Source organism: Manduca sexta, chromosome 11 (genome assembly GCF_014839805.1).
Source record: "Manduca sexta isolate Smith_Timp_Sample1 chromosome 11, JHU_Msex_v1.0, whole genome shotgun sequence".
In the NCBI taxonomy this organism is placed as follows: domain Eukaryota; kingdom Metazoa; phylum Arthropoda; class Insecta; order Lepidoptera; family Sphingidae; genus Manduca; species Manduca sexta.
The window spans coordinates 7468813-7590708 of NC_051125.1; the positions used below are offsets into that span (position 1 = coordinate 7468813).

General features: G+C 33.6%; 7 protein-coding genes across 16 annotated transcripts; 2 read left to right on the forward strand and 5 right to left on the reverse strand.

Annotated features, from left to right (window-relative positions):
- The first annotated feature begins 17825 nt into the window (after positions 1-17825).
- Positions 17826-54585, forward strand: LOC115443554 (actin-histidine N-methyltransferase). Its single transcript, XM_030169007.2, has 9 exons — positions 17826-18275; positions 18810-19031; positions 19601-19689; positions 20247-20386; positions 46966-47074; positions 47883-48010; positions 51690-51889; positions 52757-52931; positions 53784-54585. The coding sequence occupies exons 1-9, from the start codon at positions 17975-17977 to the stop codon at positions 53890-53892; spliced, it is 1473 nt and encodes a 490-aa protein (XP_030024867.2). The 5' UTR covers positions 17826-17974; the 3' UTR covers positions 53893-54585.
- Positions 20411-34480, reverse strand: LOC115443553. Of its 2 annotated transcripts, XM_037437499.1 has the most exons (6): positions 33881-34480; positions 24003-24761; positions 23620-23844; positions 22026-23295; positions 21310-21933; positions 20411-21229 (listed from the first exon to the last, which is right to left on the reverse strand). In XM_037437499.1, exons 1-6 carry the CDS (start codon positions 34031-34033, stop codon positions 20718-20720), a joined length of 3543 nt encoding a protein of 1180 aa, XP_037293396.1. In that variant the 5' UTR covers positions 34034-34480; the 3' UTR covers positions 20411-20717. The 2 variants fall into 2 exon arrangements, with proteins under 2 accessions (XP_037293396.1, XP_037293397.1); XM_037437500.1 differs by lacking the exon at positions 23620-23844 and having other exon boundaries at positions 33881-34478.
- A 312-nt stretch (positions 54586-54897) lies between the features above and the next one.
- LOC115443570 lies at positions 54898-75660 on the reverse strand. The gene is made up of 13 exons (XM_037437682.1): positions 75644-75660; positions 68178-68220; positions 67663-67821; positions 67416-67463; positions 63479-63620; positions 62481-62564; positions 60621-60754; positions 59975-60111; positions 58877-59031; positions 57733-57811; positions 57161-57323; positions 56578-56749; positions 54898-56279 (listed from the first exon to the last, which is right to left on the reverse strand). The coding sequence occupies exons 1-13, from the start codon at positions 75658-75660 to the stop codon at positions 56101-56103; spliced, it is 1512 nt and encodes a 503-aa protein (XP_037293579.1). The 3' UTR covers positions 54898-56100.
- A 1111-nt stretch (positions 75661-76771) lies between these two features.
- Positions 76772-83325, reverse strand: LOC115443571. 8 transcript variants are annotated; one of them, XM_037437556.1, is made up of 5 exons: positions 83092-83325; positions 82594-82822; positions 82208-82324; positions 77409-77572; positions 76772-77054 (listed from the first exon to the last, which is right to left on the reverse strand). In XM_037437556.1, exons 2-5 carry the CDS (start codon positions 82789-82791, stop codon positions 76955-76957), a joined length of 579 nt encoding a protein of 192 aa, XP_037293453.1. In that variant the 5' UTR covers positions 82792-82822; positions 83092-83325; the 3' UTR covers positions 76772-76954. The 8 variants fall into 8 exon arrangements, with proteins under 8 accessions (XP_037293453.1, XP_037293450.1, XP_037293452.1 ...); XM_037437553.1 differs by having other exon boundaries at positions 82594-82844; XM_037437555.1 differs by having other exon boundaries at positions 83088-83325.
- Positions 83326-91152: 7827 nt separating this feature from the next.
- Positions 91153-99268, reverse strand: LOC115443541 (myb-like protein I). 2 transcript variants are annotated; one of them, XM_030168988.2, is made up of 5 exons: positions 98876-99268; positions 98181-98356; positions 96295-96469; positions 96128-96211; positions 91153-96055 (listed from the first exon to the last, which is right to left on the reverse strand). In XM_030168988.2, exons 1-5 carry the CDS (start codon positions 98906-98908, stop codon positions 93731-93733), a joined length of 2793 nt encoding a protein of 930 aa, XP_030024848.2. In that variant the 5' UTR covers positions 98909-99268; the 3' UTR covers positions 91153-93730. The 2 variants fall into 2 exon arrangements, with proteins under 2 accessions (XP_030024848.2, XP_037293427.1); XM_037437530.1 differs by having other exon boundaries at positions 98181-98254; positions 98901-99267.
- A 2367-nt stretch (positions 99269-101635) lies between these two features.
- On the forward strand, positions 101636-107155 carry LOC119189008 (paramyosin-like). Its single transcript, XM_037437531.1, has 6 exons — positions 101636-102473; positions 103741-103958; positions 104044-104188; positions 104497-104740; positions 104813-105024; positions 105269-107155. The coding sequence occupies exons 1-6, from the start codon at positions 101853-101855 to the stop codon at positions 107075-107077; spliced, it is 3249 nt and encodes a 1082-aa protein (XP_037293428.1). The 5' UTR covers positions 101636-101852; the 3' UTR covers positions 107078-107155.
- On the reverse strand, positions 107147-120624 carry LOC115443550 (organic solute transporter subunit alpha). The gene is given in 9 exon segments (XM_037437533.1): positions 107147-107563; positions 108173-108332; positions 108335-108421; positions 108772-108868; positions 109978-110027; positions 110029-110065; positions 111517-111665; positions 114256-114404; positions 120198-120624. Coding segments are annotated over 9 exon segments (1089 nt in total). The 5' UTR covers positions 120358-120624; the 3' UTR covers positions 107147-107363.
- Positions 120625-121896: the final 1272 nt, after the last annotated feature.

Genomic DNA, 121896 nt, shown 5'->3' on the forward strand with positions numbered 1-121896 from the left:
CTCGAAAACTATGAAAAATCGCGGAACATACATCTGATTCGGATACCCCAAGAGATACTCTATCTCTGGACCTCCGCTTGACACATCCTTCTGCGACACCCTGTATAATGTAAATACGCGCTGTTACAATTTTATTATATGCAAATATGTCTATCAAACCTACGTTTCAGCATATGACTTACTTCCAGTCTTTCGCTAGCCACAAATCACATTGATGATTAATAATATCGAGCCTATGACGACCAGCAATTGGTTACCTAGACACTTTTTGAAATAAAATTAGCAAGGAATAATTGTTTGATAAAGGAATTAATTGTTGATTTATGCTCATAATATTTTATTACATCACATATTAGTAATTTCTTATCTTTGATTAGGTATAATGCCAATAGATTATTGTTAATTTACTGTTTTAGCGTATTAACTAATTAAAATAGTCACACACGAGTTCTTGCCCTTTAACCTTTTTATAAATACTTGATAAGAATAAAGCAAATTAAATATAATTCGTATATTTTCAAAAGCTTATCTTTGATTGATTAAATAACATGTTCCATTGAAATTCCATTCAATCTTTTAGATAAATAAATTAGTAGGTAGGTAATAAAATAGTTTGTATGTATAGACGATATATTTCTTATATTACAAGGATAGGTGTTAATGAAAGAAGAGAATACACGTAGGAATTTTTAAGGTATCAAAATTAACAATTTAGGGACTGGCGTTAAAGCTCTCAATGGATTATAAATCTAACTAGTGTAGTAATTTAAGTACATAATGCTGTGTACTAATGTCTAATAATTTCTGCCTCTCAATCTGTCTCCGACGAAGTCTACATCTACAAACTTGTTAAATCCATTCATTAAAGTGATCTTCAGGAATAAAACAAAATCATTACGATTCTAAAGTGTGACTGGCTCTCCGATCGCAACATGTGCTGCACTATTGATAATTAGAAGCCATTAAGATTATTTGGGGTTTGGAAATATAAATGAGAAACTGCCATCTTTGAATAACGGCTGCAGCGGAGTGTGGACATTATAAATGATTCTATTACATTACCAATGAAAACAATCCAACATTCAACCGGAGGTAGTTAAATATAATATTTTCGTTTGTAACTTGAATTCATTTTATAATTTTAAAATGGGATAATTAAATTGGTTCTAGTTTTGTTTTGTGGTTATAACATATTTTTATTTAAATAAATTAACATCAGTAAGTAATTGTATTTTGAGTATGTTTATGTTAATTAAGCGTTCAAAAAGTTATCATACCTATGAATAATAAATAAAAATTAGCTGCAATTTTCGTAAGATTCGTTAATCATATATCTTGTTTATGTTTCTTTACTTATTATTCATAATTTTATCAAGTTTAGTGGCAAATAACAAACAGTCTGACTCATAAAATATATTCATAAACAATAAACAAGACGAACCACCGAACGCAGAAGTTAACTCTAAGAACATATACCTAAGTCTTAAATGATAGCAATAAATGGCGTTTTTATTAGCAAATAGCATTTAAATACTACGGATAATGCGAGACAAAAAAATATAATTTCATATTGATAGAAACAGTAACATATTATATGTTCCGTCAAATCTATTTTGTTCATTAAAAAATTAAATCGTTTCAACTAGGTTTGTATTGATTTAATCGATATAGATTCAATAAGAATACAATACCGCTTGCAATAGATCGATTTGGAAATCTCTCGGGGAGGCCCAAGTTTAGCAGTGGACATCCTGCGGCTGATGATGATGACTATAAAAACAGCAATATTATACGAACAATAATAAAATCGATATCGATAAAATAACTTCAAACGTAGTTGAAACGGTTTAACATTTTTAATGAACAACGAAATAACTTTGACGAAAGATATAATTCAAATCTAAAGTTGTAAAAACAAAATAACCTTTATTACGTCACAAATGTAAAGTGCATGGCTCAGATAAAAATATTATTAGCTAATTGATACTATATCTCTAACTAGAATTGCATGTAATCCAAGATAGAGATTTAAAAAATTGATAACAATGATTAATTTACACATGTTATGTGATAATTTTGTTTATCTGATTAATTCCATAGTCTAATATTCGTACGCGCTGTACATATCTATTTAAAGCTGAACAGGGCTGTAATCAAGGCGAAAAAGCGAGTGAATATTTTACACAATTTATGATAATGGTAATATGGGCATTTTAAAATATGAGTTTGATAATAATAAGTACTCTAGAATATCTACTACATATTCATTAAGGCTGTTGCAACAAATAGTAGCAATTAATATCGTAATTTATCAACGACAACAGTAAAATATCACCCGATTATGTTTATAAAAGCAAAATAAGCATTTTGTTAACATTTTAGTAAGAATTTAATCAATATATTTTTCGGTTCAATATTGTAATCCAAACATTTACCACCAACTCAATTTAGTAATAAAGTTATAATTTATGTTTTAATAAATCATTATTGCTTTTATAGTCACTAGCATTCTGGACAAAGTGTTATTTTTTGTAGTACTGGGTGAGCTTTGACCTCCGTGTAATGAGATATAAAAAACAACTAAAATTATCTTTTTTCTCATGTCTTTTTTTTTCTGAATAACAAATTTGCTAAATTGATACAATATTTTAATACCTTTAGTAATGACTAGTCGGTTAAACAGGACAATAACTTAAATGATCAGCGATTTGCTTTTTAATAATTTTGAAATGTTCATGCTAAATATTTTTATGGATATAATTAAATTAGAAAGTATTAACTATTTATTTATGTTATTATTTATTATTATTAAATACATAGTATAATTAGAATCGGAAAATAATTAGAACAAAATAATAGTGGCCATTTAAGTATATGAAATGTATATTTCTCATTAAATCTTTACTTAAAAAACTTGTACAATGTCGCGGTATAAAATATACATTGTAGTCTGTAGGTCCCTGTGAAGATTCTCACTTCGTACCCGATTTCGCTTGACAAATCAAATTACCGTTTTCCTTCACGGCTAAAATGTGTTAATTCTTTATGCATTAGTCAAGGCTCATTGTGTGTTTGATTAATGTGAATACCACGTGTCAATCGTGGAATATTTTTTGTTAATCGTAAACAAATCGACTTAACATCAAGAGGTTGTGTTACGACATTATAATTCGAATTTTATGAACGTTTGTATTATATTACAAGTATAAATATGTTTTCAAACTTATCGTCCTTGGTTTGCAAACATTGTTATTTTAGTTTTTAAATTAAAATCATTATTTTTAATCATGTTCCACGATGCATAATTTTGACATTAATATTATTTGTTACCGTGATAAGATACCTTAAATATTTTATTTGCAAATAAAATGCATCGAAGATGTTATGGGAGGCCACATACAAAGATTATGAGTGTCGGTTTCCTTATTTCCAAGTTTAACCGGATTCAATATAGAGCCAGCAAATCTTATAAAGGCAGCAATAAACTTCGTCATCTCAGTACTTTATGTTGAGAGCCCTTCAGATAGCCAATCAATTAGTTCTCTTAATAGCAATTAACATATATGAGCCATTATTATAATCAGTTTTAATAGATGTGTTCAACCTCACTCTATGACATAAAATCTCGGAGTACTTATTAACGTCTTATATTGATACCTATAGAATACAGACTAACAATGTATGTTAACAATTTATTGCCTAAGGTTTTGCACACTGCTTTAATGGAGAACTTGATTTCATCTTTACAATGCATCTTCCATATAGATACAGATCATAAGATGCTAAATTAGGAAGATGGAAACAATTTTCAAAGATAATTATAAGGTTTATCCGACCAGTAGCTATGCATTAAGACGTAATTATAATATCCACTTTACAATCAGCATTAATCATGTTAAACCTACTACACACTTCTGAACAAACGGAAAACACGTAAATCGATTATGAATATGTGGAATGCATAACTGATAAAATACAATAAAAAAATAATATATAGTGAAAAATAGTTCGACATAGTCTTTGAGAGATCAGACTTTTTAAGCTGATAAGGTATATTCACCTCTAAAGTCTCCGGCCCTAACCCTCTACTACCCATTTCTGCAACAACGTTGTTGCTAATCATATTTTTTTACAAGATATTCTTATATTGTCTTTATACAATCGCGGATTAAGTTTAAGGCTGACACAATGTTTTATATTCGATTATTGTTTGCATGTTAAGACGCAATATGCCTTGCATGTTACACATTAAAGTTCGATGATGCATACACGGCCATAATATTCATAATGGATGCGCTTAGAGGTTCAAAACTTAAAACTCTATCTTAACCAATCAAATAAATACGATAAAATAAATAACGACAAAAAAGCCAAGAATCTTTTGGACTAACCAAAATAATCATTTTTTTCTAACACATAACACACGAACAACGTAATCGCTAAATAAACGCTAAGCTTTTACTTTCATACCAATTTACCTTGCAAACTTTGTTTTTTAGCCGTCAGACCTTGGCATTTATAGTGAAGGAAAAGACGACACATTAGGTAGCTTGTAGGCAGTCATACAAACAGGATTACAGTTTCTTAAAAGTATTGATTTTAATTCTACTGGTTCACATGCGATCACTAAAATGCCCAGGCGTAGCTTACGCACAAATACAAATATGTGAAACTATTAAATGTGTGCGTTTCTCATAAAAGGAGCCGGATGTATCAAGTAGACAAATATTTATTGGTAAAAAAATAAAGTAAATAAACTTTGTAAATAGTGCGCGAGCGAAGGTCAATTCGTAAGCCGAAAATAATGACTTGTCTTCGGCTTTTGTGCAATAGACTACATGTAAATTAATAAATATAAATTCAAACCGCGCCACCTAAATTTACTTAAGGTTGGTTGTTTTTGATAATTTCTTGTTTTTGCAGATAGGTAACTTATTTCGTTAAATAAGTATACTCATCTAAAATCGACAGCAATGGCATTTGGGCAACTATTCTTATTATATCTACAAAATTGTTTTCTTACATTCTACACCTACTGGTTGCATCTTCGCGTGTAGGTAGGTATAAATTTTGTTGTTATCATGAGTTGATTACCACAGTGAGGCCAGAGGTGCGCCCGAAAGGCCATCTATACGATACCGAAACCGAAGCATCGGTCAAACACTAGCTACTGACTTTGCAAGACAGAATAATGTGTCTAAATTTTTACGGAATCTCAATAATAGAGTTGTGTTCCGTGTCTACGCGTGTGTAAACACATTAGGTAAAATATACTTGAAATTTAGTATTTTATTGCACCATAGCAACTATTATGACACAATTTATTAGAGACTAGGTGTTGCTCACGGCTTCTCCCACGTGAAAACCCTGTCCCGTTACAAAAGTTCCTAAAGCACTGTAGCGGTTTACAGCGTCACCGTAACCCTACCAATGCCATCTATTAAAACCAAACATTATTAACCATGCAAGCAAATTACTAGAACAAGAAATTGCCTATATGTTAATCCAGAACATTTCATCTTCTCTTCAGCTGTTTCTGTGTTTAGTTCTAACAAACTTCCAAATATTTTCACGGACTTTCGCATTTATATAATTAGTAAGAAGTAAGCAAAATTAGTTTTTCCGCGGCTCCTCCGTTAACTTTTCCGGGGAAAAAAGTGCCCTATGTCAGTCACGGATAATGAAGCTTTCCTATTAGTGAAAGAATTTTCTAAAGCAATTAAATACTTAGTTTTTGTATTCATATTTGTTAAAACAATTACAGAAACAATCTAGTCTTCTCTCTTTGTTAAAGTATGTAGATGCAGATAATGGTTTTTACTATTCTAAAGTTCTCATGAAATATGATATTATTTATAGCGGTGGATTAAAAATTTATAAAGTATTTGCATTATTTTTACGACCGATATTTAAACGTAGTAGAATTCTAAGCGCTCACAATGGTAAGTTAAGATATTCAAACTATAGAAATACGTACAAAGGGATACTGAGATATTTTATAAATCGACATTACTATGGTAAGAAGAGCTTGGAAGGTGTATTTTACGATACTGTGTACCGGATTTGAGAAAGCGAATAAAATAACTTGTTTTCCAGCACAATTCAGCGTAATATCTATCAAACATTTTTATTGTAATGATGGCTTATGTTTTTGCTGCAAAAGTATTATTTTTATTTGAAATGTCGTCATTGTTTATTGCAGTGAAGACAATAACTTAACTAAATAAGTGCCTATGTTAATTCAACTACCTACAGAAAATCCCAGCAACTGGTAAACACGAAACGAAAATTCTGAGCTGGCAAAGTATCTGTTGACTATTTCAAAGTAATCTAAATCTAAATATTACAAATGTGAAAGTTTGTATGTATGTCACTCAATAACGCCAAACGGGTGAACAGATGTAAATGAAATTTAGCACAGAGATACATAATAGTCTAAAATAAAACATCTAGGCTACATTTTATCCCCGAAAAATATATAGTAGGCCTTTTATCCGGGAAAACTTTTTCACGAGGGCAGAGCCGCAAGCAAAAACTAGTCTTACATGAATAATCACATTATACAATCATTACTTATGGTTCAGAAATTCTAGAAACATCGGGTGTTCCAACTCTGTATATTTCCTCGAAATGCCTGGACTTTAAATTGCTGCCATCATATCCTCGATCTTATGTTACAAGGGATTAGTCATATAGGATCGGTGAACGTGAGGCCGTTGTACCTATAGCTGAGGGATTTTACGAATTGCCTTATTTTTACTCTTAAAAGAAGAAAAGACATCCCAAGAAAAAGTATAACGAAATTGGATTACCCGACCAACACTGCTGAACACCTAGCTGTTCAAAGTATTTCCTCCCTATTGACATTGATTCAGTAGTTTAGAAACAGCAAACAAATTTTCCATCACCAACCAGTACGATGCACTTTTGTATTCCGTATAGTATAATTAGTCTTATTACTTTTCATTATGAGACTAAACATTTAAGTTATCCTGTTATGCTTTATGCTGTTTTAAAAAGCGACAGAACCGGAAGCTTACAGTGAGTACTAAACGAAGATACAGTTTTCTTTTTTCAATTCTTGCCTGTTAATCTCTAAGAAATGTTTATCACTTAATTTCCTTTCATAATTTATATAAATCATGTTAACTTCATCAAAACCAACACAACACCCTCCAAAAATACTTATGTCTCAAACCGTGCGTCAGAGTAGCGTAGGGAGGAAAACTGCATCGACGCAGCTTGTACGCAAAAATAATACGCATAATAATTATGATAAACGTCATATTATTAGTGAAACGAATGTTTACAATATTGCGGCCAGTAGTGAGCTAACGTGATGACTAAAGGATACCCAACCCACGGCCAGAAGGACTAAGCGTTGAGGAAACAGGTCGTGACCGTGACTCAATCCTTCGGTGATGTAATCCTTCGTAATTGATTCAATGATTCGTTTATACATTAGTGTTTCCAAAGGCTTAAGTTATCGACATACTCTAGTTCCGCGTAACGTCCACGATCAACAGCCATAATAACTATAGTCAACAATAACAATGTCGGAGGATAAGAATCTATTAATTGGAAACTTTATTACATGCTGCACAGTGATCGATTAGTTCTTCTTATTTCTACTTTATTTTTATCTTCTTTTGTAAACAAAAACATAGCAGAAGCAAACGACTCGCACGTAGGCGTCGTAATGATGCTACAGACACATACAACATGTAGATTTATATGAGCATCAGATGTATTCGTCTGATAAAAATTGCTCACCTGAAACTCGATATCATAATGTAGACAGAAAGGAATGAGTGACTAAGAACGCGTCGAGAATTAGTCTAAATCTTTCTGTAGAACCGTCGAGAACAAAATAATCGATATCGATATTTCATATACGTACAACACTGAATCACAAACCGCAAGTTACTCCGTCACATTCGCAGTGAATAACGTCACACACTTCAACGTCACAACTGTTACCGAACGGAGATGACACCGAAAGTGATTCGCATGAATGCATTGGTTTCTACATGCGTAAACGTGGTAATAAAAATTTAGTCATACAACGGGAAAAAAATAAATATAGGTAACATTGTATGAAGGTGTAGAATCTTATAATGACTAACTATGATGTGTAAGTTTGCATCTTTAGGTCAAAGGGTACGTTACCTAGCGTGACTACGACGTCTTACAAGTCTCATTGAAAATTCTGTGTAATAATTTTATTTATACTTAGCATCACGCGATAAAGTGATCCTTGCTACTTTCGTACAACAGTAAGACAAATTTTTATATACAATTATTGATGTTGTAACTTTCCTATGGTAAAGGCTATGTTTTTACTTTAAGGTTTAAGATATTCGTTGCCTATTATATAAACACATTTTTTTATTTGTGACATCCACAGCCTCCACAAAGTTTTGCCTCAGAGTTTTACTATTATGCATACCTACTAAGGACACTGCACAAACTTTAGAAAACAAGCTTAAATCATAAAAACAAAAACATTGCAAACGTCTCATTTGCATACATCAAATCCAACTTTTACTTTTGCAATATTCTCAATTATCGATTCGATCAAGTTTCCAACCTTCCATGTTATTCCAATCTACAGGGACAGAAAAGCCTTTGTCAACACAAGCCTAACAAATTACTGAGAAACAATTAACGTAGATTATTCCGAAACGATAAGGAACATTACACTTAATTGAAAACACTAGCAGATAGCATTGATAAATTAAATACTTTGAGCCACTTTACCGCCTTAAACGATTCAAGTAAAGCTTTTGCATAAAGTTCACGCATCGCTAATGTATTCCACGTTTGCTGAGCTCATAGCCTTTAATAGAATTCGCAATCTACTCAAATGTTAACGCACACTGGTTGTAAGGAGAAACTACGAAGCCGAACCGGCGTTTCGAGCTGACTTCATAATGAAAGGTGTGTCGCTAAGGAATTTAGAGTCGACGCTCAGGTGCCCATTATTTCATAGGTCAATCAATTAATGCATAAACTATTAGAATTAGTCGCGGGCGCCGTAATAGCGGGTTTTGGTTATGCCTTCATAAGGTGTATAATTATTCAGTATGTCATTATTGTGGTATATTTTTCAGATGTATTGTGACTCAAACAACACATCATCATGCAATATAAGTCACTTTAAATATTATGTATGTTCAAATGTACCATACCGTAATGTAATTCAATAAAACAAATATATGAAATATGAAAACAAACATGTATATTTTTAACAGAGAATAGCTAGATGTCTCGAACCGTTTGTTGATCGGTAACTGTGGTGGTAGGATATATTTTATATACGCCCGAATAGCGACCACCGTACACAAAGAGTTAAAACCCGCCGTAGAGGCCCACGTAAGTGTATCGCGTTCCGGGATCAGCCTGTGTATATCCGGTTCCAACAGGCCGGCATAATTGTGTCGACTGTCGAGGGGTAATCATCTGTCATCAGTCGCGATTCTATTCGACCCCACTCCACTTACCATCAGGTGCAGCGGAGTCACTTTTCCGTGCCTGTATGAAAAAAAAAACCATCCTGAACAAACCCTGTGCAAATACGAAACATCCGCTGACGGGAGTCAAATTGGATAATTTCAATTTATTACTAAGCGTTAAAACGTGACTCAAATAGAATCTATAAGATCATATCCAACCGTCAAATCTCTAGTTACCATATTTCGCAGATACATATCACCTAAATTACTCATACGAACAGGCTTGAATTTGATCTTCGATTAGGTCCAAGACTATGACACCTTTAGAACTTTAGATGATTCAAAATTCAAATTGTTTTTTATTGGTCTTTGATACCTTGTGAATATGTTAACACTCGCTGTTCATTTTATTTGTATATAAAAATAAAACAAGAACAAAACCAAATAATAAACGTTTATTTCGTCGTATTCGATGATGTGCAGGAAACACACTGGATGCAGGCTGCTTTTGATACATCCGTCTGGAAATCTATAGGAGAAGCCTATCAACAGTGGACTTCCAAGATGACGGCATGCAAACAATATTACTTTTTAAAAGTGTAGTTTAGGTTAACCTATATTTTTGTTAAAAAGTCACGTCGTTATTTTTTTTTTCGTACTTAACCAATATACGTTAACAAAAAGGGGTTAACACTACTAACTTAAATCCTGATTTGGTTTAGCAAATACCACCCGTAAAAGCGATTTTCTCAAAGACTTCCGCACGATTTTCTCCTTCTCTGAAACGACGCCATACATATGGATTAAGCCTTGTGAAATTTCTAGGTACCGACCACGCTTGAATCTAAGCACTAAGCCATGCGCCGTACCGCATAATTACATTAGCTTTAAATATTCGGTTGAGCCTTTGGTAAAGCCGCCTGTCGTAATACATACAGTGATCTATTTAGCAATGTTAAAATGAGTTCAGTACTAAATGTGCTCAATATTTCCAAAAGGAACTTAAAATTAACAAATTCTAATTAATGCGAAAAAAATCCTACTAATTTTATGTGAAAATTTGTTAGTTCAATATTTATGGATATTCCATTTAAAAACCTATTTGTCTTCGTAATAACTTTGGCGGTTTTGTTACATAGAGTCTAGGTTATAATGACACATTTATCATTTCATACTTTATTCTATTTACTTAACAGTAGGATGCGAAGTGTGATGGTTGACGAAAACAAAAGTTTTCCGTCGCAGTAAGTGAAACCAATTTGCAACTAAATTAATAATTGTAGTGTCCGTTATGGTCTCACCTGCGTTGCAATTTTAAAGATGCCATACATTATTGTCAATTGATTATTTATTATGTTTGATATTTTATAAATAATTAATTTGGTGATGTATAATATTTTTTAAAATTTGGCCTAATAAGCTTCCATGGTATCTGACAAGAAAGAAGATGCTACTTTTCATTTTTATTAGTCTAAATTTATCAACTACATTTAAGTACAAAGCCGAGCGTACAGGTTGCTATTACATGTAATAACACGGTATTTTTTGTAATCTATATTATCACATAACATATCAATAAAATAGCACTTACGTACACCTAAGTCACTAGAAAGCTTAACTCGGTATAAAATAAATGCTAACTTAGACTTGATTATAACGATCGCCCACTATGTTTCGTATAAAATGTGATTTTAGAAAAGTCATTGGCTTCTCAAGTGGGATAGGAAGAATGGTGAACAGCCAGCGTACTAATGAGTTTTCCGAAACTTTAATATGTGGATCACGATCTACGGTGAAGGAATTATGTGCTCGTAAATTGTGTTAGACAGACTTGCTGTCGATAATGTCCGCCATGAATACCATATAGAAGTTAGTGGTAAAGTTCCTCATTGTTTCTATGATGACATTCGGCTTCTTATGTTTTAACTTTTCTGTATTCTTCTGTCTGACTCTCCTTTAAATTAATTTGGCCTGCATTTATGTTTCTAAATCTTATTCTATACTTTAATACCGGTAGTAAGATAAGGCCAACGTTCCCCGTGGATTTTAGTTCAAATTTCTAGCGTGTGTGCCAATGAGTTTTGAGAATCTCACATTTATAAATCGTTTATGACATTTTCGATGACCTACCGAAAACGTGCCAAAATTGTGATGAATCTCCTTTAACATTGGAATATTATTTGTGACGTGTAATTTGTTTATATTTTGCGTGCGTGTAGTAGGATGTTGTTATTTTGATTTTTCGTCGGTTCTTTTAGTCTAATAGCAACATAAAAGTCGGATTACGCTTTTATTTTCTAAGAAAATTTACTCGGGCCCGATTCCTCTATAGAAAATCGATTTCATACAGCCGATTGACAATGAAAACTAAACCAAACACTTTCTGTATAAATATCGTGTACTATGCTTCAAAAACTATGCTGCGGCAATGCAACACCACATGTAAATGGATATATCACATAGAATAAGAATAAAAGGTTTAAGTATGTGTACATGAATAAAAATAGTTTTTTCTACAATAATTTACAAGATTATTAATAATATATGCAATGACGAGACAGATGGGTAGGTATAGCCCGAAGCTTACCTCACCTGTAAATAATTCATGCTGAATAACAAATGATAATATGCATGCCGTAACTTGTCATAGAGTCGTAAGTCGAAACTTAGGAACCACTGGCGCATTATAAAAAAAAATAAAGTTCCATGTGAAGCTTTTGGATTTTTTTAGGTTCTTCTTTCTAATGAAATGTCTCTGCAATATTAATGAAAACATTTGATTTGGCTTCTTTGACCAGCGGGCTACCTGACCCAAACACATGCTGAAGGATTGAATTCAAAATTCCGAAAGTAACGCAAACTAAGAACGAAACAAGCGCTGAAATAAACATCCTTGATTATATACTTATTAAAAAACATCGTAATGATCACGAAATAATCATTAAATTTGCATTGTTTTTTACAACGTCAATAAAATTCATCTCAATTATAATTGAGGAACACAACATGACACGAATCTCTTATGAGATTTTATTATTTATAACCCTTACTACACATCTACATTAGCAATAATTTAAAATTAGCAATTATTATTCACTTACTACCAACTAGTAAAGTTTTACTAACCTAGAGGTAACATAAACACCCTGACATCAATAAATTTGAAGACTATTGATATATTAGCATTGTATTTTTAAATACACAGCATATACGCAGTCGCTTGATGTAGGCTAAGATTAAGTACGAAATGATTCGGGTATATGTTGTATAGCTGACAAATTAAATTGACACTAGGGCTGTTTTGTGATCAAAAACAATTAATCACAGATCAATATCTGTTATATATGTAGCCTTAGCTCACTTTCGGAAATTATGTAGTCTACAATAACTGAGGAAGCTTCATCTTCTTTTCTTATAATTAATAATATAAACTGCCTGATTTTTTTTTCTAAATTACATAATTATTATCTTTGGCAATGTTCATCTCCACATAAATTAGGTGTGTCGTTACTCGTTAAACCGAACAACATTTTAAACATGTATTAAAGTTAACTGCAAAACTATAAAGTCTATGGTAGTGGTTAATAACCAATTTATTATTATAATAAAATGATTAATTATCATCGATCTGATACACAATACACGATTAAATTAATTATTCCGAGGTCATTATCGGTGACATCATTTCTTTTTAGTGTCATTCAAAATATATGATACACAGCCTTATTGATCTAATCACGGCGTACAAAGCCTTCGAAAGCTTGAAGTTATGTGTTCGATTCTCGGTACAGTCATTCCAAACAGACAAGAGTAGTTACTCATTATTTGGGCTTCAGTCCGAATATTATACTTTCCATCCCATTCATAATATTCTGATTGCATCGTTTTTATGATATAGGGGGAAAAGGAACATGTGCTTTACCTAACGGTAAGTTATCACCGCCGCCAAAAAGGTGTTGCTGGCCTTTTAGGTTTAAAAAGCTTTTTTGAAGATTGCCAGGTCGTATTGATCCAAAAATGCAGCAATTGGTTCCATAGTTTTAGTACGTGGTAAAAAATGTCGGCACAAACGTACAGTAGTAGATTGACAATAACTCTCAAAACACAAGTTAAACACTAGCTTCACTTTCGTCTAAATATCCGTTAATGACTTATTTAACATTTAGCTTTATAGATTAGCTTATCATAGGATGAAATATTATGACCTAATATAATTAAAAATATACATCACGTACGACATTTCTGCATATAAGTAACTATAACTACTCCAATAACTAGGTACAGAACAAGATAAAATTACGTCATTATTATAAAAACAAATTTCAAGTTCTAGGTAATGAAAGATAAAAAAAAATTAATAGATCTTCCGAGTATTTGCAACGTACAAATTTTTCAACGCAACTCACTATAAGTAAATTAATATTAAATTTTTTATTGTAAAAAAAAATACAAAGTGTGTTTACTAGAAACATAACAAATTGACCAGCAAGCAGATATGCTTGCTATTAATTACAACGCTTTGAATGTTATCACATTCAAAGCGTTGTAATTAATTGAGATTAGGGCGATTCTTTCTCTCGCTGAAAAGTGGGCCGATTTCAAATAACTTTTCGGGGAACTGACTGCATCGCTGCCAAGTGGCCGCTGTACCACTGTCATTGCCAGGCAAAGTTTAACTGTCAATGCCTAAGCATGTGTAACTTTTTTGTTAACCGTATTTTACTTTATTTTTTTAACCTTTAGTTGTTTTGACAGACTGAGTTGAGGTTTGTTACGTCATTAAAAGTTAGTCATCGCTCTAAGTTGTTTATACACCTTGTTATTCTGGGACCTTATTATTCTGGGTTATAACTGACCCATTTGTTTTACCTACATTCGTTTAAAAATGATTCAAAAGAATTTCACCAGTGAAATAAATTGTAAGTACCTAAGTATATAATACGTAATTACCTAAATTTTCTTTATTACCTGAACTTTGTCCACGGGAAATTTTCTTCCAATCAAATATGTAAACAATGGTTTAAAATAAAATTGAATTCCTCAATTTCCATGCCCGTATAATAGTAAAAACAGTCTATCTCTCTTAGTAAATGATTATATATAAAGATACTATTATATATTTGTAATTTAATTACAGTTATTGTAAATTTTTCGGGTGTTTCCAATAAGTTGGTTAAAAATACCTAACTGCACCATTATAATTTATAGGGGAGATAAGCCCAAAACGGGTAGCCCGCCCAAAACGGGTAAGTGTTTTAAATTTCGCGTCTTTCGCATTAGTTTCAAATTGTGCACGCAGAAGGAGAGCGCAGGTATCGTTCAATCACAGGCAGTCTCTTTGTACGCACGGACCACGCGGCTACAAGGTAATTTGTAATCAAAGATTTTTGCTGTTTTTGATAAAAATATTAATGAATTTCCATTTCTGATTAGTCGATTTTGGTTTGTTGGACGTAATTACTAGATTGGTTATATTATTTTGTTGTATTTGTAGCTTTATATCAGTGAAGAAATTTCTAACCCTTTGCTTTGGTTTTGTGGTTATCAATGTACGAAATGAAATGATGCCTTTGGGCAAATCGGGTATGGGTAAAACGGGTACCCGATTTGCCCTGATAGATTTTTGAAATATAACTTTTGAATAATATTATTTGTCTTGTGTAATAAGTATAATAAGTATATCTTTGTGTAATAAGTATAAGAGAAAAACTACCAACGCATCAGGGGACGAGAAAATAATGGAACTTGCAATGGAAGAATCTAAAAAATACATCTGTCAATGCAGCTGCTAAAAAATATGGTATCAATTTGTCAACACTGCAGTCACACATAAAAAAGGGATCAACGAGGAAAATCCTTGGAAAATTTGTACCAGTTTTCACCGCGGATCAAGAGTTAGAGTTGGTCGAATATATTCTACAAATGGATAATTTATTTTTTGGACCGACGAAAAAATAATTTTTGGAATTAATTTATCAATATGCCGAACAAAAACAAAATAAAGCATCCATTTAAGGCAAACGCAGCAGGCGAAGACTGGTACTGGGTTTCAAGGCACGACATTCTGAGATCACCCTCCGCAAGCCAGAACCAACATCGATTGCGCGTACGAGAGGCTTTAACAGATCTCAAGTTAAAAGATTCTTAAGAAGAAAGAAAAAGATAATATATAAATGCTGAAATCTTCACAAGCACCCCTATTAAAGAACAACAGAGAGAGAAAGAATCAAATAAACACAAGAATATGACCACAGATGCAGTAAATAAAATTATAAAAAATATTAAGCCTTCAAAAATTAAGAAAATAAAGATGAAAATATTAAAAACGGGACCTAAATTAAACAAAAGTGTTTTGAACGAGTACCAAATTAGTAATCAGTAGTAAATTTTTGAAGATCCACCAACAGAGGACTGGATTAAATGTAAAGAATGTGAAATGTGGGCTCATGAAGCTTGCACTTTATACTCAGACAGACATCCGTACTATTGTGACATGTGTCAATAATAGTTTAAGTAATATAAATTATGACTTAGTCTGATTCGAAAAGACTGATAATTATTATAAAGGCAAACCTGTTATTTAATGTTGTGATTAGAGGCATAAGTAGATTTTAAATCATTATTTATACTACTACCCGTTTTGCCCAAAAGCCTTACCCGTTTTAGGCACCCCTCTAGGGCAAAACGGGTTTTGTTAAATTTTTAAATTATGATATTTTTCTTTAAAAATGAAGATATTTTGTTAAATTTGAGACTTGTTTTTTAAAGTTAATTAAGTATGGAACTGTGATAATTCAAATAAAAGTTCGAAATATATTAAGAACCTGCTTTTATTTTCTTCTATCCTTAGCTTACCCGTTTTGGGCTTATCTCCCCTACGCTTTCCAAAAAACACCACATTAAATCTGTGTTCAATCGCATATTTTTACCTACAACCAGTTTCATAATGGAACATCTGCATGTTTTAGTCTATAATTGTAAATGGCGTTGCATTTATATATAAATATATTTTTTCTTTAGTTTATATAGTACAAACTATTTATTACCTATTTATTAACTTAAATAACAAATAATTTTAATAACTTGACTTAAAAATATTCACTTCCAGATTTACACTAAGACTCAGCTTTTTATATTATGAGCACGGCTCCGTACACAACCACACGCCGTCAATGTTGAAACCATACCTAAAATCAGGTGTACGGGTTGCAGTACAGTTGAGTCGAACACAGTAAGTGTTCGGAACGCCAGATCTAGTACGTAGTACATATTATATGGATATAATGCATCGATATGCATTATTCATTATATTATGTATGTACCTACTAAATACCTACCCGTAAGTACACAAAAAATATTACGTTACTTATTTAAAATATAACTTATGATTTTTTAATATTTCTAAAAATATTCATACCCTTTACAAGTAAAGTAATCTATACCGCAGCGTAGGATCATAGTAGACCCAATATAACAATGAAGCTAGATAGGTATTTAATTTAATTGTGATGATGAAAAGCTTTTAAAATGTAATGTTCTGGAATGTGTCCAGCTTAGCAGCTACCGTACCTTAAAATTCCCGCCAATGCAGAAATCACATCCGCTCTCTGTCACATTTTGTGTTGCCATTTAAAATATAAGTACAATATTTATTTTTTTGTAATAATATATAATTATCTAATCACATAAAATCTAAATATTTTGAAACCATATAAAAAATTTATTATAAACATAATTGTAAAATAGTGTTTATCAGAACATTGACCTGACAGATTTCATGAAGGAAATGCTTAAAATACTTGCTAGTTCTATTGAATGGTTTGGAACAAAATTATAAGCGCTTATACATATTACACATAAATTTTAAAACAATGAAAAAGAAAATGGAATATTTTTTGGGTGTTACTGAAAGACTGAAATTTTATAACATTTCGTATTTTTTATTTATTGAAGTGTTTTGTGCAGCAACGCCCGTGTGAAAAGCGATTCTTTCAACAAAAACCCTATATCAATGTAGCAATCTCTAAAATAATCTGGATGACGCCAGCGCCGTTTACTTAATTGATAAAATTAAAATACAAAAAATCCCATAAGAACCAATTACCGGCATAAAAAAATGCCCATATGATTGTCCATGTCATGGTTTATCCGTGTGCCAAATTTCATTCATACTTGTTCAACAGTGTAACTGAGTTTAATTCTAAGAACATTTTCCCAAACAACTGTATATATCAGTTTAAGTAAGAACATAAGACGTGACAATTACTAATTTCTTCATATTATCTGTTTACGTAGTAATAGTAAGGAGTAGATATATAATAAATAAGGTATCCACAAAGTAAAATGTAATGTTTAAAGTGTAGACAATACCTTATGTCACCTTACATTTTGACTTTTGAGTTTTACTTTTGACTGGAAAGCGTATTTAAACTTTTGAAACCTATTTTTAGCTATAATTTCCACGTTTTAGATTTTCATTTTGTATTAAATTTGCCATTTTATATTAAACAAAAATTAAAATGGGTCGTAAATCAAATTCAAAGCAAAGTACAAAAAGAACCGCAGGAAAAGAAAATAATAAGTTCGAACAGCAAAAACGTAAAGAACTTACGATTCTAGTGGATAAGCTGCTTCGTTTAGCCAGCATCTTCCAAGCCTCAACTAATGTTGCTAAAAGTTGGGAGCATCATTTAGAAATCGAGAAAATTATCAAAGATATCGTCAACATCGAAGGCCAACAGAAATCCTCGCAAACTCCTCGGCAAGCTAACATTGACAAGTATCTGAAGTGGTTGAATGACAATGAGGTTCAATTTGAAGGTAAATAATCAAAATTCATTAATAACATAGTGACTGGAAGATGACTCATAAAATAGTATATATATTTTACAATAGCTATAATAATGTATTATATTATAGCGTTGTATTTAAAAGGAGGGGGGCGACCCACTTTATGGTGGCGTGACAACATGTAAAAGGAGGCAGGGCCCTGTAGGACAAATGCATTTTTGCCAATATCTTTCCCTTGATAACAGTACGTTTTTTTAAATAAAATATCCCCTATATTCTTTTCTGTACCCTTGACATTGTAGTAAGACCCTCTACTTTATAGTAAGTAGTTCTTAATATTTTTAACCAGCGGGGTCAGTTTTAAACTTAAGTCTAAAAATAACAGGGGTCTCTGCCCCTACAATATCTACAATATCTACAATTTAGTTGAAAAGTTAATAATATATTTACAATAATTTCCATACAACAAAATTATTTTATTCAAGTGTAATTTATTTACACACACTGTAGCAATTAATATTCAAATTTCATTGTATTTCCTACAACTCGAACAAAATATTTCAGGCATTGATATTGCTGAGTTTGAAGGATACGGTCTTGGATTGAAAGCGACTAAGACTTTTCCAGAAGGCTCTCTTATTCTCACTGTGCCATCAAAAGTGATGATGACAGAAAATAATGCAAAGGAATCAGAACTGGGTCCATTCATTGATATGGATCCTTTGCTGCAAAACATGGCGAATATAAGGCTGGCATTGTTTCTTTTATTGGAGAAAAATAACCCAGGTATTATCCTTTTTCATTAAAAATAATCACATAATCCCTAATTTAAAATGTCCATAGTTATATAAGTAATTTTAATTGTTATTTAGAAATAGTAATTATTATTCTTATACATTGTTTTGATACATCATAAGCGAAACTTTGGTCACTAACAAGATATTAAAATATTTTATTTTATTTTATAACAGACCAGTAGTAAACAAGCTGGTAGGTAAACTAACGGCTATTGGTCACCACTGTCTACTTATGAATGCCCCATTGCTATAGAAATTGTGACTATTTTGCCACCCTGCACAGAAGTAAAGTGAAGACTTCACTGACTTGGGTCATAATGCATAATGCATTCCAGGCTTGGTAAAACTCAAAAAAATATAATTACAAAAAAATAATAATTAGCTGTAATCAAGTATTGTTATATTATCCCTAGTTTTAATTTTATGTCTTGTGAATGCATGTCGATACGGTTTTAAACTAATTGGAGGATATAAGAACATTTTAAAAATACTTATTTTTGATGAATAAAATATTACTCATAATTATAAATGTTTATGTATTTTATAATTATATTTCAGATTCATTTTGGAGGCCATACATTGATGCATTGCCAGAAAAGTATTCTACAGTTCTGTACTTCACGTCAGAAGAACTTTCTGAATTAAAGGTATATATTTATTTTATTTATTAAATTATCTTATCTCTCTCCAGCTCCTAACCTTAATATAATACAGTTTGCACAAATTTTGATGAAAGCCTTACTTGATTATTATAATAGCAATTTAGGCCAATTGATCAATTGAGCAAACATGTATCCAAACATCACATATGGTCCTAAATTTAGGGGTTCAAATACCATTTATAATACTAAGTAATAAATATTTTTTATAAGTTTATAAATGTATAAATCTGATTTGTAATTCTGCATTGAGTACTTCTGTACAGTTCATATTACCTTGAAATGAATAATGTGACATTGTTATAGAAATCAATTAAGCGAGGTTGCAAATGCACTGGTTTGTAGCGGTTACTGTTATCATTACAAAATGAATAATGGTAATGGCTTAATTCTAAAGTAATAAAATTTAGAGATTTGCTCGAAATTTAAGAAAGTCTTGTGAGATATTCGAAAAAATGTGTAAGATATGCATTTTAAAATATGTAAACTATGGCGTTTTGTAATAGCTAAATAATGAACAGGAATATTATTATTTTTGTTTTCAGCCGTCACCAGTATTTGAATCATCACTAAAATTCTACAGAAGTATTGCCCGACAATATGCATATTTTTACAACAAAATTCATTCATTGGATTTACCAGTTTTGAAGAAAATCCAGGATATATTCACTTTTAATAATTATAGGTGAGTTAAATAAAATAGCTTTACTACATATTCAAAAAAATATGAGATATTTATTATATATCATTCTGACACATTTCTCTTATATACTACTTGCAGCTTAATACTAAAATTAAATTAAATAGATAAACAGACACTATAAGTAACAGTAGAAATTTCTTACAGAAGCATATTTCCTGTTTCACCAATAAATCCTAATAAATTAGTCTTATCCATATCAGGTCACTAGTTTTAAAGAAAATAACTTGAGCCTCTCATTGGTAGCATGATTATCCTAATATAAACAAGTTGCATGACAAACAAAATAATATTATCCACTAGTCAGAAATAAATATTATTGAAATGGTTTTCTTAATGTGTCCCACATGTATTCTGGCGATTCTTTGCCATTTCTTGAATCTAAAGTATTTAATGTATAGATATTGGAAGTTGATGATAACATTGGACTAATACTTCGCGTGCTGCTGTTATTTTTATGACTTTTTCTGTTCTCAAAAACTGGTGCGGGAAGTCTTTCTTCAGGGTAATTATGTTTAATACCTCCAATTCCTTTTTGTTGTTTCCACTTAAATGCAGCATAAGTGAGTAAAAACAATACTATAGCTAAACCAGCGATACTTGCGGTTGCAACTGTAACTGATTTTGTCTGGCTAGGTATTATTTCTAAAATGCCTGATGTTGCTTCACTCCTTTCCATGGGATTAAATTCTAATCTATCATCAGATTCTGAAGCTATATTATTATCAAAATCTTTTAGATGTTTCAAATCTTCTAGTACAACTACACCATTCCCATCAACATCGTCTTCTAACGTGATTGTCTTAATACTATCAGATGTCGAGAATTCTGGAAGAAAACAGACATCATTAAAAAAAAAGTTATTATATTAATATTATCCTTCAATATAGCATAATTAATTATATTACCTTCATTTAAATTTTCTAATAAGTCTTTACTCTGATTTTTGTAATTATCTTTCATTAAAGAAAATATTGCTTTCCAACTAGCAACATCGTCTTGATTGTCATTGGCGGCATCTGGTGGTAATACACGGCTTTCTCTAAGATTTGTACTTGAGTTATTTAATTGCGTTGTTACTGTAGTGACAACCTCAGATTTCTCTGGAGGGATTATTGTATGTGTTGTAGTACCCTCTTTATGGTTAGTATTTACACTCAATCTTGTGAAATTAGAGAATAGTGACATAATGCCCATATTTTCAGCATTTTCATTGACATTATTACCAAAGTCCATTACTACTGGAATGTTCAGGTAATTATTATTTTCCACCATACTTGGATCAATAGTAGTTGCTTTAACGGATGCGTCATGTAAATTCGCTTCTAAAATTGCTCTTAACGGATAGGTTTCCTTCGATATTGGTTCTATAAGAGACTTTGATAAGAACGGTTCAGGTGGATTAGGCTCTTTAGAAGCATTGTGAAATATATCTGCTAAATGAACATGACTAGAGCCACGTTCTCTATGTTCCACTAATTCAGTTAAAGTCATATTTCTTTCCATTAATATTTTTGAAAGCCTTGCACTTGCTGAAAAGAATAAATTATAATGTAATATAGTAAAGTACAGTTAAATTCTATTGTTAAATGGAACAAATTAGCAAAATGAAAATATAATATACCTCCAGTATCATTAAGGATCTCGTCTATTTCAATTTTAGCAGTTTCTTCCATAGAACTTTGCGTAGTAGGATGTGTTATCGTACTGAAAATTTTTGCAGAAATTTTCGCGGGTCTAATTATGTCCATTTGTGTTACTGATGAACGTGTCGTCATAAAGTCTTCCAAATTAGTAGGAAAACCTTCACTATCTTCACTTATTTCTGGTTTACGTGGCCTCGGAATAATTTCCAAATGTGCATAGTCATTCGAACCATAGCCATTATTATTTAAGTTTTCTGGTGCAGGTTCTGTAGTAGAACTTTTCTGTCTTATGCGCTTTTTCTTCCTATTATTAAAAGGCTTTCTCCGATTCCCAGCTATCTCGCCTGGTTGTCTCAAAAGCAGTACTGTTGGTTGCTCTCCGACAGCGTTTTTGAAAATCTCCTTTACTACAACTTTCGTTGTTGTATATGCTTCTGTCGTCACATCTTCATTTAAACTTTTATTATCTGCCTGCGGTTCTATGTTTGAATGATTTGAGAATGTCGAATTACTATAAAAACCACCGTTTTCTGCGGTTGTGGTCTCTTCTATTATATGGTTTTCTGTTTCGATATCATCTATCGGTTTCTTTTCCGGTTGTTGCGTCGTTTTATTAGTAAGCGAAGGCAGCATGTTTTTCCACTCCCTCGATTTAGTATTATTCTTTCTATGATGTATATATCTCCTAGCGTTCAGTGCTATCAAATCCCTACTCAACTGAGCCTTGTATGTTGTGTTCATCATAGGTCTCATGCGTAACTTTTTGCGAAGACCAGTGGGAAATCTAATTCGGCTCATCACTTTTGGTGTAACTGTTTCTTGTTTTTCAGTTGTAGTTGTGATATCTATGTCTTCATCTTTCTTGACAACTTCATTCCTGTTTTGAATAAATGAACTAAGTTGTCCATTTGTATTTTGTGGTATAAGATCAATTGTTTGATTTGTTATGGAATATGAAAGTTCATTCTCTTTAGTTCTCGAATTATCATGGCGTTCTCTATACCCTGTATAAGATTCGTCCGTATTAATTTCCTCTACAGCCTTACCACTTTCATCGAATGTATCAGCAATTGGTTTTCTTCGATATTCAAATGTATTATCTGACTGGAATATGGATATTGCATTTTGTTTCCCGCGAAGTAAATCAGCCAGGGATAAATTATGCTGCTGCAGTATTTCGCTTAAACTACTTCCATTCGATCGTTTCAATATATCCTTTAATGAAACTGGATCGATTGGACCATTCTCCTGAAATATATTATAAACTGGTTAAAAGCTAACAAACAATTATTATTATAATTATCAAAAAAAAATATTTCTAACACATATGATTATCATAAATAACGTTATTATCAATTATTATTTGTGAAATTAAGAAACACCAATAATATTATTGTACATCTCTGTCTACACAATGTTCTATAAAACACAAATAATCTACGCATTGTTATTCATGGAACAAATTGTTTTCAAGTAAGATATTTTAAATTAGTTCGCAATTCACACAAATGTGAATTGTATGGTTAAACAATACTGTTTTAACAAGTCTTGCAAAACTCATTTAACTGTTACCGCTGATCGCGTTTGAAGTTTATCTCTACATTTGTTCATAATATTAGGCCTTCTGTAATATGTGATCTTAATTGTACTAGATTGTTCTGCCTTTTCAAGTGCTTTCTCTCTCATCAAATTATATTTTATTGCTTCATAATTTATTTCCATGTCTTGATGAGGTTTTGGTGGAGAGATAAAATCACTAACACATTTATGGCTATAACCACGAAGCGCAAATTTATCCTATAAAATAAAATTATATGGTAAATATTTAGCACGAATATTTCTTTAAGGTCCGTAGTCGTTCTTTGCCTAAACATCTCATAAACTCGTAAATATCGCTATAAACGATTTGAAGAGATGAAGGTATAGGTGAGAGATTTATTATTATTTATGCTTACCTTAGCTTTGTCATGTTCATTTAAAACACCCGAAGTTTTATCCCCTAACTTAGCTTGTAGTCTCGTCGGTTCCTCTTCAACACTTGACTCGTGTGCCTGAGTCATTACTTCTATTGAAAATTCGGATAAAGATTTATCTTCTTGTAATTCAGGTTTATTAATAAGAAATTCAAAATCTTTCTCTTCTGGGCCTAATGGGAAATCGGTCTCCTCTATTAATGGTTTTTGCTCTGTTAACTCACCATTATCATTCGCTGTAATTGACATAGGATTTTCATTTTGGTTCTCGTTATCTTGATGAGTGTTGTCATAAGTATTTAATGGTGTTTTTGTTTCTGTGGTAATTCCTTTTGTAGTTTTCTCACTATTATATTCGTCAAATTCACTAAGTTGGGGCCAAGGTTCGAGTGATGGACGTTTTCTTCGTTGACCGCGTCTTCTTAACGGTCTCTCTATTTCTAATGGTCCAGCTACCCATTCAAGAGGCTTCCCTTCGGGTTTCCTTCGTCGTCTTTTAACTGTCTCTGTCGTTTGACGGGCATTTGGCATTTCTTCATCGAAATATGGCCTTAGAGGTTCTTCAGGGTAGCCGTATCTGTCTTGAGGGCTTTGGTCCTCATTCAAAGACGATTGAGGACGACGTTTTCGTTTACGCCCCGGTCTTCGCCGTTTTGGTGGTTCTTCTGAAGAATTATCATTCCAAGTGTCGCCTTGCGTGGATTTTTGAATCATACTTTCTTCGTTCATAACTCTCCACGGCTGAAATAAACAAATATATTTTTTTATAAATTTACGTAACAGGCACATTCAGTCCAATAATAAACATTATTACCTGGTATAAAAATCAACTTTGCTATAAGAAATTTACTTAATCTAGATTCAAAACGGGTAGTATTATATATATTTGATATGTTAAATTTGTTACTTAAAGAACTTATTTAATGGGATACGATTATTCCAATGCAAAATTTATAAATGAATCGAATATCCATAAGGAAACATTTTAAAAATAAATTTTCGCAACAAAGCCGTTTCAACAAAACACAAACTGAAAAAGCAATCAGACATGTTTGCAAATTAATCATAATTCTGGTTTATGAAATCTCATTTTTGCGGTTGCGACTCCCGACTCGTGTTTAATCGTTGCGAGTGCATATATTAATTATGGTTTCATTCTAGTTTATGCAGTTTTTGTCCTACTGTGTCGGTTAGGGTTATTAATATTCGGCGATTGCCTTATAACCCAGATAAGTGGACAGAGCGTATAATGTTTGAATTTTAAGAATTCTTTTAAAATGATATCAATATTATGCAATTTTTACTTCGATCCTTATTTGCCTATATCCTATTAAAAATAGTAACTGAATTACGTTTTCTTATAGAAATAATAGCTCTACACTGTCAAATACATTTAATGTAGTTTCGATGCTATAATAGGTCAAAGCTATGGTACATAAGTAGTTGCAGTAATTCAAACCTGCAAATAGTCTATACGCGTTACGTTTATAAAAACATATTTTATTCGTTATGTAAAGTAAATCCTTTTAATTTTATTTTTGTGAAGAGACATTTTTTATAAGAATACAAATTACAGATTTAAAGTTTTGAATTTGTTCAGCTACTTATGTGACTGGCTGTACTATGTTGTGTAATTTAAAAAGAAAATACCGGATCTTCTAAAAAAAAAATATAGATGACATATCAATAAAGTCAGCGCAGAATTTATACTGCATCATCTCAAACTGTATCACTTAGTAAAAATAAATAGTAATGAATGATTAATTTCAAGCGGTGACTTTCATATTTTCTATTTGAGTATTTATTACGTAGATATTATGGGCACGTAGAATAATAGAATTCCAAGGCATTAGATAATTGCACATCTTTTTATTAAGAAATTGCAGTAGGGATTTAATTACACCCCAGTGCAACTAAGTAACTACTATAATAAGGCGTGAAGCTATTTTTAATGAATTTTCCTAGCTCGTATGTTAGTACACAGATTACGTAAATTTAGACGATCCATGCTCCACATGCATCAGGCATTGTTTGTTAAACACTAAAAAATTACGAGTCGTGTGAAACTTTAACAATCACATATTATTTTGTATACAAAAAATTACAATGTTATGTAATCGTTAGCGTAATCTGCCGATGTTTAAGCGCATCGATATCGATGAAGGCGAATGCTGCATTAAGCTTTTCACAATTTTTACGTTGTTACGCAAAACATGCACGTATTTACGTAATCGTTTGTTTTGATTCGCAATCATGTGTTACCTTGCGAACGTTGCGATTGCACCGAACTGAGAGAGAGGTGCTAATACTGACAATCAATTGGGTGTGCGAATACTGTGAAGTATTTCATAAATAGCTACTAATTTGATATACGTACGTCTTACGTCAATTACCGAGTCTAGTGCACATTAGGTGTAAACATTAAATTATTATGATTCATGAATAAACATAATCTCATTGAACTTTTAGAGCAATACATAGAGATGTCAACCCCTAATAGTAGATTATTCTTTACATTATGATTTATTTTTTGTTTTTAATCTAGTTCTCTTATCTTATCTCTATATAATAATAGTAATATCAGCCCTATATTATAATATCTATCCACTAAGCTGGGATAGAGCAGGTTGTCAAACTTCACATATTTTCGAAATCCTTACGAGCAACTTCTTAGGTATGCAGGTTTCCCCCCGATTTTTGCTTCCCCGTTAAAGCACGTCATAATTCACAAACAATACATAAATTAATAATTTATTATTTTAACCATACGTAGTTGTCAACTAAAGGAGTCGTTTTCAAGATTATTATATCCTCGTAAAATAGACTCTTTAAAATAAACAATTACATCGTGCTGTGGTACGAAAGAATGCAATTTTCCTGGAGATCTGATCCCTTACTACTTACGCTACTTAATTATATGTGTAAATGAAGATCTAGGAACCATTTGATTCCCTTACGCATTAGGTTCAATTTATTGTGTTTTAAGTTTTTTATTTATGTAATGAGCGACATTTGCTATCCGGACATGAACGTTTCTCGTTTCCCCTCCGTTTTAATCAAGGAATGCAGCCCCGGACCTTACCAAGAACGCGGCTGGTGCAAACCCTTTTACAGTAAAATTTATTATAAAATTGTATTACCGTTTAGGTGCAGTAATCGCACCGCTTAATACAAGAAAGACTATGTTTATTTCAATTGAGTGGACAGCGCCTAAACTTGTTGAAACGGGAATAACAAATTAGTTGTTTTTATCGCAACTTAAGACCTTAAATAGAAGTAAGAATTAAAGTAGCCCAAATCATTTATCTATACCTTTAATGAAAGAAGAAGCTAGTGCTAAATGAGAGAAAAGTAATAAATAAGCAAAGGAGGTAACTAAAGAAGAGGAACTCAAAAAACAAATCAGTGATTTTTTATATTATTTTCTATCTGTTTGTTAGTGCTCATCTTTAAAACGATTGAATGATTTTTATGTAGTTTTCACAAATAAACAGAGTATAATTTAAAGCACCATATAAGTTTTGTTTCATTAAAACCAGATATGAGAAAAATTACTTATAAATTGAGGATCTTCAATGTCTATATAGTACAGTCGACATCAATTGAAATGGTTTTAGAATAACGAATCGCGATAATTTCGGATAACTGTGTTGTGAATGAGTTCATTGCGTGCTCTTGTATGTATCGGTAACGGCAAATACATAATAACTGTAAATGCTAATGAAAGAATACCTGTCCACTGATTTTCATCGGTAACTTACTTCAATTGGTCTATTATACGATTCAATAACAATTGTGGACATGACAGTAAGTTTGAAAAAGAATATGATTCGTATAAGAAACTAATAAAATAAATTGCCCATGTTATGCTCAGGTGTACTATAAATAAACCATTAGATATAATATGATCTGTGTCGCAGAAACCTTGTGACAAATCGGATATAAATAAACTATAAATACATAATCTATATCGGTATTACTTTAAGCACATTTATTTATTAGATATTTAATATGTTCTTAGGAATGGCAATATTAATGCGTATAATTATTGGTAAAATTGTTACATCTTTTACCAAAACAAGTGAAACTTTTAAGTTATCAAGTGGAAATAAAATTTTCATTTCCTACATAGATTGTCTTTATACGAACTATACAATACCTTGAAATTATAAGGCGAGTCTGGTCAGTAAGGAAACAATACATATGCCATCGTAAGTATAGGATCGCAGTTATATTGACTATTAAGCCACTAGTAAATAAAATAAAACTATCTTAATAATTATTAAATCATAATATTTAGCATTCCTTCACCAAGTCCGGTTATTACATCGGTACAGTTACGTCAAAGTGAGAACGTACATCTCAATTCGATATCTGGGCAAATATAGTTATTGCATTTGCGAAGAAAGCCGTTACGGCATTGCCGGCCGGCGCGTACGCAGGAAAGTCGAAAGCGACCGGTCCGTCGCGAACTTGAAGCTTGTTAAGCGAATTATCCACTACCGGATGATCGGATATATTTATATGTAGTATAACGATATTGTACCCATTGAATTATGTTCTAGTTTTACTTGGTTCGATTAAATTTATGTGTCTGTAAGGAAGGGTAACACATTGCAAATTTAAAATGAACGAAACGGTAATAAGTCTACCCTACGATGAACCAAGACTTCTTTTCGTGGGTTGTAGCTAAGTTGCCTTTCCACAATCGTTAACGCTAACGTTATGTATGATTGACATATTCGAGCGATAGGCTTATTGTTAAGATGAGTCATTCCCATATTTTTTTTTTCTATTTGCAATAACTAATGTAGAGAAGCGTCTTGGATTCGGCCTCGGTTGTAGGTACACTTGCAAGTGTATCAATGTTAGGTTATAAATATGTATGAAGCATAAATAAAACTATAATATTTATGTTAATTTTTTAACATTGGTTAAATCATATCAAGATTATTTACAAATAAAATTACTCCAAAACCGTGGAGTGTTAGAAATAAATCTGAGGGTTAGGAGGTTTTGTGGATAACAATAACTATATAAGTGCTTACAAATTCCCTTCTACGTTACAGAAAAATGGTATTTAAGCATATTTTCCCTACAAATCTTCTTTAAATTAATTAAAAGTGCCTAAGTGAAGCGAATCAATATTAATCATTTCTGTTTACTATACTTTGCACATAGATTTTCATATTTCTATCTTTTAAACTATAAATCCATCAACATCATTACACCGTAATTGCGCCTTTATTAATGAGAAAGCCATCACTTAGCCGAGTGAAAATGTAGTTTACTAAGTGATACTCGCGGCTTCGTCTGCGTGAAATAGTATTTCTCACATGAAAGCCCTACTATGTACTTTTCCGGGATAAAAAGTAGCCTATATCCCAGTGACAGTTCATATAGTCCGATTCCTGCCGGCTTCCCTGTATGCAGCCCCGGATCTAGGGGAGGGCAAGCCGGGGCCCATGCCCCGGGCGGCGAATTCAGAGGGAGGCAAATTCAAACTTAGCAGACGAATTCAACTCATTATTGACGCAACTAGTGAGACGTCTAGTACATTAAACGCATAAATTATTTTCCGCGCAGCGCAAAATAATGATGATGACAAAGGTAAAAAATAGGTGGGTGTGGGTGATATTTCGCAGACTTTGCCCGGCCCTGCCTGTATGTTTATATTTCTGTAGAGTCTCATATCATAAGAACGATATGCAGACCGCATTTATACATATTAGTACGATATGTTGTGTCGGGTTCTCTTTAGGAACATTTTACCTTTAAACCACTCCTATATCCTTTCTTATCGTTCAATTTCACTTCGCACCAAATTTTATCAAGATGGTGCATTGATAGCCATGAAAGTATGCAGTCAGTACACATAAGCAGCTGGTCATATTCAACATTTCAAATCACTTGTAAATTTTTGTGTTGTTACCAAACTTAATTTTATTCAAAAACATTAATATAAAATGGATTTATTAAACTTTACACAAACAAAGAAATGTTCCAATTAAACTTAACGTGTATAGGCGATTTGACGTGAATGTGTTCAGCTACTTTTGCGGCTGACTGTACTGGACAGGGATAGAGTTCTTTTCACATTTATTATATCAATGTGGGTGGTATGATTAGCTGCAGCTTGTGGATCACGGGTCTATTATTACTACCATTGGGTTTAGCGCACGTAATGTTGGTAACGTTCGGCAATAAATGCATACCGGTTGGGAAGTGAATGAAAGTTATTTTTCACAGAATTGCCAATTTTTGTGTTGAGGAATTGATTATGTATGTACTAATTATACAGTCATCTTCTGGGTTGACATAACAAAATCGCAACCTATTGGATTTATGTTAATAATTTAGAGAAGCGTTTATATGGCAGCAAAATTTAATTTTGAAGACCTATTTGAGTATTTCCAAAATAAATGTACGTAGCAAAATAGTTTTATGAAATATTGATAGCATTTTTCTGCCTCATCTGTTTTTTTGTTCGACTAAGACATTCATTTTATGTATTATTTAATAAAAGAATGTATTAAAACGAACAAGAGCAAATTTCGTAACAATATTTCATAAAAACTATTTCGTTGTGTACATTTATTTAAATACTCATTTCCAGTTAAATATTAGTATTTCCGACCTGAAAGTATGATTTTGAATATTAAACAGATTATATTAAGAATGCTCTCATTGCTAAAACCGCTAAAGTAATGTGATTGCGGTTGTATTTATAAATCGTCTATTGTTTTCCTCAATATAAATTTCATAGAGTGTAAACAAACCGCGATATTTATCTTTATCGATTGTATTGATCAAATCACTAATGGTGTTAATTTTTTAAAGAAATGTTTATTTTATGGTCTATCAAGAAATTGTTAGTATCTAGCATCAAATAAAACAAATTTTCGGGTTCTATCGTGGTTTTATAATTTTCTCCCTACGGTTCGAAGACTTCAACCTTTTTTATTGCTTTGAAGGACGAGACGAGCTTGTCGTTCGCCTGATGGTAAGCAATACGACCGCCCATAACAGTAGAAATACCATGAATTACAAAGTAGGGATTGCAATCCGGTCCGGCGGATCCGGTACGTCTTCGTTGCCTACCGGATCCAACAATATCACCGGATCCGGTGGCCGGTTCCGATATATTAAGAAAAACGTAATTTCTCTTATCAAAACCGTGCGAAAGTACTAAAAAACTTAAGAAAGAAATGAGCGCTTATGAAACTGAAGGAGATAGAGGGAAATACTTGTCTCTAATATATGACTTTTTGACTTTAGTGAAACCAACCAGTGTTGAAGCTGAAAGGGCTTTTTCGGCCGCTGGTTATATTTGCAGTTCCTTGAAAAGTAGGCTAAACGATGATACTATTAATACAATTTGTTTTCTAAGAGCGTTTATCCAACAAGAAAAGTGATCTGTGCTGTAATGAATGCATGGGTACAGTATCCATAAGCTGTTGATTTTGAAAATTTTAATTTGGATTATAGAAGAATATGATGTTGATATAATTTAGTTTTTATGAACGGGTTTAACTTAATTTAAACCATAAATAATTCACTGTTGTTGGTAATCTTTGACTGATTATCATATAATAACTGACTGATAATAATTATAAAAAAAAAGAGTTGATTTTCGCACAAAATCGTTTCTATTTTTTCCCTATAGATTATTCCTTATATTATGCCATGAAGTTAGAAATATGCGCTATGTTGAACACCCAAAATACCAATCCGGATCCGGCGGAATTCTCGTGATTCCGGCTGAATCCGGCCGGATTTAAGTTTGTACCGGATTGCAATCCCTATTACAAAGTATTGTTTGGTATTCCACTGCGCTCGCCATCCTAAGGCATGAGATGTTAAGTCTTATTATGTCTAGTGGTTACAATGTCCTTCAAACCGGAACACAACAGGGACTACACACTGTTGCTCGGCGGCAGAAATAGACATTGTGGAGATACCTATCCAGGCGGACCTACAACCACCTTTCACGGTTACGGGGCGGATGAGTTTTATTTCGATGTCTTACATTCGCGTAAACATTAGGAATCATTTTAGTATCTAGCAGTTCAAACTGGGTTTAATGTTATATAGGGCTTAAGATTTCTCTATTCAAGCGTAAAATCTAAAAAGTCAAAGCAATAACAAGTAATGTTAAAAAGCGATCGCGCAGAAACGATTTTCCTCGATTACTACTTCCTAGACAGTGGAAATAATTACGTATTTTAGCATAATATTACGGGCCAGCGCGTACCTAACTTGTTGAAGTAATTTACGTTAAATAACTGCGAATAGGCGTCGAACTGAGTTTCACTTAATTTTGAAGCAATTTTACGCCTTATGTAAATTATAATAAAACATAATGTCGAATAAAAATTTGTAATTTTAAAATATTTCTTTTGTGTGCTATATTAAAACTTTCGAGTTTATTGACAAGTGCTTAAGGGAACATACCGAAAACAATGATATTTCAAAAATTATAAATCATTGATCGAAATAAAATAGTATTTATGGTTTTGACGTCTGATTACGTAAGTAATTATTTAGTCGATGATATTTCAAAAACTAAAAATCATTGATCGAAATAATAATAATCGTGTATGGCTTAGAATGGTTTAAAAAATAGGCACGTTCATTTATTTTAAAAAGAATCGCTGGCACTTATTATTAAAGTAAATGTAAACCCTACTGCACAAAGATGAGCTCATTGCAATCCTTTCACAATTGGTGAACTCTTCGCGTATCATACGAAAAGCGCTCTAATTAGGATCGCATTATTCGAAAAACTATCCGAATCAAAATAAACTAATTACTAAAATTTATTCACCTGCAATAATTACTGATAGGTAACAAAAGTTTCAAGGTGAAAAGCGATTAAGTAATTACTAAAATATATTTACATGCAGTATTTACTGAGAGTTATCAACAAAAGTATGAGGGTGACTAGCGCAGTATAATAAATACCTCGATGCTTTGTAATACAAAGTCCGGTTGATGTTTTATGCGTGTGTTTAGGAGATATCGTGATGCTTACCATCAAGCAAACGGTTCGCTTGGCCCATTGTATAAAAAACTTAAACTACTTTCATGCAGATCAAGATGCATTCAACTATACATGCAAAATCACCCATATTAATTAAACGCAGCGCTGCACAAAAGAAAGTGCCGTCACTGATGAGGCATATCGCAAACAAATTGCATCCCACAATGTACCATATCGTTTGTCTAATTACTGCGAACATAGCCGCACTATAGTTACACCACGCTCCACTTACACCGGCCATGTACCATTTCTAGACGTTTAGAAGTCTAGAAAAGCCGGAATTGGAACCTATGGTAATTAATTTCATGTGTCATTTCATAACATGAAGTCTTTAACAAGTCTAATGAGAGCAGATCTATTTAACTGCTGTCTTTTTATTTATAACAATCTATCTTTAATCATCTAGGTTTTTTAAAGTTGCAATTATTATAGCTAATCTGTAACTTAATTATATATGACTAATAATGACTATGGGTCATTAACACTTATATTTCCTAAAGAGTTGTTTCCTTTGCGTGTGTAACGTATTCAATGTAATGATTTCTTATGTTTACGCGAATGTTAGCATTAAAATTAAACTATTTTTCGGATTTTGTCGCGGTTTTTATATTTTAATTTTGTCCCACGTTTCAAACACTTAGCAGCCTTCGTGGTCACGGGGGGGAGCAATGTATTCAATATACATAAATATCGGAAAAACTAAAAACTTGACCTTTTACAAGCTTTTATTTAACTTATTATAAAAATGCATTATATTTCTCAATATTATTCTCTGGCAACATTTATTTTTATTAATTTATTAACTGAAATATTGTACCTGCTCGTAAGTTGGTGTACCAGTATCCAATACTCTCGGTCGTAAATCACGTCTGTAGTCCGATTGCGTGTCTTCTTCAGTCGAATGCACGATGATCACCAAAGCAGCCAACGTGCTCAAGAAAGGCATTGTGACTCTCCCAGTGATACCCATATTACAACAAAAGTGGCGTATTCAACCAAACGTACCCTAGCACGTTTACACTGATGAAAAATATTAAAGAACTCCAAACAAAATGCGCACGATATTCGCAACGTTATCGGTGAAGCTCAAACGAAAACTGAAACACCACAATCAACAAACCGAAGTACCGAAGTGAGGAAGGAAGGCGAGAGAGAACCCTAGAGCCACACGTGCGACAGTCTTTTATTTTTCAAAAGGTATCGAATCGCTACACACGGTCGATTTTGTTTTATTTCACATCATGGTGTTTGTAAACAATCCGTCGCGGTGGTTGATGCTCCACGGCGGCAATTATGTTACTAGTTGTTTATTCGAGACGTATGTGAGGTTTCACAAGGCGAGTTTCCCGCGTTTTTTTCTATTTTTCTGATCGTGAAAGTGATAATCGCGCGGCACACGTTAGCGCTCGCAGGCTCGATGCCACCGAGTGGTAAACTCGACAAATGCGACACTGTTTGGGGCACTTTTGCATTTTCTTGTTGCTGTATTTTACGTCATTATGAGATGCGCACGTGAACTCATGCCCTAATTTAATTTTGATTTCGAATATAAAAATAAATTTGTTAAAGCTTCAATTAGTGAAGACGGATGAAATTAATTTGTTATTGCGCTGCATCATAAATAAAAATAATTTTATTGAAATTTTGTACCTATCGCTTTTGGGTTATTAAGCTTAAAAGCTTAGTATTTAGAGTAGGTATTAATTTATTAGAACATTCATTTTCTGAAGATAGACCATTGTACTATGCTTATAATAATAAATATAACAGATTTGTATTATATCCTGTCCCACTGCTGGGCACGGGCCTCCTATATGACTGATGGGGAGTAGGTCTTAGTTCACCACGCTGGGCTGGAGCGGATTCACAGACCTTCAAAATTATTATGTATCGATGTGTAAATGATTTTTCTAAAAACCTGTTCTTATTAGGAATACAATTTACACTATTGCAGTAACTTCAGCCACGGAAATATAATTATAGTACTAATAGATAGACTGTCAACTAAAAACCAAAGGTACTCATGTAATAAATGTTAAATACTGCAGAGGGATAAAGAAGGATTTCATACCGAGGGATAAAGAAGGATTTCAGTACTGGCAAATTATCCAATGATACCTGGAAACCCCATGTTTTTACTGCCATTTCCATACAAGGAACAGATTCCAGATGAGCTCGGAACACGTGAAACGGAATGCGTTCGCGCGACGCGCTGCCTCCGTCGCGGAATGTCGCTTCCCGTGCCACTCACACGCGCCAATAATTATCATTTATCGAGTTACAATCTACACTAACAATAATCATAGATATTTTGTGTACTTATAAAAAATAACAATAGCGGCGATAGCCTAGTTGGGTGTGGAACGGATTGCCAAGACGGGTGTCTGCAGGTTCCAATCCCAAGGGCACACACCTCTGACTTTTGTAAAATGATGTATATTCTTTGCGAATTATCGCTTGCTTTAACACTGAAAGAAAAAATACTGAGGAAACCTGCATAACTGAAAAGATTTGTATAACAATTTTGAGGGTATATGAAGTCTACCAATCCGCACTAGGCCAGCGTGGTGGACTAAGACCTAATCCCTCTTAGTAGTAGAGGAGGCCCGTGCCCAGCAGTGGGACAGTATATAATACAGGGCTGATATTATATGTAAATGTAAATGTTCTTAATTTTTTGAAACTAGAAACCATCACCTATATAGCTACCAGAGGATAGAAGAATCATTGTCTCTATTGATTTTTAAAGAAGTATGTTTTATGTACGCCTCACTGAATCCAGCATCTCACCATATAGATAATAGTCAATACCATGAATTTGCTAGCATAACTAGTCGTTGATGTCTTCTTTGTGATTTATAACTATTATTTATTATTTATTTTGAATTGGTTCACCTCTTACCTGCTTGACCGATCGCAATATGTTGTTGTAAAAGGATTCGAATCCGACTCATATATTTCAACGTCCGGAGTTCCTCAAGGATCTCACTTGGGACCCTGGCTCTTCAACGTATTTATCAATGACATTACCACTGATATAAAACATAGTCAAGTTTTCTTATATGCAGATGACTTAAAATTAGCCCGAGTAATTAAAAATGATTCTGATAGTATACTACTTCAACAAGACATTAATCAAGTCTATGAGTGGTGTCAAAACAATAATATGGCATTGAACACTGGTAAATGTTACCAAATAAAATTTACAAGGAATAGATTGATTCTAGCTACCAAGTATAACATCAACGGAATTATGCTCAGAGAGGTGGATCAAATCCGGGACCTGGGAATTTATTTTGACACAAAATTGACATTCATACCACATATGGATCATATTATCTCTAGTGTTGCCCAAATGCAAGAACAAGACGAGACTTAGCCAGTCTTGGTCTTGGTCTTGCGCCAATACACCTGATCTTGGTCTTGGTCTTGGTCTTGCGCTCCCAGTCTTGGTCTTGGTCTTGGTCTTGCAGCAAGAGTCTTGCAAGTCTTGCAATTACCTATTAGTCTATTACTATTTATTAAAGTTTACTTTAAATCTTAGAAAAACGTATTAGAATTGGAACATTGTGAGCTTGAATTAACATAGCCATAGTAAAGATCAAGCAGATTAATAAATAACTGAAGATTTGATAAGAAATTCGAAAAATCAACTGACCTATATGTCGTTTCCCATGGAAGTAACTGTTTCTTAATAAACATTTATGATTTATAAGCTTACATTTGCTAAAACATGTAAAAAAAACAAATTAATTACAATAACTTGACTGTATTTTAAAGAACAATACTTATCTGTCTAGAAAGAGATTGAACCTTCAACTTATAAGAAATTTAATAAAAGAGTTTTACGATTTATCATTTATTTGAATAAAAAAATAAAATACAACACTAATCAACAGCTTTATCATTAGGTTATGATACTTTATATCAATTTTTTTGACCAAGAATTAATACAAAGTAACCATCTGGCTGACTCATCACTTAACCTATTTCTATGTTTTCTAATTACTAATGATGCTTTAGAACTTAACCTCTCAGCAGGTACTGAAGTTGCAGGTATTGAGAGAAAATCACGGGCCATTTTCGATAAAATCGGATACTCTGTCTCATGCGTCCTCCACCAATCTAAAATGTCTTCCGAGCTGGCAGTTCTTGGTTTTCTCAGGTACTCCTCCAACTCGTCTATCACTAAGCCTTGAAGACAAGATCCAGGTGACGTCGAGGGACATTCATAGAGTTTATCAAAGTCTATTACGTCTTCATCTTCATCACATACTTGATTTTCTTTTTCTGGTAATTCCAGAGATTTGTTCACTGAGTGTAGACTTTTATATTCTTCATAAAGTTCATTGAACTTGCGCAGACTTTCTGTTTTAAGTTGCTTCCCCCACATTGTCAGGTCAAAAGTCTGAGCCTTATGCCTTGGGTCTAAAATTAAAGAAGTACAATAAATCCAGTTGCTCTTCTTGTAATGTTTAAGCATTTTGTCTCGAGCTGCTTGGAAAGCTAGAATGAGCCTTTCATCCACTTCAGATCGATTAGGTTTCTCATCTAACTGTTTTACCATAGATTCAATTTTATCTAGCAAGAGATTGAATGATACAATGACTAGCGGTAATGTAACATATTTGTCTCCACCAAGTTTTGTACTTAAAAGTTTAAAGTTTATTAGAAATTTATGTAATTTTTCGAGTACCTGCCATTCATTAGCTGTGATTTGAAAATCATTTAATTCGGTGACAGAACTGCACAATATGTCAATGCCCGCTCTCACTTTTAAACCAAATCCAATCATATCATGTGTGGAATTCCATCTCGTTGGACAGTCAAGAATGGCATTTAGATTTGATGGCACGCCAGCTGCTTCACAAGCAGACTGAAACTTCTTCTTCACTATCTCACTTCTTTTTATTTTACTGGAAATACTGCGTAACTTTGTTATAGATGTACGCGAGTCAGCAATATTTGGTGCAGATTCTTCATCTTCCTCATCCTCAGTTTCGTGTGCATAGTCTTCGTACTGCTGATCTTGCGCGTTAGTGTCAGACTCACAGTGTAATGCTAAGGTCTTTAATAAATCTTGTACACCAAGGTTTAAAATGTGAGCAAAGCACCGGAAATGTTGATTGTCTGAATCAAAGTGTAGCGGCAGCTGTTTGCCCAGTTCATACATAAATTTGGTATTTGCAGTTGCGTTGTCGACCGTGATACCTTGTATTTTATCAATTATGCCATATTCCAATAAACATTCATGGAAAATCGTTGCAATATCTTCCCCAGTATGTCGACCGCGTGATGGTATAAAATCAAGAACTACAGATTGATACTTCCATTCGTTGTCTATATAATGAATAGTAACCCCGTAGTAACTCCTACCAGCAATTGACGTCCACCCATCAATGGTAAAAGACATTTTAGATGATAATTGTTGAAGTCGTTCCTTGAGATTCAATTGGAGCTCTTCAAATCGCTCTTTGACTTTCCTTCTAAGTGTAGACCTTTTAGGAAACACCATATTAGGGCAAATACGTCGAAAATATACTTGTGTAGCTTCGTCATCGAAAAATAAGAAGGGAAGATATTTTTCACCACCCAATCAACTGTAGCTGTCGTGATGTTGTCACTGCTGTTTTCCGACTGAAACAAAACAATAAATCTTGTGTTATTATTTAAAACATACTAGGTTTGAGCGTTTAAGAGGAGGAGGTTTGTTGTTGTTAAATCGAGAAAATCGTTAAATTGATATTTGTTATATTAAGGTTGCACTGTATACTGTAATTTTACCAAAAAAAAGTACTTAGTTGTTACTGGCCGATTAAATGAAAATATGGGTGTTTATAAAAAATATTTAAGACGATAATTACATACTTAATATGTCGCACCCCTAGATGAAAACACCACTAACTCAAAAATACTTACGTAAGTTAATGGCGTTTTTGAAAGTATCGCATGAATAGCTACGCAGAGTTAAAATTCTTTTAACTGTTAAAAAAATATTCTTACCTGTCCACTTCTTCCAGCGGTTACTAAAAAGCTTGTGATATCTCCACTTAATTTTGGTTTAACAGGAAGAAATATTTCTGATTCCTTTTGTGGAAAGATATTAGATGTTTCCTTAAGCCTGAAGTGTTTCTGTTTTTCATTTTTATTTCAATTTTTTTTATTTTGGCACAATTTACAGAAGGCAGTTTGGGATGCATGAATTATTTCGAAAAACTCCTCAAATTTGCTTTTGGGTCTTTTAGATCTGTGACTCAAACTCTCGTTACTCGGACTAGAATAATTTGAATCTTCGTCACTCATATTAAATTGTACACATGATACGTTTTTAGAAAACAACGAGAATTAGTAAAAACAATTATTAAGTTAGACTCGAAGCACAGCTCAATTGGAAATGACTGGAATTAAAATAATTCCTTTATTTATAGTACGTTTCCTTGCTTTCTACCGCGCCGCCTCGCCACGTGCCGGCTCTATGAAAAGGATGCCGCCGCAAATCAAACAATGCCGCGTGCGGCGTACAAACACACACTAAATATTACCTACTTGTACAGACGCGACGCGTGAATAAAATATATGTAAAGAATTAGTGCCAATCACTATTCTTTACATATAAGTGAATGTTTTGGCGTACATCTATACTAATATTATAAAGCTGAAGAGTTCGTTTGTATGTTTGATGACAGAAGTTTTAAAATAAATAAATAAGTCCTGAACGTCACTATACCTCCAAAGTTACTATTCCTCGTGGACGAAGTCGCGGGCACAGCTAGTAAATACTTACTCTCATCATCTCTCTCAGAGATATTCGGGCTGGTAAGTAATACAAAACTCTTATCGCAGGCTTTTTATTTTATTAGTAGGTAAGTACCTACGCTTTTTATATTATTTTATTAGTTTTGTAGAATTTTTTTACACGTTTCAAGTATATTTAAAAGTGGCTACAATATTTATTAAACGGGTGCGGGGTGATATTTGAACACTTTTTTGCTATTTTTTCTTGTAAAAACTTAAGAAATATAATGACTAAATGTACAATAATAGTACCTAAGTAATTAGTTTAAAACCATATAAGTAATCAATATTATAATATATACTTACTAGAATGAATTAATATGACATCTACTACCTCCCGACTAGAAATTACTTTGGGATTGCCCAGTGTACCCATCTGGCCCCAAGTGGGCCCCAATGGGGCATTCCCTATTGGGAATGCCCCATTGGGGCCCGAGTGGGGCCAAAGTGGGAAATCCCAAAGTAAAAATAAAAAATTATTATTAATATTTCCCAATTGGGGCCCGTGCGGGGCCAAAGTGGGAAATCCCAAAGTAAAAATAAAAAAATATTGTTAATATTTCCCAATTGGGGCCCGAGTGGGGCCAAAGTGGGAAATCCCAAAGTAAAAATGAAAAATTATTGTTAATATTTCCCAAGTGGGGCCCGAGTGGGGCCAAAGTGGGAAATCCCAAAGTAAAAATAAAAAATTATTATTAATATTTCCCAATTGGGGCCCGAGTGGGGCCAAAGTGGGAAATCCCAAAGTAAAAATAAAAAATTATTATTAATATTTCCCAATTGGGGCCCAAGTGGGGCCAAAGTGGGAAATCCCAAAGTAAAAATGAAAAATTATTGTTAACATTTCCTAATTGGGGCTTGAGTGGGATTTAAGTGGGAAATCCCAACGTTGAAATAGTAAATTATTGCTAATAGTTCCGCTTGAATAAATCTAACTAAGATAAACGAAAAACAGAAACAAATATTAAACATTTAACCGCAATATTAGTAATATCATCTAGTTGATTCGATGTACATCAAATAAAGCGACGAATGTAATATTCCCGCTTGGACCAGTGGTAACGTGAACGATTGATGATCAAGAGGACCCGAGTTCGAGCCCAACTGACGACAAGGATGCATTCAACCAATAGTTCACTTTCTAATCGAAATATAAAGTTATAGTACCATCAGAGTCCGTAATTCAAAATTATTTTTGATTTTTTGTAATTTTAGATTTTTTATAAAGTTAGATTGGGATCTGATGGGGATTTCCCAATTGGGCCCCATTTGGGATTTCCCAATGGGGGCCCAAGAGGGCTTTGCGTGACATCCCAAAGTGGGCCCCAAGAGGGAAGCCCAAGAGGGGCGCCATTGGTCGCACTTTTAAATTTCTAGTCGGGCTATCCTTACCATTTTATCCCAATCATAATACTACTTGCGTGATCAGTATAATGTATTCATTTTCATTCTAAGCACTCTGAAACTTATTTATTCTTTGGAACACCTGTAGGTACTCTTAAAATTCGAAATTATTTTGCATGAGTATACTTACGCCCTATGGCGGCAATCAAATAGTGTCAAATGTTATGATTTCGGCGTGGCGGCAACGATTGTTTTAGATTTCAAAAGAAGCCGCCGGCGCGTGTATCATAACCATGTACTTCCGAAAAGCGGCAAATTTCTTTGAGAAGTAAGTACAAAACCTTTGATGCCGCATTATCAAAGTGCCGATGGTTAAAACATAGCTATGCATGCACTCAGTTTGATTTTAATAGATATTTTTTATTCGCTATGTTTATGGTATTAGTCGTAATGCGCATAGGTCCAGTTTTTCATATTCTTTGATACAGTTTTTTGCGTCTCATAGAATTCCTAAGCGTACCTACCTATACACCGAACTGTTACACCTAACTACTCAGTGAAATAGCGCTAAGTCCTAGCTGCAAGACGCAAGAGTCTTGCAGGCTATGTCTTGTTCTTGCTCAAGTCTTACACGGTCAGTCTTGGTCTTGGTCTTGCTAAAAATACGCGGTCTTGTTCTTGGTCTTGGTCTTGCAAAAACGCAAGAACAAGACCAAGACTGAATTTGGGCAACACTAATTATCTCTAAAGCGTCAAAAACTTTAGGTTTTGTTATAAGGAATAGTAAGGTTTTTAAGAATCCTGCTACTAAAATTAGTGTGTACAATGCTTACGTTAGAAGCGTTCTGGAGTATTGCTGCTCAGTCTGGTCACCTCACTATAAAACTCATCAGTTACGGATTGAGAGAATTCAAAAGAGATTCCTTCGACATCTCAGTTACTGTGATAAGTTGGGTAAAATTAATAAATCGTACGAATCTAAACTTAATTTGTATAGAATGGATAGTCTGACAGTCAGACGAGATTTATTGGACATTAATTTGTTATTTAAAATTGTCAGAAATGAAATTGATTGTCCCCAACTGGTAAATCTCATACAAATCCACGTCCCACGGCGCGTCCCCCGACGATATGTCGGGCTGTTCCAACCGCCACAGGCCCGGACTAACCTGAAGCAATTCTCAACCATATCAAGAATGTGCCGCCACTATAACTTGATTGGTGAGGCAGTGGACATTTTCGGAGACTCTCGATATAAGTTCAAAAGAGAGGTTGTACGGCTGTTACGGAACCAGTCTTACTAATGATCCAGATTAACCATTTTTTGATTTTGTTTTATTTTATATTTTTTTAAAAATTCTGTTCCTTTCCTTTTTTTTTTTTTTTTACACAGTTCATTCCAAGTTAAGTTTGTGAAAATATTTACTTTTAGTTTTAGATTTAGAATTTATACATTTGTTTTGAATCTCAACTCTTTAAATACTTAGTAGTCCTTGTATGTGTCTTTTGTTTTAATTGCCATTAGAGTGTATGTGTATCATTTTGCAAATTATCTTTTTTTTTATCACAAATAGTGCATGTTGTGACTGCCTTAAGAAGGTGTTACACTTATATTTTATAATATTGTTTTTCTTTTATTTAGTGTAAGCAACATTGTAATAACTACTGGCTGTCCTAAATAAATAAATAAATAAATAAACATAATTTATTAGGTTCTATTTACTACTTCATTAAACACAGTTAATTGATTGTTTTCAATTTTCGAATATCTACTTTCCGTTTTATATCATGTGTTGCCAAAACAGGAAGGTTATTGTATCGATGCATTTGCCAAGTCAATTTCCGCATAACAATTTGTTTTAATTTTAACGTTTAACGGAACGTCCAATTTGCATAATATGAATTTTTACTATATGCTTCTTGAATAACGTTAATTAAATATTACAAAATTGCTGCTAAAGTGATGTAATACGCACATTTGTGTTGGATGTGGTTTATGTGTTTAAGGGTCAAATGTTATATAACAACTGCTATGAATGCTCCAGGAAGTAATTGTTTTCAAATCAATAATAATGGAATCAAGTGTGATTAAATGGCAACGTCATCTTGGTTCATACAAATGTGTGCTCATTTGTTTAGCAACCACACAAAATGCGTCGTGTTGCGCAATGAACATAATATTATGCTTTAATGATCATATTGTAAATCATAAACAGGTACATTTTGATATAGCCACATACACATATATAAGTTAGTGTATGATAATCTAGAAAGAATCCCTGATATGGGTACTAATTACTACATATAAAAGGATTTATGATTTCGTGAAAATATAATAGTAATGGCATACTATATTTTTTCTATAATATAGTCAGACGTTGGCTGGTTGCATAATTTTCGTATTGGCATATAGCCAATTTCAAGGTATACACCCACATCTTTTATCTCCGAAGGGGTAGGCAGAGGCGCAACTGGTGCACCCACTCTCTGTCGTGTGTCCGTCGCATATTATGAGAGAGCGCGAGACTATCGCCATATCGGGCACAAATTCCAAACTCCGGGCTGATAAGGAGTTCAAAACCCCAATATCACTTTTCCCGTCCCAGAGATTGAACACAACGCCGCCGTACTGCAGTCGTACCGCAATACAACTACGCCACCGTGATAGGTATTTTAAAGTATATAAACACTTACGGTAATCACTTAAGTATATTGAAACAAAATCAACCTTAATGCTGAGTACATAACAGACAAATTGCAAATCAATTTCGCTAACAACTCCTATGTCAATGAAACATGTTTCGAAATATCATATAACACGAAATAACAGTAACCCAAAACTACCGTTCATGCAATGATGAATGAGTTTCCTTTTGTACAAACATGCGCAACAAGTGTTGCATTCGTCAAAATCGTACAGAATGCTTCCGCACCATCACCGTGACAAGTGGTGGATTTTTCACGCCTACTTGCTTGCATTTCTCTTCGACTTAGCGTCATCTGGTTAAACTGTGGGTTGTGTAACATTAACTGGAATACCTACTTGCATATGTCACATAATAATATGTGTTATAAAGTATGTTATACGGAGACGAGTTTATCTGACTTGTAACAAATGGTAATTATGTTTTTGCATAATTTGAATAAAATGATGTTATGGTCCAAATAAAACTGGTTTTGTTATTTATAATATAGATTTATTTTAGCATCTTCTCTTGGAGATAACAGCCTAGATATTCACGGCATAGACCACGAGTCATTTGTATCGTTTAATCTCACCAGTGCTGCAAATTGAAATTTCAATGAAACTACGTTTGTAGTAAATAGAAATGAAACGGTTATTAAGTGAGCAAACGTTTTAAACCAACAAAATGACAGTCCCCAGACGTGATTCCATCTTCATTCCACGGTTCATTGTTTAACCGTTGTGGATTTCTCACGCACTCTTACTTTCGTCGGTCTAACTGGCGTACAGCGCTCAGTGAGATCTCCGTGAGATGCGGTAAAACTATTCATGCTAAATAAGATGGACCATCAATATAGATCATCGCGTAATCACACGAGATTAGTCCGTAAGCTTACATTTGTTACGAGAATTACTCGTTTACAATATTATTTATATTTCCAATAATTCGACTTATGCAATACGGTAATTTCTCTTTTTTATACTTTGAAATAACTTTCGTATTTCTTGTGTATTTCCTATTATTAGTTAACCGCAATTGGGTATATTTTGCTATGGTGTAGTGAGAGTAATTTTACCATTACAAAATACTATGTTCGGCATACGGCAGTATAATCTGGAAGCTCATAAATGCGTTGGTGAGAATTGAATATATTAAAGTCTTCTTTAATTATACCTACAACAAGATTTTATGTGATTCTAGCGTATGTCTGTGATTCGCCCGCGTCAATAGGTTTTTGGGGGACACATATTTTCTTCGATAAAAAAGTAGCCTATAACACCCAGGAGTAAGTAAAGTCAAAATCTGTTCAGCAGTTCCGGATATTAGCGCGGTGAAACAAACAAGCAAAATCTTCAGCTTTATATTATTAATTATATTTTAAATTTTAAAATAAAAATATGAATATTAGAGATAGATGTTTTAATAATTGTTGTTCAACGTACTCATAAGAAAAACGATTTAGTGAAAATTTTAATACATAATGTTTGAAAATAATTTATGAACTTCACAAGTGTCGTGGATCTCTAGTATTTTTGAATTAAAAGAATGAAACATTATCTATAGAAAAAAACAAAATTCCTTCGATCATCAATTCGGAAACGTTATAATAACAGGTTTACCATATAGCTTCCAGTTTATTCATTGAACTGTACACAAATTGAAAAGGCATCGAACATTTACAAACACTGCTAACTAACAATATTATTTGAAGTACCGGTATATCCGCTCGTAAATATATTAAATAGCATTGTATTAACGTTCCAAACAAGTATTTGCTGGAAGTAATCAGATACCATTTTGCTATGCTTATACAAGATGGCGACGCGAATATATTTTATCCTCTTAACTATTTGCAAACATCCATGGCGAACCCTCATTTTAAAAAGCACGACATATATCATTGTTCGTAGAAAAGACGTGCTTCATTGTAGAAATAGATGGCTGTATACGGTTTCACCACTGCCTAATCAGGGTGCGATAAAATAAAAACTACGACTCCGGTGTCGTCAAATGAGAGTATTTGCGGAGTTTGAATAATTAGTGGATTAAAGTTCCAGCATTAGTCTGGCTAGTATGAATGGTTGAAAGTTTAATCTCATAATCTGTTCCAAAGACAATAGCAAGCAACGGCCACGGAAAATATTTAATTACACAGAAGTAAGAGCTCATTGCGGAGTTGCATTATCTATTGTCTTCGTTTAACTGATTTAAGCGGAGTTTACTATGTTTGTTAAAGTTTAGGGAAAATTGTGGTTTGGGTAGAAAGGTGTGCTAATCAGCATAGATTGTCTGAGGTTTGGGTTTAATGTTCAACTGTAGAAAGCAAGCATAGTTGCATCCTAAGTACTTTCACATTAACGTTGGGATTTCATAAGTCATAAATGAGTAATTACGCAATCAAATTCGATTTTTGTCGTCTTTCAACCTATCGCATCTGCATTTATAGACATAAATTAGGACTTTTGATTATGGTTAGTTATTGTCCAACAAATATATAGAGATCTCTCCTCCACATTTTTGCCCTTCAACCCTGCTAACTGCAATATAGGATACAATAAAGATAAATACAGCAAATCATTTGATAAACGAAGTGCAGCCAAGAGAAATGCGCATGCGTGTCTACAGTGCGAATTATGTTGCGTGATCCTTTCCTATTGGACGACGCATTCGACTGAATGAAGATTTATTATTGTTATACCGCTGCGCATGCGCCGCTCGCCCGACATCTTGCTTCTTTTGCTTCCGACTTCCATGAATTCGCGCCGATCTGTCATGATTTATTCGTCGCATTGATTTCCTTTTCGTTTTGTCAAATATTTGTTGTAGTTACTTATGTTTCTGAATGAAATACATGCCTTGACCTTTCGAAGTTGCAAGGAGTTCGTACTCACAGAGAAAAGGATATATTGTCTGCAATCAAATTATCTTATTATTTCATATTAATTATACTATTAAGTATATTTTATCTTATCAACATTGGTGTTGCTGATTTCAGTATAAGTATTAGAAAACTTTCATTTTGCAGGAACATCAATGGAACATAAGTTAAAATTCGTCATTGATTGTTTTTTCACAGATGGGCGGTATCCACGGTGATGACGAGACAAAACAATTTCCAATTAACAAACTCTGACGTCACGGCCTTCATACCACTGTGGGATATGTGCAACCATGAGCACGGCAAGGTAACGTAGTTATTTATTAACCATAATTGAATAACACACAATGTTCTTGATACTGATCGATTGGATCATCATTACATCATGGTTGCATATATAATAAATAATTACATCATAGATCATCTTACTTCATGTTAACCGGGTATCAAATGGTCAACAACTACATTATAATTGTTATTAGTTAAACCTTAAATTCAAATGTTTATAGCGTATGCATATCTCAGTCCAAATATTTCAAAATAAATATATTTAAAATTATTATAAGATTTACCATCAACATGGCTATAGAATATTGTTTTTATGGCTTAAGCATCGATTTATCGGTCGACGGTCAGTGGCCTTGATTTTTTCCTTTACTTAATGATGAGACCACTTCACCTACAATTTCTGACACTAAGAAAATATTTCAATAAGCATTACTTTCGCTAGTCGAGTGTTTTTTTTTATATCCATCACAGCAAAGCGACTTCGCTGCTCGTGGTGGTGAAGTGGAAGGAAACTGCATAATTTTGAATGGCAAGAAATTCATGGCTTGTGCGGTTTGGTAGACTTCACACACCCTCAAAATTCCTATAGAGAATTTCTCAGGTATGCAGGTTTCTTCACCATGTTTTCCTTCACCGTTAAAGCAAGCGATAATTCACAAAGAATACACGCATATTTCTTTTTGAAAAATTAGTGGTGTGTGCCCTTTGGATTTGAACCGGCATTCCTTGACAGTGGATGATATTTATGCTGGTCTTATTGCTGTTCACATCCTTTGATAGTCGGAACAATTATGCCGGCCTGTCTATTCTTCACGTTCTCATTCCAGATCACAACGGACTTCAACCAGGAACAGAATCGCGGCGAGTGTTACGCCTTGAGAGAGTTCCAGCCGGGCGAACAAATATTCATATTTTACGGCGCGCGGCCCAACGCCGACCTGTTCCTACACAATGGGTAAATTGGTAAACATTAATCATGTGTTGTTTATCATTATTCTAACAATAATGCTTTATGTCGCTTTCAAAAGCAAAAGTGCAAATGGCCATTCACTACTAGGTGTTTCTAGTTCTTTCCAAATTAGAAACGATTGTTTGAAATTTATGAATTGTTTTAATATAAACGTCATGTTTTGGAGAACAAAGATTGCCAAGATAAAAAGCTTCAGAGAGCTAATACGAAAACCTGCATAGTAATTATATTATCTTTACCACGGACCGTTCAAAAACCTGCATAATTATTGTACTATCACTAAGCGTTTCTTCTTTTTCATACGGACACCCTGACTAAACTTAGAAATTAATCAACCATGACGGATTCTTTTTATAGATTCAGCCACACGCTATATACTAAATATTTATTTGCTGGATTATTGACTTCATTTCTAACATATGTATACTAATATTATAAAGAGGAAAAGTTTGAAACTTTGTTTAATTGTAGGGGCTGTGGGCCTACCATCATCTCTTATTCCGACTCAGTTCAGGACCTAAACTGAACTGGTTCGCTATTTCGTACCATGATGTCGTCAAACACGACCAATATACGTCACCGCCTAATCAAGTTCAATATTGAATCGGAATCTACTATCATTCGTTCTTTGTCGTACCATTATGTACAATTGAACCTAAACTGAGTCGGTTTTCTGTCAAAATAAGCGATTCAAAACAAGTTAGTATTTTTGTGCCTGGATTGGTCTTGTTTGTTATTAAACACAAAAAATGAGCAATATCAGTTTTAAAATGTAATAGTGTTGCAGCATGTGTGCTTCTAGAAAGTATAAGTGGCCACTTGTGACTTGCGTTCGGGCAAAAACACTCGAAAATTCTCTAGCTTAGGAAGTTTTTTTGTATCCCGTTGCCAATGATTTATTTTGGAATAAAATTTCCCATAATTTCTCCTATTGAGTATAATTAACTCTTCGACGAGACAACTCACTGTAAATTATAAAACAAAGGGCACTTAAATAACTTTATATCTTAAAGTTATATATTTTTGGAATTGCTTTTTTTTTCACAGTTTAATAATTAGTTAAAAATGCATTAGAACTTGCACGCATACTTACGCCATTATTTATTACACAACACAAAAGTAAAAAACTTTAATCACAACACAGTTTAACACTATAAGAATTTAAAACATAAACAATAACCGTGCAACTCGACACTGTTGTCAAAAGCGAGAGGTGCGTTTTTAACTCGAAACAGAAATCTAAATTTAGCTTTATAATAGTACAAACGATAAAATATTTTCACCTAAATCAAGGTATTAAATTAATTTTGTAGCGAGTTAATACCCGCCTTTCAATTAACTTATTAACAGCTCGTATATATTAGTCATTTTTTATTTATTTGCTTTTAACAAAATAAACAGCAACTTATCGGGAAATAACTAACTAAGGTTTCGGAACGCACAACTCGAAGTATTGAACAAGCGAAACACACTTATACAGTGCGTATAGGTCTATCCCTTTTTAATTTGTTATGTAGCGAACAGACCAGAGACAAATTTCATTCACTCATCCACCGAGTTCCGACTCAAATGCGATAGTGAGTTAATGACATGATGGTACGAAATAACCCGATTCAGTTTAGGAACCTATATTGAACTGAATCAATACTGAGTCGCTCGATAAAAGATGATGGTAGGCCCTCTGATCTCTGAAAAATAGTGAACCGATTTAAAAAATTCTTTCACTAATAGGAAGCTACATTACTCTTGAGTGCTATAGGTTACCTTTTATCCTGGAAAAAATGATCACGCGGGTGGAGCCGCGGGCAATAGCTAGTATAATATAAAGTGATACTCCGGTACAATAATTTGCGTATAGTATTGTTGTCGGGTAACAAAGAAGCAGTGATGTAACATCGCGTATGAGGCGAGCGATTCGTTATACATTATATCATCGAGTCGTGACACTAATTGTGTGGGAGCCGGCAATCGGCATTATTTTGAAAGCATTAATTACTTTGCAATTGATATGAGTGTCGGAAGAGATGATTGATCATAATTTTAAGATGAATGATGCATGTGTGCCTGGTTTTCTTCGTACTTGTGATATAGAATTTAACATTCAATTTTTATTTATTAAAATATTTTTTTTTCTAAGTTTATTTTAAATCGTCGTGAATCTACCACTACATACTACATAGGTGGTGCGTAGTTAAGTTTATGTAGTTTGCGATCTAAGTCCAGTGTGAACAAATATATCAGCTAAGCGAACTAAGCTGAACTAGACTTAGTTTCCGGCCTGCAATTCATAATTTGTAGATTATTTCTTTTAAAAATATATGTATAATATTTAGATGTTAGATCAATTATATTTATTTTCATCATAAAAAAATAAACTAAATCCTTTCTGCAATACATTGCGTAACTAGGTGTTGTTCGCGGCTTCGCCCGCATGATTGAACTTTCCCGCTACAAAAATCCCTAAAACACTAGGCGACGCAGAGAACGTCCATTTTAAAAAACAAATGAAAAATTTCATTATTTCCCATGGAAGCAGATTACTGGGATAAAATGTAGTTGATGTGTTATTATCATCAAAACACGTTCAATTGTTTGCGCGTTTACTTTTAACAAAAATACAAACATCTACATGAACTCGCATTTTTAATATTAATAAGTAAAATTAAAATAATATACGACAAAATTAAATTATTTTCTGTTTCAATTAAAATAATTCAATATCAATTTCTAAAATTATAATTCTTAACGTTATTTATGAATGTCATTCGCCTTGCTCTTTAACATTTACTGTTCATACTAGCAATAATCGCTTACCAAATATAATCATAACTGAATCTATCTGAATAAGTGATGAGTTTCGAACTAATTAAGATGCTAAATGGTTGTCGCTACTAATTTGTTGAAATGTACAGAATTTATTACTCGCCAACACGATGTCGCATCTCGCGTGACGTGAGCTGAAGAATTTCGCTCTCCCGTATTGCTTTCGATTACGATACGTTAATTATAATCCCTTTGTATTAAAATAAATTAAAATAAAATTACTGTTAATTTTTTGTTTGAGTGCACTAATTTAAAACTACTGCTTCGATTCTGCAATTTACAAATACGAAGTTACGTTATTTTTAGTATTATTTTTCTGACAAGAAGCTTATGCGTGAACGGAGTCCCGAGCAAAAGTTTGGCAATATTGAACTCTATTATACTGTCGTGCTAAGCTCAAAAGCGGTATCTCAAAAAATATCAAAAACTTGATTTTTATGTCGTCAGATAGCTTAAAGAAATACCCATCCAATGAACTTACCTAAATAACGGTATTTTGTTTAGAAATTGTTAAAAAATCCTTAGAGTTTCTCTATCTCAGTTTTACATACATTACTATAAAACTATATTTACAAAACTTCGATTATCTCGAAATAAGGTTTCCCTGACATACCGCTTTTGCGCAGTATAGAAATTGCAACTACGATGTACGTGTCCAAACACCCCACTTGTCCCGTTCAGTCTTGTTCCAGCGACCAATGCCAATCGATAGACTGCTTCTCCTGGCCAAAAACATTTTTGTACTACACTCCAATACGCACAAAGCCTATTTCTCTTTGTGATACTCAAAAAAACGTCAACCAAATCTCGCCCAATAAATATGAAATCTTTTAATCACCAGATTCGTGTATCCCAACAACCAACACGACAGCCTAGCCCTGACCCTGGGCGTCAGCTCCGGTGACCCCCTGCGCGAGATGAAGGTGTCCCTGCTCACCAAGCTGGGCTTGGCTGGCGTCACTCACTACAACATTTTCAAGGGGGACAGCCCCGTCAGTGCTGAGCTGTTGGCATTCATCAGGATATTTAATATGAATCAAGGTTTGTACTTAGGGGCCGTTCAAGTATTACGTAACGCAATTTGAGGGGGGGGGGAGGGGGGGTCATGTAAAACGTTACGATGCGTTACAGGGGCGGGAGGGGGATCTCGTACAAAGCGTTATGTAACATTGTTTTTTTTTTATTTTGAAACAATAAGAAAGGTTTTTAGCGACTTACCGGTATTTTGCGTAAAATAATTGTGAATATTACTAAAAAAATTGTCGCCTTAGTGTCACATAACTTTTGGAGGGGGGCGGGGGCATACAGGATAACGTCGTAGCGCGTTACGTGCAGGGTGTCGGTGTCAAAAATCCTCAAAAATATCGTTACGTAATACTTGGACAGCTCCTTACAAATTTACACCTTCGCCCTTGTACTAAATTTAAGGTTGTATTGAATTGTATTATTCTTGTACTGGATCATTTGTCTTCTTAATTGGCTAACCGTTATTTTAATAAACGATTTAAATCGCTTTTTTCTATCCATCGTGAAAATGGACCAATCAGAACAAAGTCTTTCAACATTCTTACAAATTACTTATTTTGGTTGTGTACTTGGGATAGCGTCGAAGATATAAATAGCATATCCCTGGTACTGCCTTGTAGTCTTGAGAAAGTGTTCTTACGCTGTGACCTATGAGGTTTTAGGTTTGATTTCCACGATGCCATGAATTAATACCAACATGAGTAATTTTTTTTCGTTCCGTTTTGAGAATGAGTTTTAGTTCAATATGGCGATATGCTAGCTCTTTAACAATTACTTAATATGACAGAAGCTTTGGTAAATTATAGGTGCACTATTTAAATCTCATACTACGGCTTGTGCTTAAATTATAATAACTATAATAAAATACGACTAACTTTGCAGAAGAGCTAACCAAATGGTCTCGCGAGAGTCTCCCGGGCGAGCTGGTGTCCCCTGCGGCGGGCGCGGCGGCGGGCGCGGCGCTGGACGCGCGCGCCCACACCTACCTGCTCACGCGCTGCAAGCTCATACGCGCCGCCTACAGGCACCAGCACGGACAACCCGACTCCTTGCACAGGTTACACTCGTTTATATGACTCTATGATAAATGTGCTGTAGAATATTTCAATAGGTGCTTGGTTCTCATGTATGCGAGAAGCCACAATTTTTTTTTTTTTTTTTTAAACGTATACCGTAAAGTGACATTGCACCTGATGGTAAGTGTAGTGGGGTCCAATAGAATATCGACTAACGAGAGATGATTACCCCTCGGCAGTCGACACAATTATGCCGGCCAGTTGGAACCGGATATATACAGGCTGATCCCGGAACATGACACCCTTACGTGGGTCCCAATGGTTTCAACACCTTGTGTACGGTGGTTGCTATCCGGGCGGATAAAAAATAATATCTTACCACTAGCATTTTGGTCCCCTCAAATATTATCTATAGTTGTCGCCAAACCACAATGTGATAATTAATCTATCTTAAACCGGTAATACATGTTTTCTGAATGTTGTTAAGTAAAAGCCAATACTAACGTGATGACAATATCTTAGTCTTGCCTTGCTCCTCGCCCGGTGTTGATTGCCTAGTTGGCCGAGTTAAAGGATGCTCCAACGTGTGTAGAACTTATTTAGTGTAGTGTTGTCACAACTTACAATTTGTAGGGATCACTTATACTCACACTTACACAATAAAAAGATACTGCGCAGAACGTGAACGCAGCTCCAAAAACTCTTCAAGAATTGGTCTCTTTAAATTTGCCGAATGTCTAAACGTAAGAATTTAGCTTGTATCATTTGCCTACGCTCGTATTGGCCTAAGCTCGACCAACATTATTAGCCGGCATTATAGCCGGCATTAAAAAGATGTAAAAAAATGATTGAAATTAAATATAAAAACTATATATTATTGTTTCTTATTACAGGAGGAATATAAAACTATTGAAAGAATGCGAAGTACAAATACTGGACGGTGCCATTTCGTACCTGGAAAGTGTTATTCTCAAACTACCCACCGCTAACGAACAACAATAGCTCATATTAGTAAAGAACCAAAATGACCACTAAAGCCAAGCGACCGAAAATATTTTTAAATATATTAAGTACAAACAGCGCTCGAGAAACTGAATATTTTAAAGAAAAAAAATATTTCTTATGATAACTTTTAAGCTCTCACACATAAAGTATGTTACTTGGTATACAGAATTCTCTTTTTTTTTTAAAAAGTAATGACAGTAAAAAAAATCTTATATCCGTATAAGTGTTGCCATAAATATATATTATGTACAAAACATAAGATCCATTCTACGTGTATTTAGTACTTAATCTCGGATCTAACTGGAATACGGTAACTGTACTACTCATTTTCTTTATTATTTAGTTTTTCATGCGATCATCTTATGAAGATATTTTCGTTTTATATTTTTTACAAAAAAATCATGACCATTTATTTAATTTATACATTTTTTTATATTTTTTTTATTTTTGTGATCGACACAACGAATTATGCTTTTTTACTATAACCTTAGTTAAGTGTTTTGTCCTACACAATTAAAACTAAATTAATTATAACCTGGTTTGTATTGACTTCATTTCACAAAGTGTTTTTAATCAAACAACACTTATATTGTAGGACAGTTTTATGATAACTTATGAGTGTCTTTTTTGTTTTTTAGTTTTAATGTACTTACATTTCAAAGGTGTGCAATTATATACTTTGTGTTCCTATTTGATTTTTTATTTTATTTAGCCTTAATTTGAAAAAAAAATGCATATTCAATTTCATTTTAACACAGTATTGTGATGATATTATATTATTGTTATGATGATGAATATTTAGTGTCAAATAATTTTAAGATCAAAAATATAAATACATGTACTCAAAAATAAACAGAATAGAAAAACCCTCCAAAAAAAATCAATTCTTTTATTTTCTTCACTTGACAAATTTATTTGTATCAATTATACAAATTGTAGAAATATCGAATAATTTAATCTATATTAAAATAATATTTACAGATAAAAACTACCATCTTAAATACATATTTTGTAGAATATTCTCAATAATCGTTTGGATTTAAATATTTATCTTTAGAACTTACCTCAAAATTAAATTACCTAATCTATATAACTTAATACTTTTTATCACAACATCGATAAATATCAGTGATTACTTAAATAATAGGCAAACGGAGGAGGTATATTTTAAATTATCAAAAATATATGTCCTCGCAATTTGTCCACATTACAAGATTAACACGTTCACTCTATTTAGAAAAATTGCATTAAACAACACAATACATTAATTTTAAAATAAAAAATAATATATATTTTTTAATATATAGCTGTCGTATGATTGTGCGATGAGTTACTTTAGATTGATTTAAAAATCACAACGCTTGACAAAATCTACTGTTTTTCGTGTAAGTCACTAAATTGGCAACACTATAATATCAAAACTACAATACAGTTTACTTTTGCGTTCAAGCTATACAAATACCTTAACAATATTATAGTTTATAATACACAAATGCATTATTTCGAGAACGCATGGCCTTACTATTATATCGGCATACCATTTACATCAAAATTAAACGTTTTGTCTCGCTTGCTCAACCATTAAATTCCAATAATAGCAAAATAATACACTAAAACCATAACGGACACAATATACAACCTTTATTACTAACCCGAAATGATTAATCAATCTTAATCGATATCTGTAGATCGATCCCGAAAATAACCAATCAAAATAAGCAATACGCGAGTGTTGCGATCAAACTTTATCTTGATTGGTGTACTACCGCTATGGTTTTTTACGGGGCTAAGTGAGTCCACGGCTTCTAATTGTAAGTAGAGTGCCTTGCAGATAGGCTATCGATTGTAAGATTATTATCTCTTGGCAGGCGATGCCAAACTGTTTAAAACCGGGTATACAGACATGTATTAATACAGGATGTAACGCAGTTAATATGCCCATAGCTTGTTATAGTCGATACAATTATGCCGGCCTGTTCAAAACCGGTACAGGAGGAAATGGGCTAACCGCTATTTTCACTAAATGATCCCAATCGCTTCTTCCGATTTATCTAAAAATGAGTCAATCAAAACAAAGTTTTTCTGACATGTTACAAATGAGTTATTTTAATTGTTTCGTTCTCGGAATCGGATTGAAGATTTAGATCAAGATCGTTTATTGAAAATGGCTAAATAATTCTGACATATGGTTAAAGTATGGCCGTGTTATTTGATCCGTCCCTTGTGCGGCACGTAGGCGTGGTGCGGCGCGCCGCCCTCCCGCCGCCGCCAGCCGCGCGCCGCCACCAGCACGGCGCCGCACAACGCTGCTATCAGGATTCCGCACGACGCGATTATGGCGGATAATGCTGAGGTCTTCATGCATGTTTGACCGTCCCTTGCACCTAGGAATTATATATAATCAGGAACTTAGTGAGTATTTTCAATAACTGCCGCCCTACACGGGGCTCCGTCTATACAACAGTCGTCTTAAATAATTATCAATAATTTGACAAATTGTTCAAAGATATTGTGTTTTTTTACAAACACGTGAAAAGCTATATTTTTTCTTCTGGATTCATACCAGTTTATATCAAACTCCGTCTTTGCTTCAATCTTCTACACACTATTCACTTTCATGCACACTTGCGATTTGAAAAATATAAAAGATTGGCATGAAAATTAAATATTATAAATTTTTACTTATGCTTGCTGACATCTCGGCATCGTCTTCCCCTTCCTGCAACACCCTGAGTGATTGGAAGAGAGAGATGTTCTCTGAGAGTCGCGGCGGCACGCTCCCCGCGGGCGCCGTGCTAGACTCTATGGAACGCCGCCGCACGCTCTTCATATTGCGCCAGTGACAAGGCTGCGACTGGAAAATGTTTAAAGTTCCTATATAATGGGTTTTCTTAAAAGTTTCCACAAAATTTGCAAGAGAAAAGACTAGGCAAGAAATGTATTAACTCAAATTGACTATGGTTTTCTATTACTACGTTAGATCCTTAAATACTTTTATTGTGTAAAGTGCGAAGGTATGACTTAAGATGTGCAATGAGTTGTAGAATCTCTCTAATAAATACACATTATTCGGAAATGTGCGTAGTGTACCTGGCCGGCTATGGAATCCCCTACGGCTGATATTCGAAACCTTTGTAATAAATGAAAAGGATGAAAGTCGCAAAATAACAACTCAGGAAATCTGTCTTCGCGGGGAAATTGCTATTAGCCTCAAGGAAGACTGGATGGTAATGAGGTTTACCTACACTAGTTTCATGAAACTTACAGGGCATCTGCCATGACACATTCTGACGTCACACTCGATGTAAAGCGCGGGCGAGCCGGTGAAACGAAACGTCTTCATATACGCGTACACTTGCGTCTCGAACACGCCCGCCTCGGACCACGAGCCGCGGAACCGAGAGATCAACTTGTCATCTACTGGACAGCTGTAAAAATAAACTTTAAGAATTCAAATGTTTATTATCACTTAATATCTACACAAATTTATCCATTATACTACCACATTTTATAAGCAAAATTTCTAAAAAAATATAGGTAAATTCCTCAGTGGTCCTATTTCACAGTGGTTTTGTGTGCTTGTATAACTATACTACTTTAGAACAATTATTTTAAGAATTGCACTCATTTAGGTACAATTTGACTGCGGTATTATTATTGTTATAAAGCAAAATACATCTACAAATAGGAATTATAAACTTACAAGTATTTCTAAGTTAGATCTAAAATTGACGCTATGCATTCTATCAAACCTTGGATAATAAAAGTGCATCTTGCGAGTTTGCCACAAATACGTTATAGTACGGATGTTGAGCGTCGCGGTCGCTCGATACCTACCCATATTCATCAATGAGTTGTATCCGCTTGGTGGCACCGTTATGAGCAAAGCAGTCGTTCACCACTATGTCGAATCCATCTGAAATATTCAAATTGATGATTTAGTACGATTACTTTAAGGTACATAATTAAGGGTTGACATTATGTTGCGTTTTTATCTTAAAGGCACCGTGCTATTACATTGCCTATTTAAATTACATTATTTTAAATACACTAAATAATATCTAATAATAATAGGATATGTGATAACTTAATCAATACATACAAATTCATCAAGACTAAAAATATATGAAAAGCTGAGAAAATATTTTGACAGCGGTTATCTAGTTTCCTTTACTTGGTAAAGTAACGAAAAATGTACCTGGAAATCATATTCCTTTAAAAAAATAACTAGCCCAATTTGAATATATTTTGTAACTACGAATATGTAAGTAATTACCTCCTCAACATTTTTGTTTGTACAGTTACCGAGAAAAGTGGAAAAAAACCATCAGAAAACGCGTGACAAATATCACTGACACACTTTAAAAAAACAACGGCATTTTCCACATTTTTGAGACAGATTAGATCAATGAACTTGATCGCTATAAATCGAAATATTTCTGGACATTGCGGCGGGACACGCGATGCGATCGTTCGAACAGCGGTATAGCTCCCGCCCTTGCTACGGTACATAATTGTTATTACGATATATTTCTGGACTTTAAAATTATAATGAATTTGTTCTGCAACAATCACGGCTCCACTTATATTTTTATGGGAACTATTTTCTATCAAAAATCAATCGTATCCAATGAAACTGGTATAAAATTTGTTTATAATTAAATTGGATTGCAGTACCTATGAACTTCTGCAATAAAGGCAATATTTTGATATTGTTAGTCATCGCCAAAAACATATTAGCAGTAGGTAAACCTTTGTTGCCTACAACAAAATGTCTTATTTTTAAGAATACTTTAAACCAAATCCAAAATAAATGATAATTATGTAATACAACTGCAAAGCGGCACTTTAGGCAAATGAAGATGGAACAAAAGTTATTTCCCCATGTTACAGCGTGCACCTACCCAAAGTTCTATTCTGATATTGTTATCATCAAATTATTAATATTCAATTAATCCCCAGAAAAGGTCTAATAGCTTACCGTAAGCGCTTCTCATGTAAATAAGCAGTGTAAGGGGGTCTCCTACTCTTACAGGGCCGGAGACTCGCGCACCACCCGCGCCGTACCCCGACCTGATCTCCATATAACACTCTGGCGGCTGCAGCGTGAATACAACGGGATTGCCTGTTGCTACTCTGGAAATTTCATTATATTTTAATTTAATACTATTTCTACTCTGGATATATCAATAGTTAACAACTAACTATACTGTTTAATGTCTTTGGTAGTTAACTTTAAAAATATAATTATCGCCTCATTATTTCGGAGCACTGGAATGGGAGGTTCTGGCGCCAACCCTATACTGAAGAGTGGAATAAAGGCAGGTGGAAAAAGAACATAAAAAACTTGGTATCACTGATACAGACGTAAACAATATCTTTCAAAAGATTGGAATCTGCCAAAAAAGATTAAAAACAATTCTACTCGGAGTGAAAGTAAAAAAGAACACACCTTGTTATTCCGACTCCATTACATCAAAGAAAGGAAAAATACAAAAGATATTAAATTGAATTCTATTACCAAATCATTTGTTTGATTATGATGTCTTTTAATTTCGCGTGACAAATTTGGACCACGGCACTCTGGTCATTTTATTGTATTGCACAGTAAAAGTGATTTTAGTTATATTTTTATTAGAAACATAGAAAGTTATCTGTGTCAATGCTCAGTGGTCAGTTGTCAATAAATTGTGCGCGACGCGACGGCGCGCGATCCCATGGTAAAGGCGAGATTGAATGCTGTGGTTTGTGATTACCCGTAACAATGCGTGATGCATACAATTTATTATCCGATTGTCGCTTTAAAATCCTAGGATATTGAAGAATTTATAAATGAAAGAGATGAAATGACATTTTATTTTGAATAATCGAATCAATCTACTTTTTAGTGTGACGATATACTTTAAGAAAATTTATAAGTGTCGTTTTTAGGAAGAATTTTAGACTTTCAAACATTTTTGGTGTTTGGAACCGGTTTGGCTACAAGCGATCTCTTAGGCAATGAAGCATCATTTTTAATGATCGCAAAACACTATTTGGAACATGAAGCTACTAATAATATTAGGAACTATAAACTTACTCTACATCCAAAAAAGGGAAGGTGACAGTCTTCCAAAAATCATATCCGTACTCGCAGGTCACCTTGAAGTGTTCATCCAATTCCTCCTCGATCAACGAATTGTATTGAACAGTTATGGTGTTCCACATCAGGTTCTTCTGTCGCATTAACAAAGCATAATATTATAAACTACTATAAATAATACGGGATGGAAGGTTATCTTATTGTTTTGGTTACTAATAAATACACAACTAGTGTATAAATAGCAATAAAAATAAAAATGTGTTATTTGCTGCTGTTACTGAAAACTATATTAACAAAAAATACTATGTTATAAAGTTATCCCCATTAAAGTTATTTTTTACTCAAAACTTAATTTGATGCATAATTCATCCAACTAATTAGTTTTTATGATATCTTATTGTCATTGGTTGTAAGACGACAATCCGACAACACCGGAGAGATCCGAGGCAACACCTACGGCTTTACGTATTTTCCGAGGCACAGTGGCTTCACACCGCCAACTTCCTGACTTTGAGCTGCGACAAGCAATTTTTAAGATAGAAAGACCCAGTCACAATTATTTTTAGTCAAACCTGAGATTCGAACTCAGAACCTCAGCGCGATAGTTGTAATCGTACAGTAATCGTTTATTTAAATATCTTACAGTAGGATGTTTCCTAGAGTCGTCGTGCTGACTGTTCCTGCCGAGCGTGCCGCATCGGTTCAGTTGTATGTAGAACTCGTAGTAGTCGCGACCAGTGCCATTTATGTACATGCAGTCCGGATCATAAGAATAACCTGAAAATAGTACGACGAAATTTATCCGAGCCTATTTCTCCCTCTGCCTTTATGAAGAAAATTAAATTTAATATATTGAACTTTCCAACCTAAATGTTCAAAGTTTGAAACAATAATGACTTGGTATAAGTAATCTATGGACCACATATATAAAATATACGAAACCAATAAATAAACAATACCAAGCTACCTTCGAATCAATTCCGAGAATGATTTGCACGGGGGTTAAGTAAATTTTATTCTGTATTATAAATTTTAGTGACGGTTCTAAAGGATTGAGGTCGTTGAAAATCACCAGTTAGCCGATGTAATGTCAAAAAAAAATAATGCACAGTAAAAGACGCATTACATTTAAGCGAACTTTTCTAATCCATTATCTAGATAAATTTGAGTATTATTATTTGAATGTATAATATTTCATTAGTAAAAATATAATTTGATCAATTTATAATGAATAGCAAATATTTCGCACTTAGCATATTTTTTCAAGAGGCGTCAATTAGTTACATTTATAACGGTGTTGCGAATTAATTGTTAGTCTCACGAATGAATAAACAATGTAGACTACAATCTCACACTCATGCTTAATTAAACGGGTAGGAATCACACTGACAAGATGATAAGACTTGAATACATTCAGATTTTTACACAGACTTAACTGTAATCTATTGTCAAATGCATACAAAGATGCTTAAAATAACAGATAAGTCATATTGTTTTAAAATACGTAGGTACCTACGTATGATATTATGAAATGATTTGTATAGTTTTATGTTTTTTATCCAAAAAATATCATTGTTTATACTAGCTTCTCATTATTATATAAATACTTATAGCATATTATAGTGTATACGCACTTGAGAATTTAATATGGATGTATAATATATATCGTTGAAAAATAATTACCGAAATAGCAAAAAAATATTTTGTATTAATTTGCAATCAGCCACAAAAGTAGCTGAAATTTTAAATATCAAAACGCTTTTACAAATTCACTACAATCATAATAATCGTTTTGCTATATCTAAAATAAAGTGATCACTTTGAAGTTTATTTCAGTAATAAAAAGATTATTGATAAAAACACAAAAGTTTAAATTTTAAATCTATTCAGCTACTTTTGCGTCTGACTGTACGTATATATATTGACACTATGTAATTAAAAATGAAATCTACTTGCAACCTAGACAACGGAAGATTAAGAGATAGCTAATTCCCACTGACACTTTTGACCCATATGCGCATAAGGGCCCATTCCATGTGAACCCGGCTATCTAAGATCAAGCAACAACCGCAGAGCCGACATGCCCCCGCGTTGATTGTATGCTATCTGATACGTGTACAGACGAATGCAACAATAACATTGTTATGACAGTTGTCTAGTTAGCGTTGGTAATTGTTCTGCAAGATGTTACAGGATTAGAGCGATATGAATATTTTAAGGTTAGAACGTGTTCACAGTACGCGTCTCGCAATGTTTGGACAACTATTTGCCTCAATGATCTCGTAGCAACTCATTCATACTTTGAAATGAAATCTTTCGGCACACTTGAGTGACTGGAAATAGGTATTTACACATTAACCGATATAATGATAGGCTTGCAACCAAAAACATGATGGAACGGAAACAAAATCCTACCAAAAAAGAAACCATGAGATTAAGTAATTTAATTCTGCATTCAACCAGAGATACCGACAGGTCCTTATAGAAAAACTATGAATATTACCTGCAGAATACACCAATCCACTGAAAGAACCATTGAATCCGACCCTTATCTTCATAAAGTCATCTTGACATTCTGCTTCAATATCTGTAACAAATAACCAATTATTTACAGTTGCATTCGTTAATTATGTATATATCTATTCAAAATGAGGACCGAGAGCAAAAACATATTTAAATAATGAAAAGAAAAGAGCAACAGTTCTTTTGTACATGATATAATGGTATCCTCAATCACATATGAATGCCTCAATAAAAAGTAATAAAAAGGCAAACAAAGGGTTAGGCAAGCGGCGCCACGCGCGTGTTACGATACCATCTCAATTTGTTAGGTTTCACAACGGCCTAGGGCCAAGCATTGTAGACATATTGTTATTCCTGCTTCTACTGAGATATCTACTGGAATTGCTCAGTACTAAGTTAGCCGAACCAAACAATGCTATAGCCAAATGGTGTCCCACCGAGCTTAGCTCGACTTGAATAGATCTTTCATAGACGTCTAATAGAAAGACAACTAAGGTTGTCAGTAAAATATCTCGGGAAATTCTGCTTTCAAGGAAGGTAATCCCATAGTAAACTCGGAATTTGAGTTCATTAAAATTTTGAGCAGTCGGCTCGGCGTCGTCCGTCAGAACTTGTCATTACTTTAAAGTCTAGAACCTTTTGGTTACCCAAGTAGTCCCTACTTGGTATATTGTGTTCCCCATAATTTCAGTTGCAGTAGTCTCCCGTAGATACTTATCTACTGTCTACAACACGATTTAGTTTGCTCTTCCTAAATGCCATTGGTCTCGCACAAAAGCAACGCACAAGGTTTATTACTACGCTTTATACTTATTACAATGATTATTGAAAACTAAGGAGATAGCCCTTGTTCTCTGCAGTCAGTCCGAATTCAATTCTAAAAAATCATCCTGAATTTTATTAGAGTTGTAAACGTTTAGACGCTGCGAATCAAAAACAGTTACATGGCCTTATAGTTCATATAAAATGCGTGCTCACACTGAACCCTGCTCCCGTTTGTGCGGTGTTTCCTATACTCGCGTTCCCAGGCCGGCGGCTCCCGCCACGCAGTGTCCGCACCGGGCGAACGTGGTTTAATGCTCACTGGTATGTAGTTGTTTTTGTCTGAGAGGAACACCACCTGGAAAATAAAAAGTATTAATAGTGTACTTAATTTTGTACATTATATAATGTTACGTCCTGCCTATTTATTCAAAAGCAGAAATGCAACAAGTATATCTAAATTTGGTATCATTCATTTCTTCTAATCACACATTTTACTATATAAGATGGTAAGAAAAACAATTCATATAATTTTCATTTAATATCTATAATTTGTAGGCCCAAAGTACTTCGTATAAAAAAAATACGCCATGAAGATTGCACTGCGTCAATTTGGCGGAGATTGTGCAATATCTGATAGCCCTGAGATACCATGGACCTAACTACCAGCTTCCTGAACAAGCGACTTACGAGCTACGACCGCCTTCAAGCGTTATACGTTTTACAACCTCCGCTAATTATTTCAACAATTTAACACTTTATAAACAAACATGACTAACTACAAAGGCCAACCAGGAAACCAGCAATAATGAGCATCATCATCAAACATCGACGGTACAACAATAAATTATTATCTTGTTACTTTAAAGTAAAAAAAAAATTTTCATCAAAACATTAGGATTAGTTGTATTAAATTCTAAATTATTATCATCTTTAATTAAATATGTATTACGAGCAAAGCTATTCAAAACTTCAAGCCAAAAAGTCATAAACTACATCTTTTGAAAGTATTCAAATACTATTATTTCGGACAATACATTTCAAATAAAACTGTCGAATTATAGCGAGTAGTAATGCACCATTTCACAGTCACGACCCCCTTGAAAGTTGTGCACAATTAAATAGTTAACGGCAAGTGTGTCAGGGCGGTTCGCACAGCGCAAGCGCGCCGCGCTCCGCGCATTATAAAATTGGGCCAGTGGACTACCAGCTCTTGTCGCCACAACACTTCCACAAATTGATTTGGATTTACAATAAGACGAATACATAATGTGCGTCACAGTGGACAATAGGAAAATAAAAATGAGTTAGCTTTTAACATACTTTATTGTATTGACGTCGGTAATTGCATTCAAGTGTTATAATTTGCGCCCCATTGATGTCATTAAATATAGTTTAGAAAATATAAAGGAAATATTTAATGCATTAACTTGATCGAAACTGTACACTGTGCATTGCATTGATTATGATTGAACTGTTCGCCTCTATTTTTTGTTTACTATGTATGTTTTTTTTAAATGCGGGAAACTTTGATGCATGAATGTAGCAAGTATTTCCACTATCTTAGACAACTTTATACCAAAGTACAAACACAGCCCAACGTACAATAATGCCTCCCCTAAGGATTCAAGTGAAAACGACCCCATGTAGAGCGGCTCGCGTATGACCGCCGCTGTGTTCATGGTGTGCGTACAAGTGAGTCGAACAACAGCTATTTCATCACACGCCGCCGCCGAGACGGGTCAGCGATGCTATCTCAACACTAAATAACGTGCAACAATGAACTTGACATTGTCACTAGCGCCATCTGCCATCTCACGATCCCATTTGATTATGTTAATTTTATAATTGTGTTTGTGCGTACTTTATATAAGTTGAGATATGTACCTATGGATCTAAGGAAATCTCTGCGCGAATACATCAAAACGCTTGTGTGTTTTGAATGGGATTTTAATTATGAAGACTACAATGCATATTACGCAATGTCGCTAAAAGTTGTGGATGTTTTTTGGGTAGGGGTTTAAATATTTGAAATAATTGCCTGGAAAATTGTAGCGATACATTCCAAAATAAAGCTTTTTACCCGACTCGGTTGGAAACTTAACACTTCTTAAGTTTTACTTATGAAAGTTAAATCTTAAACGTTGATACCTAAATGTAATTTAAACAAACCTACAAATAGATAGATTTTATAAACCTTACTTCTACTCCAATTACTAATTAAATTATACTATAAAGCTAACATGAAATAACCAAGGGCAGCGCCACAGACATGCGCCGATAAATAAATCAGATTGGAGAGGCCCTTCGCAATGCTATTATGATATTGTTAGTATTATTGCACAAGCGCTAGGGCTGCGCCGTGGCCTCTTCCATTCAGTAGTACAGCACGTTAGGCAACACCAAGAACAAGCACCTTGTACCACGCGTGTGTTCACCCGTGACTCGGTTTGGTAATTATATTGTGTTAAAGAAGTTCATGTATCGCCCATGGGATTTCACTACGCGCAGATGTGTTTATTACTATTGTAAGAGGTACAGTCGTAGGTCAGATTATCAGGAGATTTTGCAATAAATGACGTAAGTAACGGACGGTAATTTGGGGTGAGCGCTTTAGATGCTCGCAACCTTTTGAAATTAAGTGACCATGCTGAGAGCAATTCGCTAACGGATTACAAACCTAGGCTCAGGACGGCCTCTGGATGACGGTATTAAGTGTCTTTGATAGTCAACGGCAATATAACTCCCAAAATAGATTAAAATATTATATAGGCAGAAGGCATAGAAACTAATTGAAAGATATTTCTTTTACATTTAATCAACTGCCAAATGAATGCTATATCAAAGGTTTAACCCACAATTTGGAAGTGGACATAATAATTACATTCGACATCCGTATAAAATTCACTGTGACATTAATTGGCTATTGAGATGTCATCGCCGAACGTGACTACCACAAGATGTATACCGCGGTAATCATTTCATTTCAAATATAACTGTTATATTTTGTGACTCTTTACAATATTGCAAATAATAAATCAGTTAACTGATATGCTGAATGATCTAGTCATAATAGTTCGACGATTTCAGCCAGATGTCCTAATTGTGTCTTCTTTTGTGCTTCATTTAGAATATAAATTTATTGACGACAATAATTCTTTAGATTTGCATCGACTGCAACTATTAACTACTGTTGATCTATTGAAAAGAGTTTAGCCTTCATTTCACACTTTCACTTTTGACAACACTAATCCGATATGTTAACAAATAGAATAAGATTCAATTACTAACACAAATTGAAACTAATGTGAAACTAAAGTAGTTTGTATTAGCGATGGGCGGGAAAAAAGAAATAACGCTAACCTTATTTTCTTAGAATTAATCACTGAGTCAATAGTTGAACAAATGGATGTAAATTGACGTCTATTATGGACCTTTCACCCGGCGCCCTAGACCTGAGCTTCTTAGACGTTATTTTGGACAACTAGCTACTGAGCTGCACTTAACGACCCCAAATAAGAGTTAAGTAGCATTCTAGTGCGCCATAGATTACACCTTTTTTCACGTCGCAAAAGTGAGAGTGATTTTATTAGAATAAAAGAAGACCTGTGGTTTGAAGACGTGGAAAAATCATGCGACCTAGAAAACCTTGGGTAATTTCTCTGAATGTTCGTCACGTAGGCCGAAACGCGTTTGAAATTAAAATATTTATTGATTCTAAGAAGTTACGCTATATTTAGATTCGATAGATTATTTGTGGATAATTTCGGAAAGCAAATTCATAAATGCACATAATTATTAATAGTTTCAATAATTTATTAGAAGTTAGGCCTGCAACTGTCAATACTTTAAATGTATTAGCTTAATCATTAGTTAACATTTCGATAGTGAAACTGATGAACGTTGACTCAATTAGTTTTGCGTGATTGAGCAATTAAGATTAAATAATTGCGCAAATTTAGAATGTTATTTATTTAAAAGACAATCCAAACCTAATTTGCGGTCTCAGAAATCAAAGGATATTTGGTAAATGATTATTCTACCTCCAAAATATCGATATAGGGAATTATGGATTCATTTTGGCTTTAATTATACTGATTAACTGTTCCATTTCATCGACTTTTTGTATATAAAAATAAATAAAGACACTTACCGGGTCTTGCTCACTGCCATCTGTTTTCAAAGCTTCTCGAGTTTCATTCTGAAAACGAATCAAAATTATAAATGTAAATGTCATGTAATATCCGCAGGCAATCAAACTTTAAAGTAATCTACGATTTTTTTTAATAATTTACTGTTATGTAAAATAATGTTCGGTAGAATCATATAGATATTAGATATGTATGTAAATGTAATGTAATATAGTACGTACATATAGCTATACAGGCACGCATATTCACCTTAATAACAGAAGACGGTAAGGGATCAGGCGGATCTTCCCCCGATCCTTCATGTAGTTCCGTCGAGGCGGAACTCGATAGCTGTCCTGATGACAACTCTGATGACGCTTCTGATGATTCCGCTGATGACGTATCCAACTGTGGCACAGCTAGCGTTTCCTAAAAAAATATGTCTCAACGTATTCATCAACATATATTAAGTGTTAAATTATATAACGATTTTTAAGTGAAGGCAAGGATGGATTTCCTTGACTATCATTGTAATAAAATGGTATAATGTTAATGTTTGGTCTTAAAAATAGTTGTTAATATAAACATACGGAAGTTCTAGGTGTTCACTGCAGTTTGGCGATAGTATACAACTTACAATGCTTTAAAAATATCTTACACCCCTCAATTTCAAGACATAAAGGCTTATTGCTTCGACTTGACAGACGTAAATCAATAAACGATTCATTATTTTTAAATAAAAATACAATTACGTATGATTACTAAAACAAAAGGACGATACTCACTCTCGATAATGTGAAGAAACTGCATGCAACGAAACAAACAAATCTGCAACAAGCAATTTCAGATTAGCAATACAAGTAGCAAAGTATTAAGAAGAAACACACAAGCTAAATAAAGAAATTCACGATAACATATCCGATACTGGCGAATACCAATCATGATATCTAATTTAAAATAACATCAGCAAACAAATGAAACTAAACGCGGCTTAAATCATGAGCCCGCCGTGATGCGATCATTACGCGGCATTGTTCTGGCATACGGCTCCTGGTAATGACGGGTCAAAAGACACGGCGGGTAATGACAGGCCACGGGATCGATCCGGGGAATCAATATCGTCGATTACTGACTGCGGTTTGTATCTATGAAATTGTTGTATCACGTGCGCAAGCCGGTATAAATATTTATTACGCAATTTCCTCTGGCATTTTATTATTTTTAACTTTTTCTTAATGGAATGTTTTTGTACCATCAACAAAATCGGATATAAGGTCCGATGTAAGGCCGTTGTGTTTCTGCATTATTCTGTTACAATAACTGCCGAGCTCATTCCAAAATAATTTTATAGTGAAATATTAATTTTCTATTTTCATATTTTTTTGGAAAGAACAGTAAAAGACTGTGTATTCAACATTTACAATACATAAAATTTATAATGATAAATATTTATAATGTTTGTATTAAATTTTGCCTACAAATTTGTGGCAGACCAAACAAACCATTCGGTAAAGGACTTTTCCTTTACCGAATGGTTTGTTTTCCACACAACGATTAACACGAATATTTCTGTTAAGGTGACTTTATTTACCGACCGTACGTAAACATTGAAGACTGCATGCCACAAAGGCGAATTCAGTACAGTTACTTTATCTAAATTACGTGAACTAAGAACACTTCCACTAATTTGTATAATTATGTGATTTCGTGTTCCGATTCATTTTATTTAATTCGATGTTGAACTGTCAGTGACCTTACAGAGGCCATCATCGGAGCGTAACCTCTAGCATCCTTCCAATGCGGTTAATCGAAAATGCTGCAGCAGGGCACCACTTTGTAATTTTTTATACAAATCACCGGATGTTGGGTGATAACATAAATTCTGTACTTAGAAGGTTTGAGAAGTTGAGATAGGTCTTGAGATGTTCTATATACGATGCATATATATTGTTGTTCATACGTAGTTAAAATAATGTGAAAATTCTCAGTTCTAACCCTTCTTGCGGAAAGTATGTCCAGCCCCTGGTCGTCAAGGCGAGTATTTACAAACAAGTATTTTTTTTATATATATAAAGTATTTTTTAAGGAAGTTTTTACGCCATCGTCTGAAAGCCTGCAATCGTGTCTTCAACGCATGCGGGTACGTAGGGACGACGTAAGGTTCAGTCAAGCGATATTCCTGATTGTTTTCGGAACTATTAATTCACAACCTAAATAATCTCGTATGAATTTAAATTTCGTAATGTGGCCGAAAAGGTATTAGGGATAAAGATTTAAAATCTGAAGCAAACCGTCAACATGTGGTATTTCTTTTCCACTCACTTTATGAGTAGTTCGTTAAATATGAATATAGTACAGAGATAGGTTTCTCTTGGTTACTAGTCCTTAAGTAGACGATTTTAGGTCTACCTCTAGATTGAATTATGACCTAGCAATGTTTTAAAACTATACACAATTAATGTACTATAATAAATTATCAGAGTTCGTTTCTAGCTCTCTACATAAACAATTAGCTTAATCTTATACCAGCTGACTATCAGGAGTTCGTCTCCGAGCGATTCGTGATTCGAAGCGCAATTAATCGGATATTTCTGATCCGCAGTTAGCTGTTATAATCGACATTCGAACTCGTGATTGAATACCGAAACAACGTCTCCGTTATTCAGAGACATGGCGTAATGCACAATAACGTCATTTGTTTACTATTTACCCGCGGGGGGCACGAACCATTCAGCCTTAAGCACTTAAGCAATTTACTTACTCAGTTTTAAATAATTATTATTTTTGCTTTTAGACTTTGTAAGTTTTATGGTAAATAGAGTTGGTTTACGATGTCAGGTTTCAATTACTTTATAGTCAATGTAACTACTGGGACCTTATTCTCTATCCCGCACGTTATTTTGACAGTGTGTAACAAGCACGTAACACAACGCATCATGTTTAGGACTATAGAAATTTGGCTTACAGAATACCATTCCACGCACATTTCTCGAAGATAACACGACACGGCCGCGTTACGCGTTTACACTATCATACAGAATAAGGGCTCTGGACATAATAAGACTAAACATATCATGTCTTAGGTTGAAGATCGCAGTGGACTTCCAAACAATACTATGTACTTCAAGGTATCGCTTACCATCAGGCGAACGGCAAGCTCGCCTCGTCATTCAAAGCAATTAAAAAATAATCAGTCCATTTCAGCAATAACTAATTATAATAACTTTATAATTAGTTATTGCTGAAATGGACTATGTAACCTATTTTTTATGTATTTAGAGCATAATTTTTTTAGTAACATTCTACACTGATTCTAAACTAACCAAAGTAAACATAAAAGTGCGACTATTGTCATGTGCTAATTAAAAAATGAAATGAGGAACAATAACATTATTTCTAAAGCTAGTCCGGGCACACGTTAATTACACATCTTTTTAAATTGTTTGTATGCATCGGGAAACTTATCGGTGCATGAAATCGTAGAATGAACGCTACAGAGTTCGTAGCGCGCTCGTTTATGTCTTTTGCATTGAGTGTCGCACTAGCGCCATCGTGTTTGACATAGTTTTTCAATACGTTCGCATGCATAAACTAAATAGGAGAATGTATGAAATGTTTTTTTTAATTTCCACGCGTGAACACCGCAAAAATGATTTTTCCCCATCCGGAAAAATTGAACCTGTATAAAAAAAATTAAAAGAACTAACGATACTTTAATGCTTTGTATACTTCATACACATCTGGCTATGAGATGAACATATCAATGGTCATAGTATAGTTATTCTTCAATCAAATCAAATATTGTATCTGTTATCAGTCTATATTCGATCAAAAGATTAACTGTTAGTTATTAAATACTTGCAATTTTATCATGATAATGTAGAAAACAAAATAGTAAGATATTTATGAAGACGATTGTATGTTTATATTTTTTGTTACAAGTTAACACATAAACAGATTTATGGATTACGATAGAATTTAGTACACAGACAGAATAAATACTGAAATGACTTATAGACTATTACGAAAAAGTGTCAAATGGAAGCTTATATCGGGAATACTCATTAAAGAAGGCGGAGCCGCGTGCAAAGGCTAATGAACAATAATAGTCTAGCCATCATATTCTACAACAATAAATGCTCAAAACATAACTTCATGGTCACCGAATAAAATTAAGATTAATGATTGCGTTTATTATTTAAATTAACTCCACAATTATGATATTTTTAATATCAGTACACAATAATTACACTTCCTTCGAGAACTACATTAAAATGAAATAACAAACACAAAGCTGATTCATATTACCTTAATGAAATATTAAACGTAAAACTTATTTAATTAATATATACCTTAAAATGTTGCAACACTTTTTATTATAATAAAACAAAGTTTTGCCGTTCTTAATTTATGAGCTATTCTTCTCATTTTGATACATAAATACATTACACTGCACTATATTGTACATAAAAACATAGGAGCATCATTAATATTAAATCTGGTATGAAAGATGTTTCTAATTGCCATTCCAAACACGAAAATCCGAGGGTTGAATTTCTCCGAAAACTAAACGTGGTCGTAAAAAAATTATACTTCACATTTTTATATTCTTGTGTGTCAAGATGCAGGTAACGTTTCGACCACCGTACACGAAGACCTTTCCTAGTCGGAACTAATATTAAGTGTATAGCCTATGGTCGGAACCGAGTGCGACCTCGCAGTTTCCTACATCATCTAATAGCCTCATTACCGCTTCCTCCTCCAAAATGCATGCTCGTTCCAATGCCCTCTAACTGGGTCGCCGATGAAGGCTATGAGTTGCATAATATGTTCTATATTTCATTTTGGTGGTTGTCACAATTATGAGTTAAAAATGTATAGTTATTCGATTCATATAATTAAATATTTATGTCGGCACTGAAGTGGCTCCTAACTATAAAAGAATACATAGCGTTTAATTTCACGTATCGAGTAATCATTTCCTGGTACTCGCAATATGCAAAATATTATCTATGGTGGTCTTATTTCTAAGCATTACTTTACTCGTTTTCCATCTAGTACTGTTCAAAACCGATACGCCGAGTGATGCCGTAATGTAGCATCCAACAGTTTTTATTGGATTGTTAATACGCAACGCCAATAAAAACCATCGTAACATTAAATATATCTTAGAATTACTATGTGACATTACCTGTGCTAACATTTAAGAAAAACGCAATAAGCGCAACAAGAAAAACCATCAAAGAAGTCACATTACAAACGATAGCGTCACAGATTTCACAGCATCTTTACCAGAACGCATTAGTATTGTATGTGGTACTATTAAATGCAATTTCCCATCGCGGCATGTCGCCATTCCGCCCGATTGCCGCCAAGGGTGAAATTAGAAGTGCCAAGTGCCAACAGCCAAGTGCCACGAAGTACGAACGTGGAACGCACCGTTAAAAACCGACGCGCCACGGCTCGCGAGACATCGCGGGCTCTTTGCACTTCCAGTTAACATGATAAATGGGCACGACATAAGAGCATATTTCCATAAGCCGTGAAATCGCCGCGTATTATCGCGTCTACAGATTTATATGAAAAATAACAAAACATCAGCGAGGAATGTCGCGGTTTTTGTTCACTGTTAGGACTCTGAGGAATGTTTATGTGTTCTATGTGACTAATGTAAAGTTATAGGGAAGAATAAAAAATGTCTATTAATCAAATAGATATTGTTTTAACTAGTCCTGTATTTTGTAAAATACTCTAAGGACTAATTGAAACCCGTCACAGGTACGATAGAAATATTAAATCATGTGTAACAATCCATTAAACATACCTATTTAAATTAAATAAAAATTCTATATTTTTGAATACCTTTTATTTAAGCAATTGCGGTTACACTTTTTTAATTCTGACGCTATCTTTAATATTAACCCATAAAAATACGTATTTACTATTTTTTATCTATTATGCATTTAAAATGAATTGATAGACATCTTGATAGACCGTATTATCATTGTCTTTTAAGGCTTTTTGACATGATTTTAAATGTTCCGTGTCACTATTCTTTTACAAAAACAAACAACGTTACATCCATTGTTACATCGTGGAATTTGAATATCTTCGCACAGAAACCGAATGCGATCGCAATGAAATAAAATAAACTCGATACAGTTAAATGATGCGGTAAATAAATAAATACCTATCTTTATAATTTTAGGTTCGATGCAGCTGCTCAATCGTATTCGGAGGTGGAATCGTCTAAACCGTGCCTTTCCGTTCAAGCGTAGCGGGGTCACAGAACTAGTACAAACATAATTTTCTTGTCGCGGCGCGAATTTATTTATTCCTATTGATTATATTGTTAAATTGTGATTATATTGTGTTTGTTTATCATCACCGTGGGAGCCGACGGTTTAAGCGAGTTGATTGCTAATTAGCACAGTGTACTACGATCTATTGAGAACCATCGAGTAAAGGCTATACCGGCACGTAAAACAAAATAGTTCGCGGGAAATTACTTACAAATCAACTATAATATATACAATTATAGCATATTAGGTAAGTGCATTACCATAGTGCTAGTGATCCCTTAACTGTTGTACTGTATTCTATTTGTGAAAACTTTTAAATGGCCTTCATATTTTATGTTTCTCTAATATTATTGAATCTAGCTGAAAGTTTTCCTAAAATAGTAAAATATGGAAATCACTTGATCTAATCACCATTCTATACATGAAGTATATTGATTGATTTTATATAAACACGAAGCCACTAATTCAAGCACGTGGTCTCTAGAACATGCTTGCTACCTACTTATACGATCTCTTTGATTTCTTAAGAGGAAGGGCCTGCATACCTACTGCTGTATTCTAGTGTAATTCAAGAACAAAAGGCAAAGGTTTCATATTATAAAGTATAAATTTAATATCTAAAGCATACACATAAACTCACGTTTTTTCCCCTTGGGAGCAGGCAGAGGTTTATTTAGTGCACCCATAATTCATCGAGCACATTCTGTCCCATGATGTAATAAGGGGTGAGCAATAAGGGCCAGAATCTTAACTGATACTGCGTTTGAAAACCTAGTATCACCTTGCTGAACCCAGGATTCAAATCCGAGACTCCAAAACGGAAAACATTCCGCGCATCCAATACAACTACCATTTAGGCAGTCAATATCTAAAGTCTAGATATTTTAGTGAAACTATGTTCATCTACGAGATTAACTAATATTTATATTTTATTTTATTTTAAAACGGAGGCTGTGAATTTATAATCAGTAAAGGTGTCGGCGTCCCTTTGAAAATTTGCATCTTCTGCTACTGTTATTTACCTATTACAAAACTCACACACTGCTTTGCTAAAGATACTTCTTAAAACAAACTTATAAGTTCATGCAACTAAATGAAGTAGTACGAGATCGCGAGTTCGATTCCCGCAGATCCAAACAAATGTTGTTTTATTCGAAAAGTGTATTCTCGATATTAGTGCAGTAAGGCTTACTGTCTCCTCAAAAACCATCAACAAGAAAGAAGACCCTTATAAATTAATAACCCTAATGTGAAATCAACATTAAGTCTGGAATTCATTTAGCCGCAGATTAAGTAACACATAAGTATGCTACTAAAATAATTTGCTCTATATTTTATAAATTTCTTTTGGAGAGATACAATTGATACACCTGTGTAGCGATAATGAAAATTAAAACGGATAAATGAAGTCCAAGCATGTATAAGGGTTATATGTAATATTCATGATAACAAAATTACAACGAACTTTATTGTTTTTAAATTATAAGCATAGTCGCCCTAGGCTTATGGTAAAGCTAAAGTAGTTCTGTCACAATTAAAACTTTTTTCTTCTGACTAAGTATATCAGTATTTTACCAGTTTATTAAAATATTTAAAGATAAGAAAAAACTAGAAACTTAGTGATAAATTATAAAAACAGTTGATAAAGTTTATTGGTGAGAGTTTTTCGCTCATTTTATCAAACATAAAAAAATATTTATTCGATTCTAAGACGTATGGCATAAGGCTTTCCTAGGCTTTATCTATAAAGTGAAAATGTGCCTCCTCGCTGTGTCGTTTTAAAATTCCGGTCTCAATCCCTCTGGATTAATCGTCATGTTATAATAATAATCGTTTACACCTTAATACGAATTTAATTTCAATTGTTCCCGCCATAATAAGAATATTCCTCATGAATAGAATAAAATAAAATTTAAATCCATTAAACATGTATAAAAACTCAATCTTACCTAAAACTTAGCACCATTTTGCACTAAGCTATCACTAGCATACAACAACACAACACTATAAAGTAATCACAATACGCGTGTAGTTCGCGCGAGGGCGGGCAGGCGCGCGGCGCATGCGGTCTCCGCTCGTGAAATGATCGCGAGCTCAGCCTCCGAGCCTGCGCCGCGGCTCATCAACTGCCTTCAGCTCACACCACCGTCAGACATCCACTACTTCCTAAGTGAAAATATTTATCATGCACGATGGAATTTGATTAATGGAATGATTGCATTTTATGAGTTAATAGGTATCTCTTCGGATTGAAAATATAATATTAAAGTGTTATAATGTCAAATTTCTTGTATTAGTGGAACATTGGCTTACTATTAAAAGGTTTAGCAAAAATACGATCTCGATCAAACAAACTTATTATAATTTTCCATTTTAATCAGAAAATATATATTTGCCATTCATTTACAGCAGATTGGGCTCTGTGGGGTACCTTGAGAGAGGTCCTATGTCCAGCAGTGTACTGCAACAGGCTGATAATGATGATTCATTTGTGTAAATGATTGTCAATTGCGAAAGCAAGAATGCTCATTCAAACCTATTTTACGCCTATAATAAAAAGAAAAATTCAAAACAACTCAACTGTATTATTGTTCATGGTCACATTTAATAGTTGTGGGGGGTCCTAATCACTGCGTAACTATTAGGGAAGTAATGTCCAGATGCTTGCCTACCGCAGTCATGGTCTGTCGCGCAGACTAGATGTACTTAAGAAATAAAAATAATTTGCCGGAAACCAACTTTGATTTTGACCGAGTACCCTTTGATAGTCCGGTGGGGTTTCAAAATTTAAACTGTCCGTATCGACATAGAAAATTTCACCAAACAAACTACTAATATGCTGACATGTTTACTGTTTAAGGATGATTATTAATTTTTATTAGTGATCTATAATAACATTTTAGCCTTCTCAAATCAGTGTCGCTCTTTATGAAATTTATAACAATTATAAATTCGGCAAGTATATCTTTACTAGAGCCTCACATCATATCTTATCTATCTTCTCATTATAGATATAAATAAAAATCTATCAAATAATTACCCCCATTACCCTTTGAACCAAATAAAACAAATTTAAATTTCTACTGTACTAAATTTATTTGCACAAAAATATTTTATTGACATAAATTTTCTCGCAAACCTTTCACGAAATACCTTTGTAATTTGAAGTAACAAATAACGGCGCGTCGGGCCGCATCGATTTGTTGCGCCGAATTCTAGACACAACCTGATAACTATTTGGTAATTTTATACAACCAAAATTAGAAGAATACTTCGATGAGCTTCTCCATACGCAATATCAAATTAAAGCCGACCACTAACGACGTTAGAGTCACAACTCCAATTGTTATTTTCATTGGACTGTAAAAACAAACGTTTATTTAAAAAAATGATAGAATCTCGTGATATTGATTCGTTAATTTAGATTTTACAAATAATTTGAGAAACTTGCAGCTTCGTACCTTTGTTCGAGTCTATCGAAATCGATAATAGAAAATCGTTGTTGCTGCATAAAAATTTAATAGCTAATTACGTTATGAGTGCCTCACTGAATTTAGACACTAATCTCAAATAAAAATCTTTAGGACCAAAGAATCAGCCTAATATAAATACGAAGCTGATTCTGTGGTGGTCTATGCCCACATCTACAAAGAGAGTAACGTTTACAACTTAAAATCAGGAATGATATAAGAGTAAAAACTTATTATACTTTACCCGTCAGCATGGTGGAAGTACAGAGCACTTCTCAAGGTGTAGTAGACGAGCTGCATGTAACAATAGATGAGGTAGTACAAGGCGAGTGCAGTCGCCGTCACCGACAGCTGGATCAACTGCACTAGGTCAGCCACCAAGTGCCACGACCTGTCTGTTACCATCTGCTAAAATTCACAAAATATAAATGGTGACAGCAAGATAGCCTAGTTGGGAATGGACCGGTCTACCGAGACGGATGACCACAAGATCTAAACCCAAGGTACACCTTTGACTTTTCGAAATTGTGTGTTTATCAATTATCATTTGCTTTAAAGGTGAAGGGAATTATTGTGAGGAAAGCTATATCCCTGAGAATTCTTCAAAAATGATTTTCAAAGATCTATGATGTCTACCTACTTGCACTACCAGGGTGATGGACTAATTTTTTTTTTATCATTACCTGACATCTGATGAATATTTTAGTAAAGCTATGACATAACGATTGCTCTCATAAATATTCAACGATTATCCTATAACCCCAAAATCCCTTTTGTTCATTTTTGAGGAGAAACAATTATCGCGATTATATTGAACTCAAAAATCTTATGACCGAGGTCGTGATGACCCAGCAGTTACGAACAAAAAACACTTTGCACATACATACATACATAAAATCACGCATTTATCCCCGAAGGGTTATGCAGAGGCGCAACTAGAGCACCCACTTTTCGCCAAGTATGTTCCGTCCCATGATGTGATAGGGGGCGAGCCTATCGCCATATCGGGCACAAATTCCAGACTCCGGGCTGATACTGAGCAGAAAAACCCAAATATCACTTTGCCCGACGCGGGATTCGAACCCAGGACCTCAGAGCGCTATTGTACCGGGCATGCAATACAACTATGCCACCGAGGCAAAACACTTTGCAATTGTATAATATTCAATTTTATTTTAATATAACAATTAATCCTTAAAAAAAATCGATTGCATTAAGAAACCAGCACGTAAACTTGACATCATATGTATATTTTTTAACAGGCACGTTATAGTGACTCTACTGCATCTGATGGTAAGGGACCGTTCAAGTATTACATAACGCAATTTATAAAGATTTTTGAACCCCCTTGGTCGCGTTACCAGTAACGTAACGTTTCCTAGTACGCCCCCGTCCCCCGTCTAAAAGTTACGTAACTCTAAATTTCCTTTTCTAATATTCACCATTATTTTACGCAAAATACCGGAAAGTCGTTAAAATAACTTTATTTTTTTAAATTAAAAATAAAATTGTTATATAACGCTTTGAACGAGATCCCCCTCCCGCCCCTGTAACGCATCGTAACGTTTTACATGACCCCCCCCCCCCTCAAATTGCATTACGTAATACTTGAACGGCCCCTAAGTAGAGTGTGATCCAATAGAATGTCGACTACGACGAAAATATATCCTACCACCAGCAAATATGTGTTTTTTATATATCAAACTTAATTGAATAAAGTAAAAAGTGTGATTAACCCGGCAACACAATTAAGTGCATAGCATACAAAACACTTTACTGTACTTGGTCTTAACCTAGAGAGATCACTATCTAAATAAGTTAATTATGTTGGTATAAACATTAACAACATTGCGCGCCGACAACCTTATTTGTGTACATAAAACCTCAATTCAACAAAATAAATAAAAATTTATTAATTACATGCTTCCTTCCTGAATGCCTTCCCTGTGTTCCTACGCAAGTATCTTCCTTCACAAGTGTTATTGAAAAAAAAAACATGTTGTAATACTTTAACAAGACTCTCTTAATTTCATGTTAAACCTAATTAAGATTTAAGTATTATTTTATATACAGAACGCTGTGTTTTTTAAATTATTTCACCATTCGACTCCTCATAACTGTAAAAACTTTATAGGTTGACAAAGGACATCTCACTTTATTTTAGCTTTAAATAGTAAAGTTTATTGTCCTCCGAACGTCAGGCTATGTCTATGAAGGCTTTATTACATTTCCTCGTATTTAAACCTTATCTTTATTACATTCGTTAGTGTTGTCCACTACAATTGAGTATTCGGCTTACCGTGGGTATTTAACGAGACAAATTAAAATTATTTTATACGTAGTTTAACTTAATTCTAAATTCCTTTACAATAAAATTAGTTATTGCGATTATAGGTCAATAATATACTAAACATAATATATATTAACAACCCCACTTTTATATATAAAAACGTAGATAAACAATCCATGCAAAATATACCTTACATAATTTTCTTTCTCGAATGATAACAAGAACAAAATCAGTAAAAATATTAAAAAAACGATTAAGGTGTGAAACGGAAAAATAATGAGGTTACGTAAATGTAATATAGTAAAAATGATTATAACCAGCTGGGAACACTAGAGGGTAGCGTTTGTATGGACGTCACGATCCTAGCCCTGATGGTATCACTCATCACGAGCACCATTAAGGGACGCTTAACTCCTACGCGGCAAACAGCGGGCGAATCGGCTTGTTTATTGTTATGTTATCGCTTACAAAGTTACGTGATAATCTATCTCGCTTCAACTTCATAAACTTAAAGGATCGTCAGGATATAGTTGTTTCAGATTTATGGATAAGTATGTTGTCGGTTTGAATTGAGTAAAATACTTATAATTTTGGTCTACTATTCGGTTACATTTTATTTAAATTTCCCGTAGACTTCATTCTACAGTTATTCTGTCTTTAATGCTTCAATGTTTTAAACGATGATATTTTATTTAAAAGTTGTAAATACGACACCGATACTACACTCGGCTTTCAAAAATAGCGCATCATCGCATACATACATAACTTATTATTATTATAACAAACTGCTATACAATAAACAATGCTAAGTAGGATATATTGCATATCCGCCCGGAAAGCGACAACCATACACAAGGTGTTAAAACGCCATAGTGGTCCACGTAAGTGTGACGCGTTCCGGGATCAGCCTGTGTATATCCGGTTCCATCAGGCCGGCATAATTGTATCGACTGCCGACGGTTAATCATCTCTCGTCTGGCGGCATTATATTGGACCCCACTCCACTTACCATAAGGTGTAACAGGGTCACGTTGTCGCGCCTGGATTAAAAAAATACAATATGACACGTGAAAGTAGAAGAGCGTGTCATCTTTTCCATTGGTATCATATAGGACATTTGGTGTCAAATAGTCGACGATGCTAGATGCTGACGCCATATAAAAGCCAATTATGCTAATGAGCTCAATTAAACGTGCACTAAAATACTTTATAACCCATCTCGATCTTTTTATTTGAAATCATTGTGCAGATATTCCATGAAATGCCGGCATGATATTCAAACATAAATTGATATTAAAATGATGTTTGGTTGATAAACATATTTGAGCGATTATATTACATAAATAAATGATTACTTTTCGATCTATTCCAGGTTTAACGCGATATCTAATATGAACATGGATTGTAATTATGTAAGTATAACAGTAACAAATAACAATTTACATACAGCTTTCTAGCACGACACAACACTTTTGAGAAGTTCACAGCATGCGAAAAACGGCAACTATCATTATAATATTGTTGTCTGGCTTGTTACCTACATGTTTACATTCCATTTTTGCAATGAATGTGAAGGCAAAACCAAATAGTATAGAATAGGATATAATAGAATTCGTAAACTAAAATGCTATTATTTTTTTATATGGGGGCGAGGCCATCTATGTTTTAATGTTTATATAATTATCGGTCAGATATTTCTATGACGCAATATTTATACCTACACATGCTTAACACCTGGTAACTTCTGTAAATACACAAAAAAATGTTAAATTAAATTGTTAAAGAACCACATGAGATATCAGCATCTGTATAAAATAATTAATAAATAACATTATTATACATAGGTTGAGATATTTGGGAGCATCGAAAAAAACAAAAAAAACTATGCATCAAGGAAGAAATTCCGATAGATGACCGATAGTACGCGCACGACTGCAACCGCCTCCTGTCACGAATAGCACAATACTAAAGTTAGCAGATAACTCCCACTGACCAATTAAGAAAACTGTGCTTAGTATTGTCATATGGATAGTATAAGGGATACCATCAAAGAATGGAAGATAAATGTGAGAACCGGGTATTGAAAGCGGGTTTTGTAATATCAGCTTAGCTAGCGATTGCCACCACCTTTTTAACGTAGCCTCGTATGGAGTTATTGGGGGATTTACGTAAAACATTTTCTTAACACATAATATATACTCTTTTAGGTAACCTACCTAATAAATAAGTTTATTCCCCAAATGGTTCCATAGATATCTTGGTAAATCTCTGTGTGTTAAATTTATACTGTTTTCAAATACGGCCTTCGCAGAAATTAGGACATCCACTAACAGTTTCAGTTTCAAATCAAATATTCGGATGCTTATCTTTAATGCTGTAGCAGATTCAGAACTATAATCATTTCAGGAAATTATTGGGTATGTTATAATATTATATATTATTATTTATAGATATATATGTAAATATGCAAGCATTTTCGCATGTACTATATGTATGTACGTATTGTCTTATTTATATTTTATGTACGCTCACATTGTATACTGCATCACCCAAAAGTTGTCTGTTAGAAAATGCCCCAAACATTAGGTTCACCAGTATACATTTACTGTATAAATATTTAATAAAATAAAAATATTGGATGGATTTTCGCTATTTTATATATACCTAGTAGGTTTTTATAGTGTTGTTTAATGTACTCGTTTTTGTTCATTACGTTACATATTCTAATTACATCAAAATTCATACATAATTACCTTCTTGGTAACTTCTGTAGAAACTTCGCTTCTTGCATCTGTTCCATCAGTCGTGAATATCGCAGGCTGGTGCATGTGAGCACAGTACGCGGATATACACGTGTTGGGAAACTGCAACTTAATAAAGAACGAGCTTTACATATTATTTACTTTCGTGTGCACTTCGACCAATAGCTCTTCTAAAAACACCAGCCAAGGCCTAGTTTTACCCGCTTTAAGGGTAAAGACGTCCTGGACTTTGATGCTACATAGCTTGTACCAGCAGTTATGAGTAAGCTATATAGTTAAATTTATAGCGAAATCCATTTAGCCATTTGTGCGTGATATGTAAACAACGTACATTTTTACAAGCAAAATCTAGTCATATGAAAATAAACCATAATTACAGCGGCATCCGGTGTAATATTATCCGGAGTTGGCGGAGGCGGGGACGGGAATGTTTTCAATATCTGTTTTAGTTTATCACTGGTTCTGATACAGCCGCACTTCCGACGCCAGTTGCTAGTAGACTCTTCCTCATTAACCATCTCTCTTGTGACATTAGCGTTCATGGACTTACGGTTCTCTTTGTCTAATGTTCTCATGTTAATTGGTACAAATTTCGATGTCTCACAACTGCAAGGACTAAATCCTTTCACTACAAATTTTAATTGTGTATATTTCACTTTATTAAATCAAATGTATCTTAACTTTTACATTAAATTTAAGATTGATATAAGGTAAAGAGGCAAGATAAAGATATATGGTCATAAATATTCACAGATTGGAAAAAAACTCGAAATGTTGCGTAATAATTTCTATGTGATACTATATTTATGATATTAAATTGCTACTTACTAGGTAATATTTTAAGCTGCAATATTATTGAGAAATAACTTACTTACAAAATTATATATTTGTAGCGGATTATAAAATTTAATGATTTTGATCTACTAGCCTTTTCGTGTCAATATTAATACATTGGTTATCTTAATATTATTAATTTAGGCTTTTCAATTCAATTTTTAGATTGTAATTAGGCTAATAAAATATAAAACTTAATTTTGAAAATGAATAAATAAACAAATAGAAAATAGATGGACAAAGTGTCAATTTGATTTAGATTACTGTGTTATCTATGTAAATATTTCAGTCATATTTACATAGATAACGCAAAATATGAAAACTTAAATTATTATTATACAAAAAGTTTTTAAACTGTTTTTATTGCAGCTGTAAATTTTGTGCTTTATCTTAATAAAACAGCGTGCAAGTACTCGGTACATGATTGTAGCAAATTGATAACCTTCAGGTAACAGGCTACCATAATTTTATTCTAATTTCTAGTGAGCGGTCATTTTCTGTATCATTAGACGACGATAATATTTTAACTGCACTATAGTACCACTGCCTATTGAAAGATAAATGTCTCGTTAGTTGTGACTTCATACAATTCTTATATTATCGTAATATTACCATCAAGCTTCGGTGATAAAACCATTACCTATAATTTGTAATTAATTAGCATTCGCTGATGGCATGGTTTCTCAATCACCAAGTTTGTTGAGCGGATAGACTCTACGAAAATGTACGACACGCTGACTCTATGAAAATATGTTTGAACAACAAACTACCTCAAGTCAGTGAACCCCAAGAGCATATTTTATAATGTCACTTAATCAAAAATTAAGATTCAAGGATGTGTGACGAACAAATTTTGTTGATCTTACGAAGTTTGAGTTAACCGCAGCAGAGGAAGCACGTAATGCGACCACTCCGCTGCCCGCTTATTTATAATTACACACTTTGACACTTTCCCAAACACGCTTGAAAGTGGGTAATGAAGCGTACTGCGATCCGATTGTGATTCATGGAAGCTGTTGTTGTTTAGGAAGATTTTGAGAACGCTTCATTGTTTTAGTGGCGTAGGTCGTCTCTAAACCGTGAAGTGCACAGTTTAATTCCCGGTTCGTTTGAAACTATAGTCGTCTGTGATTTGAAAACTAATTCAAAACAGGTGTGATATTGCATAAGTAGTTCAAATGGCTAGGTTTTGAGTCTAACATAGCAACTACACTACAAACATACTACACTAGTAGATAGTTGGTCAAAACTTGTAGTATCCCACAGGAAGTCGTTGGACACAGATCATTTCGAAAAAAAAATGTCTGGAAAATATCGACTTTCCAAATCGTCTTTTAGATATCATATTCCGGCCGTTCTATCCCCATAACGTGGATAGAACGTAATCATGTTTGGGAGGAGGTCAATAATCAGCCTTAGAGGATTTTCTCTAGGTCAGCAGCGGACATTCTACGTCTGAGGATGATTTCTAACCCCAAAGATAGTGTCATAAAATAGAGCTATTTAAATAGACACCGATCAAAGGCATTATTCGTGTAGCACGTAAAGGAACCCGTTGTTATTGGTCACTAATATTCCTTTGTTCCCCGTGCCTTAATTTGCCTATTATCGTTTTGTGTTGGCTGCACAAAACTATTTGCGGTTTGGGCAGACGTCAAACTGCTCTAGATGAAACGTATTCTTGAATACAAATTGAATGGATTGGTATTTAGGGCATTCGCTTCAAATGCTTTTGACCAAATAGTTTTCCTATTTTAATGTAACAATTAAATGTAACAGTTACTTTCCGAATTATTTTGCATTTAAACTGTATTTAATAGTATTCAAAATAATGACAGAGTTAAATTAAACCATTTTAAATTTGTTAAATGAATTACAGTTGTGACGGGCTAAATACCACCCCTCATGAAGCGAGAGGTCTTGGGATTGATTCCCGAGGCAGGCATGACACAGACATACAAAGAATAATTTAATTTAATTCTTTAAAATATTTATGAAAGTTTATTATCTAGACAAAACAGTTTACTAGTACACAATTAAAGCCATAGAAATGGCAATTAGCGGGGTTCGAAGTTCGTGTCTTAACGGTAAACAATACCAAAAGACATTATTGTCTAATGTTTAGGGTTTTTGTAATATCTGAATAACTGTAAATTGGATATTAACGTTGGCTTTCATTAATGGGCTAATTCCGGTGACTCTGGGTTAAAAACCGTGAAAATATGAATGTCTTGTGTTTTTATGCTCGAGATTGCTTCTTCGTCTAAACCAACGAAATCGCACACACAGTCTCTCAGTTTTTATCCTCAAATAAATTCGATGCAAGGCAAAGGGATCAACATTATTAACTGGATAGATGTAGCTATATATTTCAGGTATGGGATAGGCAAGACGTATTGGATGCTTCTATTACATACATCATGTATCTCAACACCTGTATCTCACCCCTAAGGAGCATATTTTGTGCGCTCGGTCTTCACACCGAATGCACACCCATACACAGGGAGACATCCTCGCGGCCCGAGGCACATAGTTCATTGTCTATACCTTGTGGTTGTAAATTTACACTGAAGAAGGGTCCGCTAACATTTCCCCTCCGCCCGCCTTAGAATGCTCCGATCTATTTTCAACTCTTTCGACACAATTTTTTCGACACACCTCCACCGGGCCACCTGCACCAATCCAGTATTCCATCCGCAGGTTTCCCGCGGTATTGACTGCAGGGACGCCTACACACCAAAAAGCTGTACCTCTAAGTTTAAACCAGCGAAATAAGTATTACAGTAACCTCTCATGCACATACATCATCCATCAACATTACTTAATAAAACGTAACTTTTATTTCATATTTTAGTTGCTTTCGTGCAAATTTCACTTCAATTATACATGGTAAGTTATTATTACGCATTAACTTATAACTGTCGGTAATACCGGCGTTGTATCGTGATCAAAAATTGATCACTTCATGCAATAATCTGTGACTCAATGCAACAGACGATTAACGGTCGGCTACCGTTGCATTCTTGTAGATCTAGAACAGAAAATATTTAAAGTAGGTATCGACATGACAAATTTACTGATAATTTGATGAATAGATTATACGGATCGAATATAATTGAACAGAATCAACAAAATAGAATCTTTTGAATGTTTTCGACTTTTATGATTTCAATTTGCGATCTGTGAAAGGTAGTTTGTAATTCAATGCTAGCTATAATTTATTCAGAAAATAAAATTATATGATGATAGTTGGATGCAGATTTCACAGCCACGTATAATTTTAGACATATTTAGTTACTTCTGCCATATATTTTTTTTAAAAGTTTCGCTAATAAAACGCATTTATTTTTATCCGCCTTACCAATAAACGTTGTATACGTCTTTAGTTATTTAAGTAGTGATTGTCTTGATGATATTCAACGTCAGAGGAGGCGTGACAAAACACTACTTAACTATGTCAGTCGTACAAAATGATAATAATTCATAACATGGTACAATAAATTTATTCGGAATCAACATCTATATTATATTAAAAGCTAATCTGCTATCCAATTTGCATCTGAGAAATTCAATTTAAAAATTAGATTAAATAACCGTATTTTTATTATGCGTTGAGATTTGACAAACATACCTTCAAAGTTCATTACGAGCTCGATTAACATTTCATTGCGTTTCCGTGAAATCCCCTGGTTATTGTGAAACCCCAATGATATAGTCAAGTAGTTCTCAACAAAGCGGCCGATTATTCGCTTTCTTCGGTGATTTGTTCCAAACTATTTTCTGTCAGGTACTTATAAGAAATGTAAGTGATTTATTCAATAGGAAAACGCAATTATTACGAGCCACTCCAGAAGAGTACCCCACATATATACGATGCCGATGGACTACAAAATAAGATTGAAGTATACTGACCTTTATGGAAAGTCATGGAGTTTAAAGACTTCATGCCTTCGCAAACTCACTAACCTTATGAAGCGAAATAGTTAAGATATACTTCAAGTTCATTTCTGTTAGACGATACCATCGGCCTAGACGAGTGACCTCATTCTTACCTAAATAAAAATAGATAGACCGTATATTTCGATTATTTTAAAAACATTATTAATCCTTTCCTAAACAAAAAACGCCACTATTTAAATAAAACAATACGCATTCATAGAAACAAAACATTACACTTGCTTTGAAGCCACACATCTTATAACATCCTTTCCAATACCGGAAGTCAAATCCTATTCAGTTTTATCAGGCGTATATTTCTATTATAATCGAACATTCAATCAGCCCAAGAGACATTAATCAAGCATGTTGGCATGATGAAAAGATCGCAGGAAGTATTCGATAGAACATTACATTGTAGGGCCGGCCACCTGGCGCGTGGTGCGAATCGTACGGTCGTTCACTTGAGGAAAGCTTTGGGTACCTCACCACACTCAGCGTAATAGAGCGATGCGGCGTTTAAGCTGTACACTGGGCAATACTTGTAAAAATTTCACAAAGCTATGCTTAGTTAAAACACAAATTTACTCGATCAGCTGTAAGTCAAAACCCGCCATCTTGCCTCTTAATAAGATTTAAACTAGGAAACCGGTGATGTTTTTGACAACTATTTAAGCAATTCTTAATCACCTCTTAACGCTAACACAAGTTTATAAGTAAGACTGTTAGTCACATGTACATATATTTCTTAACAAGGTGAGGAGACGAACAGGTTCTTCGTCGGATCAGTGACTGACTGCATAAACGCTCGAAATTCGAATTTAAAAGCTATAAATTTCACTGAAATGCGTTCGTCAACGGAAGTATTAAATGTTTGGTTTTAAAATACGCCGTAAACATTTTGGCCTTTCCGTTGTCGTCAAGACTAGAATGGATAACAAATTATGGGTAGTGGTGGTACGGTTATTATTACGGGTTTAAAATTGTAGGAACATTAATAGGGACCCTTAATTCTTTGTTTTTGTTCTGTGGTTTCGGAAGTTTTATATATTACTTTTTATATTCAAAATGATGTTTTCATTAATGAAAACACCCCCCGTAAAAATAAATAAAGAAAATTGATTGCCGTTATTACACACTCTAGGTACTTTGAACTGATACACAATACTTTTCTGCAGAAATAAACAAAGCAGTAAATTTCCAAAAGTTCTCTTGCAAACAAGAGATTATGACAGAGTAATCAATGTGGTGTTGAGTAATTAAGGCATTTATAAATTTGATACAGCCTAAATATTTAGTAGTATAACTGACTACTGAATATTCTTCACCGCCTCTAGTTACTTACGTAACCCCGAGAAACCATAATTATTTTCGGATATGAGTAGATAATATTCAAGAAAACGGGGTATGTTTTCTTGAATATTATCTAAGCAAACTTATTACGTGTAAAAGTTGGATCCTATCTACAAACTTAGATATAAAGTTCTCAGTGTGGTCAGTTCCTTATTTACTTTTACATAAAGATTAAAGTTTTGTTCATTATTTTGTTTGTAATTTATCGGAGATAAAATTACATGTACTGTGCATCAGCATTTATAAATTTCTTATAGTTTATTTTGTCAATCCAGCAGAACACAATATCATTATCATAACATCATTCTGAACACAGGTTTACACCTCGCTCAGAAGTCAGTTCACTTAATTTGTATTTTTTTTATTATTATTAAAGGAACGACTCACAAAACATACATCGATGCCTGATTAACACAAGGTTTCAAACAAAAAGCTAAATGTTGTTTCAATTCGTCACAGCATGCACATAATACAAAATGAATGAAAGTATTCTTAAAATTTGTAAAAAAAATATATATATTATACATCCTAAAAACATCTACGATCTCCCATGGTCAATAAACAAAGTAGGTTTGTGTATTATAGTTGGACCTGCCTTGGAAAATCGAAACTTATGTACAGTATAAACGCTGATCACTTGTAATGCGCAGTTTATTACTCATTCGAATTAAATGAGTCAACCATAAATTTTTTTAAAACTTTCCACTTACTATAATTGCGCGGACAATATAGTGTAATAAACTATTTAGACACCTGTCTAATAACCCTTTGCCAAAAGCACACAAAAACATACTTAACCGTGACATTGTTAAAACGAAGCATGTTTCCACTACCAACCTATATTTTCTCAACTTTAGCTTTTATCGATAGTGGTGTTTAGGTTTAGGTACATACAAGAGTTCCGGACATTCCATAAATACAATATAAAATAAAACAAATTGCTATGAACAACATTAAACCGCGTAAATCCGATGATCTTCCATTCGTACTAATGACAAAAACATTTAAAACATGCAAGAACAAACTTCCATTTGTACGTGACACTTTCTCGTAATGAGAGACATGCGCTCCATTATTCTCGACTATTTTTACGGCGTCAGCGGTACAAAAATACTCTGTAGATTGTATAAGAACGCAACTAGGTCACTTACATAAACACATTTTACATACCTACATCCAGAGATAAAAATAATAAAATTACTAACGTTAATCATCCAAGGTGAAATTTCATTTTTTGAAGACACAGCCGTGAACAATAGACGGGTGTAGGTACTGTACAAGGCCGTCACACAATGGCCTGGTGATTTTGGAAATGCGAAGGTCAGAGTGTCTCCGATCAGCGATAAGCTCTTCCTCCTTGTTAAGTGAGATAAGTTATTTCACGGTGAGTGAACAAGCTCTTAACTTCATCTATTGATTTAATTCCCATCGATAGCTGTCTTATTATACCAAAACTGCTATCACCTTCAAATCTTTAAAAATAACTGCGACGGCGCCCTTGAGCCATTTAACATTTTTTGTATATGAAATAGGATGAATATGTAAATAATAAATGGTAGAAAGCAGTTGCCCCGTTTCCAGAAGTGACATGGCGCACCACATCCATTAACACCTAACATAAAAAACAAATTAGAATTGAGCAGCGTATACTATTCTTGGAACACGACTGGCTTTGAATAATAATTCATATTCATGTTATTTTGTTTATGTATACTATAATAACCAATGACTATAGCCAAATCCCGTTTCCTATGCACTCCTGGTGATAAATTCCCTACACGCGGCACCGCTGTATTTAAATTAGGCGCGTAGAAAATGTTTTCAATTTATTTTTCTGCGCATAAAACAATATTAGAGCGCAATTGCTTTTAACATTAATACAGGGGCAGGTATGGTAATAGATAAGCAATTGTAATTTATAACCACCGTAATTATATTTGAAAAGAAAAAATCAAATCTAAACAAAATAATATTTTAAAACAAAGCTTTTGTTCAGTTTTAATTGGTTTGTTTTGAGAACAATAGAAATAATTGGAAAGTACGTAAATAAAGATTTGATGAATTTACTTTTAAATTTCCTGAATAAATTATTTTTAATAAATATCACCCCTGGGATATATATGAGTCATCTTACTCATAGCTCATTCGGATATAAAAGCGTCTTTCACGATTCCGAGAACCCAACAGTAAACAAGAGACGTTTATAATTAATTCTACCCACGTTCAATATAAATACCAAATACTTACTGAATTAAAAATATTTGCCACGAGAGTGTGACACATAAGTTTAAATACGAAATGGGTAAATTTCTGCGCTTAGTCACGGATAATCGTGCCAAAAATGCCAAATAAAGATAATTCCCTAAAAATAATTTGTACATATATGATGCAGTCACCTCTTTTTAGATATAGAATAAGCGGTCTGAATGCTTCTTTACATGACCTGAATGACTATTCTGCCGTGGTAATGAAGAAGGTAGTAAGTCAAGGCGGCCAATTTTTATATTACTGATTTGGAATGTAGGTTAAACGAACTTTCTTCCTATCTAAGTTTCATACATCTACGTAAATTATAAATGCATTTTCTTATTTGCTAAACAGCAGTAAGAACGATAAGATAATCTAGTACTACCCTCTCGATTACCACGGCAAGACATGTGAAGACAATATTCAAATTAGTCGAATAGAAAACTAATCTCACCACTAACAAAACCAATAAATATCTTGAAAATCATATTTTATAAACAATAAAATCAACATAAAAATGCTGCATCTACGAATACAGTCCCATCCAGCGATAACAAACCATATCAACAATAAAACAAAAGTTTATTTCATCACAATATTTAATAAATAAACACATATACATAACGCTAGCTGCTAGTCAGCGGCACCGGCCATAGCTCCGAATGTGAATGACTCCAAAGCGGGCAATTATTATCTAAACTTAACATCTACAGTCAGCAAAAGCTTGTCCTTAACCGATTCCATATAATCCAAACGCCAAAATATAAATCATACAAAATTATTTTTATTTGCACGAAAACGGTATGTTTAAGTATCTCTACGAAATCATTTAAAATATAAAGTTGCAACAAATGAAAATATTTTCATTACTCTAAAAATAATAATGTAATTTATTTTGATTTTAAATAATTTTTCTTTCAAAATTCACAACCCTTGCATAATTTCAAAATATTTGAAGAATTTAAACAGAAGATTTAGAAATAAGTGGTAGAGCAAAGTACCGTAATATAAAACGCAATGTATCTTCGTTTACGCATACGTAACGCGTGTTCCTAATATAAAAATATTTAAAAATAAAATTACCTTTACATTTTAATAAAAATTTTCATACCATAGAAGACTTTTGCACTTTGTCTAAAAGTCAAAGTAAAAATGATAGAAATCATAATTTCTCTAAAATGCTTGCCCTTTCATATAATACAAAAATTTAAGCATTCTTACCAAAGTATAAAACATTTAATGAAAAAAAAAATGAAAAAACAATAAATTTCTAAGTTTCTTGAAAATAATAAAAAAATGTCAATAAATTTACAGATCAGAAAAAAATAAAACATAAATGCATAAATGATACAATGGCGTATGGTATGGGTGCAAAAGTACATTGTAACATACGATACTGGCAGGTTTGCAAATATATCCAATTATTTATTTCACCTACAATACACAATTTCCAAAACATCTGTGCTAACATTTCAAAAATATACTCCATTAACTTACGCGATTGAGAAAATAGGCAAAACACATCAGTTTAAATACATTATACCTAGCATTAAATACTTGTGTACACGTAGTAGTTATATTATATTGTGTAAGCGGAGGCATGATACAGTGTGATTCAAAATATTGATTTTTTTGCTAAGACCAAAATTGATCAATATTTTGCACAAAATATTGATGAATATGTTCTCTGCTTTAGATACGATCAGTAAATTTAACGACAATTGTAATTTATCGACTATAAAAGACACGGTTACAATATTTATATGAGAATATATTGAAGAAAATATGTCTTTCATATATATTAGTATTACGGCGGAAATCATGGCTGGAATTGTACATAGAATAAACAAGTTGAAAATTTACTTTTGGCATCTTTTATATTCATTTCGATGGGCCACAAAAATGTCTTTGAAAACATAAAAATCGCACTAGACTAGGTCGATATAACGAATATTCATAAAAAAAAAAACAATAAAACATCAGAAAAATCAGATCTGAAAGGAAACAGATATAAAATTATAATAAATGTCAGGACTTTACATACCAGGCTCGTGAATACAATTCAAAACATGTTACATAAATGAAGCCTTCATGTAATATTTAAATACATCTTTGGTTACAACAATATGAATTTGCTACTTTGACATTTAAATTTAATATTAACCCACAGATAATTAAGCATTTCTAACCTCAGTATTACATTTTGTACGTGAGACAAGTATCATTACTCCTTAATGTTACCTAATTATGTATATAATATCTTACGTATCACATTTATTTAGAAGCATACTATCTGATTAGAATACGAGCATTTTAAATCATTTCCACCTTAGCAAAATGTGATGGAAACGTTATACTTAACAAAAAAATCGGAATGAGCAATAAATTCTGTATACAAAATTTCAAACACAGAATATACATAGACAATAGAAATTCAATATAACTAACGCTTTATTTTAAATTATGGAACAATGACACTGAAAAATGTAAATACCTACGGCTTTCAATGTTATATAAGGAATACAGGAAACAGTTCGAAATCATAGAATATGGAAATCCAATTTTTTTATATCGATCGTACTGTAAGCCGTTTCGGTAAATCATAATACTACTTATGAGTGATGGTCTCGGGCCGTACCTAACCTATTCTAGCAAACTGCAGCCTTGGTTCTGATAAACGTTAAATCCCGACGTCGCTAACACAGAACTACCCTAAACGAAATCTCAATACAATTATTAAGCTCTGCATTTTTGTGCTCTCCTACCAGCATCATAAAACGATTATGTGCTAATACAATAAAACGTTACTCATCTATTTATCTTATATTTATACACCTACGTAAACAATTTGTTTCCAAATATCCATAAGCATAAAGCGTAAACCAATAAACACGTCACAGATAAAAATTAAAACACACAGCACAGACTAGCATAAATAAATCCGTAATAGTAAATATTTCATTATTCACATACGAAATATCTACATGTAGGAACCAGTATTAAAAAATAACGCGCCATCAATTTATTACATACCCGGACCTCGTCGGCCGTCATAAATATTAAAAAGCCACAGTTACTACATGTGAAAAAAAACGACTACACAACATGGAATGTTGCAAGTACTATCCTGTATATCTACTGGAATTATACATCAGTCTCAGTTTTACTGCTTGTGCGTCGGCTGCGCGCCACTGACGCGGGGTTCACCCAATGCGGACCACTCAACAAGAATTTCTTCACGTTATACTCCATCCTAGCCAAATCCTCGCGTGATATTTCTTTCTCACTCTTTGAATTGAATGGGTCTCGCAATTCTCTATTTGCATCACAACTTGCCGTGCTAACTTTATTCATAGTAGTTTCTTTACATATCTCAGTGGTAGCTTCTCCACTTTCCACCGGAAATATTGTTTCTTTCACCACGTTACAAGCAACCTTTGGGTTGACTGATGGATTTTTTGCAGACTTTTCATGCGTGGCTATCGCGTTTTGTATCCATGAATTGTGTCCCTCTCTGTTATAAGATTTGGAATATTTACTGACGGGATGCGGCATGTTAAGTGCTAGTTCATTAAGTGTCTCGGTAAGCCTGCTCAGCTTACTGTCCCGCCTCAGTGCTCTATTAAAACCGACATCGTCTTCCAATGGATCATTAAAATTATTTTGTTGCTCTAAATTTTTCTCCACCCACTCGGCCACTCGAAGCAACTGTTGCTTTTGTAATAATGCTGCGCTGTCATCACTCGACAGTGAACTGGTGCTTTGTTCATTAGTAAATACTTTCTTATTTTCATTAACTTTCAGGTGGGTTTGTGTAAGATTCGGATAAACGTTAACTATCGGTGGTAACGCAGGTTTAACCGGCTCCATTGTCTTTTCTAACTTTGGAAAATCACCTTGTGGTGGCAAGTCTTTTGATATTTTTGTATTTTCTAAGGAATGTAATTGAGACATATCAATTTTTCTTAAAGGTTTATTGTACTGACCAGACAATTTGCTTTGCTCGTAACGGTCAAAGTTAAATATTTTGACGTCATGGTTGTCAGTCGGAGTGAGCACGTCGAGCTTTTTCGATGTATCATTAACGTTAATAACATCAATATTATTGTTTTGAGCATTACTGAGATCCACATTAAAATCATTGAGCAAATTATCAACCTCAGAAACATTTTGCTGGCTACTCTGAGATTTATTATTGTTATGTTCGGAGCTGTTAGAGAAGTTATGGGTTTTTAACGGTTGCAATGGTGAAGAGGACACGTTTAGTAAAACAGGGTTAATAGTTGTAGTCTTGGCAACAGCATTAGATTCCTTGTTATTATTATCTGTATGTACATCTATGAGTGTACTCTCTACGACGATATTTTGATTTTTATTGTCATCTTTGCCATCTTCACATTTCTCTAAATCTATAAAATTATCTATATCATCATTGAGATCTTTGAATAATGAATTTTCATTACACTTGCTCTGACGTGTATATAAAACAGGTGGAACGTCTGGTTCCGCATTATCGAGCAGAATATTCTTTGAACCAGCTTGCATTCGTAAGTGACAGAATCGCGGACCAGGACCTACTTGTGTGTTAGATTTATGAGTGCTTACAGTGGACTTAGCTATAGACGAAGTCCTACTTATACCCCCCATAGAACTCTGAGAATTCTTTCTCAAGCATATATTATCCACTGATTTATTTTCACCTCTTATTTTTATCGACTCCTTTGAGTTGATTATATTATCTTTTACAATTAGCAGATCATCATTACCAACACTCTGATTACTACTCTTCTTGCTAGAGATTGAAGTTTTCGTCCGGTCGCAGAGTTTGTGATGTATTGCTGGTTCTATATTCATTTCGTTACTATTCCTTAGACATTTCATATCTTCTACTTTAGAGGTAGGCTGTTCTTTTTGAATATTAACTTCGTTAGCAATTTTCTCGTCAATTTTAATTTTATCGTTAATCAAACAGTTAATTTTAGGTTTGTCATTAATTATTGGTTGTGTTTCTTTGTGAATTTCTATGTGTTGCGGTATAATGTACATTGGACTGATTATTGAGTGGTTTGAAGATTTTTCATTAATTAACTTAATGCCGTGTGGCGAATTACTTCTAATGCTCAAATTGGAATGTACAGATTTTATTTCAGCATTACAATTCAGACATAAGGAATTTTTCATTTCCCCACTTAAAATTGTTTGTGATGAAACAGAATAATAACTTTCATTGTAGCAGAATGGTTTGTTCTGAGATTTGTTGCAAGTACAAGTATCACAGTGTTTGGTCACTGTATCTTGAATGCTATCTTCAAGAATTTTAGTCATCAGTGAGGCAGAGATATTAAACTCATACTCACTTGCATCAAATGTGTCAATATCATTACCATTTTTTGATTGAGCTGAACTAGATGGCTTTGATGTTTTCGACATTACATACTGCGACACTCTCGCTTGCGTATCTACCGGTAACTGGAAACAAAATATAATTAAATTTTTTTGTCAAGAACTAGTAGTGCAAGAACCCAAAAAAGAATTACTCACATTATCTAATTTCTGGGAAACAAAGTTATCCGGCTTGCATTGAAGAAGCTGTATCGCCAAATTCATGTCATTCTTGTACCTCTCCTGAAGATAACATAACCATTTTATTAAATACATAATATACACCATACTGTAATATTATACTTAAAATTATATGTTATACATACATTCTCTTTTTGCAACATACTATAGTTATGTTTAGATTCAGCTAATCTCACTGAGAGAGTGGCAATATCTTTGGTCAATTGGCTTTTTTCACTCTTCATCTTGTCTACCATTTGCAGCAACTTATCTTCTAAAACTTGATTTAATTTTTGTACTCTCTTGTGTGAGTCATATAATCTGCAAAACACATTCAAACTCTACGTATATTCTGTTATTCCACATTGAAATATTTATATAAATAAAATCTTATTGCACAGCTTAAGAGTGTATGCAGTATTATATGGTTTAATTATAATAAATACTCTATTATTTTGAAAACAAAGCATCCATATAATGTAGCTTGCCTATGGTAATCAGCCATTTTTCTTTGAGCTTCAAAATCGTATTCTGATTGTGATTTGGACACGAAAATGACTGTGTATTTACTGCATATCAGCTGCACTTGAGTATAGGAACTAATATTAAATAATATTTACTAATAAATCATTCCAATTCATTGTATTGACTGCATTCAAAATGTTATTTTACAGCTACCTTACTCTGCAACATGATGTTGCAGTGGCATTTGTGAGGGCGGGAGAAGTCCCAAGCTTGCTCTCCAAATGTAAAACAACTACATTAATGTACCTTTTAATAATAAACATTGCTTACAGCTTATTACAATTCTCTGAACTGATCTTGATTAACTCATAATTATGTCTTCTGTTTACACAAATGTTACGACATTGGAATTAAACTATTTTCCAGATTTTATAGCCGTTTTTTATATTGTAATTTTCTCCAAAATTTAAAGTTACAATATCTACCTACATTTTACAATTATAAAAATAATATAATTTTGTAACTGTTGACAGTCCTCCGACCTACACAACTTGATTGACTAAGTATTATAAGTAAACTAAGTAAGAACTATAATATAAACTTGATATCATGTACTGTTAGAATTTTTTTAATATTTACATGTATTTATTTTGTTATTAATTTTAAGCTAACATAATTAAGATTTATAAACAATTTTAAATATTAACAGCAAATAACAGTTTAAAATAAGATATTAGAACCTTATTTTATTTTCTAGGTATTGCTGACAAAATTGCAAGAGCAAAGAGGGTAAACATAAAATTAATTAATATGATCTTATTAAAATAACTCTTACAAGTGTACCATATATTCAAATAACAACTGTTTATTATTTACAGACATGAACACCTACAACCACACAAAATACTCACTTATACATATACACACACTTATACCTTTGACCCCTGAAAGGGTAGACAGAGGTGCAACAAATGCACCCATTTTTCTCTGTGTTTATTTCTTCCCATGATATGAGGGAGCGTACCTATTGATATATCCAGCACCAATTTCAGACTGTTGAGTTGGCTCAGAATATCACAACCCAATATAACATCAATTTATAATAATATCAGCCCTGTATTATATACTTGCCCACTGCTGAGCACGGGCCTCCTCTACTACTACTGAGAGGGATTAGGCCTTAGTCCACCACGCTGGCCTAGTGTGTATTGGTAGACTTCACACACCTTCGAAATTCCTATAGAGAACTTCTCAGATGTGCAGGTTTCCTCACGATGTTTTCCTTCACTGTTAAAGCAAACGATAAATTCACAAAGAATACACACATGATTTTAGAAAAGTCAGAGGTGTGTGCCCTTGGGATTTGAACCTGCAGACATTGGTCTTGGCAGTCCGTTCCACACCCAACTAGGCTATCGCCGCTTTCAATTTACACATGTGATATTCATGTAAGTAAATATTATCCATCATCCACAACTGCAGGAGTTTGTTTGCTGGGATTCTAGTCTTGCATGCATGCTACATCCCTGTCTAACACATGCAGTATTAAGAAACAGTGAATATTTACCTCTCATATTTCTCCCGCCAAGTGTTGAGTTGCTCCTCCAAGTCGTTAGCTCTAGTGGTGCACTTAATGAACTCCCCTTCAAGGGCTACAATGTGTGCATCCCTCTCGGCTAGGTGCTGCCGCAGGTGCTCCACCTCCGCATGCAGCTGCGGCGCGTCACCATCCTCATTGCATTCCTTATAATTGTGTGCAATATTAAAATAACAAAACACAATATACTGGTGCTATACAAAGTGTTTAAACCTTCAAAACAACTACATAGTTGAAATAAAACTGCAAAATAATTAAGAAAAGCATTGTGCATTTAGTATAAGGTATAATGATATAAAAAATGCATCACAAGTAACAAAAGATGTTTTAGATTATATTATTGAATTACATGAGTTATGTTTGTTTTGGAGCATCGAAACTTATGGTTTCTTCGGCATAGTAATCAGCTACAAGGCAACAATACTAGCCTGAAGTTAGTTCTCCCCTTGAGCAGTACAGCTAACTCATACCGCAACTAATATTCAACCAAAAACAATAACACTTGTAACTGCAGAATGAGTATAAGCTAGTCTACAAACATGTAAAATGCTTAAGAGCATGACGCATCCAACTGTTTACATCTACTCCATGACACGAGAAGGGCATAGATCATAGATTCTACTCTTAGAAAAGAGCTAAAATAGCAAAATATTGCTAAATTTTACCTTACAAGGGGAGTTCTTAGCACTCTTATCCATTGCTCAACAAGCTTATTCTACTTCATATTTCACATTATGGCATGTCCAATTTGTTGTACAACTGAATCGTGACGCACACAAAGTGAATTTTTTAGCTATTGTTACCAAAAAGCCACTGTTATAACAAAATAAAATAAAAATCAATCTCGCTCGACACAACGTGATATATTTACTTATATTCTGTTATGTTTAGCCGACTGCCAATGAATATTGAGTGACTCGGTACACGTCCTATGAAAACACTGTAAACGTTAATAACAAACGACTCAAAACTGGGATTTTCCAAAAAGAAAATTATTTTCACTTAGCCTGATCGTGGCTGATTGACATTTAAAAGGAAAAAACGATCTTACGTCTGGGAATTTGTAGAGAAATAGTAATGACAAAATTAATAAAAGCGCCATCTATTAATCATACCGAACTGCACACCTTATAATATGGAAATAATAATATAACCACGTATTTATATAATATATAACATAGCAATAATTATAAACAGTAAAATGGAATACATCTTTATTATTATTAGACAATGTCATTGACAAAATAATATATAAACTTTACATAGACATTGTCACACTGCCAATTTCCTCTGTCATTCATGTTGACAACTTGTCATGAAAACATACGTAAGACTATGCTAGGCAGTATGGTCCTGGTATGGTCGTCAGACTATAGCCTGTCCTCTAAGGACAAATATAAAAAAAAAATCATTATTGAGAATTTAGGACTAATAACAGTTAACTGTTTGTTTCTTTGCATGGCTGCTTTTCTTCTTCACGACATGTCTCGAAGAGTAGGTATATAATATATACAAGACTCCATGTTTATTTATACAGGGCTAACTTTACTTTACATAAAGAAAAAATAGTATGCCGGTTAAATTAACAAACAAAAAAAAAGTTTATGTCCAGAAACGTTTTGAAGTTTTGAATTTGTTCAACTACTTATGTGGCAGACTACATGCAGATATCTACTTATTACATATTTAGTCAATATGTAATTTTTTTACAGATATATGGCAAATTAAACGTATTTTCTGGTTTCATACCGGAAGATAGAAGATTTTGCAAAATAGCTGCCAGCCATTTTTCAAACAAAAATTTTAGTTTTCGGACCTAAAAAAAAGGTCGCTGGAACCTCAGAACAATGCTTATCATTGTTTTGGGGTTAGAACTAAAATTTGTGCAGATTTTACACAGATTTTTCATGTGACAGATAATTCGTCTCGGTTGCCTACATGGCAGCGCTGCAATCGCGTGGAACGTCGGCGTGAAATCGGAACCTATTTGGTATTGCAAAATGTACTTAAAAGCTCTACCATATGATCTACCTACATTATTACATAGTTGAACTTATCCAGTGAATTTTCTGAGCATATTTTTTTTCCTCTTTAGCAAGTACGTTAATACGTAAAGAATGTCCTTTTTAATATCTAACTACCCCTTTTAACTCACATTGCGCGCACAGAGAGGTGTGAGATTTGGCATAGATAATTATTAAAGTTCATTAAGAGAAGGAGTGCAGAAAAATAAAATTTATGCATGATAAATATGTGTGACATATAAGTACTTATTTTAAATTCGACGGTGAAATTTCGACCATTGGACGACCACTGATATAAAACAAACAATAAGTACTTTAGTAAGACTGAAGGAATGAGCAGAAACAATTTTTTTACATAAATTGTTACCAAATAAAGTAGCACAACTGCAATCCAAATCTTCATTATTATTAAGAATGGGTAGAAAATTTATTTTATCTAGATAGATCATCAACCTCAAATGAACCAAAACACGAGCAAATCGCCATAAATTCCTATCTAAGCATTTAGCGCTTTGAAGGGTATTTTTAGAGAATTCAAATTCAAATCGTATTGTAACAAGACAGGTTATTGATACCAGTACCGATGACGCAATTAAAAGCATTTCTTCCGCATGTCAGTTTATTCCGTCTTCAAATATACTTACATAAACATATCGCTATAGCACTATCGCAATAGGTGCCTAGATTGTGTACTTGGGTCAAAAATACGTACAGGTTTAATAGAAGCCTAAATAATGTCATATCTAATGACATTCAAGTTTTACTACCAATTTCTCTTTTGTTGCAAAACAAAAATCTAATCTCAATAACAAACGGGGAAACTAACAAAGGATTAAATTATTGACTCGCTAAAAACCTTAATCTCGATTTGAAGGTATCTACACTTTATTTCTAGGTACAAATATATATTTGACGAGCTTTCTGGAGGTCTCAAAAAGTTTGTGTGTTACAGATAATATTGTTATGTAGGATTTTTTTATTTATTTAGGAATAAATTTACACAGAAATATAGCTAAATATGTAGTGTCTATAATACCTAACGCTGATTACAAACTATCACTAGATAAGTTTAATACATAATATTATGCGATTTTATTAAATCAATACGGATTATAATTAATCAGAAACGTGAAGATAAAAAAATGTTTGGGTAGGAAATAATAACTTTATACGTAAAAGAAATGGTAAATACACGTAAAAAAAACTAATGAGATCAATATTTGAACTTGTTCGATGCATCCTAACCAATTACAAACGCTTCCCGTGACATAGGCCAAGGACGACCGCTTTCTTTGAACATGAAAACAATTTTATATATCACAACAGCTAGTCATGCGGCTAATAAATGTGTAAAAATAATACTTATAACGAGATAAGTTCGTCGAAAGGTGCCTACGTCTCAGCGGCACTATCGAAACGCGCCTGCGCATGTCTGGATCTGACGAGGGAGCTATTTCGGGACGCCACTGCTTCACCGTCCGTACGTTAGTCTGATCCAGCAGTCGTCAATCCTTTGTCTTTATTAAAAACGTATTGCTCGTTACCTATTTTAAATCGTGCATCCTCGTTTTCATTACGTACATATGAAAGTGCGTTTTGTTTATAAAAGTATTCCAAAATGGGAAACGCGTTCAGTACTGCCACGGCGGGAGGACGCAACGCTGAAAACGTCACGAGTGAAAGTGAAACAATGAGCAACGCCAGTGTTTCCGCCGATATTGAGAAACTAGAAGAAAATCTGCAAGAACAACTTGAAGATGAAGCTCGTGCTAAAGCCAAAGAAGACGAAATGGAGGAATTCAGAAGGCAGTTAAATATCAAAAGAGAACAAAGAAAAGAAATTTTATCTCGACACAGGGCCGAAAAAGAAGAATTAGAAAAGTCGTTACAAAATGAAAAAAAATCTAAAATGAAATTATATGAAAGCAATCGTAAACTACGTGAATTGTTACTTATCAATAATATTGAAATCCCAGAAAATCTTCAATCATCTAAAGAAAACTCTGATTTAACGGACGCCGTTGCTCAAATAAGCGACGAATTCGAAAAGATGAAATCTCACAATAATAAATTGAGAAGAGATTTAGCAGACGCCAACATTGCCTTACAAGGCGCATATTCAGATATTGCAGATTTGAATGCACAAAATACAGAATCTATCAAGCAGATAAATGCACTGAAGGAAGTGGTATCAGTCAGTAAAACTATGATAAATCTGCGTGAGGGACAGCTTAACGAGGTAAGGCTTTTGTTTATTAAATAATTTAAGCAGTATTTGCCAGCTGCAGAGCTTCTTTAAACCGTAAAAAACTACTAACCTATTTAGAGGTTTACCGTCGCATTTACCCTCTTCATTTATCCAAGCGGCGATCGTAAGTACCTCCTGTTTTCGTGCGACTTTAACTAATGTCCTAAAATAAATTGTTATGAAATAATTCACGCATATTATGAAATTCTTGATATAACCATAATGAATTATTGGCAATAAATGTAATAATGTTGTGTTGAATTCTCGATTTGATGCATTTAAGTGTCAATCACGTGGCTACTACGGAATAATTTCTTCAATGTCATGTTATGTGCCAACGACCTGCGGGTGTGCCATAGGAGGGCATGGACCGCATTGAGCACGCTCACAAAACGCAACGTTGACGTTGGCTTTTGAATAAATGCCAAACTTACATACATTCTGTAGTACCTTATATTGATAATAATAAATATTTTTGTGATATGAACAACACAAATATTTATTCAGGCGCGTATCTCCTCTATTTTGCACTGTTTACGCTTATATTGTTACATATTAGACTTCAACATATAAACATATTATTTTCTAGAAATAAGTCACGAATAAACTTATCCATTTTATTTATTTTTAAGTAATCTGGTGGTCTTACTGATAAAAGGTCTCTTATATGTGAGAGTCCATCTGGGTAGGTACCACTGCAATGTCTATTTCTGCCGCCAAGCAGCAGTGCGTAGAGTTTCGTTTTGAAGGACATTGTAGACAGTGTAACTACTGGACATAACAAGACTTAACATCTCATGTCTTAGGATGGCGAGCGCAGTGGGATACCAAACAATACTCTGTAATTCAAGGTGTTGGATGGTGTTTCTACTGTTTATGGGCTGTCGTATCGCTTACCATCAAACGAACGGCAAGCTCGTCTCGTCATGCAAAGCAGTAAAAAAAATCTACCTCCGTATTTACAATACGTAAATTTAGGTAATTTTATATATAACACGTTGTTGTAATATTATAAGGATGACCTGTTATTAAATAATATCTTGAGTGCTTAATTACATCTTTCGAATACGCCGACGGTGTAATTGATAGTGTTGATTAGAATTAAGAGAAACTTATTTCATAAAATATAATTATGATAAAAAAGGAGCGCACAAAGTCATAATTATTTTATGTAATCCTACTATTGCTCATGAGTATTTACATTACCAAAATAGTACAAATACCAATAACAAAAATTTAATATCATTATTATTTACAGTTAAAAAATAAGTTGAATGAAATTGAGAGAACCCTAGCTGACAGAGAAACAAATCTCTTATCTGCTGACCTGAGGCAAGAATATGAGAGACAATTACAAAATATAAGAACTCTACGTGGTCTATACGAAGAAAGAGCTAGATTGGGTGAAGTAACTAGGCAAGGGTTAGTTCGAGAATTAGATGAACAAAAACGGCTTTATCAAGAGGAAGTCAATAAGTAAGCTTATTCAAATTTATTTTTTATTATAACTACATTAGTATCCACCCGATCTTGTAAATATCATAACAATTTTTATTTGCAGGTGTAAAGGTCTTACTACAAACATAGAAGAACTCGAATCCCAAATAGAATCATTAAAAGAATCAATAGAAAATAAGAAAATGCAAATATCCACTTGTCAAGACGAAGCAAATGTGTTAAAAGCTGAAATGGCAGTCGTAAACAAGGTAACAATAACCGACTTTCTGGATTAGAAATCTTTAATGACATAAATTTAGTGTTAACATAAATGCAGCTTTCTTCGGTCCCATCATATGATAAACCTATCGCTATTTTCTCCATAATTAAATCCTATTTAACTCACTTTACTTACTCATGCAAAATATAATTAACCAATTTGACCAAGAATTCGTCATTTTTGCTAAAGTGTAAAATACACCGCTATTAAACGACATTATTTCCAATAAAGTGAGAATGACGAAATAAAAAACTCTTCATACCGAGTAGGTACTTATTTCTTAAATTTTTATTCTAGCTTTTCTCTCAAGTTCTACTAGGATACAAATCAAAACAAGATTTAGATAAATTAGTGCACAGACTTGAAGAAAACCATGGATTGCTCACCCACATGGCCGAAAGGGAAAACGGATCCGAAGCATCTTCAGCTTTGCCTAAACTTTTATTAGAATTAGTTAGTCAGGTTGACGAATGCGAAGAAAACAAATCCGAAGAAGAAAAGCCTGATAGCACAATAGAACAAGATAATACTGAGGAATCTGGTATGTATTTAGTCCGAACGTTCTTTATAGGAATAATGAATATTTCCATTAATTTATAATTTTTTATTTCAGTTTCAGAATGTCATCCCTCTAAAAATACAACCGCTGAAGAAATCGTCGAAAATCTACCCAAAGTTTGGAAAGTATTAATGGAACTTCTGAGTCATCAGAACACTGCAGATGTCAATACATCGGAAAAAGTTACAACGTGCTACAAGTCTGTTGAGACGAAATCTGGTCCCGTATTAGTGCCAAGCGTTAGTCAGACTTACATCAGATTAAAGGTAAGTGTTTTACTCATCGTTATTGCATTGTTCAATAAAATTTTGAGTCACGGTCAACAAGCAATTTAGTCTAAAAATAAAATCGTTCATGACCGGTATTTTGGTCTATACATAAAGAACGATAGAACTATGTGAAAGTTGGTATGGAGCCAACATGTCAGTTTGGTTTAAGGAAATACAACATCTTGCTCGCTATATTTTAGTTTGGAAAAACCAAGTTAAGTAAACAACATTTTATTTACAGGATCTTATTGTCGAAAAACTGGGCTTAATCAAGGAAGTTAACCGCATGAAGCAACTCAATGCGCATTTGGAGACAAGATTAGGAGAACAGGAACGTAGACTTTGTTTGGTAACTACAGAACTTAGCAAAACTTGGCATGTGGTAAGTAGATTACGAAGACATCACCACCAACTGCACACACATGAAAAAATACTGAAATATGAACTGCAACAAAAAAGAAAACTATTAAATGAACTCAAAGAAGAGTTGGAATATTGTCGTGAAAAATGGGAACAAGCCCGGGAGAAAAATACACAATCGGAAAGAGACTGGAGAAAGCTTAGGGCTGAGTTTTCGAGCAGAAAGACTAAATCAGACTCGCCATCATTCAATAACTCGGCAGAAAGCGGATACAGTGACGAAAGACTTTCTGATGAATCATCAGAATCAAATGACGAGAGTGAGTATGTCGCCGAGCCACATTTGAGATGTAAGAAAAAGCTGAAAAAATCTTTTGAAACAGCTATAGATTCCAGTGCTGATTTTAATTTAGTAGCTGAAAGAGAAGATCCTGCCAGTGACATGATAGATGTAGCGGATTTACCTTTAGATGCTCAAGATGGCGATGACAATCACGATCCTGGGTCTGACCTAAGTAGGAGTGAAAACCAACTTAAAAGTGAAAAAATATGTGAAGAAACAGAAGACGAACTCTGTGATATTGCAAATGATGAATCCTGCATTGATGAATCCGTAGTCGAAGACGATTGTTCCATGGATCTTTCTTCATTAAATACAGAAATAAGTACTAATGAAGGTGTCGATGCATCGAGCAGCACAACACAAATATCTTCTTCCGATGGCTCCATTATGACCGTCATCGATCCTGCAGAGATTTTAAGAAATATCAGGCTACAAAATGAAAGATTAGCAAGAAGGGACCAGAAATTGGCAAACTTAGAAAAAAATAGTACCGCTTTGTTGAAAAAAACACAAGCAACGGCCAAATTTAGTGAACAATTAAACAGTACTCTAGATCATCTTATTAATCGTCCAACAACCAGTAAACAAACAAATAATAATGAAAAATGCAAATCGTATTTAAAAGAGAAAAATCCCAATTCATTCGAAGATGACGAAACTGAGTCAGAAAATAAGACAGGCGAGGCATTTATTGAAGAAACCACACAAAATGACGTCGGTTTAGTCGAAGCATATACAAATGCAGAAGAAACATCGTCCCTAGGTGCTAATGAAGCCCCAGAAAATATTTCTAGTGTTAATTTAAAATCAACTACAAGTAACGATGGCAACTTACAAAACAAGATGACTGATATCAAAAACATATTAGAAAATGTTAAACATCAAAATGAGCGACTGGCAAAGAAAGATGAAAGACTTCAGAAATTAGAAGAGAATTGCTCGGAAGTAGTCAAAACCATAACAAATACTTTAAAAACGGGCGAAGAGATAAATATAAAATTGGACGTCCTTCACAGTAATTCCCTAACACCGTGCGACAAAGAAGGTAATGAGCAATTTTTAGATGATAATAACAGTCCAAGTTCAAGCCATCGAGCATCGGAACCATCCACGTCTAACGACCACGAAGCCAGGTTTGCAGCTCGGGATCTTCGTCTTAAAAGATTAGAAGAACAAACAAAATCTCTCGTAAATAAAGTCAATAAAACCACGTCAAAAGGTGTAAAGATACATTACAAGTTGGAAGAATTACACAACATTTACGGATCTGAAAACTCACGCGCCGGAACACCTTCTGATGATACTGAAGATAAAAGTAATGAATGCGACACGAATGACGAAACATGAAAGTAAACTATTTACTATAAACACTGTAAGATGAATTGTTAACGCGTATTTAATTAAAACAAGATAAGATATTTATTACGTCTTATTTTATTTCTTACACAACACACAGATCATTATAAACCGTATTCAGGTACAGATATCACCTAAGATAAAACATTGTTTATTTAGGTAGATTTGAAACTACTTTTATAATATTTACATTTTGTCATGTATTCCTCCATTAACTTCTATTAATATTCGACAGTAATTGACTTCAATCAATAACAACGAAGAAAACATTCAATTTTCATTCGCTTCTTCCATTGTATGATTTATTTTCGACACTGGACGGTGTTCTCACTTCATTTGACTTGACACTGTCGTCTAACACAGCCACCATGACTCGAGGCACTTTGTCTACATCCTTTCCTGGTGGTACTCTGTACAAGCGCCAAGCCCATATCGATAAAAGTAGCATCTCTAGCATCATAATACTATATTGAATCACTGAAATAAAAAGAGAAAATATAATTATTTCGCGCTGTCGTTTCAGAATTCTAGATATATGATATCTATAAATAGGTATGTATTTTATTATTATGATACATACTATGAACCTATCACATTTCAAAATATATTAGGTTGTCAAAGGAAAAATAATTATAAAAAAGAATAAACCATTTTAAAACGTGTGTAGAAATCGATTCTCCGACTTCTTGAAAACTGACTACCTTTAATACTGCTACACACATTTAATTAATTAAATTATAATTCAATCACTCTGTCTAATATTATAATATGGAGGGCATCAAATGAACCCACAAGCACATCTCTAGCTGTAAATAATGTTTCATCTCCATAAACAATTTTTCTTCTTGAAGTGCCTCTCTCTTACTAAAGATTGGCAGCGAGTTCCTCTCCTCATTAACCTCTCCTAGACCATGGCTAATCGGAATAGTTCTTCAATAGTTTTTATTCCCATCCCGTCCATTGTATAGCCACGACTTCCTTCTCCTTCCGACACCTTTTTCCCTCTATTTTCAACTCATAATGGTTGGGGAGCAGATGGTCCCTAACACCTATTGTGTCTTTAGATAGGACAGAAACAATACTTACTATTAACAAAAACGGAGGGATGCAAAGACGTAATACACCGTATGTTTATAAACTCCGGCAATACTTTAGCAAATCCACATTGGACCTTCACGATGATTAGCGCTAACTGCAGCACCAGAAACCTAGCTTTTGGTTTATAGCCTGCAGATTCCAGAAAGGCAATACGCACATGATCATTCCCCACACGCCAGTCAGTATCGACGCTGCGACAAACGGCTGCAGGTACGCGAAATAACGGTGGTATAACATCTGGAAATTCAACACGTTTTACAGTTATGTAAAATATTATACTATTTCTTAGATCCTAAAAGTTATGGGCCATTATGATAACAACTACTTTATTTCACGAGTTTTTATATATTTTTTGTAGAAAAACATTTACATCTATCTTTTAATAAAAATAAAACAAAACCTATTCAGCAAAACGACTAGGTGTCAATGTGCCTTATAGTTTATCAAAATGCTATTGAAATAATGCATTATGATATTAAAGAAAAAAGCATATATTATATTCTAATCAGTTGGTGTTTAAAACATTAGCCCATAATAAATGTACAAGTATATGGTTTAGTAACAAGTCAGAGTTTTATACAACTCACCATGTCCTCTGCCCATAGAGCCAGCAACACAACATAAATCAACGCTTGAACGATCGGCATTTGTAACACTATATATCGCACCCACATCAAATTTCGCCTGAAATAAATTTTAATATTTTTAAATTAGGTAAATATTCTATATTAAAATGCTCAGTTATAGAAAAACGCTAAAATTTTAAAATTTTAGAATACCGAACCCTATGCAATTTCATACAATTCCTATGATCATTACGTTACAAAATAAATGCAGGGGAATGATATAATATCCTAACGATAACTCTATAGCTAAAATGTCATTCATAAATACAACGCTAGCGTTAACGATAGTAAAAAAGGAACTTTGCTACGAGCCCTACAACAAGTGTAGGTCTTCCTCTTAAATAATATTCAACTCTAGTTATTTCTTTGTCTGCTATTATTGAAGCAAATTATTGGCTTGTCTATCCAATGCTCTTTCCTGTTTGTTATCATGCATGCTATTCAACTATAAGCAGGTACCTCACCAACTAATTTATTAAAATTCAGTAATAATTAAACTCGTCTGGGAGTAATAGAAGGTAGGGCGATATAAAAGCAGCTATTATTCACTTAGATAATTGTTATGGTAGAAAATTGCATGGTTTTAACAGAAAATGTGGAATTATATTTACTTAATCGTAGATATCATCTTGCCAATTACGAAATTAAAAGATTACCCAGCGTGTTGACATACAAAATAATCAATTTACTTGAAAGCTAATGGATGAAAATTAAATATTTTGCCAGTCGTTATATAATGGTTTTCTTAATACCTACCTGTACACGCTCTGGTACTTTTAAAATATTGTGTAATTATTATTCTTTTCTTAGTAACTAGCATTTACTCGCTGCTTGGTCCGAATCAAACAATTCTTAAAATATGTATTAGCCGCTGCAGAGACGATAAACATTTTTCTGAGATAAAAATATGTCACACTCTCCGGCTATAAATTAAATATCTCTAGTAAAAGTCGAATCAGAATGTTGTCTTTGAACTCCAGAATATTTTTGATTTATGTGTATTCAAATTTTTAAAGTAAATAGTAGTGTTATCATTATAATTTAATTCTACTTAAAGAATATCGTCAATTCTAGAGGTCGCATATTCCATAAGTATTCTGAAAAGAATTCACGAAAATTTGACTGAGTTGCATACATATCGCAAAGCAAGCAATCAATCAGACTTACTTCTGTAATTTGGGTCGGGGGATCACACAACACGGCCAGCAACAGCAAGAGCAGCACCCTGGTCTCTAACCTTGTATCCGGGGCACGCCTGAAACAAATCACTTGAGACAATCATCATCTTTATTTCTTATTGGGTGACAAAATACTTTGGGATAAAAAGAGTAAAAAAGTATTATGTATTTATAGTATTATTAATAATATAGCGTCCGAAAACTCCGCGGTAGCCATCTTTGGAGCATTAGGGACGGCTGCAGGCTTCCTCATACAGTAGTGTCTACATTGAATAACATAGCGGTCTACCATCTCTACCATTGCAACGGCGGTCCAAGAAGTTAAAAAAAAAATAACTTTACATTTGAAACTACATTTTTTTCCGAGACAATAGTAGGTATTAATAATATTCAGGAGAATATTTTTTGTCACGTAGCTAAAAGATAATTAAACCGAAATCTATGGTTTCTTAAAAAACTACTCACTTGAATAGCCATCGTCATCATGATTGGGATATTTAACAATCAGGATAAATGAAAAATCTATGACTAATTTGGTACTAAATAAGATTTACAAAATATAATAGACGGTAATTTTGGTGTAATATGTCATATGATACAATGGAAACTGATATTCTAAATAAGACACCCCATAAATCTGAAAAATATTTTTTATGGTAACCAATTCATAACCATAAACCCATCACCATAAAATACACAATGCTTTCGCGTTGTTTTGCAGACTTCGGTTTAATAAAAGCCAATTCAATCCTGTTATATTTTTATTAGTGGAAGTGGCGATATGATCAGAAACCTGATATATGTACCTATGTCAAACACTTCTACAATTGCGATAATGGGATAGTAAACGCACGAAACTTCACGAGATTGAATTGGAAAATAATTTTAAGTAGCGATAGGGTATTTCGTAGGTTCAAATTCCGCCGTCAACACTCGCAACTCTAACTTTTCGAAGTTATGTGTGTATTCAATATTTATTAGTGCTAGTTTTAGCGTTGACGAGAAACGTCATAAAGAAATCTACGTATTTATCTAAAATTTTCCAGAAAAAAATTATTAAGGTAATATGAAGTCTGCAAACCCACACTATGGTGGGTCAAGACTTAAACACTTACAGCAAAAGTTGAAGATGTCCACGCCAAACAGGACGTAGGTATATATGTCAGTAATATTTACCTGTGTGTAGTGCGGCGATAGCCTAGTTGGTTGTGGAACGGTCTGCCGAGACGAATGTCCGCAGGTTCAAATCCTAAGGGCACACACCTCTGATTTTTCTAAAAAATTATGTGTGTATTCTTTGTGAATTATCGCTTGCTTTAACGGTGAAGGAAAACATCGTGAAGAAACCTGCATACCTGAGAAGTTCTCTATAGGAATTTCGAGGGTGTGTGAAGTCTACCAATCCGCACTAGGCCAGCGTGGTGGACTAAGGCCTATTCCCTCTCAGTAGTAGAGGAGGCCCGTGCCCAGCAGTGGGCAAGTATATAATACAGGGCTGATATTATTATTATTATTATATAATATTTACCTGACGACCCGGTCAGCTCCGCCGCATTCCGACACCATCAGACAGAACAGATGATACATGGCAATCATGACAGCCTCTTGAGCTATGGCCTCAGCGATCAACCGAAATCTCGGCAAGACTATAACTAAGAAACCTGCCGCAGCCACGATCTGAAATTATAGAATTATGTCGATTTATAATTTAGCTATGACGGGACGAATGCCTTGACCTGGTTGTAAGCTGGGCGCGATTACTAACGGTGATAGTGATTTCAAATCGCAACAATAAAATGATTATGTTATTTAGCATGTGATATTATAGATTGTGATACAATATCTCATATCACACGCTTAAAGCTACTAAATCTTTTTTAGATAATGATCCGTAGGTAATGCATGAATCATTATAAAGAATAGATTTATAATATTATATACATACGTAGTTTATCATTATAATTCGTAAAAAAATGCAAAATACGGAAAAATAAATTTAATCTCATTTAAATTTAGGCGTCAATGTTATTCAAAAGAAAATATTCATGTAGTGATTATATTTATTTATCGCCGATAATGTTTTGGATAATTTGCAAACGATCCCACGGCATCGATGTATGCTTCACAAGCAATTTGGTCAAGTACGTATTCACAATGGCTGTGTTACGAAATTAATTTATTCAACGTACGACCTATCCTCCATAAGGGTGCGTTTCCAATAGTGGAATACCACCAAATGTCCTCCAAGCGAGAGTGATCGCTTAGAGAAGTAATATTATTATTTGATGCGATTTTCTAACGTACAGCACAATACTTTTTTTATAACTCCAATAGCTTTATCAATCACACCACAGATGTTATGCCGTATCTTGTTTACTCACTATAACATAATTAAGAAAAACTATTTCTGTGACGCAGAGGGAGAGGTGCCGATTGTGAACTCAGAGGCCACATATTGATCCCACAGCAACATATTATTGTTTGTTCCGCAAATATTTTGTTTTTTTTTTCGTGCCATATCTAGTAAGACTCGAAATCGAATTATGAAAAAATGACATACAATTTACTTACAAAAATCAATAGTATTTAAGAAATCTACGTTTTTGTATTAATTAGGTCGCAAGGGGCCGCAAAGAGCCGTATGTTCGGTCGTGTTGCAAAATATTTCGCCGAGTCCTTACGCAATAGTGACCCGCGGACCGCGGTGTCGCGCAAATCTCTTTTCAATTTAGTAAGCGACACTTCGTTTAGGTATTTAAAAGTTTGAACTATAGATTTTACTTAATTTATTTAAAGGGTTTAAGTTTGGACTAATGAAACATGAGAAAGATATTATATAAAAATTGTTTATTGTCAATTGATATTTAAATCAAAATATGTTTAAATAAGGAGCAAGAACTAGTTATAATTTTGAACAAGCAAAAAAAACCTCACTGCTAGAAACGTAGACCACATACTAGCTTTGAATATAACATAATGTGACTTAAATTAATTCAGAATTTACTTACTATATATTTAGAATGAAGTTTAATTAGCTTATAAGATACCAAGAATCCCAACCCGTCATTCCTCTGCAACTTCCCATAAGGAAAACAAACGTTATAGAACACGTTACATTAAGATATTACATTCCGACTTTCACCAGTTTAATGTGGTTAAAGCAATTTGAACACTGCAATAAACATCGATAAAGATCATCGTGTTTGTTGTGTAATCCTATTTACACGCTTAAAACTACGTTTATACAGATAGATTACTAATTGTAACTAAGGAACTAAACGTTTAAGTTATAAATATGTAAGTATATGCTTTTACAAATTTATTATAAATAAATATACTGTCAAAAATACCCTTTTAAAAATAGTTCCAATTCTGTCTAATCAACAGCACTTAAGGGTGAAAGCAACCGATTACTTTATATTACTCTACGACTCTATATTACACGTTATAATTCTGTGCAAATGACTGAGTACTTAAACTTTCAAACTGACTTACATAATCTTTGTATAGGGAAATGTAGAAACGAGTGTAACAGCTTTTCTGAGAACTGTAATGTAGGTTATACACAAGTTCCTTAGGTAGTGAAGTTAAACCGTCCGTTTTAACCATAAAATGATTTAAGACTATATTGTGAAAAACAGAGTGACCACTGAGAATTTCATACACTAGCTCAGGGCTAAGTCTACTAACGCGACGACGCTTGGATGAAAATATTATTGGGGACTTATAGGTTAAAGGCCAACAAATTTTTTTTTTCTTCTTTTTATAAGTTTTTATGTCGGAGGTTGTTTAATTTTCGTTTCAATCTTTTTAAATCACTAGTACCTCCACCTCTACCTAACACATACTCATCAAGACAAATCACGCTAAACACGCTATATATAATACACAATCTATAACCCCCGCGATATAAAGGTGCACCTCCCCGTTTGTTAAAAAAAAAAAATTGTGAATTTCTTCTATAAAATTTTGATTCCCTTTAATATTATAATATTATGATTATACCTCGATCACTGAAGTGGTACCTACAATTTATAGCACGTGCTCCTACATCTTAATTGATATTTCAATCTTATAATCACCAACATTTTGTAAAATATGTAGAGAAAATATTTTGTATCTTTTATATTTTTCGAACAACAAAAATTGTTCGCCTTGGGAACAAAACCGACGACCTCATAGCCCACGCCCACATGTTCAATGAAAAAATAGAAATTACATACTTATATTTCAATAAAAAAATAGATATTACAATACTGCAACTTACAGGATATACAGCTAATATGGTGGCCACATTAGTGAAGCATTCTCGCCAATGCCGCAGCGCTGATTGTATAGAGATCACATAGAATAAGCACACCACTGTCAACACCACTGCTCCGTACGTCCATAGCCCCCAGGCGTAGTAGCCAAGGGCTGAAACAAAAACACTTATTATACATACGATCTCTAGTCTCAAATCTATTTAACGCATATTGTATATCAAAGCTAATGCGTCACAGATGCTGTCCACTTGTTACCGAGCAACACTACAATGCTATGGAACTGATAGTTGCTTTCGCTACTTAGTATGTACTCAGTGTAGTGTTGCTTGGGAACAAGCTGACAAGGTTTACGCGAAGTCTAATATCGTGAAAACTAATTCATATTAACAATATTAAAATTATATCTAAATGGAAATTGGTATGCGATTCGTTTATTTTATGGACGAATTGCACATAAGTGCTTTTAGCAACATTTCTTTATGACACCAAATCATTTATTTAATGAAACGAAATGTGATTTGATCAATATAAAATATAAAGCAACCAGAATAAGGTTCATAAAGGGAAATCTACTATTAGCTCGCTCCAGACTACCTCAGGCAATCTAGTTACGTTTACATTGTTAATTGAAATGCGATTAGGATCGATGCGCCACAATTCTCCACGGGAATAACAAATATTTACCCTTTGTATGTTTGTTACATTTCTTAATAGGAAATTTATAAATAATTTATAACCATATAATTACTTTACCATAGTTATATCTCCTATGACGCTTTACCCCTGTGCAAAGATATGTTGCAAAACAACAATAAATAGCTACATACCTATGTCAATGCATTATTAATATAACAAGTTATAATAATAATCGTATATCGTTATGCCTTATTTATTGTAGGAATACAATAAATATATTTTGTTATATTGTGACATTAAAAATTCATAGGATATATCAGGATACTGTAATATTTTTCTCCAAAAAATTCAGTGGCAATTCACAAGTGTGGTAATAACGTAATCTTTGAAAATAAACATTGCGTGTAGAAAATAACACGGGAACTTTAAGCCTCAACAACGTGTTAAAATAAGGTCATTCGCAATAAAAATTGTGGCACAGAAAATGTAGACCTACGTATTTTAATGATTGCTTGAGGTAATTAACTGCCGTGGGTCAGCAAGCTAAGAATAGCACCCTTTCCTCCCTCTTACGTGTAGAGCGAGTTAAACACATTAATAATATGTTCTTTACTAGTTTTTGCTCGCGCCTTCGCCTGTTTAAAATCGAAAATTAGGGTTGTATTTCCACAAAATTTAAATAACGATTTATATGTATTGATTTTTAACACATCCAGATATACAAGAATTTCATATAATTCCAATAAAGGTTTGTTAAAACTGTGTTAATTATTATGAATGTAAATAAAAAGTCTGCAGAGATAGATAACGTACAATAATTGCAAAAAATAATTCACATTCCAAACGGTTAATGGAAAATAAACCATTAAACACAGTAATACATCTTATTTTAGCATGTCCAGCATATGGCGGTTATTTTAACGCAGAGTGAATAGAGCTGGCGCGTGGTCTTTTCCTTTACGCTGAGACATTTTATTGCAATCAGTACTAGATTGTCTAAAGCTAAGTTTAGACTAACAAATTCTCTCAGCAATTGACTGCGTTTACACCAGCAGCAATATTTAAATAATTCTAATGAAATACGACTAGCCGCAAGACCTGCAAACTTTCAAACTTTAGAAATCAGCTTGCCATTATTAAATAAATCCTTTATGGAAGTCAACTTATGCAAATTTTCTTGCAAATCTAAACCTCACTTAAGGCCGAAAACGAAAAATTTGGATAATGATCATTCTCAAGACAAAACAATGTAAAAAGAAATTAAAGCAACGTGCCAAGTTTTTAAATGATTTGTCACGTTGGGAAGACTTTTTGTTAATTTTGTATGTATCCATTTAATTACGGAAACATCCAAAATATATATTTTTTAACATGTCTTCCCACACACTTTACAACGGTATTCATTAAAAAAAATCCTCTTGAATTTGTAAAAGACTTAAATCTACTCACATAGTACATTTATTTAAATAAATATTGTAACAAACATCTATTTTGTTGCGTATACGTTTAAAACCTATCAACATATACACAAACTGTTTGATCAATAGAGCTTGAAAATTTCTTCCGCAATAGTAGTCAACGTCATGCAAGCATGCAGTAGGTAAGTGTTCATAAATTATAAATATTTCATTTGGTATGTAGCGTAAGTTGAAAAAGCAGGTGTCTTAGTATTCTACACTTGGTTGGATTCTTGACGGACATGTATCATGATAGTTTATGTAACACTGCTTTATATTTCCGCAGAAATAAAACTCTGCAACCTACATGTTTGTAAATCATACTAGGTAAAATTTTGCATGGATGAGTGTTTCCTATAAACTTCATTTTTTAATAATTACATTTAGTTTCCTAAAGCTATAATACGTTATGACAGAATAGATATGTATTGTATTTTTTTTTTGTTATCGGAGCTGGGCAAAATGACTTCACTACACGTGATGGTTTAGAAACGATGCTATAATCCCGCATACAAATATTCAAGTTCCGAACTAATCGTGTAGAGCTATATATATTCAGATTAATTTTATTGTAGATTATAATGGATCGTATCCCATACAATCTTTGCCAGAAATACTAAACATCGAATACGAAATAGTTATTTTAAAATTATCTCCATCTATCTTATTACATATAGTATAAATACTACATACAATTGCCACACTAACAATTTAATATCAGTTTCAGTTTGTACTTCCGAAAATAATGCTCTTTAAGTTAAAGGAAGTTGAGACCCATTGTTGGATTTTTATTGATGGTTACTGTGATGTAGATCCGGTTCACTAATGACACGGTACTACGTAATGACCCTTTTGACCCTTCGAATGTCTTCTCTTGAACCCAAGGGCCGCTGGCTTCCGGACTCAACTACAAAGATAGCATTAACCATAAGAATTTCTTGTTCCTGTTTAAGATGCTTTACAAGAGTTTTTCTAATTTATATTATACCGGAAATAAATTACGTGTTACAAAACGTATATGTAAAATATAAAGTGCATGTGTTGGATAACATTTCAAAGGCAATTAAACATCAAGGTTTTGATGTTAAATATAATGCATTCATTACGTTACTTGCTATAGATTTTTATGATTAATATGAGCAGTGAAGGGCATTCTACGGATATTACAAAATATAATAGAAATATAAATTAATAATTAGATACATTTTTAAACTATATAGTCTGTATTATATATTGTATACTTCCAATATTATTTCTGATAAATTATGTTGTATGCTATCCTTCAAGTTAATAGTGTTAGAAAACGGATTGCTTCTAAAATGATGTCTCAAGGTGTTCCAAATATAATTTACCGACCGTGCTGTGGCATGTACCAATATACCTAACAAACATTACAATCCATTTTAAGATTCATATAGAATATAAACTCCGGGAAACAAAGATATCATTTAATTATAGGACGCCTTTAACTACGGTTAATTTAATCTATGCCGACACTATATCGGTTTATCATCGGAAAGTCATTCTCTTAATCTTTGATATTATGACTATATCTCCAAAGATACCGAAAATGACGAGTAATGCCTGATTTCTGAAGTAGTAAGCTATTTGTAATGTTCACATGTTGCCAAATGAACAAATCAATTATTTCAATTTGATATTCGAAAGACCTTATGTAGAATTATAGTTAATATTCACATAGTAGTATATTATTCTTTTTGTTCATCTATGGAAACACCCACCCATCCCCGTGTTTTGTTAAATGTAACTTGGATGGATACATCATTATTTTAACTAAATATTGGCGAGAACTATTATATTCAATTAATATTGCCAATTTAAATAATGATTTCACAATATTAGCTCACGACAATATTTTTTTTATTTATTTATTATTGGAATACTGCATACCGCCTACTAATTTTATAGAAAGCACACAATTATAATTCACCCAAGTATAGCAGAGCATGTTTATTTCAAAATATTTACCTATACGTCTGTTTTTAAATATCGAAAACACACCAGGGATTTGATTGATAACAAATGTGAATTCATAATGCCTGGCCATAATGCCATTTCCCTAGAGGATTTGCTATGTTCGCGTGTTAAATGCAATAAATCATGAATGAAATGTTCGATAAATATTTGAAAAGGCAAAACTAAAATCAATCGCCCGCTCTATATCATGTATATCATTAAAATAAAACGGGAAAACTATGCAAATTATAAACTAAAAAAAATCAATGTTACAAGGATATATTAAATTTTCAAAACAGTTTTACTTTAAATGGCTTTAAAAATATTCTGTCGCTTATCTACTGTGTTCGTTGGCAAGTGTCTAACATTTGGAATAACGGTCATAATTTGGAACGGTAGACAAATGCTTTGGATTCAAGAAGTTAACGACAGAAAAGACGATTTTATACTTAAATTTAATTCTTTAATTTAAATCGTCCTTGATCCATTAAAGGCAACAAAAGAATTGCTTTATCTTTTAAATACAGCGTAATTTTTGTTTTTTCTTTTCTAGATTAAGTTTAAATTCATGAGTAACTTCATATACGTCCTTACAGTCACAATATGTTTTTCTTTCTAATCCATACATTCAAGAATAACTAGAGACATCCCTAACGGTTACGGCAAAATATGACCTACATACGACTTCTCTATTTATAGAGCATGGATTTAGCAGTCAAACTGCGAGGTAATAAATTACAGTAGATAATTATTTCACTTTGAACCTAGAGTTTATGTGTTTCCTATGATAAGGAGGGTCATCATTTTAACCATTGCGTTTCTTAATTTGCCACCCGGGATTTTCTGCCTACGTCATTAAACCATCAATCAATGCAAAACTTTAATATTTACTTGTTTACGTGTCGACATATTAATTAATGACAAGAATGGATTTCACATTTATTTTAAATATTAATTATAAGGAAACATTAATAATATAATATTTTCCCGCTTCGTAAGTTCCTGTAAACTATTTGGTTTACGTCAGCTTGAAGAGCGTTTGAAAATTGTATGATTGATCGAATTGTTAGATTCGATATTGACTATGTTCTATTTTTCGTAGTTGAGGTAATAGGTAAGATAGATAAAGTCTTTAGGATTAACCATTGGTGATTTTGTTAAATACCAGTTGATTAGAAAAGTGATATATTCCGTTGGTAACATTGACTTTCAATAGCTTTTACTCATCATGTTTTGGATGCTTGATTGGATCATGCATCATAATATATGTGAGTTCTTTTATAAGACATAGTTATTGCTAACTATACCAATAATTAAGTCTAATAAAAATACCTTTCATTTAAAACCGCTCTTTATTTTAAACCAATAATTTTGTTTTCATTCCGTATAATCAAATAAATTTAATTATTCTAAATATCTAAATTTTATCTATTATTTTGTCACAAACTCTTCAGAAGCCGATTTATCCCACTTTTAGCTAATAAACAAATATTTATATATTACTACGGAAATGCAACCTCAGACCTATCGTTTCTCAGGTGCAAAACAAAGATGATAGAATTTGATTCATACCGGTTCAATATTATTAATATTGATGAACCTATTTCATATTCTTAGTGAAATTTTTATAATAATATTTAAGTATAAGTGTGATTAAATCGTCGATAAAGTATTAAATTTAAAAAAATGGCACATGTGCTTCGCACATGAGTAAGCCAAAAGACATGACAACATACGACCTTCCTTTAATATAGCATTATAAAGTTACCGCCTTAATATTAACTTAACAAATCATTTAACATTAAGGTCAATTAATGTCTACTTAATTTATATGCACATAGCATTCGTGTTCTGTATTAAATGCTGCGTATTACCTGTAAAATAAGAACCGAAATCCGGCTGAAGATTGTAACTGTAGCACAAAAGTGTTGAATTCACTTCGTTGTTCATATTAGGAAACGACTTCTCAACATTTATATGGCGGGCAGCGACAACTTTGCTCGCCCCGCTCACGTTTTCATAAATTAAATCCATCTTAAACACTTTCGAGTCGTAAAATTCAATTATTTATCACAGAAAAAGTTTTCATAATAATAAATTAAGTTAATATCACGCGAGAAGAGGACGCGCCGCGCAACGAGTGTTGAAGCGGCGACATCCGAATACACTGCGCCTTGCGACCACTGAGCCTCGGCCACTGCGAGTTGCGCTCACTTTCTTTCGACATTTCGGTGGCCTGCGCAACTTCTATACATTAGTGTTGTACTACAACTTTCTGTTTCGTGTATCCTTCGACATAGCTCTCTTTTCACTACAGGCCGACATATTTTGTAACAATGGTCTCCGGTCGATAGTTAATCTCACGATAAGATTAAGTATTATCTGCTCTGTTTGATTTTGTAGTATTTCATTGAACATATTTTGCTTTCTCAATATCATACATCTGTGTAAATCGTCATTTAAGATCGAACAAAATGTTAGAAATATCGATAGTTATATCGACTGACAACAGCGCTGGCCCTTAGATCAGTGAGGTAACAGCTTGGTAATACGGCTCACTAGTGTAACCATCTAACCGAACAACTTCACGCTCTGCTAGTAACGGGTTACATATTAGGAACTTTACCGGTGTACAGGCTTATCGGTAGAGTGCCACTATATCAGTGGAGTGAGTAATGATAGAAATCTAACCACGTGTCAAGTTCATTCATATATTATTTTTAAGAGAAGCGGTGGTAGTCATGATGATTCAAAACAGCTTGTCAAAGATTATTTGAATAAAGGAAATTTTGGGTTCGAGTTTGACTTTAAGAACTAAGTTTTGCTCATGGTTAAAATCACATAAGTAGTTACAAAAGCGTTGTCAGCTTTTAATTTAGGATGGGGGAAAAATCTTAAATAGCCAAAAATTCGCAAAGTAAAAAAATATGTAGGTAATCCCAAGAACTTAACACAAGTACGTACTTTTATTGAACCCAGACGCGGCAAGGCCCCTTTCCTTCCCGGCTGCCCAACCAGCGTACGTCCTTGATTAAAATCTAGAAAAAATGAGTACATTTAATTCATACATGAAACATATCACTATAATATCATAAGTGTTATCATGTATGTTATCAATGAATAATTGACATTTTAAATAAACGTAAAATATACCAAAGATAATTTCGTCTCCATTTCCGTCGACGTAAATATTTATGGTGTTACTCATAATTGATAACGAATCTTGATTTAAATATCTCTAAACAAAAAGTAAGTCAATGATTTAATAAAACAAAATGTCAAGATATTATTATCATCATCATCAACTGCAGGACGTCCATTGCTGAACATGGGCCTCCCCCAAAGATTTCCAGATCGACCTATTGGAAGTGGCCCGGTATTAAGTAATTATATCAAGGTATTATATAAGGCTAAAATTTGGAATACGCTCCGTTCTAAGCAAACTTATATTTGACATACTATTAAATAGTTTTGTTTTTTTTTCACATTTTTATCGCGCCAATAAAACTGCACTATTGTCTATACGGACCTTTGTTATGGACCTCGCGATATAATAACAAACCGGTAAAAATT

What these genes read in the sequence shown, in the direction of transcription:
- LOC115443554 (XM_030169007.2), top strand. Translation starts at nt 17,975, where the DNA reads ATGGGTCGTAAATCAAATTCAAAGCAAAGTACAAAAAGAACCGCAGGA. An exon ending in CAATGAGGTTCAATTTGAAG is followed by an intron (nt 18,276 to 18,809) that starts GTAAATAATCAA and finishes AAAATATTTCAG; the next exon opens with GCATTGATATTGCTGAGTTT. An exon ending in CAACCCGACTCCTTGCACAG is followed by an intron (nt 52,932 to 53,783) that starts GTTACACTCGTT and finishes TTCTTATTACAG; the next exon opens with GAGGAATATAAAACTATTGA.
- LOC115443553 (XM_037437499.1), bottom strand. Translation starts at nt 34,033, where the DNA reads ATGGGTATCACTGGGAGAGTCACAATGCCTTTCTTGAGCACGTTGGCT. An exon ending in AACTTCAAACGCGATCAGCG is followed by an intron (nt 23,296 to 23,619) that starts GTAACAGTTAAA and finishes AATATATTTCAG; the next exon opens with GAGAATGGTCCAATCGATCC. An exon ending in GATCCTTAATGATACTGGAG is followed by an intron (nt 21,934 to 22,025) that starts GTATATTATATT and finishes TATTCTTTTCAG; the next exon opens with CAAGTGCAAGGCTTTCAAAA.
- LOC115443570 (XM_037437682.1), bottom strand. An exon ending in TGGATTGGTGTATTCTGCAG is followed by an intron (nt 60,755 to 62,480) that starts GTAATATTCATA and finishes TACTATTTTCAG; the next exon opens with GTTATTCTTATGATCCGGAC. An exon ending in TGTGTCATGGCAGATGCCCT is followed by an intron (nt 56,750 to 57,160) that starts GTAAGTTTCATG and finishes AACATTTTCCAG; the next exon opens with TCGCAGCCTTGTCACTGGCG.
- LOC115443571 (XM_037437550.1), bottom strand. An exon ending in ATATTACACCGGATGCCGCT is followed by an intron (nt 82,325 to 82,593) that starts GTAATTATGGTT and finishes TTCTTTATTAAG; the next exon opens with TTGCAGTTTCCCAACACGTG. An exon ending in CTACAGAAGTTACCAAGAAG is followed by an intron (nt 77,573 to 82,207) that starts GTAATTATGTAT and finishes TGTGAATTTTAG; the next exon opens with CAGATGGTAACAGACAGGTC.
- LOC115443541 (XM_030168988.2), bottom strand. Translation starts at nt 98,908, where the DNA reads ATGGATAAGAGTGCTAAGAACTCCCCTTGTAAG. An exon ending in CTAAGAACTCCCCTTGTAAG is followed by an intron (nt 98,357 to 98,875) that starts GTAAAATTTAGC and finishes CACAATTATAAG; the next exon opens with GAATGCAATGAGGATGGTGA. An exon ending in GTATGTTGCAAAAAGAGAAT is followed by an intron (nt 96,212 to 96,294) that starts GTATGTATAACA and finishes TGTTATCTTCAG; the next exon opens with GAGAGGTACAAGAATGACAT.
- LOC119189008 (XM_037437531.1), top strand. Translation starts at nt 101,853, where the DNA reads ATGGGAAACGCGTTCAGTACTGCCACGGCGGGAGGACGCAACGCTGAA. An exon ending in GTGAGGGACAGCTTAACGAG is followed by an intron (nt 102,474 to 103,740) that starts GTAAGGCTTTTG and finishes TATTATTTACAG; the next exon opens with TTAAAAAATAAGTTGAATGA. An exon ending in TATCAAGAGGAAGTCAATAA is followed by an intron (nt 103,959 to 104,043) that starts GTAAGCTTATTC and finishes TTTTATTTGCAG; the next exon opens with GTGTAAAGGTCTTACTACAA.